The 119,458-nt window shown below is 33.5% G+C and overlaps 3 protein-coding genes across 4 annotated transcripts; all 3 read left to right on the forward strand.

Annotated features, from left to right (window-relative positions):
- Positions 1–26,056: 26,056 nt before the first annotated feature.
- LOC142342240 (uncharacterized) lies at positions 26,057–49,398 on the forward strand. Its single transcript, XM_075393497.1, has 6 exons — positions 26,057–26,286; positions 26,473–26,594; positions 31,097–31,251; positions 41,859–41,905; positions 43,273–43,378; positions 48,943–49,398. The coding sequence occupies exons 1-6, from the start codon at positions 26,212–26,214 to the stop codon at positions 49,167–49,169; spliced, it is 732 nt and encodes a 243-aa protein (XP_075249612.1). The 5' UTR covers positions 26,057–26,211; the 3' UTR covers positions 49,170–49,398.
- Positions 49,399–53,449: 4,051 nt separating this feature from the next.
- Positions 53,450–98,837, forward strand: LOC142342824 (uncharacterized). Of its 2 annotated transcripts, XM_075394422.1 has the most exons (14): positions 53,450–53,748; positions 56,532–56,643; positions 57,199–57,310; positions 73,928–74,088; positions 74,597–74,696; positions 80,822–81,018; positions 84,176–84,360; positions 84,874–85,003; positions 85,409–85,805; positions 87,056–87,209; positions 88,084–88,460; positions 91,253–91,440; positions 94,237–94,550; positions 98,372–98,837. In XM_075394422.1, exons 1-14 carry the CDS (start codon positions 53,594–53,596, stop codon positions 98,550–98,552), a joined length of 2,763 nt encoding a protein of 920 aa, XP_075250537.1. In that variant the 5' UTR covers positions 53,450–53,593; the 3' UTR covers positions 98,553–98,837. The 2 variants fall into 2 exon arrangements, with proteins under 2 accessions (XP_075250537.1, XP_075250538.1); XM_075394423.1 differs by lacking the exons at positions 53,450–53,748; positions 56,532–56,643; positions 57,199–57,310 and adding an exon at positions 72,687–72,789.
- A 6,283-nt stretch (positions 98,838–105,120) lies between these two features.
- Positions 105,121–108,219, forward strand: LOC142342241 (cytochrome P450 2C16-like). The gene is made up of 2 exons (XM_075393498.1): positions 105,121–105,547; positions 106,786–108,219. Exons 1-2 carry the CDS (start codon positions 105,264–105,266, stop codon positions 108,041–108,043), a joined length of 1,542 nt encoding a protein of 513 aa, XP_075249613.1. The 5' UTR covers positions 105,121–105,263; the 3' UTR covers positions 108,044–108,219.
- Positions 108,220–119,458: the final 11,239 nt, after the last annotated feature.

Consider the following 119,458-nt stretch of genomic DNA (forward strand, 5'->3'; position numbering starts at 1 on the left):
GAGTTGATGACTAGATTGAACCAACTGTTTCCGCAAATTGGCAGCTAAATTTTTAAAAATTCAGCATTTATTCCTTTGTTTAAAAAAATTCGCCCACTTTGTCAGGTTTGACCAGTGGCGCAGACATAAAACCTGCCAACATAATCTTTCATCACTCACATATGGGCTAATTGTGCCTCAAGTTTCTAAAACGATTTCTGGAAAAAACATTTTTGAGGTTTTTCCGTTAACTAAACCGATATTTATAATAACTGCATAATTTATTTTTGATAAACTAAAAGTTTCGTTTGCAAAAAATGTACTACAAAAATACCAGAGGAATCGCGTTTTTTTAATAGCCAAGAGGCGATACCAAGGCAACTTTTGGTCTCATCGTTGAATGTTGAAAAAAGAACTCGGAATGCAACTTGGGTCTTTTTTGAAATATTTTGTGTACAATTTTTTACCCCAATTGTTAGAATGTCTTTCTTTATTTAAATGTATAAAAAAGGTCTCATTGCAAACAAACAAATTCTAATGAAACATCATTGTTTTTTAGCGTAAATGCTTTGTATGGCTCCGACAAATGGTTTTCGTCAACTGTTAATGAGTTTTTGAGATTTTGATGGTATTTTGTGCTCTTATGAGTGACCAAATTAATCAAATTTGTTTTTAGGTAACCAGGAACCTATTAAAAAAACTATCTAAAGCTTTCAATTGATGTATAGTTCATTTATTGTTTTTGTAGTAAAACTCGATAAGTATCCAAAAATCATTATTTATATCTGAAATAATGACTTTTTGGTAAAAATAACTATTTCGGTAATAATTGGTGTTTTTTGTTCGAGTGGAGAAGAACCAGGAGGAAGATCAGTATTGGTATAGTTGTGGATTTAAATAGTTCAAAATTTATTCGGATATTATTTGGGCGCCGAATGTTATTTTTTGAACGTTTTTGCTTTTTTGTTTTTTTATGTTGTTTACAGACCAAAATGATATCAAATCCAACTTTATTGACGGATCAAATTTTTGGATTTTAGCCTTCAACACCATTTGCAAAGAAATGTTCGCAAAATCCTGAGATCTGCTCCAACTAAATGTTGTTTTGTAGTTTTTTGGCCTAGTCTCACTAATCACAAAAGTGTCTTCATATGCAGTAACAAGTTTAATTGTTAAGATTCTTTAGTTTGAAAAAAAACGATTGTTTTTTATACGGTTTCAAAAATTTGATATGAAGGAATGGTTTTTTGGGGTTTGCCAATTACAAATTTATTTTCGCAGTTTTTAAGCGTAGTCTCATCAAAGAGAGAGGAATATTTTTTCAAGTGATTTAATATGTAGTCTTAATTGTTGTTTTGTTATTTAAAAAGTGTTTTTGGCGTTGATACTACAAGTTTTCTTTTTGTTTTCTTTTTGATATTTGACAAGTTACAATATTTTGGATCTCTTTTATCATCTTGTACCCTTGTCATTTTAGTGCACATTAATAAAAAATACATTACTCTAATTGCGCTAAAATAAGGCACAGTTGATTATAAACAAAATTATTAGAGAACAGATTTTGATCTTATAGATTTATAAACCGTTTCCCTGCAAAATTGATATGACTTCTTGATTTGTGCCGATATGCGTTCTGATAATGTTTCTTTCCTTGATTCCACTCAAAAACAACTAATTGCTAAGGACCCCAAAGTACATTTAATTTTCACTCAAAACGGAGGTAATACTGGAGAAAGAACAGACACTCGTTCATACAGAGAAAATAAGGAAAGACGTTGAAGAGGGTGCAAATTAGAAACTTATATTATTTTCTATCACTAAAATATTTACCAAGCGTTAAAATTTTAAATTGTTTAAGGCTCACAGCTATTTTTTCTGGATTTTTTATTTCTTTGGCTTGGTCTGAAAATTATCAAGTCATAAAAACTGTGGATATAATTTTTTTAACTCATATGTTGGCTAATGGTGTCTCAAATTCCTGACAAAATTTTCTGGAAATAAATTTTTTGCAGTCTTTCTGCAAATTGAACCAAATTTTATTCAAAAAGCGAATGCAATTTTATACAGCTGAAAAGCGATAGCAAGACAAATATTGATCTCATCGTAGAGATTCGAAAAAGACGTAATAGAATTTGGATAGTTTTTTGCCTGTGTCTTTATTGAAATGCGTTTTTTGCAATTTTTCGTATAATTCTGCAGAGAGTCTCTCTGCATTTAAAAGTGCAAAAACCTTCATTTGAAGTTGATTTGATTGTGGTCCATTGACTGACTAAATTAAACAAATTTCTAATTAGGTATCTAGGAAGCTTTAAAGAAATTAACCATCAATTAAAAGAAACCAACCATTTGTACCTTTTTTTGTTTCAGTGCAGAAGTAACATGAGGAAGATTAGCATTAGTCTAGCAGTGAATTTATATAGTTCAAATATTATTTGGATATTAAAGAGGAGCGAAATGTTTTTTTAAACACTTTTGTCATTTTTTTATGTTGGTTTCTAATTCTCTTTTTGCATTTTCTAGCATCGTCCTTTTAATGGCATATTAATGCCAAGTCTCATATTTCCGTATTGGCGTTGAAATGAAGCCCAATTGAATATAATCAATAATTTTAGAGATCAGATTTTGATCCTTTCGTTTCGACGCCGTTAGGTTTTGAAACCCTTTATTCGCAAAAATGACATGACTTCTTGATTTTTGCCGGTATTTCTTCTTTTTGTATTCGTATGACACTCTAGATAATAACAGATCTCAATAGATTTGCATTGAAGTTATAAGTGCAGCCATTGAATTACTTCAATTAATAGCAGATTACTTTCATGACTTTGAATTTGTTTGTTTTGAAAAAGTGTAAACGTTTTTTTTCAAACTATGCCGTTTTTGTGTTCTGTCTAATTGGTAGTTGGTTCGAAATAAAAACATTTCCGAAATTGGTTCAAAATACAAACAGTTCCAAAATTGTTTGGTAAAACACAAGTAATTTGATAGAATTGACATTTAATCTGAAGCTATTTTTACTGTTCATTAGGTTTATTAAAACAAAAATTGACAGAAATTGAGTTTTGGTCGCAAGTAGTGCATCTTGTTATTATTTGGTTTTGTGGTTTGATTTGTCTCTCACTCTCAATAAGTGCCTTAATCATCAACTCTATGATAATTGATTGTTTCATTTGTTAATTGGCTAGATTTCATAGCAATATTAGAATAGATAAATTAATTAGTTTTGAACTATAAGGGAATTTTCAAAGTTTTCTATCTCTTCCTCTTTTGGTGAACAATTAAGTCAAAAACGTGGATTACTGGAGTCGGTCAAAGACTATTGAGCCTCCTTGTAAAAAATAATTGTTTCAAATCAACAACGTCTGCGACGCATAATTAACATGAGAAATGAATATGACAATTTAAACTGGGAAAGCGTCTGATAATGTTTCTTTAATTGATGCCACTCAGAAACAGCTAATTGCTAAGGACATTGAAATACATTTAATTCGCCCAATAAAGAACTAATATTAGAGAACAAGCAGAAGCTCGTTCATAACCAGAAAAAAAGGAAAGACGATGAGGAGGGTAAAATTTAGAAACTAATTTTATTCTCTTTCACAAAATGATCTACCAATCGTTAAAATTTTAAATTGTTTAAAGCTCACAGCTAATTTTTCAGGATTGTTTATTTCTATGGCTGGGTCTTAAAAACATCAATTCATAAAATCTGCTGATATAATTTTCCTTTACTCAGATATTGTCTAATTGTGTCTCAAGTTCCTGACAAAAACTTCTGAAAAAAAAATTTGGTAATATTTCCGCAAATTGAAAAATTACAAAAAATGGATTTTGGTTTTTGATTCATTAAGATTTTTGTTTGCAAAAGTTATTACGAAATAGGTTAGAGCAATTGCATATTTATACAGCTGAGAAGCAATAGCAAGGCAAGTACTGATCTCATCGAAGAGTTTCGAAAAAAAAAGATGTAACAGAATTCGGATTGTTTTTTGCGTCTGTCATTATTGAAGTGTGTTTTTTGCAATTTTTTCATATTATTTTTTGAAGATCCTTCTGCATTTAAATGTTCAAAAAACTTCATTTGAAAGTAGTCTGATTTTGGTCCATTGACTGAAAAAATTAACCAATTTTCTATTTTGGTATCGGGGAAGCTATAATGAAATAAACAAACAATTCAAATAAACCACCAATTGGTACATCTTTTGTTTCAGTGGAGAAATAGCAGGAGGAAGATCAGTATTGGTCTAGTTGTGGATTTTAAATAGTTCAAAAAATATTCGGATATTAATGGGGCGCCGAATTTTATTTTTTGAATACCTTTGCTATTTTTTTGTTTTTTTTTTATGTCGGTTACAGACCATAATGGTTTCAAATCCAACTTTATCGACAGATGAAGTTTTTGAATTTTAGCCTTCAACACCATTTGCAAAATAATGTTGCAAAATCTTGAGATCTGCTCCAATTAAATTTTCTTTGCAGTTTTTTTACTTAGTCTCACTAATCACAAAAGTGTCTTCGTGAGTAGTAACAAATTTAATTTATTTTTGATTTTTTAGTTTGAAAAATAACGATTGTTTTTTCATAAGGTTTCAAAAATTAGATACGAAGGAATGGTTTTTTGGGGTTTGCCAATTTCAAACATTTTTTCAAAATTTTTAAGCGTAGTCTGATCAAAGAGAGAGGAATATTTTTTTCAAGTGAACTAATATGTAGAGTGTATTGTTATTTTATTATTTAATTAGTTTTTTTTTGCGTCGATACTACAACTTTTCTTTTTAATTTCTTTTTTTGATTTTAGTAAATTTTGTTGCAATTTTTTGGGTCTTTTTTGTTATCTTGTACCATTGTAATTTTATTGCACATTAATAACAAATTACATTACTCTAATGGCACTGAATTAAGTCACAATTCATCATAAATAATATTATTAGAGAACAGATTTTCATCTTGTAGTTTTAGACACTGTTTCCTGGTGAAATTGATGATACTTATTGTTGATTGCCGGTATTTGTTATTTTGTGGTCGTATGATGTTCTAGACAAAAACAGTTCTCATTGATTTTGCATGAAGCTATAAGTGAAACTATTGAATTATTTAAGTTGATAGCGAATTGTTTTCATGACTTTGAATTTGTTTGTTTTGAAAAAGATTTAACGTATTTTTTGAGTTCGCCCTTTTTGTATTCTGTCTGTTTTTTTATTTTCAATAAAGACTGTTCCCATATCTTTTGGTAAAGGACGAGTCATTTGATTTCGTTTACTTTTAATCCGAAGCTAATTTGACTTTTTTTTATAGTTTTATTTTGATAAACAGTGAGTTTTGGTCGCAAGTAATGATTCTTGTTTTTAACTGATTTTGTTGTTTGCCTTTTCTCTTAATATCATTAATGGCACTATTCATCGGCTCTTTAATGATTTCTCATAATCTCTCATTCTTTGGTGAACACTTAAGTCAAAAGCTTCGATGAGTGGGGTCGGAATTATATGTGCGGACACACATTACTAATCCTCCTCGATACAATAATCGTTTAAAAACGACAACCACAGCAAAAAATAGTTAACATGAGGAAAGAATATGACAATTAAAACTGCTAAAGCGTCTGATAATACTTCTTTACTTGATGCCACCCAAAAACAACCATGGACCCTGAAACTCATTTAATTTTCACCCAATAGACGAAAGAGCAAAAAACTCGTTCATACGGGGAAAATGGAAAATAAGGAAAGACGATGAAGAGGATGAAATTTGAAAATAATATTATTTTATCACAAAATTATCTACAGAACGTTAAAATATTCAAATGCTTAAATTCTAGATCCCGGTTTTTTTCGTGAATTTTTTAATTTTTTTTTCGCTCGTTTGAAAAAACCTCAAAGAATGGATTATTATTTTTTTCAGTGGAATATGCCTTGTTTCTGATTTTTAAGTGTCAACTCATAGTAGCAGCATTCATAGAGCATTCATAACATACTGAAGGGTTGAACAGGAATAAATAAAGTCAGAAGGAAACGGTAAGCTGATAAGTTAGCTCAAATTTGAATCTAGAAAATTAATATTTGCTTAAATGGTCAAATATGTCCCTAGACACACTATTAATAACTCAGATAACTGAGATAAACACCTTTAACGGCAAAATGGATTGAAAACTAAAAAAACTCCAATAGAAAACCTGTACGTAATCAAAAAAGTCTCAATGGCTATGCAGAAAAATTCTTTAACACCTTCTTTTCTTGCTCTCTCCTACAAAAATGCGGCGTGAACACAATATCGCTGTCTTTTTCTCTGCTCCTCTGTACGTTCAGCCAAAAGTCAATGCCACACAATAAGTTTTCACGTGTGGCATTGACTTTTACTTCATCTTTTACATACAGTCCAAAAAATTATAGATGAAAGAAAGACTCTTCACCAATACTTCGCGTCGTAAAATTTAGCACACAAAAACAATTCAAATTCTCACAATTGCTGCTGATGAGTGATTAATTATATGATCAATTTTTTCAAAGAATTATTCGGATGATGTTGGCGAATTTCGAAAGTTGTGATAACAAAATTTCTTCTTTACAAAAACAATGGTCAATTTATGATTCTACTGAAAGTATTGCCCTTAGAACATTTTCATTTAAAAAACAGCTATTTTTTTTACTTTTAAACATATTTTGCAGTATCTTTTCGAACTATCAGACCATTCTTGCAGTTCAATTTACATGACTGGTGAAATTGATGATACTTATTGTTGATTGCCGGTATTTGTTATTTTGTGGTCGTATGATGTTCTAGACAAAAACAGTTCTCATTGATTTTGCATGAAGCTATAAGTGAAACTATTGAATTATTTAAGTTGATAGCGAATTGTTTTCATGACTTTGAATTTGTTTGTTTTGAAAAAGATTTAACGTATTTTTTGAGTTCGCCCTTTTTGTATTCTGTCTGTTTTTTTATTTTCAATAAAGACTGTTCGCATATCTTTTGGTAAAGGACGAGTCATTTGATTTCGTTTACTTTTAATCCGAAGCTAATTTGACTTTTTTTTATAGTTTTATTTTGATAAACAGTGAGTTTTGGTCGCAAGTAATGATTCTTGTTTTTAACTGATTTTGTTGTTTGCCTTTTCTCTTAATATCATTAATGGCACTATTCATCGGCTCTTTAATGATTTCTCATAATCTCTCATTCTTTGGTGAACACTTAAGTCAAAAGCTTCGATGAGTGGGGTCGGAATTATATGTGCGGACACACATTACTAATCCTCCTCGATACAATAATCGTTTAAAAACGACAACCACAGCAAAAAATAGTTAACATGAGGAAAGAATATGACAATTAAAACTGCTAAAGCGTCTGATAATACTTCTTTACTTGATGCCACCCAAAAACAACCATGGACCCTGAAACTCATTTAATTTTCACCCAATAGACGAAAGAGCAAAAAACTCGTTCATACGGGGAAAATGGAAAATAAGGAAAGACGATGAAGAGGATGAAATTTGAAAATAATATTATTTTATCACAAAATTATCTACAGAACGTTAAAATATTCAAATGCTTAAATTCTAGATCCCGGTTTTTTTCGTGAATTTTTTAATTTTTTTTTCGCTCGTTTGAAAAAACCTCAAAGAATGGATTATTATTTTTTTCAGTGGAATATGCCTTGTTTCTGATTTTTAAGTGTCAACTCATAGTAGCAGCATTCATAGAGCATTCATAACATACTGAAGGGTTGAACAGGAATAAATAAAGTCAGAAGGAAACGGTAAGCTGATAAGTTAGCTCAAATTTGAATCTAGAAAATTAATATTTGCTTAAATGGTCAAATATGTCCCTAGACACACTATTAATAACTCAGATAACTGAGATAAACACCTTTAACGGCAAAATGGATTGAAAACTAAAAAAACTCCAATAGAAAACCTGTACGTAATCAAAAAAGTCTCAATGGCTATGCAGAAAAATTCTTTAACACCTTCTTTTCTTGCTCTCTCCTACAAAAATGCGGCGTGAACACAATATCGCTGTCTTTTTCTCTGCTCCTCTGTACGTTCAGCCAAAAGTCAATGCCACACAATAAGTTTTCACGTGTGGCATTGACTTTTACTTCATCTTTTACATACAGTCCAAAAAATTATAGATGAAAGAAAGACTCTTCACCAATACTTCGCGTCGTAAAATTTAGCACACAAAAACAATTCAAATTCTCACAATTGCTGCTGATGAGTGATTAATTATATGATCAATTTTTTCAAAGAATTATTCGGATGATGTTGGCGAATTTCGAAAGTTGTGATAACAAAATTTCTTCTTTACAAAAACAATGGTCAATTTATGATTCTACTGAAAGTATTGCCCTTAGAACATTTTCATTTAAAAAACAGCTATTTTTTTTACTTTTAAACATATTTTGCAGTATCTTTTCGAACTATCAGACCATTCTTGCAGTTCAATTTACATGACTGGTGAAATTGATGATACTTATTGTTGATTGCCGGTATTTGTTATTTTGTGGTCGTATGATGTTCTAGACAAAAACAGTTCTCATTGATTTTGCATGAAGCTATAAGTGAAACTATTGAATTATTTAAGTTGATAGCGAATTGTTTTCATGACTTTGAATTTGTTTGTTTTGAAAAAGATTTAACGTATTTTTTGAGTTCGCCCTTTTTGTATTCTGTCTGTTTTTTTATTTTCAATAAAGACTGTTCCCATATCTTTTGGTAAAGGACGAGTCATTTGATTTCGTTTACTTTTAATCCGAAGCTAATTTGACTTTTTTTATAGTTTTATTTTGATAAACAGTGAGTTTTGGTCGCAAGTAATGATTCTTGTTTTTAACTGATTTTGTTGTTTGCCTTTTCTCTTAATATCATTAATGGCACTATTCATCGGCTCTTTAATGATTTCTCATAATCTCTCATTCTTTGGTGAACACTTAAGTCAAAAGCTTCGATGAGTGGGGTCGGAATTATATGTGCGGACACACATTACTAATCCTCCTCGATACAATAATCGTTTAAAAACGACAACCACAGCAAAAAATAGTTAACATGAGGAAAGAATATGACAATTAAAACTGCTAAAGCGTCTGATAATACTTCTTTACTTGATGCCACCCAAAAACAACCATGGACCCTGAAACTCATTTAATTTTCACCCAATAGACGAAAGAGCAAAAAACTCGTTCATACGGGGAAAATGGAAAATAAGGAAAGACGATGAAGAGGATGAAATTTGAAAATAATATTATTTTATCACAAAATTATCTACAGAACGTTAAAATATTCAAATGCTTAAATTCTAGATCCCGGTTTTTTTCGTGAATTTTTTAATTTTTTTTTCGCTCGTTTGAAAAAACCTCAAAGAATGGATTATTATTTTTTTCAGTGGAATATGCCTTGTTTCTGATTTTTAAGTGTCAACTCATAGTAGCAGCATTCATAGAGCATTCATAACATACTGAAGGGTTGAACAGGAATAAATAAAGTCAGAAGGAAACGGTAAGCTGATAAGTTAGCTCAAATTTGAATCTAGAAAATTAATATTTGCTTAAATGGTCAAATATGTCCCTAGACACACTATTAATAACTCAGATAACTGAGATAAACACCTTTAACGGCAAAATGGATTGAAAACTAAAAAAACTCCAATAGAAAACCTGTACGTAATCAAAAAAGTCTCAATGGCTATGCAGAAAAATTCTTTAACACCTTCTTTTCTTGCTCTCTCCTACAAAAATGCGGCGTGAACACAATATCGCTGTCTTTTTCTCTGCTCCTCTGTACGTTCAGCCAAAAGTCAATGCCACACAATAAGTTTTCACGTGTGGCATTGACTTTTACTTCATCTTTTACATACAGTCCAAAAAATTATAGATGAAAGAAAGACTCTTCACCAATACTTCGCGTCGTAAAATTTAGCACACAAAAACAATTCAAATTCTCACAATTGCTGCTGATGAGTGATTAATTATATGATCAATTTTTTCAAAGAATTATTCGGATGATGTTGGCGAATTTCGAAAGTTGTGATAACAAAATTTCTTCTTTACAAAAACAATGGTCAATTTATGATTCTACTGAAAGTATTGCCCTTAGAACATTTTCATTTAAAAAACAGCTATTTTTTTTTACTTTTAAACATATTTTGCAGTATCTTTTCGAACTATCAGACCATTCTTGCAGTTCAATTTACATGACTTGTTATAGGTGTATCGAGATAAAAAAAACAATTTGCGGCCAATCGATTTCAAACATTGAGAAAATTGAAGGCACCTCGTTACAGTTTTTAATTTGAAAAATGCTTCTTGATTATGACCCGCAAAAACCCATGTCATCTATAAAGTCAAAACGCTTTTCTTTTACTGCAAACTCTGCTCCAGACAGTGTTCATACCAAAATCTTCCTTTCAAAGACAATTTATTATACATGCGCATTTTAAATTAACTCGGTTGTTTGTTCCAAATCTGGTGCAAAAAATTGAAGAAAGTTTGGCCGTATCGCGTCAATAATAATGCTGTCAAAGCTATTGTGTGGCTAATTAGAAGAATTTCATTAATATTTTTCAATTCATCAATATAATTGTCGCGCCAGAATCTAATCAAAAAGCGGTGAACTTTAAATTTTTTTGGGTTTATATTGGATTTATCTTTAGATGTTAGCCAGTATTTCAAACCATCGGAAGAAAGGTTAAATTTAGAAACACAACTATGAACTTTGCGACTATTGATTTGATTCTGCTAATTGCGACTTAGCATCAATTGTGGGTACGTCACAGGCTAACATATTTGATTTCCGCAGCACAATTAAAATGAACAAATTAGGGTAAAAACATTGAGTTGATCTTTTGTTTTGGTTGAACCTTTCAAGCTATTGATACGATATTTAAATTTGTATGCGGAAATCAATTTTGATACACTTTTGGGGGTTTTGTATTCACAATTGATAAAAAAGGGCCAGAGTTTGATTTGTCTCGACTACATTAGACGACAAAATTATGTCGATATAACAATAAATAGATTTTTAAAGTAAAAATGAGGGTATAAATAGGAATGCATGACTTTAATTCAGTACATTTTAGGAGCAGATTCTGGAGAAAACGGACGGTTTTTCACTCTAAACAGAGAAGAAAAATTTTCTTTTTGGGTACAACCTGACCATAAAAGGAGAAAAGAGACCAAAGGAAATTTTACACTAGCTTTCTAAGGTAAGTTGTAGGAAATAGTAATTAGTGTACCAAAATGTCTACAACTTAATCTATCAGGAAAGTACAACCTTAAATGAGTGAAAATTTTTGATCTATTCTGTTTCGCTCCCAGTTTTTTTGCCGACACCCCCGAACAAATTATGTGTTGTTATATACCATGTTACCGTGTAAAATTATAGCACTGTTACTGGGGGTGTAAAATTTATATGCAAAATAATATCTGTCGCATAGATTAGTATTTGATAACTTTCAAAACAAAAAGATTGTACCTACTACATTTTCTGAAAACAATTGAGTGTTTTCAAGAAGCCGTTTCGTCTTAAGCAAATCTGGTTGCATCTCACTGAAGTTGCCGCTTTAAATGCTTAACCATGAAACCACAGAACAGTTAGAAGATTTAGTAAAACAATCAACGCACTTGAACCAAACAACTCTTAATAAAAACAGCTACTAAATAATTCCTAAAATAAAAAAACACTTGACATAATCAAAGCATAGCGAAACAATCAAAACTGTTCATGTGAAATTCTTGCCCTGTGCTTCATTGAGAGAAAGATGATCTCATGCAGAAAAAATGTATTGCTTAAAATCAAACCAGTTAACTTCATTTATCTACAATTGAAGCAATTTGTAACGCACAAGTTGCAAAAGTTACTATTTGCTTACACCCACATCCATACAAAAATTCCATTTAGATAAACTCTAAGACAAGTGAAATCTACAGAAAAAAAAGCAAACAGTTAAGTACAAAATTTTCGGATTTTTCAATAAAAAGATATCTAACTTTATAAAAGCTTAAAATACAGAATAGAGATTAGAGATGGTAGAAAGGGAAGATAGAGAGCAAAAGAGAGCAAGAAAGAAAGAAAGAAAGACAAAAAGAAAGAAAGAGAGAAAGAAAGAAATAAAGAAAGAAAGAATGAGAAAAAGGAAAGAAGGAAAAGAGAAAGAAAAAAGAAAGAAAGAAAGAAAGAGAGAGAAAGAGAGGAAGAAATAAAGAAGAAGCAAAAATACGTTTGGAAAACTTAGCGTTTTATTTCACAGATTTATTTTGAAACAGAGTAATGCGTTTGTATTCAACAAAGTAATCAAAATATTTTGTCTGTTCAAGCTACAAAAAAATGGAGTTTTACATTGTTTTGAAAAGCAAAAAATTCAGGAAAACAACTTAGATTTGAGCTATTGTTTCAACTTTTTCAGTATCCCAATGCTTCTCTATTTAAAAGACTTTTGTTTCTTAATTGTATAGGCTTTTTAATACATTTTTTCAATCACCTAATTGTTGTATATATTGCCATAAATAAAATCTAGTGCAATTCTTTTCAATGAGCAATCATAGCTCTTTTATTATAATTTTTGGGTCAAATATATTCTTCCATGAGCATCCCGGATTGAACAGAACCCTTTTCACTAATATTACTCAGTATTATTGGAAAAAAAAATAATACTTTCGTCACCTCAATTTTTGAGCAGATACAGCATTATCCATCCCAGCAACGATTAGCGTCGTCATAACAAAGCTAAATGGACAAAGTTTTGCAAAATTCAAAATATACAAGCTAAATAGAAATACGTCCGTTTACACAAATATATATGTTTTTAATCATTCAATACAACTATCTAAGTCGTTATAAAGTGCTTCGTGAGCATTTTGATCCACGAAAGAGCAATCCACGCCCAACTAAACTGTCAACTTTGAAATTCCCCGTAAAAGAGGTTCGTAGTCGACAAAATAGATTAATGGAAAGATTTTTTCTCAGCCTTTTAAATTTATCACAAGTAGTTGGATACAATCCTGTGTTGATGAACGAAAGTTCACAATGATATTGGGCGGAAGGAAGGAGATAAACTACTGTGTGAAATGAAGTCGAGTGTGATAAAAATTGGCTCTAGCAAACTTCTAGCAGAAAAATTAAACAGAGTAAACATTAATGCGTTATTTTGACTCGAGCAATAATCAAGCGTTGTCGATCTGGATGAAGAATTACATTTTGACACAAATTTTTGGACGAACATGGTCTTTTCGTATTGATTTCGAAGAAAAATCGTGTAATATGTTTTCCCTCTTCAGCTGATATAAAATTTCTGGGATTATTTTTGCATAGACAGGCACTGTGAATATTGTTTAAAATTTTTTAATTTTCAGTTCCAATATTAACTCAAAATTCACTTTATTGAATGCTTCAGACCCGTGTCAGAGACCAAGACAGATTTTAATAAGCTGTGCTTTTAACTAATTTACGTTGTTCTAGCAATATTTCATGATTATTTATTTCGCAGGACCAAATTGGGAACACAGTAAAGATGATGATGCCTAAAACCACGTGCCTGAAATCCATCCTCCTTGCTCTGGCTTTTCTAATGACATTGGGGTCTGGACGTCTGCTGGACAGCGCATATAAGAGAGACTTTTTTGCTGTTCAAAGTCGATCGTCATTCATAAATCACGATGAAGGTTACTGATTTTGATAACTGAAGATCAGATTTATCATATTAATTAAATGCAAATGAAAACTCGCAGGACAATTATTTCTCGTTTTATTAAATTGACTACCGGCAAAGTGCCTGACTGGATTTATTTGAAAACCAACACAAGAAAGTATTTTTTTATTTGACCAAAGGAAAACAATACTGTTTCTTAGACATAACCAACAAGCGTAAGCCAAATTTTGGGGTTTTCTGAAGTTTTCAGCTATCAATAAAAACTTTTCTGATTTTGTAAAAGAATATTGAGTGTTCATTTGCTGAGTTCAAGAACGTCTTTTATAATTAATTATTACCAACCTACTGTAGTAAAAATGACAATTTTAAACGAAGGAAGTTTTCAGTGTAACCGGATGTAATCAGACAAAAACGAAGAAAACGCTTATGGTTTTTTGGTCGGTATCGTTGGTAAATATGTTCAGTTTGAAAAATTTGTCGATGCGTTTGGTATTGACACAAATGACCACATCAGAACCTTTCATTTTGAACAAAAATTAATCAAAGTTTAAATTCTGCTTCGTTAGATTTGTCAACAAGCTAAAGAAAACTTTTGAAGAGTTTGTTCCTCTGATAAAAGATTATCTCTGTGAACAACAGTTCAAGTTGCCGGGAGGCAAAAGCCGATCATAGATTTTATAGCCGTTTTCTTAAACAAAATTAATGACCAACAATGCCGATTATTTCAAAAAATTCTGACGTTTGAAAACCAATATACCAAAGATTTCTTTTAAAATGTTTATCTGTTGTGTTCATTCTTTTGGAGTATTACAACGCAACTTATCTGTTGCAAATGGGGGTGAAAATGAGAAGGCAGTATTTTCAATAGAAATTTTTTCACAGGAGATGGCTCGCAAAAGCAACAATAAAAGCTGATTTTGGAACTCATTCATTTCTACTTATATTCAGGAGGTGGTGTATACCTAAACTACGTATAGTTTACTCAGCAAAAAAGCTCAGACAAAAACCCGCGGCAAAATAATCGCAAACATGTTTGAAACAAGCAGTAACCAGTGGGGAAAAGTATTTTTTGACCGAAAATTAATTGCCGGCAGCATAAAATTTTCGGCATAAGTTTGCGGTGATTTCAGTTTTAGAATGCGAGAGAGCCTCCAATGTTTGGTTTGAAGTTTGAAACTTAAAATTGTTTGGAGTCAACTTGTTCTTAACACGTGAAATTTATTTCAGAGGCGTATAAGGAGATTGTGCGTCATGCGCATAGAGAGGTATGTATATAGTTGTATTATAGCTTTTCCTGTAACATTCATATCTCGTTTGTGGCTTTGACATTTTTTAACAATTTTTAAAAAAAAATTGATTGTCAACCAGAGAGTGTCAACTAGTATTAAATCGTCATAAGCAAAATATTTTTGAGTAGAGCAGTACTACAACCAAAAGTGTCCAATAAGATCATAGAAAGTTGAAAACACTCTGTGATTGACTCTTCTGTTATTTCTCAAAATGAGCCCTTCAATCTTATCAAGGTAACCGATTCCTTAGCTTACTATAATGAAGGCAATTGGAGAAGATAATTTCAGCTTTTATCTAAATTTCTGTCAATTTTTACGGTTTTCATTTTGTTAGCGTTTTCAATTTGAGACTCGGCGCTTTCGGAACTTCTCACGTTGCTCCACAAGGCGATTTAATTATTTTCATTGTTTTGTTAGGTTAAAGATACTTGCTCGGCTACCAATGGCTGTGACGTCACTTGGTCGAGTTTCAACAATCCCAACTCATGCGTCAATTGCGATCTCAACCACACAGGTAAATTTCACCCCGACGCAACAAACTGTGGATTCTCGGAGCACAAAACAGAAAGTATCCGGAAAAGTTTTACGAAAACGTCTCTTAACGGGCATTTTTTATTGTAAAGTTTTTGAAGCGGATTTTTAAGTTTGTATCTAAGGCAATCCGAGGAGAAACATTCTGGTGATTTATTAGACGACCTGGACCTAACGGAGCTCTGTCATTTGGTATCGGTTGGCATCAGTTTTGAGGCGCCCTAAGAAGGTGCATAAAAATTAATGCAAAAATCGTGGCACGTTAGAATATTTTTCAGAATTCGAAATCTTACTCACAATTTTTAAAAGTTGGTTTTTGACTTGGGAATCAACTTGCAAGTGTGATCCAAGTCTTGGCAAAGACGTGTCCGACTCGCAGACTTGTTTTTAGACGTGCACAGTACTGATATGTGCATGTAGACTTGCATTTAGACTGGTCCAGTATTGATCTTGACTTGCAGTTCAATCCAAGTTTCGAAATGATCATTTCACAAAAGTAGTGTGCGCTATCAATTGTAATGCAGAACCCTAGTTGCAAAAACCCGAAAACCATAGCGCGTGCACAAAAACTAGAGAAAAGCATTTTTTGTGTAAATTTAAAGCAATTAGGAAAAGTGAGCAGAACACCATGCAATCAGGCTCCGATTATTTTCTTTTTACTTTTTATAATTTCAATTTTGCAAATTTTATGAACAAGGGAAACAATACCGCCTATTTTGCTGCAAAATCATGAAGGATTTCTTGGAAAATCTTTCAACGGTGATTTAAAAAACACAAGTGAAAATAAAAGTTTCTTATCTCTTTTTGCAAGATTTTACTCCATGAATAATATGCTCACTTTAATCCAATTTGCTGAATTCCGCCAGCAAAAACTAGCAGATTTGATTCTCAGTTTTAAAAAAATCTTGATGGAATTGAATTGTTAACTTGAGTGGTTACAAAGTCAAACGATTAAATCATAAAAGCCTGTTTTATGTGTGTTTAATGTTTTTGACAGATAGAGCTAAAACCCAGAAACGTTTTTACCCTATTGAAAAGTTTGGATTGCTCTAACTATAAAGTAATATAGGTTGTTATGGAAAAATGTCAGATAGACATTGACGTCCTTTGTTTTTTCCAGTTGTTATGAACGGTAAACAGCTTTAAAAATTTAATATACTGTACAGAAAATTTATGACCAACTACAGAATCTTAGAGAAATCCTGGGTCGTGACCGGACGCTTAATTTGTAAGAAGTCGCAAATTTTTTTTGCAAAAAAAATGGTTGACCTGCAAGAAAATGCACGTTTTTTGCAAAAGATGGTTTACTTGTGAGAATTGGCGAGGCGGATGATTAAATTGTGAGATCAAAAATTCCCGATCTAATGGCTAGGTTGTGAGTTTCTTGTGAGTTTGTTCTGTTGGAGTTCAACGATAATTTTATAATTCAACAGAATACTATACTATTTACCGTAAAAAGCTAGTGAGAATTGTATAAGATAAAACAATGCGCGACATATTTTGACAAAAGGGTTATGTATCTATTATATCAAGCCGATAGTGCAAATTGTATTCCAATTAAAAAATCAGATTTCAATGAATGTTTTGTGTTACATTTCAAGGCTGAAAGTTTTGCCGGAATAAAATTTACTGGAGACAGGTTGCTTTTTTGAGCATGTTCTCAAAATAATTTTCCTTTTTTGACATCGATTGAAGTTTTATCTGTTTTATTCAAAAAGACAACATAACAAATTACGCATAACATTTAGTGATCATGCTTAAATGTGCTCAATTTAGAGCTAATATTTGCACTATTGCAAGAAATAGTTAATCTTACAAGATCAATATCTTGAGGCTTTTTCTTTTCTCGATGTGCATAATATGAGTGCATTCATTTGCTGTGACGATTTATTGTTTTTTGCTACAGCATACGTAGAATGGTTATCTTGCATACGTATCTGGTTATGGTTTTTGCCAGAAAACTTGCAAGGCGATTCATCATCTTGTAGGTTTTTGCCATGAACTTGAGAGTTCTTACAGGATAAACATTCACAAGATGGATGGATGTCTTGTAAGAGCCTTTTGAGTCTACTGTTCAACTTGTAAGAACGTGTAAGTTGAATGGTTAACTTGTAAGAATTCGCAAGTCTTGAAAGAAAAACTTAAAAGGTGATGCATACCTTTGTATGAACATGCAAGAAACTTAAACATTCTCACAATTTAACCATTCGAATTCGACCCGGGATCAGATTTAAGAGGACTTAACCTATAAAATTCAGATTGCACCCAACCTGAAAAGAGACAACTAAGAATTGTCGTGTTGCCTTTCAATTAACTCAAAAATCTATAGCAGCACTACAATATCTGTCGAAGCGTTGCAGGAACAAACATTGCAAAAAGTACCAAAAGATATGTTATGATTAGCCGAAGACTTAAGGCATGTGTTCTGCATTCTATTCATTGGCGGTTCAATCCGCTGCCTCCGAGAAGATGGCTGCGTGAGGATGATATCACTTTAGCAATATCACCAGCCCAACCAAACCGTAACAATTTTAGCTGCAATGGCGGTGCTACTTACAACTTTAAGACGCAGCAAGATTGACTACCGTAACCAAAACAACAATTCTGCTCACGAAAAGAACACTCTAAAATGGGGGGGGGGGGGGGAATAATGGAACAAACGTCTGTTATTCATTCACAGATTGAAACGCTTAAGGCCGTTATGGTACGATTATGCAAAGAAATATATTATTATTATAGTTGATGTGTTTTTTTTACAAAAAGTGAAAGCAGTTTTGTTTCAGTTTGCGCTTGTGAGAAATGCGCAGTGTATAGTGCTGATTGCAGTGTGTCCTATGGGAAATGCATGCCACGTCTGATCAAATATCCTCTTCTCATAGAGTCCCCTGAAGTCGAAGGAGCCTATACGTATAAAGACATCGTTTACTCTGTGGGCTGCTACTGTGATACGACCGTTAACTAGCTATATCTGCAGCTACTAACGAACTTAATCATTAACTGACCAATCTCTGAATCAAACAAAAATGAACTAAATATAAATAATTTACGAAAAATTTGATGTTATTATTTGATGTCAATAGTTTTCTGTCTCAAAAACAACTCATAATAATTGAGTGAGTCATAAAATCTTTGAAAAATATTTTTTTCTGGTTTTAAAAAAATCCAATTGACGCTGAAGGCCAATCATTACAACTGTGATCATGCAAGTATATTGCATAAGATTAGCGTATGGTGAGAAAGTTGAAAGAAGATGTAAGCAACTAATCTTGTTTCAACATTTTTAAAGGAAAAAGAGGTCTGTATGCCAGGCGGTTTTTCTTCATTCAGTAAAAATCAGAATCTTTTTTACTCATTCTAATGAGATAATAGTGATAAATAATTTCATTGAAACATGAAAAAAAATGAGCCAGTGAAACCTTGAGCCCGTATTTTCAATCTGAAAACTTTCATTTAAAATTTTACACTTCATGACGCAGCAAAACAAACATTTGGCTTTTTCGGCCGATTTGAACAAATTGTGGGCAATTATGACAATACAATACCCCCGAAAACATCAAGCAAATTTGCAAGTCTTCGTGTACGTGTTGCGGCATAATGATTTCCTTATTTATGTATCAGAATTGACGTTCGAGAATTCTAAGGTTTTTCTTGTATCAATCATTGTACTAAAACTTTTTGAGACAAAAGAATTAACACGTGGAAAAAAACGATGTGTCTTTTGGACTTTTAGGAAGCAAAATCGTATTTAAAGACCGTTTATTCTTTAATTCTACAAGGAACGTTGATTAAAACATGAAAAGACTAAAAACAGAAGCAAAACACAAAAAAAAATTATTTTCTCAAATTTGATGAGTATAAAGTTCTCCATACAAATCATTTAAATTTGATCATATGCTCGCTGGCTCGCTGTGATTCACCAGAACTTGTAGCTTTGCAGAAAAGTGGCGTAAAAACAACAGAGAAATGGACAAAAATTGGCCTTTTGTGAAACTTAAAAATCTTTTGAAAGCTAGCTCCGTCAAAATTAAATAAACATCTAATTTCTTTTGAAAACAGGCAACTGCAGCTTAAAATTAGTCAGTACTTCATAGTAACAAACGATCAGTAAGACAAGCAGACATCAACAAAGGAAGGCAAGCTTCAAAAGAGCTCCAAAAAATTTCAAAAAAAACGTTCCAGTCAGTCATTTTAGTTACAAAGAGAAAGAACAAAGGTACTAAGACTACGTTATAAATCCCAAGAAACCCATTATTTTTGAGGTAAGCCTACAAAAAAGCCTACCAAAATAGGCGGGTAATACTCAATATACCAGTTGTTTGAAAGACCACCTTCGAAGTCCCTAAAACATCCTTGAAAATAAAAACCACTCAACAGTTCACTTAAATTCACAAAAAGGCAGCTGGAAGTTCTCATTAACGAGACAATTATATAATATTTAAATATTTCAAAAATATTTGAAAAATTTAAATATTTGAAATATTTCAAAATTGGTTTATATTTTACAGGAGAAACGATTTCAGGGTCATATAGAACATATAATATTTAATATATCCTAAATTTTTAATCAAAATTTTAAAATCGAATAGACAAAAACAAATAAATTTATCAATTAGAGCATTATATAGGATCATACCTGCTTTTTAAACTATCAACAAGAACTTTTTCAATGAACAAAATTGAAAATAGAAAACAAAAGAAATAGATTAAGCACTCGTAAAACAATAAGAAGTATTGAAACAATGACCGGTATTTGATGAGAAAAGATGATGGAAAACTGTTTCGCTGCCGGATGATGAAATCACACATTAGAATCTATGCATCGTTAGAGCACATGTATCGATTGAGAAGCTATTCTTGAAAACCAGAAGAAACAGCAGAAACAGACACGTTGGCACGATTGGAATAAGATCTCAAAAATCCAGAAGCTTGTATAAACAGTAAATCCTTTCTTGATATTAAAGGTAGTTTAAATGAATTTTACATTAAAAACACTTCCTTGTGCTCTCTTTGCTACTCTAGAGTTCCCGAAATCATTGCTTCTCATTGAACTCAAGTTTCCAGTTAAAAATTGGAATAAAAGTGAGAAGATCTTCACGGGCTACCCAAAATAATCCCAAGCGTTTCTCTTCTAAAAATCACGAAAGTACTAATAACAGCTTTTATTTTGGTTGTTGCCGTTTTTTTAGCAACACAAAATCAATGCTAGTTTTAACATAATTGAGCACAAATCTCTACAAACTATGTAAAATCTTTCTTTATTTACAATTCTATATATGTTGGGCTTTTCACTCAAGTGATATCCTTAATGTTTTTCTATTTTATAAAAAAACGGTTGTCCAATATTCACAGAATAAGAAGTTTAGCCACAACAATTTCTCCAGCGACCATGGTCGATATTTTGAAGATTTTTCATAAAAAATTTAGTTTTGGAAGAGGAAGCCAACTTCATGTGAACAAGTATTTTTTCAAAAACCTATTATATGCTTATAATCAGATTGGGCAAAAATCTTCGAAACAGTGTTCCAATTTCATTGACAGTTATGTTATCTTGTAGCGACTTTCTCAAAAAAATTTTAAAATATTTAGAAATAAAGAGTATTTTTTTTATTTCTTCATTTACATTTTACTAGATCGCATTGTCTGGTATGCTTTGACTGTTTGGCAGCATACAGCTTGCACTACTAATATCAGAGAAGCGAAACTAATTTTTGCTGATTGTTCAAATTTGGTAACGATTCCATCGGTTTTTCTGAGCCTCAATTATTATTTCATAAATTCACAATTGCTATCACCCTGCTCAATCTGTGAATTTGGCTGCAGGCAATACTTACTGTAATTGGTCAGCTAGCTTTGCATTCATTGCCGAAAGAGTATTTTTCGGAAAGTGTTGACCGTTCTAGAAAATTAAGAATATTTAAAATCATTCATAGAATGGCTACGATATTAAGCAGAGATTTTGGAAACAGCAAAGTTAGATTTCGCAACAGAAATCAATTTTGTTATCTTATTGCTATTTTTGCAAGAAAACTCAAAAAGAGAGGAGTAGAACATTTTTTTCAGAACATTTTCAAAACAGTTACTTACTAAATTTCTGTGGGAATTTTGTTGAGGAGGAACGCTTTTTTTGCATGCTGGTGACAACCTACTTGCAAACAGCTGGCTGGAACAACTAATTTTGAAAGAACTTTGATAGCAATTCAAAAGATGAAGGGACGGCGAGAGTTCGTTTTTTATTTGTTAGTTGTTGATTTTTTTGTCGTTCAAAATTTGGCCCCACGATTTTAACTTAGATTGTCGAAGCTTTAGTGAGCTTTCTTCAACGGTTTCTCTTAGTTCCAACTACATTTTCCTCTGATAAAGTTCAGTTTACAAAATATTTGGTCGGAATTGTTTTGAAAATTTTTAGAAAAACTTTTTGATGACATCAGCTAGGCATCCTTGTTAAGAAAGTGTTAAAAAACCTCTAGAATAATATTTTAGAGCAAAGAAAATGTCTCTGATCATTTTGCAGGAGTATGCAGTGCTATTAAAAACATTATACAGCACAAAATTGAAGGTGTTTGATATAAAGAATCGCAATTAATACCTCATAACTGTGAATATTTCTATGTAAAGGGCATTTTGGGAAAACAATATTTTGCGTTGCAGATTATGTGAGTTGATTTAACACCCTGATAGGACAACAAAATAAAACAACAACGCTGTTTAGTTCTTTTGGGTGAAAAAAGTCAGTTCGTGCTGCATGCGTCAATCTTTTATGATATTAAATTAGATGGCATAATCGCATAATCTCTACAATTTTTTTGATCCTCTAAGGTCGTTTTAAAACACTTTTTTCAGCACTGTTTTAAGTTTTGAAGAAACTGACATCAGGAAAGGGTAATCAAAAGAAAAATTTTGTAATTGAACAAAGTCTTTAATAAAACTTGTTTTTATCTCTTAACGATATTCATTCCGAGAAGAAAGTTGTCCTAAATTTGGGGATCTTTTGCAAAATAACTCGTAGCAACTCAAAAATAGCTAAAATTAACGAAGAACAACTCGAAAAATTATTTTCTTCACTGACCAAAAATTTATCAATTTTTGGTACAATTTTTTGTTCGCACCTAGTAATCGGAAAAAGCTTTTTCCTGTTAGGGACAGATAAATTTTATCATTTTATTGTTCAGAGTAATGTTTTCACCTCTGAGTAGCAATGCCAATGAGAATTTCAATCGCCATTCGTTGAAAAAATTATAAACAGTAGTCTTTTTAAGTTTCACTTTTTTTTTTTATTATACAGTGGTTTTAATTTCTCTTTACGTGGGTTATGAAGTGGGAACGGGTTTTTGGTTGACAGACTGAGGAGCAGGGGCTCAAACACTCATCACAATGCCGTCATTGTCTTAGAATTTGCTTTGTTATTGATCAAATTTTCTTCACTTTTTTTTCTATTTTAATATTTTTCTCTTCATTTCTGTTTGGACGTTTCTCATAGTTTCGACATTTTTTGCTCGAAAAGTTTCGTGCAAAAATAGTATTCATAGATCAGCACATAAAATTATAGGTTCTTATTGGAGTTCATATTGGAGAAAATCTGAACAAACCTTTACATGACAGGAATTACGTTTTTCTTTGTTTGAAATTTTCTCCGGGCTCCGTTGCTTCCCATTGATGTTATTCATTTTGTTGAATATTTACGTGCCACGTACAAACTAGCGTCACCTGTCGTGTTTACTTCTTTTTCAATCAAGAGAAAATTTCTCTGAACATCTTGCAAGACATTAAATTATGAATAATCAGTCTAACGTAAGTATTGTTTCTAATAGACCCTGCATAGCACAAAATATTGATGTTGTTAGCTATGATCCGAGTAGAAAGCTTAAAAGTGTTTTTTTCTTAAATAATTTAACAAAAATACAAAGGCAAATGGTTTCTCAAAAAAATTGTTCTGTGGCAATTGTTCTATAAAAAAAATCATACAAACATAGTGTTAGATTGGATTGCAACCCAACTGAAATTGTAGGAAACGAAAGAAGTGACACGATTTAATATAGAATAGTTTTTGAAATGCAATTTATCAGATCTTTTTAACATTTACTTCTGTTTTACTATTACGTTCGCTCTACGAGCCAAGTTTTTTGTCTTATGTTCATTATAGTTCAGAGATAAATACAATAAGACAGTACATTTTTTATATTGGAACTGCAAAATATTACCCATTCTTAGAAGATGCAGCAAACATAATTTTTAGATAAACAAACACTTGTCTTTCTGGCTATCCTAAAAAACAACAATATTCATTAAAATTTAGGATAATTTCTTAAAAGAGTGTTTCTGAAAATGCTTTGAATGCTTTGAAAAGGCTGTTGAAAATGCTAAACGGAAGCAAACAAAAAGGGTTTTGTGTGAAAAGACCACGTCAAAACTCATTTATTTTTTGGTTGAGAGAGCCATCACTGTAGCAAAAATGTTCATGAATTAATATAAATTATTTTTTTTTCTCAAGAGATTTTCGAAATTTTTGTGCTTTTAAACAAACTAATATTTTTTTGGAGTTTGCAAGTTAATCTGAACAAAAATTTTAGTCTAAAAAAGAAGATAACTTAGTCGAATTTACTATTGCATCGGATTGGCAAGCAAGATAAAAACATAAAAACACAGCTCTATTGGATGTAAGAACATACAGGTTTCATCAAATTTTGTCAAAATTATGGTAATGTTTTCCCATATTTCTTTTAAATTTTAATTCTAGGAAGCCATTTAGTTCTCAGATTGAAAAGCATCAGCGCTAAAAAATTGCATACTTTTCAAGCAACAATTTTTTCTTCAAGATATTTCTCAATATCTTGAAAAACGGCGCTAAGGACAGAAAATCCTCAGAACATTTATTTAGAAACAAAACTTTTCGTGCACAAAAATTGCCACTGTTTTAGTAGAATAATCAACACAACTTTTGTTTGCAAAATTGTGCTCAAAAGTTAGGTAACGGTTTTTGTTCTTAGGAGAATTTTTATTAATTCTGCAGCAATCAAATTTTTGAAACCAATGGTAACTTATCTTTTTTAACAGCTTTTGCAATCCTTTAACGTTTTTTGTAACAGCATTATAGTGAAGAACACAAAAAACAACGCTTTCAATCAAAGATCATAATTCATGCAATATCTTAAAATCCGAAGCCAAAGAAGGACTATTCCAAAAAATTTGATCTTTAATTTCAGGTTTTCAAAGTTTGAAAAACTGGGGACTCAGTTTCCAATAGAACAACTTAGCATTTGGTCTATGAGTCTTTAAAAACCACAATACTTGTGAAAAAGTTAGAACCAAAGCAAATTAAGTGAAAAAAGTACGCTACTTCATGCAGTGAAGATTTGTTTTTCTTTGCAACACCGTAAAGAAAACTTTGACCTTCATGAAAACTGCTCGTTTAATATTTTATATGATCTACTGTGATGTGTTTTCACAAAAATTGCTTTTCAATGAACTTCATACCGAACAATGCAACAGAAAAATCAAAAACTGTTAAAAATGCCAAATCAGAGCCTTCAAGTTATATATATTAAGAATAATTTAATGATTTTAAGAATAGAAACATAAGCGTACGTGGAAACTAGTTTTATTAAGAGAATTAAGTTCACATCTTTTTGAGGTTTATATATCCGAACCCACGATGAGTAACTCTTTTCCACATGATATATCAAATAAATAAGATAGTGCCAATTTGACTGAAATGAAAGAAAACCTAATTGGCGATTAATTTCGGTAATGCCCCTCTCGTTACTCATTGTGGATTAGGAAGCCATTAAGTGCCAAAATTATTTTGCAAATACCCTTACACTCTAATTAATGTATATGTAAATTTACCTGAATAGTGTGCAGGTAAGGCCAAGTGCAGGTAAAATTTACCTGCACAATTTTCCCCGGAATTGCTTGCCTGCACACTATTCAGGTAATTTAACTGCAAATTTTTGTGATTTTAAAGTATCAATTTGAAGCAAAATTTTTACAGGAAAACTGAGTTTGAAAATAAAATTCGTAGTTTGTCTTTTCAAACAGGAAAGACGATTCAATGAAGCTTCCCTATGATTTTTCCAAAGCTGGAAAGAAGTGACCCAAAAATTTAAAATATTTATCATTAAAATACTTTTATAACATTTTCAAGATTTCGTAAATTTTTCTGGGACATGATATATCACTGTTTGTAAGAACTATTATGTCTTTGGTTTCGGTCTCATGTAATTGCTATTAAAATTTGCGCAAAAGTTTTAGGCTAACTAAAAGCTCAAGATCGTGGAATTGGGTAATTTATTTCAATGTGGAAAATGGTTACACAAATTGAAAAATGCTAACGAAGTATTTCCATATGTTTTCACAAAACACCAAAAAATTTGAAATTTGCTTTTTCCGAAATTGGCCACGTATTGTTTTGTTGGTCCGGACGACGAAACCCATCCCAATATTTTTGTACGATGAACAACTCTTGCTTTACAATTGTATGAGTTGAAATACTATTTCTAGCTGTGTTAAATGTGACTTTGATCTATCAAATCTAAATTTGGCATAATTACCATATGACATATACATATATATTTCTGAGAAATGCGTTTCATTTGCATAATGGCTTGATATATAGAACTCTTCTGGACCTCACCCGATGAATAAATGTACAAGCTCAGTTCAGTGGACGGAACATAGAAAAATAAGAAAAAAACAATGTTGAGCGATGACTAAAGACTACTTAAACTTCCGCATATTCCCGCAGTGAATAAAATTATTGCTATTAAATTTGAAAAATTAGGTCATGGCTGTAAACAAGACCAACTTGTACTCTATTTATGGTGGGTACTGCTCTACTTCGATCATTAACATAACAAAGGTAGGTTCAAAAAGTACAAACTGTCAATAAATTTGATTATTAAAGTAATTTCCACAGTTTAATAAGTAACTAGTTCAATACCAACCCACGCAGTACACTTGTTAATATTCCGTTGACGTCATGATTTTGATGAAATATTGACTATCTTATGGGCTTAAACTAGATTGGCAGAAGCAGTCTTATCAGTTTAGTTTTCAACATCCAGTCAGAACAGTCGTCTTCGTGTCTATAACCAGGTGGTGTGAAAAACAAACTCCCAGCAATAGAAACAATTTCGTGCTCAGCAATCTTCGCAAGTTATCACTCAGGTAAGATTTCTCATCATATCTCCAGAAAATTTTAGGATCTTTCCCTTTTCGGAAAGAATACGTTTTTCAACCCCTAACTACCTCCACTCACCGATTTTCAACTAAATTGGGGAGGGAAGACAAACAGAAAAAATCCAAGTTTTCATTTGAAATTCTGATGGGTAACAACCCTACTTTAACTTAATAACATAATTTTGAATGATCTTGCAAAACGTGTTAACCAATTTGTCCGTCTTGCACCGGTCTTGCACGATCGCAGAAAACAAATGTTGATTTTGGGTGTGTTATTAAGTTTTTATGAAAAAGATATTATAAGAGTCCCCGCACCATATCCACAGAGAATATTAGGCCTGATTCAGACAAAAAATCAGAGAAGGTCCTAAGACCCATTGAGAGATTCAGTTACATAAAAAGCTGTGAAAACAAAATGATGTTCTCTCTATATTAGGAACCAAATGAAACTCAGCTCAAAAGTCCCCAACCGTTGATACACAAAAAAGGAAGACTCAGAGAAGAGATATGCCACAAAAATCCTTGCTGAATTCTTGAAGAAGACAAAAGTTTCAAAAATTACTTTTTCGGAAACTGGAAAACAATGATTTGAACCAACCGCAAATCAATTACACAAATCTTTTCCTTAGTTTTTTCTATAAGATTTGGGCTTTTATTTCGACTTTTTTTGAAGCTCACGACTTTCTCATGCAAATGAATTTTTGTGACAGAAAACGTGTAATTGAGTGCCAAATTTGTAAGAGAGTTGCCCTCATTAAATGAAAATCTCAGCGTCAACCTGACTCGAACCTTAACTCTGCTCAGAAAAACCCAAGACGGGTTCTGCGCGGACCAGAAAAACTCAAGTCTTGGCCTCTCTCTGCCCAGCAAGGTCCAAGGCTTGGTTCCGTCACCCAATTCTCGGCATCTCTCTGCCGAGACTTGGCCTCTGGAAAGTCTCTGAATCAGGCCTGATGGGCTCTGGGGGTTCGGTACGGGTCAACGATAGCAGTTTTTGTGGTAAAAAAGCAACCATTTTTATGGGATTTTCCATTTTGAATATTTTGATACATTTTTAAAAGCTGGCCATAACTCACTGACATAAAAAAAAATAACTGGTACTTGAATCGGTTTTATTCGTGTTTTGAATAGATTTTTAATCGTCATTCTAGGTCTTACATGATTATACCATGCCAGGTTACATAAACCCTGTAATTTCTTAGCAGTCATTCAAAGATCATGTGTTTGTTTCCCCGTTGTCATTAGGTATAAACCTTGATGACCTTATCATTGAAAACAAACTTTGCTGATTTGCGACTAAAATCTTGCAAGATTCTTGCATGAGGACGCTTTAATCAGTTTTTTTTAATGTGTTGCAGGAAATATTTCATTATGAATCCAAACTTTGTTCGCGCTTTACAGAATTCAAGCACGATTTTGAATTTATCCATATCTAAGGAAGCAATTTAGCACCAAAAAGTTCCTGTAATCATTCTTGTGATAAATTGGCAAAGTGAAAATTACCTTTTAATGAAATTTAGGAATGAAACAATAAAACAATGTAGGTACAGATAAGTTTTATTTTTTGCATTGAAAATAGAAGTTAGTAAATTACAAATGCCACGACAAAATTACCTTATACTGTTTTATCAAACTTGACAAATATTTGAATTATTCTAACGGAACCTTTAGCAAACTATAATTAATTGACGAATTACGGTTAGTTCAAGTTCGTGTTTTTTTTTAATTTTTTGTAATGAGATAAGTATGTGGTTATGTTCAAAAAAAGGTTCTTAATAGCTGCAAAACGGGTTTTAGTTGCATTGAACAGAGCATTCGAACAAAATTAAGATTGCTCAGCATATTTTTTTCACTTCGTTAGATGAACTGGTCCAATCATTAAGGACTGAAAGTTATAATAAATCCAACATTTATGGGCAACATTATCACCTAGAACTGTTGATAACGTATAACTCTAGAACTGATTTTCCATTTGTCAATTAAAATTATTCATTATTGTTCTGGCCCACAGAGCCGCAGATCTTCGATGGATCAAGGTTTCCTCGACAACTTTTAATTGAATTTTTGTTCCGATATTGACAATTTATTTTTTTTCTTTTTACACAAAAAATAAAATGAAATATGCATAGTTGGACTATCTGGACCAGTTTGAAAGGTAGAGTAGACGTAAAAACCTGCTGAACCAATCTTTATTTACTCAAAAAATGACTTGTTTCCTCCTGTTCGTGGTTCGTAAGAAATAGTTCTGGATCTAACAATATCAGCATACTTTCGCAAACTTTACAAGTCGATATTTACAAGAAATCGTATCTCTTGATCTTGACATATTAAGAATTTTGTTTGCCACAAAATTTTCACGCACTTATTTGGATTAATTGCATTTGTTAACAGCGTTGCAGAGACAGCAAGGCAAGTTTTGGTTTCATTGTTAATTTTTTTATAATTAAAATTTAGCTTTTTCTCCAAATACAAGAGAATCTGTTTTCATTTCAAGGTTCAATTAGAATAAGGTCCTTTTTTCAGATGAGTTCAAGTTATAAAATGTTGTGTTTTATTCTCATGGTTTCTGTGGCTCCGACAAATTGTTCTCGTATATTATTAACAAATCGTTGAATTTTGCCAGCATTTGATGTTCTTTTCGTAGCCTTATGAAAAAACTCATTTAATCAAATTTCTAATTGGGTACCTATTAAGTTATTATTGAAATTAATTGATTCTTTGAGTTGATACACAATGGTTTTCCGCTAATATAACTCGATATCCAAAATTCATTATATCTTTATGATAGATTGACTTTTTTTGTCAAACTAGCTGTTTCAGTAACTTACGGGAGACTGTTTTTGCTTCAAAAAATAAGTAGCAATAGCAGGACCGGCTTTGTTCTAATTGTGGAATCTTACCATTTGAATTCTGATTCCGATTGTAATTGGGCGCAATAATTTTTTAAAATGTTTTTTGTCTTCTTTACTTTACTTACAGATTTCAAATTAGAAAAGCCAATGAGCATGCATGAGAATATCAGAGAAAAGCGTGTATTTATTTTGGCTTCAACATCGTTTGATTCAAAATTGTTCGTTATATATTTAGTTCTGTGTATATTCGTTGTTATTTTGTAGTTTTTTGTTTATTCTCAATAGTTACTGGTCAGATTGGCTTCATAAGCAGTAGGAAATTAATATATCCCACAGTTTTCAGTTAAAAGTGTTTAATTGTTTTCATTGTTGTATCTCATAACTACTCATTTTTGTTGCCTTGATACTAAGCGCTTTAGAATTTTTTTTTAAGTTCTTGAGCGTTTTCAAGTTTTGGAGGTTTTTTTGATATTTTGTACGATTAGCACATAAATGGCACATTAATGACAAGTCGAGAATTGCGTTAATGGGCTTGAAAGGAGGCGCAAATGAGTATATTAAATTCTTTATTGAATAGATTATGATTTAATAGCTTTTGACACCGTTTTCCTCGTAAAGTTTAATTGAATTTCTGAATTTTTCTTTTTGTAGTCGAATTTGTTTTTTTTTGTAGTCGAATGAGTTGATAGCTAATGGTTTTCATGACTTTGAAGTTAACTTTTTTGAAAATTATTTTTCTTTAACTTTTTACTTTTTTTTCTACTTGTAAGCTATTTTCAATAAAAACAGGTCCACTTTTTGTTACTGAAATAAAAGTCAGTTGGTCCAGTCAGGTTTTTGTCCGATACTTCTTTGAATTTTCCATCAAGTTGATTTTTAGTAGAAATTGACAGACATTTAGTTTTTCGTCGTAATTATTGCTTGTTGTATTTATGCGATTTTGTTGTTTGTCTTGTCTCTTAATCTCCCTAATGAAATGTATCACGGGCCCTCTAATGAGTTATCATTTAATTTGTATAGTGGTTTGAGCTGAAGGCGATTTTTTAAATGAATACTTTTTATTCTCAGAAAACAGCTGTACATTTGAGTTAAATTATCAGGAACTCGGTTTTGATTTATAATATAGACTTTTTAAGCTAGAATCAGCCTTTTTGCTGTTTAAAAGTAGAAGTATGAAACGTTCACATTGGCAACAATTTGCAAAACTTAATTTGAAAAAGTTATAGACGCAATTTATTTTCAGATGAATTAGCATTATTAATTTAAAAATTTTTTTAGTTATATACTTTTCAGAATACAATAATTCTTAAAAATCGCGAAATAAATGCACTTAAACGTCGTTTGATTTTCAATTAATCTTTTCAGTCCTCTCAAAAATTTTTTGAAAGATTGATGACAACCTCAAAAAAATTACCGCAGAGTTGTTACAAATTTTACTGGTAATTACCATCATCTTCCGAGTTTTCGTAATTAACGAGGAAATCAAAATATTTGACCCATAGATATGCAATTCAATAAAGTTAATCACTTCTCTGCAAAGCTAATTTAGCTAACTTCTTGATTTCTTGCGAAGCAATCTAGTCAAAACGTGATCAATTTTTTGAACTACTAAACTCTTGAATGATTAATTTCTTTTAGATTCATGATGTCTATTGACTCGAGTACCTTGAAACAGATGTTTGTGGTTGCTGTTGGCTTTTTGATGGTGCCATTCAGTTTGTTGACGACAGCAGATGACACCACCCATGAATCATGCAACTTCCACCACCAGCAGGATGCCCGAACATTACAAAGTACATACACTCACTCGCTTATATTTAACACATATTGACAGACGCACCCAGGCACACCTTTCCTGTCTCTATTCCCATGATAGAAATCAGGACAAAATTTGACATTTATTTCGTAAGATGAGACCGTAATTGTCATTTATACACCGTCCTGTCAAGCATTCGTGCCTGTCGTTATGTACGCAGGAATTCTCGATTTTGTTGTTTAATTTCTTCAAAAAAACCTGCTTTGTTTTTTTTGTTCCCGAAAAAATGGTTTCATTTTGGTCGTTTTCATGAGTACTAAACACTGCTCGCATTACAATACATGTACAACAGCGGGCAGCTGCTACCAATATCCTACCACCATTTTTTTGCGTGATCACTTGAACAAAAAGATCTCAGCAACATATAGCCCAGGCAGAGAAATTTTTGCAAAATAGTGAAGGACAAACGGTAACCAGAAATGACAAGAGAAAAAACCCGCTCCTTCTTTTTACTAAAATTTACGACAAAGAATTAGATTTAAAGTCATAATTTTAGCGCTTTCACCGCGATATTAAATTTGAAAAAAATTGTGGAGAGTTATCTGACTATTCAATGATAGTTATTGCTTATTTGACTTAATGTTTGCGTTTCTAAACGTCGATCTTACATGAATTAACAGCCTCTACGCGTTGCTCTTGCAAATTGTCAACGCTTAAACCTTTCTCTGTGAGATCCAACAACTGACTTCATGCATGCTTGTCACTTCGGTACAACCAAACTTTTGTTTTCCTAAATAAATGTATTCTTTGAAATTCGGGCTCTAATATCACGCGCCTTATGTCGATTTGATTGCCCTGAAGTATATGGTGTTTCTAAGTGTAGATCTTACACAATTTTGCCGCTTTCAAACTTAAATCTTACATAAATTTACCATTTTTTCGCATTGTTCTTTCATAGTTTCAACGTTTAGACTTCGGCTCGTGGCATCACAATTTAGGGCTGAAAGACTTCTAGAAATTTCTTTTTTGAATTTAGGACTTCTGATAAATTAAAACAACCAAACCGAACCAAATTGTCTAGTCGCAAAAGACCTCATGTAGAAGAGAAAACAACTGTGTCTAATTTTGATTACGTTTGCATAACTAATTCATAAAAGTATTTTTTTGAAACTATTTTCCTCCAACAGCAGAATTGCTAATTTTCTTCAAGATGCACTGTACAAAATTGTCTTAGAATTTTAAAACAATTTAACCTATATCAATATGTCTTGTCCATTTTAACAGATCTTGAATAATTTTTTCGATAAAAATAGTTTTCAAATTTGTAATCCGTATCTTAGCAGAAACATCAAATTCTAACAGATGCACACTTTATGGGCAGTGATGAAAAATTCACAGCTCCTACCACTCCCCTCTACCCTCCATTGAAGTATTATGCAGCCATATGAAAAAACTCATATTTGCAACTCTCAAACCAGCGCTGAAATACTTTTTTTAAAGTCTTCTTAAGACTTTAAAACTAAATTTTCATTCCATACTTTCCATGATTTTCGATAGAAGCAATATTTCTTGCTTGACACTCAACACCCAGTTTTGCTTGACACTACACAATTCAGTAAAATAAAGATAATGAATAACCGCTGTTGAGAAAATTTTCAAAAAATGTTTGAAAGAAATATGCAAAAAATGATGGGACTTCACAGCAATTGGCGCTGGAACACGTAAATTGGCTGAATGCGACCGCAAATGTTGAGCGACAAAAAAGCGTTGAAAATTTGAGAGTCAATCATTAAAATTTATACTAAACGCTAACTTCAACGCTAATTTCAACTCTAAATTAAACGCCAATCAATCTTAATTTAAACGCTAATAAAACAATTATTTTTGTAAGATCAACGCCAAATTGAGCGCAAAATTTATGTACAATCAATGTTAAGAAATAGACGTCAAAATTTTGTAAGATCTAGACAAAAAAAAACTACATTTGATCTACAATTCTCAGCAATAAATTTTATGAAATGTCTAAAATTGAAAATGCCAAATTTATGTAACAATTACCCATAGAAACACCAAAACTATCAAAGGTCCAAGCTCAAAAACACGGAAATCAAGTAGAATCGACACTTACCATTGCTTGTGTAAGACAAAGGCCGAGAAACGACCAAATTATGTCAGATCAACACGTAGAAAATCAAAGCGTTGAACTGTGGAACATCAACCACTAAAAATATTTTTTTTTCTTTTCAACGCTTTTTTTTCTTTTTTTCTTTTTAGCATAGATGTTTTACATTTTAGAAGCATTCATACATTCATTGCCACTCTACATCTTTTCGCATTTGTTATCGCTGACATTCTGGCTCAGGAACCGGATAGTGTATTTGATGAGTGTATTTAACTGCAGATCGATAATGAAAAGACTTTCCAATGGCTTTCAAACAAAAAACAATATTAACAGGAAACAAAAAAAACGGTTGATAGAAAAGAAGAAAAAAAACTAATGCTGCAATCATCTATGGAAATCAAAGAAATTATTGAGTAATCTAACAGTTTCCCTGTTAGCGGGGTTTTATCTGACCGCCTGGAGAACTTCGTATGAAAAAAAAAAAGTTGAATTTGCTTAACCTAAACGCATATCTGCATATGTTGATAGAAAGAAATTTCACTGCTCCTACAATAGATCACCAACTAGTCAACAAAAATTTCACTCAAGGCCCTGCTTTACCAATGAATATGGCATCATGTGTCCAGAAAATGACACTATGTATCAGAAGAGATAAACTTTTCATCAATAAGAAGGCTTAAAATTCTCTTATGTTAGTGTTTCATCAACTTATATTCAAACCCTGATCTACTTATGTTTTCAATGGTCAGAGCAATAGAAAAACTAAGTTGCGGACAGATGAATAGAACTTTTAATTTGGCTTAATAGCCTTTTTTGTTTGACATAAAATTAAACAAAAAAAACTCTGCAACTCCATTTTTGATTTCTACACTTAGAAAAAGCTATTTAGCTGTTACAAAGCTGTTAAAATTAAAAATTTTATTCCATCAAAAAAACAGCAAGCTTTTTAGAAGAAGTTTAGCCAATATCTAGCACTTTATTTATAGAAAAATACATCCTTTTAACTAATGATTTCATAGATATGAAAGATAGTTGCATAATGTGAGAGTACATTCAAAGTAATAAAGGAAAAAGTGCAAAAGCATCGATAAACAAAAAACATTTCAATTTTAAAGAAGTTCTTAAAGAGATTTGTTTTCTCGATCAATTTGAAAATATCAATACAAAATGTGCAAACAAAAATGCGTAAGAAACTCAACTGAGCATCTTTCAAAACATCATCTGACATTTAAAAAATAAAGCTCTTCTACTCCTTCTTAGCAAAATCAACCTACTTTAGAAGTGAAAAAAGAAGAGATGAGAAGTATTTAAGGAACCATGAAACTCAACACTTCCTCAGAAATCAAAAGAATTGAAAAAAATGAAACCGTTCAAAATCGTATAAGATCAATATATTATGAATTGTAAGAGCAAACATTTCAAGAGGCTTTGATTTTGTTTTGTAACAATTAACTACATACTAGGTACACATTTTCCCTTCCAGAGGACATAAAGCTTACTCGTAAAAAAGCATTATCAAATCAGAAACTAGCTCATTGTGATGAGAAGAATTGGAATAAATTTGTTTGTGATCAGACAAAAAACAACACGTAATTAATTTGAATTTAACTTGGTAATGATTTCACTTTTAAACAGCAGTTTGATTCTTTCTCGCGTAAATCTTTATTTAACTACAACCTTACACATCGATGTACACGTGACATTAAGTTAGAAAACATAGTGGAGAGTTATCTAAATATTCAAAGATAGTTATTGCTTATTTAACAGACCGTTTGTGTTTCTAATTTTAGATTTTACATAAATTAAGAGCTTCCAAGCGTTGCGCTTGCAAGTTTTTAACGCTTAGACTTTTCTCTGTGGGATCCAATAACTCACCTTCTGCACGCTTGTCACCTCTGTACAACCATAATATTATTTAAATAAACAAATGTAATCATTGAAATTTGAACTCTAATATCACTTGTCTTGCATCATTTTGATTGCAATGAAATGTTTTGCGTTTCTAAGAGTAGAATTTACACAATTTCGCCGCTTTCAATCTTATATCTTACATAACTTTACTATTTTTAAGTATTGTTCTTTCATATTTTCAACGTTAAGACTTTTCACAATTATGGCTGAAAAACTTCTAGAAATTTGTTTTCGAATTTAGGACTTCTGATAAATTAAAACAACTTAACCGAACTGAATTGTTTAAAATTGTCAAAAGAGCTCAAGTAGAAGGGAAAACCACTGTGTCTAAGATTGATTATGCTTAAAAAATTGATGACAGTTTCGTTTTTTAATCTCTTTTCATCTAACAGCGGAATTGTTAATTTTCTTCTAGAAATACGCAATGAACTTTCATTGAGTTTTTAAACAATTTAAACTATATAATATTGCCTTGTCCATTTTAATTGATCTTGATATTTTTTTTTTCGAAAAAAAGAGTTTTCAAATTTGTAGCTTAAATCTTAGCAGAACAACAAATTCCAACAGATGCTCACTTTATGAGCAAGGAAGAAAATTCACAAGTCCTCCAATCGCTCCTCCGATCCTTCATTGAACTGTAATGCAGCCAAATGAAAACTCAAATTTGCAACTCTCAAACCAGATCTAAAATCCTTCGTTTTAAATAATTTAAGACTTCGAAACTAAATTTTGATTGCATACTTTTCCTATTCCAAGTCGTTTGGTAGGATCACAATTTCTTGCTTGACACTCAAAACGCGGTGCACAGTCCATTAAACGAAGATAATGAATAACTCCTGTTCAAAAAATTTTCATAGAAATGTTTAAAAATGGAATTTGCAAAAAATGACGAGCCTTCACAACAATATGCGCTGCAACGCATCAATCGGCTGAATCCAATGGGGAAAGTTGCGCCACAATGAGGCAGTGAAGTTTTCAAAGATCATCATTAAATTTGACGCTAAATTTTGTAAGATCAACGCCAAATTAATCGCAAAATTGCAGTACAATCAACGTTAAGATTTAGGCGTTGAATTTTTGTAAGATCTATGCAGACAAAACTAAGTTTTTTCTACACTTGTCAACAACGAATGTTATAAAAAATCTCAGATTGGAATTGCCGAAATTATGTAAAATCTACCATTGAAAACAGCAAAACTATCAAAGGTCCAAGCTTAAAATTACTGTAATCATCTAGAATCAACACTAAAAACCGCTTCTGTAAGATCTATGCCTAGAAACAACAACATTGTGCGAGATCAAAGATTTACGTAGAAAATCAAAGCGCTGAATTGTGGAACATCAATCACTAAAAATATTTCTTTTCTTTTCATCGCTTTTAGCACAGATCTTTTTACATCTTTAATGCATTCATACATTCATTGCCACTCCACATAATTTCGCATTTGTTATCGCTGACAATCTGGCTCAAGTACCGGATAGTATATTTGATGAGTTTATTTAACTGCAGATCGCTAATGACCAGAAAGACTATCAAATGGCTTTCAAACACAAAATAATTATCAGGAAACAAAAAAAGGGTTGACAAAAAAGAAACAAAAAACTAATGCTGCAATGATCTATGCAAATCAAAGAAATTATTGAGTAATCTAACAGTTTCCCTGTTAGCGGGGTTTTATCTGACCGCCTGGAGAACTTCGTATGAAAAAAATAAAAGTTGAATTTGTTTAACCTAAACGCATATCTGCATATGTTGATAGAAAGAAATTTCACTGCTCCTACTATAGACCACTAGCTAGTCAACATAAATTTTACTCAAGGCCCTATTGTACCAAAGATTACTGTATCATGTGTACGGAAAATGACACTATGTATCAGAAGAGATAAACTTTTCATCAATAAGAAGGCTTAAAATTCTCTTTTGTTAGTGTTTCATCAACGTACATTCAAACCCTGATTTATTCATGATTTCAAAAGTCAGGGCAATAGAAGAACTAAGTTGCGGACAGTTGAATTGAACTTTTAATTTGGCTTGGTAGTTTTTTTTGTGACATAAAAACAAACAAAAAACCTTTACAACTCCATTTTTGATTTCTATACTTAGATAAAGCTACCTATCTGTTACAAAGCTGTTAACAAATAAAACATTTGTTCCTTCAAAAAAACTATAATCTTTTTTGAAGAAATTTAGCTAATATCTATTATTTAGTTCTTTATTCATATAAAAATACACACTTTTAACTACTGATTTCATAGATATTAAAGGTAGTTGCATAATGTGAGAGTATTTTCAGAGTAGTTTAGGAAACCGTGCAAAAACTATTCAGTTCTTAATCATCGATAACGAAAAAACATTTCAATTTTAAAGAAGTTTTTGAAGAGATTTTTTTTCTCGATAAATTCGAAAAATCAATACAAAATGTGCAAACAAAAATGTGCAAGAAATTGAACTGAGCATCTTTCAAAACATCACTTGAAATTTAAAAATTAAAGCCTTTCTGTTTGTTCATTCTGAGCAAATTAAACCTATTTTAGAAGTGAAAAAAGAAGAGATGAGAAGTGTTCAAGGAACCATGAAACTCCACATTTGCTCGAGAAATCAAAAGAAATGAAAAAAAAAATGAAACCGTTCAAAATCTTATAAGATCAATTTAATATGAATTGTAAGAGCAAACCATTCGAAAGGCCTTCATTGGGTTTTTACACAATTTAAACAACAGAAAAATGTCTGGTCCATTCTATTTGATTTGTATAATTTTTTTTTTGAAAATAGGGATTTCAAATTTGGTAGCCTAAATCTTAGCAAAAACAACAAATTCTAACAGATGCACACTTTATGAGCAATGACGAAAATTCACAAGACCTCCTATTGCTCCCCTCTATCTTTCTTTGAATTATAATGCAGCCAAATGCAAAATCTCAATTTCGCAACTCTCAAACCAGATCTAAAAACCTTTGTTTTAAAAAATTTTAACAATTGAAAACTAAATTTTCATTGTATATTTTTTTTCTATTCCAAGTTTTTTTAATTGGAGCACGATCTCTTCCTTGACACTCAAAACGCGGTGCACAGTCCATTAAACGAAGTTAATTAATAACTCCTGTTTAAAAAATTTCCATAAAAATTGTTTAAATATAAAATTTGCAAAAAATGACGAGACTTCACAACAATTGGCGCTTCAACGCATCAATTGGCTGAATGCAATTTTCGAATGTTGAGCCACATTGAAGCGGATGAAGCGGTGAAATTTTGAAAGACCATCATCAAATTTGACGCTAAATTCAACGCTAAATTAAACGGTGATCAATGTTAAATTAATCGCTAAATTTTGTAAGATCAACGCCAAATTGATCGCAAAATTTCAGTACAATCAACGTTAAGACTCAGGCGTTCAATTTTTGTAAGACCAGACAATAAAACCAAGTTTTATTATCTCAGATTGGAAATGCCAAAATTATGTAAAATCTACCCTTGAAAACATCAAAACTATCATAGGTCCAAGCTTAAAATTACTGTAATCGACACTTACAAATGCTTCTGTAAGATCTATGCCTAGAAAAAACAAAATTATATAAGATCATTACGTGGAAAATCAAAACGCTGAACTTTGTATTATCAACAACTAAAAATATGAGTTTTTTTTCTTATCAACGCTTTTTGCATAGATCTATTATATTTTAAAAGCATTCGCTGCCACTCTGAATATTTTTGCGTTTTCTAGCGCTGACATTCTGGCTCAGAAACCGGATAGTACATTTAATGAATGTATTTAATTGAAGTTTGATGTTGGCCAGAAAAACTTTCAAATGGCTTTCAAACAGAAGAAATATTAACAAGAAACAAGAAAAAAGTTGACAGAATTGAAACGAAAAAAAAAAACAATTGCTGCAATGATCTATGGAAATCAAAAAACTTATTGATGAATCTAGGATTTCATTGTAAAAGTCTCCTTGTTTGCGGGATTTTATCTGACCACCTGTAGAACGTCGTATGAAAAAAATAGCGGAATTTGTCTAACCTAAACGCATATCTGCATATGTTATCACAAAAAATTCAACTGCTCCTACAATAGAACACTAGCTAGTCAAAACAAATTTTACGCAAGGCCCTGTTGTAACAATGTTTACGGTATCACGTGTCCGGAAAATCACACTATGTATCAGAGGAGATAAACTTTTAATCAATAAGAAGGCTTAAAGGTCCCTTTTAATAGAGTTTCATCAACTTAAGTTCAAACCTTGAACTATTAATGTTTTCTAAAATCAGAGAAAAAGAAAACTAAGTTGCGGACAAAAGAATAAAAATTTAAAGTTGGCTGGAATGTGTTTTTTGACAAAAAAAAACAAACTAGCAACCTCTGCAACTCCATTTTGAATTCTAAACTTAGACAAAGCTATTAACCTGTGCTATGGCTGTTAAAAGCTAAATTTTTGTTTCTTCAAAAAATTATAAGTTTTTTCGAAGCAATTTAGCTAATACATGGAACTAAATCCTTAAAAAACAAGTAAGCTCGGTAATGTGCGATTGCACATAGGGCTCCGAACTCGCTCATCCGCATTTTTGTCATAATTGTCTACCAAATGAGGAACAGAAAGAAAACCCCAAAAATTCAAGTATTTTTAAAAAAAAATTTTCCGAACAAAAAGTTAGCCTCCGATGCAAATACATCAGAGGAGTAAAAAAAAGATGCATTAGATTGCTATGATATGCCAATGTTAAGAAAGCAAGTCAGAACGAACAGCAAAATCAAACAACAACAAACATTAATTACATCAAAAAACTTATGTCCGTCTTAAAAAAAATTTTAATAACAAAGTCAAAACAGCGTCAGATGGAACTGAAACTAAACAAACTGACTTGTAATTTACCAGAAAAGATATTGGACCACTTCATAATAAGGCTTAGTAACACTTAGACGATAAAGAACAAAAACATCAAATTTTAAAACTTCGCTCAGAATTTTTTTTGAAAACAATTGATTTCAAAGTAATGAAAACCATTAGAAATCAACTAAAATACCCCGTAGGTTTACGATTACCAGTGTTTTAATCGTTATGATTGGTCCAAGGTGGGTCCAAGATTGGTCCAAAGTTAGCTCTGCTAATTCTGATAGTCCCTTTTTAAGTCTACAAAGGTTATGTTAGTGGTGTTGGGGTGTGTACTTCCTGCAAATTCAATCGAAGTGGACTAAAGAAACTTATTTTGTGCTGTTTTTGATAAAAAAGTCTGAAATTTGAAATATTTCGCCAGAATTGATCTCAAAAAAACTAAATAAAATTAGTCAATATTATTTTTTTATCTTTCAAAATGAAATCGCTAATGCTGTTCATCCTTTTTTAAGTCGACAAAGATTGTGTAAGTGGTGTTTGGGTGTGTACTTCCTGAAAATTCCATCGAAGTGTTCTAAAGGAACTTATTTCGTGATGTTCTTGAAGAAAAAGTCTGAATTTTGAAATATTTTGCCAGAATTTAAGACAAAAATTAAATAAAAATAACCAACAATCTTTTTTTTCTATAAAAATAAAATAGAACAACAGTTTTTTGTAAAAAGTTAACAAATTTTAGCAAAATTAGCGTAATTTTAGTAGAAAAAATTCCGGAAAATGTGAATGAAATCATCGGAATTCACTCTATTTTCTCAAAAACTTAAACCTCGTCCCTGTAAAAAACTAACTTCAAAAAAAATCGTTTTAATTCCATATTCTGCGCTGAACAAGCTTTCTAATGATACCATTTTCAACTCTCTACAATGAATATATCGATCGGCCAAATTGTCTGAACAACAAGAACCATTTGAGTATATAGTTCCTCCCCCCTCGGAACCAATACACCCTTTTAACTCCTGAGTTCATAGAAATTAAAAGTAGTTGCATAACGTGAAAATAATTTCAGAGTAGTTTAGAAAACCGTGCAAAAACTATTTACTTCTTAAGCATCGATAACCAAAAATCATTTCAATTTTAAAGAAGTTTTTGAAGAGATTTTTTTCTCAATAAATTCGAAAAATCAATACAAAATGTGCAAACAAAAATGCGTAAGAAACTCAACTGAGCATCTTTCAAAACATTACCTTACATTTAAAAAATAAAGCTCTTCTACTCCTTCTTAGCAAATTCAACCTATTTTAGAAGTGAAAAAAGAAGAGATGAGAAGTATTTAAGGAACCATGAAACTCCACACTTCCTCAGAAATCAAAAGAATTGAAAAAAAAATGAAGCCGTTCAAAATCGTATAAGAGCAAACATTTTAAGTGGCTTTGGTTTTGTTTTGTACAGATTTCCTACTTATTGCGTACACGTTTTTCCTACCAGGGGACATAAAGCGCACCCATGAGAGAGCATTATCAATTCAGAAACTAGCGCATTATGATGAGAAGAAATGGTATAAACTTGTTTGTGATCAGACAGTAAACAACTCGTAATTAATTTGACTTCAACTTTGTAATGATTAAACTTTTAGACAGCAATTTGATTTTGTCGCTTGCAAACCTTAATTTTAGCCCAACCTTATACATCCGTGTGTTTTTTTCGTTTGATCATTAACTACACCTGGGTGTGATAAGGCTATATTGATTTGATACAGATTTATTTTTCGTGCTTGTTTGTTTCAGATCTATATGACGAAATGTTGACGAGCAATTACGCATCCAATATAACGGTAATCGATTTTCAACTGTCTTTTAACTAATCAAAGAGGATAGTTAACGTGCATTTGCCCATATATGACTTGACATGATGGTGGAGATAACCGAAAAGCACTCTGCGATGCTTTTGAAAATCTATTTGGGATCATCTAAGTAAATATGTTTTAGAGTGATTCCTTCCTAAAAACAGAAATCCATTTCCACAAACTTTCAAAACTGACCGACCAGTTTTGAGAGAAAATCGCTCGAAAACTAAATAAGGAGTTCACATAGTGATGTTAATAAAATGCTCGAGAAAAAAAATGGCCCTGCATTTGTATCAAAAATGGTCACCCAAAGGTGTAAAAAAATAACGACTTTCAAAAACTGGGCAAATATTACCATGTTTAGATCCAAGTGGTCGTGAAAAAGAAAAAAATATGACTGATTCTTTGAAGAAGACGGCGTTTACTTTTTCGAATTACTTTTCCAACGTACTCAAATTACTCCTTTGGAAAAACACTATCCTGGTAAACGAGAAATATGATAACTGAATATCCTCCCTCCCTTTTTAGTACTTATACATTTATACGCTTATACATTACATAAGCCTATCTTCAGACGGAAAAAAGGATTTTTTTTTCAATATTTGGAAGTAAATGTTTTCTCACATCAAAAAATTGTGAATATCTATTTGGCGATTGATTCAGTTGGCCATGAGCATTTGATTGGTATATCTTTTGTATCTCTCCACAAAAATATCGATCGTTCAGAACTGGCTTAAAAGAAAAAGTGGGCCCGCTACGAAGTTCCCCATCCCATTTCATTGAGAGTTGGAACTCATAACTGATTCTTTGATTAAAGACAATTTTAAAATGGGTTTGACGAAAAATAAATTGACAGTAATTTTTTTTACCATATTGTACAGGAAAAAAAAATTTTAAAAAATTTTCATTTATCTAACACTAGCCAATATTGATTAGCTATGTTGTAATATTCCGGCGGATAATGCCAACATCTTTCACGACCAAGCATAATGTTGAAAAATTACCACTGTTTTTCACGCTTGCTCAGAAATGGGCATCGTAAATAATAGTAACACATATTTGCACGCCTGAGATCTGAGCTAATTTTCATTGCTATCACTATTGTTCAAACACGATCAAAACTGTAATCCTAAAACATGGGTCGAGATTAGATGTGACATTTGCGAGTAAATTCACTTGAGGAAAGGGTCGGTTTTTCTGCGCAGGTGATATCATATTCCCATCATGTTTCTGATGTACTACACAATTTTGGAAAAGCTTCACAATTTTTCAATAGAATTAAACATGACTTCGAACATGTTTTCCTTCAGTTTGAGGATAAGTGAGTTTTTAATTTTCCTTGCATGTATTAACAGGTCACTGAGATATGTCCTACTGCAGGCTATTCACAGGGATGTACAACTGGAGAGGTGAAATTGTACGATTCCAATCATTGCGTCAACTGTCCTTTTAATCATACAGGTAAGCAACAAACGCCCCCAATGATTTCATGATTCCCCAGTGTTCCCCAACTAAAATGATTAAAATTACTCTTGCCCTATCTGGTTGAATTTTTCTACGAAGGGATTGATCAGAATATTACAATTATACTGTTTTCATAGTATACTTTACAACAAAGTTTAGTATAATAGTTCTTTTTCCTTTGTTGCCATATTTCACATTTCGTAAGGCCAATTTTTATGCATAAAGATACGTTTTGTGGAATTAAAGAGGCAGAATGGACCAAATGGGCCACTTTTCTGGTAGGGGCACTGGCTTGCATGATATTGCAACTTCTGGTAGGATTCTGAGGTTGTAACCTGTAGTCTTATAAAACGTCGTGTCAAAAGTTTTATCTTGGAACATCTTTTCCCCTTGGGTTCTTTTACAATAAAATTTCCATCTTAACTTTTTAATTTATCGTGTTAGATTAAAAAATATTAAGAAAATATTTTCAGCAGTTTTCCAGAGCGAGTTATCGATGTTTAAACTTTTGTTAATTTTAGACCGATTTGCATTATTTTCATTCACATTTTCCGGAATTTTTGCATAAAATTTCGTCAATTTTGCTAAAATATGTAACATTTGTTGAAAATAGTATTGCCGATCTAATTTTTAAAGCACAAAATTTTTTGCTGACTATTTTTTTTAAATTTTTTTGGTTAAAATTTTGGCTAATTATTTCATCAAAAATTGCCCGAAATAAGATTATTTAGACCACTTTGATTGAATATGCCGGCAGTACACACCCAAAAACCACAAACACAATCATTGAAGACTCATTGTGCTCCTACTTCAACTTCCATTGAGGGTGCTCTGTAAAAAATTTTTTGCTAACTTTACTTGTTTATTATCCCAAAAGTAGCATTCATTTTTGATTTTTTAACTAATAATTTATCAATATCTATGATTTTTAAAAAACTAAGTTCCCTAATGGACAAATAACATTAGCAGGGCAAGTTTAAGACCAATCTTGGACTGTTACAATCCAAAAATATGTCCGGTTGTAACTTGTCGGTCTTTCATAGAAAGAAGATTTTGAAATTTTTTTATATTAATTAATGAACAGAATATTTCAAATCAAAGCTCACTAGTGACAGGTCTAATAGCGTTCCTGAGCAGCTGCAATTTAATTCATCTGGTTTTTTTATTTGGAAGCTTATGGTCATTTTGATTTTTAAAGACTCTGGTTTTTAAAAAAAATGGCTTATTGAACTTAGCCCCCATTTTTTCTTAATTTTTTCAATTTATGGCTTAGTGTCAGCAAAGAAGTAAGCAGTTCCTTCTATTCAATTAAAATTTAATTTTCGTTGCGGTTTTACGCCTAATGCTATGGTTTTCTGTCTTCGATGCTACCACATATCACAATCTTTTTTTTAGGCATATGCCCAGTTTTCACGTTTTTTTTTTGTTTTGTCATATCGTCAATTTATTGACAGTTAACATAAAATTTTATTAGAATTCAAAATAAGGCTTATTTGAGCATATCAAAAACTTATAAGATATCGATTCAGGTTTTAAAATCTTCGACGCCACTTTCTCGAAATAATTAAATTTTCATAATTGAATTTTTCAGTTTTGTCTTTAAACTTTTCACTTTGTCTTTTTAGTGGGATGAAGTTTTCTGAATAATGAAAATTTTCATCTGATTTTATAAAAAATAAATGAGGCAATATTCTGATTTTAGTCGATAACTGATGGGTGTCATGATTTTGAGAAAAATTGTTTAAAAAAAACATTTTTGATTTCTCAATTTTTTTTTACTATTTTTACTATTGTCGGTAATTATAGGTCATATATGACTTTATTGGTGTCACAAAAAACTGTGACAAGGTAGTGATGTCCACAAAATCTAATATTCTAAAGAGTTCGTTATGACTACTGCCTTCTACATGTGTTTTTCTCAATAAAAAATAATTAATTTTTTATTTTCGCATATTTGACGTTATTTTTTTTAGCCGAAGGACATTTTAACGATCATTGAAAGTCTTACGGACTTCCCTTGTACGAATAAACGGTTCTATTTGTTTTTTTTTCATTCTGTTTTTAATGACTTTCATGACTTTGGAAATTTTTTTTTTCAAAATTAACAAATTATTACTTAATTTTGCCCTTTTTCCTTTTTTGTCTACTTGTTACCTAGCATCTTTAAAGTCACATGCGACATTATCTGTGTTTGACGAAGGCACAATCAAACATATTTTGGCGGGCAAAATGTGGCTTTACCGCTTCGACTGCATTTTCTGGCAAGTTTTAATTGATTTTTTGTTTGTTATCTATTTGTTGTTCTTTTTGTAACCGAGTAAAAAACTGAATAACGCCAGTCTTATTGCCCTTCTATAAAAACATAGGTAATCGTAATTGTGTTGGCTATTTTCAGTTGATTTCAAGGGTTTTGATTACTTTAAAGTTATATGTTTTTTAAAAAAATCATACGCGAATTTTTAAAAATTTACTGTTTTCGATCTTTTTTGTCTAATTGTTACCGAGCCTTATTATGAACTGGTCCCATATCTTTCCTAGTGGATTACAAGTTACGTTTTTTAGTTTCAGTTTTATTTGACGCTTTTTTTGACTATGTTGTTTTGTTTTGTTTTTTAAAATGGCATAATACTTTGGATCTAATTAATAACTGTAACAGTTGTTGAAGATAGTATTGCTGATCTAATTTTTAAAGCACAAAAATTTTTTGCTGACTATTTTCATTTAATTTTTTGGCTAAAGTTTTGGCTAATTATTTCATCAAAAAATGCCCGAAATAATTTTATTTAGACCACTTTGATTGAATATGCCGGCAGTACACACCCAAAAACCACCAACACAATCATTGAAGACTCATTGTACTCCTACTTCAACTTCCATTGAGGGTGCTCTGTAAAAAATTTTTTGCTAACTTTACTTGTTTATTATCCCAAAAGTAGCATTCATTTTTGATTTTTTAACTAATAATTTATCAATATCTATGATTTTTGAAAAACTAAGTTCCCTAATGGACAAATAACATTAGCAGGGCAAGTTTAAGACCAATCTTGGACTGTTACAATCCAAAAATATGTCCGGTTGTAACTTGTCGGTCTTTCATATTTGACGTTTTATTTAGCCGTAGGACATTTTCAGGATAATTGAAAGTCTTACGGACTTCCCTTGTACGAATAAACGGTTCTATTTGTTTTTTTTTCATTCTGTTTTTAATGACTTTCATGACTTTGGAAATTTTTTTTTTCAAAATTAACAAACTATTACTTAATTTTGCCCTTTTTCCTTTTTTGTCTACTTGTTACCTAGCATCTTTAAAGTCACATGCGACATTATCTGTGTTTGACGAAGGCACAATCGAACATATTTTGGCGGGCAAAATGTGGCTTTACCGCTTCGACTGCATTTTCTGGCAAGTTTTAATTGATTTTTTGTTTGTTATCTATTTGTTGTTCTTTTTGTAACCGAGTAAAAAACTGAATAACGCCAGTCTTAATGACCTTCTATAAAAACATAGGTAATCGTTATTGTGTTGGCTATTTTCAGTTGATTTCAATGGTTTTGATTACTTTAAAGTTATATGTTTTTTTAAAATATCATACGCGAATTTTTAAAAATTTACTGTTTTTCATCTTTTTTGTCTAATTGTTACCGAGCCTTATTTTGAACTGGTCCCATTTTTTTTCTAGTGGATTACAAGTTACGTTTCTTAGTTTCAGTTTTATTTGACGCTTTTTTTGAGTATGTTGTTTTGTTTTGTTTTTTAAAATGGCATAATACTTTGGATTTAATTAATAACTGTAACAGTTGTTGAAAATAGTATTGCTGATCTAATTTTTAAAGCACAAAAATTTTTTGCTGACTATTTTTATTTAATTTTTTGGCTAAAGTTTTGGCTAATTATTTCATCAAAAATTGCCCGAAATAAGTTTATTTAGACCACTTTGATTGAATATGCCGGCAGTACACACCCAAAAACCACCAACACAATCATTGAAGACTCATTTTACTCCTACTTCAACTTCCATTGAGGGTGGTCTGTAAAAAAATTTTTGCTAACTTTACTTGTTGATTATCCCACACTTAGCGTTCATTTTTGATTTTTTAACTAATAATTTATCAATATCTATAATTTTTGAAAAACTAAGTTCCCTAATGGACAAATAACATTAGCAGGGCAAATTTAAGACCAATCTTGGACTGTTACAATCCAAAAATATGTCCGGTTGTAACTTGTCGGTCTTTCATATTTGACGTTTTATTTAGCCGTAGGACATTTTCAGGATAATTGAAAGTCTTACGGACTTCCCTTGTACAAATAAACGGTTCTATTTGTTTTTTTTTCATTCTGTTTTTAATGACTTTCATGACTTTGGAAATTTTTTTTTCAAAATTAACAAATTATTACTTGATTTTGCCCTTTTTTCTTTTTTTGTCTACTTGTTACCTAGCATCTTTAAAGTCACATGCGAAATTATCTGCGTTTGACGAAGGCACAATCGAACATATTTTGGCGGGCAAAATATGGCTTTACCGCTTCGACAGCATTTTCTGGCAAGTTTTAATCGATTTTTTGTTTGTTATCTATTTGTTGTTCTTTTTGTAACAGCGTAAAAAACTGAATAAAGCCAGTTTTAATGCCCCTCTATAAAAACATAGGTAATCGTAATTGTGTTGGCTATTTTCAGTTGATTTCAATGGTTTTGATTACTCTAAAGTTATATGTTTTTTTTAAAAATCATACGCGAATTTTTAAAAATTTACTGTTTTCGATCTTTTTGTCTAATTGTTACCGAGCCTTATTTTGAACTGGTCCCATATTTTTTCTAGTGGATTACAAGTTACGTTTTTTAGTTTCAGTTTTATCTGACGCTTTTTTTGACTATGTTGTTTTGTTTTGTATTTTAAAATGGCATAATACTTTGGATCTAATTAATAACTGTTGTTGTTGTTGTTTGATTTTGCTGTTCGTCTTGACTCGCTTTCCTAACATTGGCAGATGTCGTCAATCTAATGCGTTGTTTTTACTGCTCTGAGCTATTTGCTTTGGAGGCTAACTTTTTCTTCATACACCGGTTTTTGAAAACTACTTGAATTTTTGGGGGTCTTCTATCTGTTACCTCATTTGGTAGACAGTTATGCCAAAGTTGAGGATTATCGGGGTCGGAACCTTACGTGCAATCGCTCATTATTGAGCCTCCTTGTTTGATTTAGCAACAAAATAGCAGCTGGTATTATCACCATCACTTGGCAAACCTGACGAGTACGAATGGTTGTAAACTTGCAAGAACTAAGAAAGTTTCGTACTAGTTCTTACAAAGCCTTACAAGACTTACGTCGCCTTACAAGCTTGCATGGTTTTCTATCAATAATTGACAAGTTTTTTTTTTAAAATACACTTAACTTGTTAGTTCTTATGTTACCAAGTTTGCCCCGGTTAATGCACTATATCCTTTTCACCCAAATGTTCGACATACAATGCCTCGACATGTATGCCTACTTTTAACAAATTACCAAATAAGAATTCAACTGTTTTCTTTACTATATGTTTGTTTTCTTGGCTTCTTCAGTGTGCACGTGTAAGAGCTGTACCATATATGGACCGAACAAAGAGGTGCACACTGGGCAGTGCAAGCCAAAACTGATCGAGCATCTCAAAATAACAACATGCACAGCAAATACCTGTGGTGGAGTTCAGGCACAACATGCAGTCAATGATTTTCTCTCTGTGGGTTGTTTTTGCGACATCGGTAACACCACTGACACTCAACATGTGGGAAGAGACTTAATGCAGTGAAGATAAGGGGAAAAAATTCGAAAAAATGACATCTGGAATTTCAACTTTTCAGAAGCAAGTACAAGATATCCGTCTTTCTTCGGTGCTAAACATCTATATATAAACGTCTAACACAATTCAAATTACCAATTGTATTGGTTATACAAATTATATATACCATCTCTGAATAGTTATCACTGATTTGCAACAAAATGGTAATTCTTCTCAACAACACCACCAGCGATAAATAAAAAAGATTGAAGTTCAGATATGTTTTCCTTTTCATGTCGTATTACCTTGCAGCACCTCTACTGAGCGGGATTGGGGTACCCGGCCCTTTCTGGCACAAATTTTATCACCATTTATTTTTATCAGGGTCAAATTGACACATTTAGGAAAAAAGAATTTTCCTATGAAATTTCTGCTGTCTCTAACCTTGTACTACAAGTGCACCATCGATCAGAGGCAATTAGCAAAAACAAAGTATGAACGTTCATGTTACTTTGCTCATGAAACTTTTTTTTCGAATTTCCTTAGTTTGTAAACCAAATTGTCTAAAATTCCAGTTCTGTTCAGTATATCATTTCTGACCTGAAGATATGATGAAACCGGGATTGACAAATTGTTTCTGTAACAACGCCAAAAAATTAACGAAAGAAAAAAATTTATTTTTATAACTATATAACTATATATAGGACAATAATAACAAATTTTCAATTATTAAAACCGTATCCATAAAACGTCTTATTTGAGTCAAGCAAACCTCTGGTTTCTATACTAATTTTTTAAGTTTATTGAAACCATTTTGTAGGCATTGTCAATTTGCAAACAAAAATAATCGAAGTTAAAAAAACTAACATTTTTTATGCATTTATTGTTATGCAGAAATAAATACACTCGAAAAACAGATCTTACTACATTATACAAATAAATGGGAGCGAGTTTTTATGATAACAATGAGGCTTGGTAATATGCGTTTGCATAAATTGTTCCGACACCACTGTTACACCTTTTTGAAATAGTGGCGACCAAATAATGAAGAGATAGAAAACTTTCAAAATTTCACCCATTGTTCAGCAGACCACTAAAAAATAAAGTATTGACGCGATTGTCAGCCAATAGTAGCTGCTACAGTTGAGAGGTATCAACTGAAATGATTGCAACGATTCATATATACCTCGTGATAGATAATTGGGACGGAAGACGGAATCTAAACAGTTAATTTGTACATCATAACAATTTGTCAGTATCTTGATTATGTCCTACAACTACAAGATTAACATTAAAAGCGGACAAAAAAGTCCTCAAAAGAACAAATATAATTGCAAGAAAATGGTGTCGCAGCCGTTAAAGAGCAATTATCTATATAAAGAGGACATTAGAATGTTCATTTCGGCAAACTTTTGACACCGATTGGAGTGTGATCTACAACAATTATGTACAACTAAAATACATAATTGTTCCAAATATTTGTCAAATAGATTCTTTGATAAATCAAATGTTTCGAAATATTGAAAATATACAAGAAAATTGGATACATATTGATTTAAATTAACTATAAACCCTCGAAAAGGTAATTCAAAAAAATACATATGAAGCCAAAACAAAATTAGACATTTCTCAGTTTAAAAAAACTTTTCAGCAGTTTTCCGGTGCTTATTTCTGGCAAACAGAAACCAAGTGGTCCACTAACATATTTTCACCATATTTGATGCGATAGCCTGTAATGCTAAAAAATTAGCAAAAGTTTAGCAAAAGCACAGACCAAGCCGTCCAGCAACCCTCTTCATGTTTTTAGGTTCACCTCCCATCTGAGCGAATCCACAGGCTTAAAATCTAGTTACCATTAGAGGAATATTTTCCAAGCCAAAGTAAACTAAAGCATCCGTGCACAGACCAACTGAGGTCCTGCTCTTTGAGATGTTGTGCCCCGAGAGCTTCAAGTCTGTTTCTCTTAACCATTTTTAGGTACCAGCAGAGCAAGTGTTTTCTGGAGCAAACATGTAGTGTAGCCACTCTTTGTTATTTTAGCTCTGCGATCACTGTTGCAACACTACTATGTGATTTTGATTTCTGTGACTACCACTAGATCTACCTTGTCTTGACCTTACATAGTATTTCTTACTAGATAGTCTTCCCCCCAGTTACTAACAGCAAGCAGGGATAACACAAAGTTTCCACATCCACTAACAAACATCTTTCAGTCATACAGTCTACCAATCAGTTTGAGTCTATCCAAATTACTACTAAACAATCAATATCATATACTAGTCTTGATTTCAATTACGTTACTTTGTTGACTTTGGAATCATTTAGACATCTTTCGGTCATTGGAGACATGTCCACAGTAAGAGGTCAGGGGACTTGACTGCAAAATCATTTTAGCAGGGTCTCAATCGATGGCGCTCAATCGATGCTCTGCCTCAACACCTCGCATCTCAGGCTCTTGCTTGCGCTGATGTGAATCAGACTGGCAAGGGTTTCTCTAGAACTAGTTTGTTTTAGTCAAGGGTGGCTTGTTCAGGTTGCAGTCCTTGGACTGTCCGCTTTGATAACGTGAATGAAACCAATATGCTATTAACAAATTTATAATTTTCGATATATCCACGGATAAATCGAAATTTGATTTTAAAAAAATCTGTTTAGTTATTTATTCTACACTGGACAGGTTTGTATATGATACCCCCTCATCTCTGCACGATGATTTATTGATCAGCCAAGACTGTCTGAACAAAAAACCGTCGGAGTATACAGTTCTTTCCCCCCACTAAAGTGGAGTGGAAACAAAAATTGAATGTTTTTTTGCATTTGAAATACTTCCCATAAGACATTTTGACTGGAAGAGAGTTCTGTTAAATTAAACTAAAAAGTGAGGCTATCTTTTCTTTTTTGCCGCCGGAAAAGCAACCACAGATTGCCAAACATTAGAAAACTTAGGTTCAGAGACTCTTCTTCCTTTTTCTCGTGTTATTCTGTTTTCCTCAGATCACCATAGAAAACCTCGCTAGAGACATTAGAGATTGAAAACCAGAAATGATCGAAACTCCTAAACAGCATCAGGTGGTCCTTTAGGACTCCTGCTTATTGCTTGCATGAATTTCGCAGAAGAAAATACCTCAATTTTGAGCAATTTGGAACTTTGAAATTTAAACTCTTGGGTGACTACGCTTCGTTTAACCACTTGCAGGAATGATGACCACACCTCCGATAGAATAATTTTTTTTATACTCTCGAAAACTCCAGTTGTTGGGAAGCTCCTACAATACTTAAAACTCTACCAAGATTTTACAAGATTGATGTAGACAAGGTGCATTATGGGTATTTTTACTTTATACATTTGCCCGGGTCGAGGTTTTTGGGTAAAATTTTATAAGAAATGCGGTGAACGCGGTGATTTTTTCTAAGAAATGCGGTGATTGCGGTGAATGCGGTGAAAATAAATACTTCACTGCATTTCACCGCATTTCTTACAAAAATTCACAACGAGATTCACTGCGTTTCTTACAAAATTTCACCGCATCAACTTTTGTGGCAAATTAATGTAAGAAATGCGGTGAATGCGGTGAATGCGGTGAAAAAAAATAATTCACCACATTTTACCGCATTTCTTACAAAACTTCACCGCGAAATTCACCGCATTTGTTACAAAATTTCACCGCATTTGCTTTCCAACGTTTACTCAATCTGGTTTAAATTCTCAAGAAATATTAAAGAGAGAGTTGGCGCAGTGGAATAAATCAGTTAAAGGCAAGCAGGAGGTCAGAAGTTTGAACACGTGTGGGGACGATTGTTTTTTGTAAAAATACTGAGAATGCGGTGAAAAAAAATAATTCACTGCAATTCACCGCATTCACCCCACAAAAAGATGTGAGAAATACGCGGTGAAAATTACTTTTTTTTCACCGCATTTCTTACAAAAATTCACCGCAAAACCTCGACCCGGGTGAGAACAAACCGAAAAGCCAATAAAAAATTGAGAGTCATTAAGCTTGCTCTCTTACAACTTTTCAAAATCATGACGATGCTTCGCTCAATAAATTTTATTTATCATTTGAGAACAGATATTCACTGTCTATTAAAATGAGGAAACTTGGCTCCGCAATAAATGTTTATCTTGAACTTAACTTTTTTTCAATTATAATTTTTTCTTAGGATTTTCACTTCGCCTCTCCTAATTTCTATCCTTTCATACACATTTCTGTTCCCGCGTTAATCGTACGGGAGAATCAATTGCACAGTCTGTGCACAAAAACGCACGTGAACACGACAGAGCAGCTAAGTAAACTGAATGTGCATACGGATTAAATGCATTATTATTATACAAAAACAGTAGCGTATTTTAATATAATAGCTTGATTATATATTTTTCTACTACATATTTTATCATACATGGCTACAGTTTAATCAAACTTGAAAACTCAGATTTTAGTTAGATTTTGTTCAAAATGCCGATTGAGAGGGTGCCGGTAGTGCACAAGTTCGGGATAATATCCCAGTCGCACAGATTGGAGATTCAGGAGCGGATTGTGGCAGAGGCGAAACTGGCGAGAGAGAAGGAGAAGCAAGGAGGAGTCACTATCAAGTCAACTCGCCCAACTTAGTAAGCTTCCATTCCAGCCCTAGTCAAACTATAAGAGATAATGTGTATGAAATTATTATAGTTTTTATATTAGAGTTTTTTATTATAGTTTGACAAAGGTTTACCGTATTTCGAAGCCCTGGGATTGACTCTCTTAAACAAAGCCAACAATTACACATCATCATGACCTACAGTTTTTCTAAACCTTCGATAATCATTGTAAGAGTCATTCAGGATAGACGGTTATCTTGCAGAGGTCTTGCAAAAAAAGTCGATTACCTTGAAATGGCGCAGGAAGGCAGTTAAGAATATTGTAAAAGAATATTAGGTAGAATATTTGGTAAGAATATTGTGCAAGACTATGGTATGATTAACCATAATCTTGCAAAATATTGTGAGATAACAGTCAGTTTTGGACTAAGCTTAACTGCATTTCCCTGGGCATTGAACTTTTGCAATATCTCTGAGATCTTAAATTGGTATCATCGAACCCATTACTCAGAAAATCGTACATGGAAAACCTCTATAACGTTCGAATTGATTGGTGAATTACTATGCGTTGATATGTAATTATTGGATCAATTAGAAAAGAGGTCGTTCTCGAATTTCGCTCAACAAAACCGCAGAAGTTACGTAACAAGTTTTTGTAAGTAATTTCCGATTTCCGATTTTTGTAAGTAATTTCCGAAACTTCGAAATGTGCTTCCACTCAATTACAGACTTTGCTTAAAACTTTTTGTTTTTCCAAAAATCAGAGCAAGTTTGAAATCTCATTTTTTGTCAAAACTTAATTAAAAAATTGTTGTTTTTTAAATTTTTCAGAAGTCACGACATAATTCATTAGCGTAATTCACTTCGAATGTTATTCTTGCAAAGATTATTTCAATATAGGGACATCCACGAAATGAACTCAAAGAAAATTTTAACATTTTTTGAGCTAGCAATTATTGCGTATAATGGTACCTGATGTTCAATTAAACAATTACACTCAGAACTGTAAAACTTTTCTCTCAAGCCAAAAAATTTCTTTTATTGATTTTTTTTAAAAATTAATGACTGTTGCAGCAAAATGTTCTCCAATGATAGTCCATCACCAATAATACTGATGTGTTAAACTTACAGTTCCAATTTCAATTCAACAGTTTTTGGTTTTTGACACTTTATCATGAAAAAGCTAAACAGTGAATTAAAAATTTTTACGCAAAAATCCATCACTTACTCCATCATACGGTAATTTAAACATAAGGGGCTGTCGTAACCCTTTTTGTGCATGCGCAACTGATTTAAGTGATTCCTCAGTACGAATACACAAAAAAATACATTTTTTTTTAATTTTCGAGAAAAACAAAATTTATACTTTCTAAAAAATGCTTAGAAATTCAGAAAAATTTGCTGATTTTTTAAAATCTTGTGCTCTATAGAATAATCACATCAAAAAAACTAAATTAAAAACACAATTTTGAACATTTTGAACGAAACTTCTGATTTTCAGAAATATTTTTGAGGTGGTAATAGGCTTACTGTAGTATCGGTCTATACTGACGGCTCTGAAAATGTTTAATCTGAGAGTGCATACGCGCTTACGCATTGTTCCTGTTAAAAAATTGGAACTAACTCAATTTAAGTGCGGATTAACCTAATGTTCAGAAGGGGATATTGATTCCTTTAATCTCCAAAACAACTTGTGCTAGTCCTCTGATTTTACTTTGTTAGCCAATTGCGATTTTGAATTTTTGAAAAACAATTCTTATGGATTTTTCCTACGAAATTCGATAAGCGGAAGTAAAACACCCTTAAAATTGGCGAACTTAACATTGGCGATAAAATGGAAATCTGAAAACAATTAAAATTGATAACCGAGATGCTAGTACTTGAGGCTGGGCTTGAAATGTCGAAGGAGTACCTGAACTATGTTCTAACTTATTCGTCCCACCCTAATTTTGATGTTTCTACAGGAATATGACGACATTGTGAAAAATTATTTATTAATTTTGCTTGATTTTGTTTTGTGACAGTGGAAGTGAATCCCCGTAGTTCAAAATGCCATGAGATTCGTTTATGTAGTCCGTTATTAAGTCCAACCTATGTAAAATTGAGCGAAAGAGAAATGATTTCTGAGCTTTTATGAATTTTTCAAGAATTCATCCAAAAAGGTAGCAGACAGGAGCTCAGTTTTCACTTGAAGAAAACCCAAAATTAAATTCTCTGAAAACACCAATGAACACACGATAGTCTGGACATAGGCAAGTTTGAACGCACGATAGTCTGGAGATAGGCAATTTTGAACGCACGACAGTCTGGATATAGGCAACTTTGAACGCACGATAGTCTGGACATAGACGACTTTGAACGCACGAGTCTGGACATAGACGACTTCGAACGCTCATTAGTCTGGACATAGGTAACTTTGAATGCACAATAGTCTGGACAAAGACGTCTTTGAACACACAATAGTCTGGACATAGACGACTTTGAACGCAGGAAAGTCTGGACATAGACGACTTTGAACGCACATTAGCCTGGACATTGGCAACTTTGAACGCACGATAGACTGGACATAGACGACTTTGAACGCATGATAGTCTGGACATAGACAACTTTAATAGGCGCTTGCCGTCTGAGAGGGTCAACATGGGAACGTGAAAGAGAAAAACTTGAAATTGATTATCTTGCTCAGATAAATTGTTGCCTTTTGTCAGTAGCAAATTGTGGGGCTAAGCAAATGGTTGTGTTTTTTTTTCTGTTCTGGAAATATAATACACTTTTCTTAAACAGAATTGTAGCTTTCTTGAATGATATTTCAGTCTCTTGGGTGAAATCAGCGAGGAGTTTGTCAACAACTTCAGATACGAGAAAGACCTCAAGTTACTTTCCAAGTTGGAACAGCAGGCAGAGGATATTTTGAGTCGCATAAAGGTTAATAATCTCTTCATTACGTTCAATTTCATCTATGAATTATTTTTATTTGAAGCCTGTTGCTATGGAGAATGGGTTTCTTACTACGCACCGATATGCGACAATTCTAGTGGATCTGTTCAGGTTAATTTACATCAACTTAGAAGACAGCGAGACGGTTCAATTAGGGAATCGATTTTAACCCGCTGCCTCTTTTCCATTTTTTCCAGGCGCGGGCGCTTTGTTTACATTTTACATATCCTTTATAGATTTTGTTTTAAAAATGATCTGCATTAAGCAAAGAGAAAAATACCTCGTCATCGCATGCTGTAGCATTTATAAGTATGATCTTTGAAAAAAGATAGCTGAATATTTAATAGCTTCAATATCAAATAAGGATTCTGGCATTTCTTTTCATTTTCGTGCGACTAAAAATCCATAAAAGAAATCCATTTCCGAAACTTAAAAAATGAAATCAAAAATAACAGGAAATTATCTAAATTTTAGGACAGTTTTTTGGAATTATGCCAGCTCCTAAAAAAAACTGAGCATTATCGTTGTTTCGTTATATTTCAGAGACGTTTGCACACGTGTGAGCAGCAACAATCAAACATTGATTTCAACTCAGTTGCCAAAAGTTGGATAGATCTCTCTCTTCTGTCACAGTGCTCGGGACAGATACAAGAGAGTAAGCAACAGAATTTTAAATTAAAAACATGATTTTTTCAGCAATAAACATAAGCTGTTTGCAATAATAACTATATACTAATTCATATCAAACTTCCCATGCGGGTATATAAACCCATTTATGACTTTTTCGAAAAGGGTGTTAGTCTTTCAATTTTCATATCGTGTATCGCTAGTTTATCGCTACCTAGGTCGAGGTGTGCATAAATGATCAGACAATTGAAAAGGTACAGGGGGTAAATTGCGTTTTGGATTACATGGACCAGCACCATATTAAAGTCTGCCTAAATGAACGAGCTTCCTATGTACTGAAGTGTGCTACACTCAGTAACACTATTTGATAATCTTAGTGCTATTTTGAGAATTTACGTTATAGTGCGTGAAGCACAAACTTGATTTGGACAAAGTCCATTTTAACGTGTGAACAAATTACTAAGTAGTTTTGAATAAGCTACTATTTTAAGATCACTAACTAAAACTGAGAATACTATGACGTGATATTATCACGCCACACAGATAACACCAAGTTAACCTTGGTAACTCTGTCGACACTCGTTATCTCTATCCAATAGGATACTAGAGAACCACGTGTCCGCAAGTATAAAAGGAGCTTGCACGCTCAACCACCAATACTTTTTGGTCCCCGATAACTTCTGATTTAAAATCATACTCCCGTATTGCTCCCTTGCTCAATCTCAGCTTACTTGAGATATTTTTCTAACTTAGAATATTTTGTGACTTGTTCTTAACTAAGAACTCTCTAAGTCATAAAATATTAACTTAGCACTAATTTGGAAATCAGGTAAGTTCAACTTAACTACTCTAAGTTATAATTTAACATCTCTTAAATTCTATCTAAGTTACAAGTTAACTTAGAATATTTCAACCTGTGCTAACTTGTACTATCTCAGTCTTAATAACTCTAACTATTCTATCCCTTCATGCTCGGTTCATATTTGATGCTGTTTAACATAACTTATTAATTCATATTTGCATTTAACTTTCTTTAATACTTAACTATATACCAAGAGTAGAACTAGGGGTTGAACTCTCAAGTTATACATGTGGTCCCGCGATTAACCCCGTCGTTTAAGTATCTAATGTACGGACCAGCAGTATAAATGGTGGTCCCAGAGAGGCTACTTCAATTTAACTTGTTCATTTAATATAGAGAGGCTACTTCAATTTAACTTGTTCATTTAATATAGAGAGGCAACTTAATTTAACTTGTTCATTTAATATAGAAAAGGCATTCTCAATTTAACTTGTTCATTTAAACTATCAGAGAAGCCTGCATAAATTCAACTTGTCCACTTATTATAGAGAAGACATTAAAATAACTTGTGTAATTTAACTATTCAAAGGGTTTCTCACTTAAATTCTCATTTGAATTTGATTTAAACTATTTCTCTGTTTTAATACAATAACTTCAGTCCTTTAAACAATGACCAGTCCTGGTGGTAGTACTCCTACACCTGCTGTTACTCCCCCACCTGAAACTCCCATAACACATCCAAATCTTTCACTTGTATCTTTTTCAGGCAATGATCCTAATCAGGATGCCACTTCTTTTTGGAACTCTGTAGAAAACAAAATACTCTTTTCACTAGGAACTAGGCCTACAGCACCCACTGCACAAACTAGCTATGATAAAAGGCAACAATCCTTATTCGGCTCACTTTTAACTGATACAGCACTAGAATGGTTTGAAAGTGAAGTCACAGATACTACAGATTGGAATACTTTAAAAGATGAATTTATAAAAAGATTCACAGACGGTAGAGACCAATTTAGATTTAGACTTGAGGTTGAGAACACATTTAGGCAAGAAGGAGAATTAATAAAGAACTATCTACATAGAATCAAAAGTGGAGTTGATAAAGGTTGGCCAGAAAGGATACCAACAAGTATTGAAGGTGATGACAATATAAGGAAAGAGAAAGAAATCCAACAAAGACAACGAAGTCAGAAATACATAGATTTTGCTATAAGAGGACTAAGGCCACAAGGTTTAAAACGCAAAGCGCACGAGAAACTTATTGAGAATCCTTCAATAACTTGGACACAGTTTGTTGATCACTTAGTCGTGAAAGACTTAACATTTTCTGTAACAACAGAATCTAGTGGAGCTACAGGAATAGATAAACTTAAAACACTCGAGAGCAAAATTAACGATTTAACCAGTCTTTTCAAAAGCAACGAAGTGAATGCTATAGATAATTCTAGGCCAAGAGACCCTAATATAAAAGGCAGACCTAACAGTACTAGATTCTGTGATTATTGCAGAAGCAATGGTCATTCCATCTCTAGATGCACAAAGAAACAGATAGATGATAGCGTTAACAAATTGAGAAAGGAACTTGTTGAACCAAGAAGGCCAAATATAACATTCTCTAATGATTACAGAAAGAATAACCGAGGCAATACAAGATTCAATAGCCCTAGAAACCAAGGCTATCAACCAAGAGGTGGCTACTCAAACTATAATCCTAGGTTCAACAAGCCTAACTATCAACAACAAAATACATCTTTTAGCAGTTATGGCAATAGATTCACTCAACCATACGAACAAACTTTCCCTCAGCAAAACACCTATAGAAATAATGAACCAAATCTTGAACAACAATCACCATCACCACAACAACAGCAACAGCCACAACAAAGTGCTAGCTTCTATACACCAAGTAGAAATAACAATCTACAACAAAGACAATCAAAACCTAACAATATTCAGCAACAACCAAATCAAATAAGTTTCGTTGAAGGTGTCGATGACTACGTAAATGCTATAACAGACTTCTTTCCTTTAAACTTTTGAAGTCTCCGAACGCTACTAAAGAAAGTAGTACTAAGTCAAGAATTTACCTCAACTTATATCACTTTGCCACCGGAGACATTAAAAATAATAGTGGTTTAGAAGTAGAGTTCATGATTGATCTAGGATCAACTTGCACTATCATCAACCATCCTACATACCTTACTCTAGTAAACCTTGGACAAAATTTGCATTTACAAAATACAAATTGTGATTCAAAGACATATACTGGTTCATCAATCAGAATGCTTGGCTACACAACTATTCAATCTAGCTTCGAAACTGACGGTAAATATACAGTCCCCCATAAAGTATTCGTTACTAAAGAACAGAGACAGAACATAATAGGTATTGATTTTTGTCATTTGTTTTTAAAAGCACTTCACTTCGATATCCCCGCAGTAGAATTAAAAACTGAGAGAAACCTAATTTGCTACGGCTCACTCAACAATGAGAAAGATTACCCATACATAACTGAGATGACTGCTTTAAACATAACTCAACCAATCTTTCTACAACAGAAAAGTACACAATTGCACAAGCAAAAGCACCCCAGTCAAGCCTTATTTCCACCAGGAACATATTTCATGCCCCATATTAACGTTGCAAAAACTGACCTAGTCTTTGTGAACACACTTTGTCCACAACCTGAAGAATTTCTACCCATATTTATGGAGAATCAAAAGAATCACCCAATACAGATAAATAGAGGAATAATAGGTTATGCTATGTGTGATATAACTGACAAACCTATACAAAGATACAATATCAAAAACTGTGCCGAATTTACAAGTACAATACTAAACGAAAGTGAGGACTATAACAGTTGCTTCATACTGAACACAGTAGTAAACAATTTACAAGAAGGACAGCAAATCCAAACTAATTCTTGTATTAGATATATAGATTTTCGTACCCAATCTATATTTGACTCTAATATGCCTATAGCGCACACGATATCCTCAGATGCAGAAATGAGAAAAGGTTTTGCTAACACAATCTCCAAAAGAATACCCTTATTAAAGGACTACTGTAAGAGTAGAAACTGTGATATAGGTGACATAATAACTTTCAGAGCAGATAATAACTTAGTATACAGTCTCATCACTAAGGCTAATCATTATGAGAAGCCAACAATTGACACAATCAAAACAACACTACTTGCTATGAGAGATCATGCACTAGGACTAAATTTACGCTGTATAGCGATGCCAAATATAGCTTGTGGTTTAGACGGAATGGATTGGAGAGAGATATCTTCTCTAATTGAACAAAAATTTAAGAATTCAGGAATAACTATCTATGTGTATACAAGCAAAGATGATATTGATAAACTACAAAAAGTAGAAACCAATACACTAGAACAGGAAGAGGCGCTCGAGATTATTGAAAGTGAGTTAATAGAAAAATGCAAAGAAGATGAGAGAGAACTAGCCACAGACTTCTCTACCGAAGCAAAAGAGTTATGTAGACCTAAAGTCAACGAACAGTTTCCTAAGTTTAGAGATAAACTACAAAGCAACCGAATCATAAATAAAGCAGTTAGTGATTTTGCAATTAAACAAAATAGAAATACAGTTCAAGACATAGAGTATCTAGAAAGGTTCTTAGATAACTTTGATTTCACGCAAAGTGATTTGACTGATGATGAATTGTTTGAGTTGATAGAAATAATACTTCAGGATAATGATGTCTATTCTCATCATAAGTATGATATTGGCAGAACTAAACATAAGTTCCATTTACCCTTAAAGAAAGACGCAACCTTTAAAAAGCAACGACCAAGCAAAATACCCATTCATCTCAGAGATAAATTAGAAAGACTAATGGATGAATTAATTCAAGCAGGGATAATCAGAGAACTCAATGAGAACGATGATATGAATAGTTGGTTTGTCAATCCCGTCATCATATTACCTAAGAAGGATTATGTAAAATTAGTCATTGATGCTAGATACCTAAACTCTATAACTGATACAAGTAATTCTAGTTGGCCACTCGAACCACTAAATGTTCTAATGACAAGAATAACTGGAACTTTACTTACAAGTAGTGATTTATCATCGGCTTATAATCAAGTACCCCTAACTGAAGATACACAGAAGGTTACAAGTTTTATTGTAGGAGGCAGACAGTACACCTATCAAGTAGGATTTTATGGTCTTAAGCCATTACCCAGTTTCTTTAGCAAACTAATGCGTTATGCATTTGGACCCCTTAAAAAACGTAAACAAGCCATAACATATATAGACGATACTTTACTACAAGCTAAAGACAAACAAGAAATTTTCACAATAGTAAAAGAGTATCACTCTTTGCTTCGAAAGGCAAACCTTAAAGCAGCCCCCGATAAAACAATGTTTTTCTTACGAAAAGTGAGATTTCTAGGACATGTTATATCTAAGAACGGACTATCGCCTATTGCTTCGCGCATAGATGATATTAGAAACCTAAAAACGCCAGAATCGAAAACAGAAGTTTTAAGAGTTTTGGGAATGATGGGTTTCTATCACACCTATATTTTGAACTTTCACATAGATGCAAAACCTCTATATGATTTAACTAAAGATACAACATTACTCAAGTGGTTACCAGAACACGAAAAGGTATTCACAGACCATAAACAAAGATTCTGTCACGATATTTCTAACGCATTTCCTTCTAATGACTATCCCTTTCATATACATGCTGATTCATCTAATTTAGGAACAGGTTGTGTTCTTATACAAGATTTTCCTGATAGAAAACGTATGATTTCAGCAAACTCGAGAGTATTTGATAAAGCTGAACAAAAGATGTCCCCTCAACATAGAGAACTATGCGGAATAATATCGGCATTACAAACATATGAATTTTATGTGATTGGATCTCCTTTTCCAATTTACCTATATTGTGATCACAGACCAATTCTATTTCTTTGGTCACGACGAGGACAAATGTCACATCGCTTCTTTAAGTATCATGTTGTAATAACTAAGTTCCAAAACTTGCAAATTATATACACTGAAGGCAAAAACTTAGCGTTCCCTGACATTCTTAGCCGAAACGTTTCTTTAGCAGATGCTAAACTTTATCAACTAGAACACAAAGTGATACCTAAAGATATAAAGTTTCATATTAACGGAAAAGAAGTTAACTACTCTGTATTGCATCAAGACGATAAGGACGCATCAGCTAACGACTGTTATCCAATTATTGCTCAAGTCAAAGGCGAAAGAAAGAAACTTATTAATATAAATGATGAAGGTGACTTTAGCGTAGATGATGCACCAGACTACATAAATGAACACTGTAATGCTATACACAGTTTCTCTGATTGTTTTCGCTACGGCACACAAATAAATCAAATAAAGAAATTAACTTCAGAACTAACTAGCGAGTATGATAATCACTACTATTCCGAGATAGAAGAAATAGCTGAAATAAGTGATGACCGAGAAGGTTATGATGACCAAGATTTGTTAGATCTAGTAGAAGGAAATATTGAAAATTCACTTATTGAACAATTAGAATCTGCTAAAGCCGACTATATCAGACGGACAAAATTTAAGAAGCTTATTGAACCAGAAGCTTTTCAAAACATCTCAGAAAAGGATGTCCACACAGATACATTAGATTTAATAGCTAAAGTTACAGATTTTGCAAAAAACGCTAATCTTGACACCGATAATATTCTTGAAGAACAAGTAAACGACTCCGTGATAAAAAAAAAGTTAAGGAAAGGCTAAAGGAACTAAAAATGAAATTAATGGTCAAGAACAAAATAAATGTCAAAGAATGAAATAAAGAAAGAAAATTAAGAAGAAACAAATTAAAGAAGGAACTAAGATTAGGAAAAAGAAAGAATAAAAGTTTAAGGATTAAAGAAAGAAAGTTAGAAATGAAAAATCAGCAGGATAACGAAATCAGAGAAAGTTTAAAGATTTGACTAAGAGACCAACTGTATAGTATGAACGTTTAAGGCAAAAAGCAAATAGCCCACTCAACGCAAATCCTACATAAAGTACGCAATTAATCACCATTGCAAGCTGTTACACACACATAACTTCTATACATGTTCAATACTCATATACTTTCATTATTTACGCATACCTCTTATTGCAAACTAACGCTGAAAACACATGTTGCCCAAAGCAAAACTATGTACAAGTTATTCCCCCATGAGCAATTACCTTATCTAAGTTGAATACCTTAAGTACAGAAATTTCTCCCTTGCAAACTATTTAAACACACTAAATTGCAATTAGTCAGGAAACGCGAACTTAAGCAACCCACATAGTCAACAAACAGAACTAACTTTACTAGTTTAAGGACCCAAGGAATGTTTAAAATAAACATTAGAGCACTTAAGAACAAATAACTAACCGCAAATTTAAATTCTCCACGTAAGAATTATGTCGCCTAAGCGCAAACCTTATACATTTGTCAGGAAGAGCTGTAACTTGATAGTTGCACAAACGCATGCTTGCTTTAATAGTTCACAATAGTTTACAACTCATAAATTAAACATATAGCAGAAAAATTCCAAAAATTTCAAAATTTTAGTGTTGTTTGCGTTAGCGTTTTTTATCTACAAAACCGATTTTGCTCTAGTTCTCACATTTGCAAACTAAAATCTATTTGCAAGAGCTGTACTTCGAGATATTTTCTATTTTCGTTCCCATAACAGAGATATAAACGGATTTATGACGAAAAAAGTCGTTAAAATACCAAATATATGTACCAATGTTTAAAACCGCCCCCCATAATAACGAATTGTCACAGAAAAACCAAACTCTGTCAGACACTACAGAAAACAAAACGTTAGGAGTAGAATTTTCAATTTCATTACGCAACTCAAGAAAAATCAGATAGAAAAGTGCAAAAATTTGAAAATTCAGAGTTTAAGAAATTTTAACTTCAAACCCGCCCCCCTAATCAACCACTTCGTCCAGAAAAATGAGTCTTCGTTCAATAACAATCTATTACCTTACAAATTAAATGTTAGAGACAGAATTTCTAATTTCACCACCAAAATTGAGAAATTCCAACTTAAACGCACGAAAATATATGAAAAATCGCTATTTTAATCGCTCAAGTTTCATAAGTCGCAGAGAAACCTTAACATGTACCCAAATCTTGAGTGATGTATTAATCTACCCATAAGCATCAGTACTTTAGCGCACCGTGTAGAAATTCTCAAATTCACAACACAAGTACATATTGTTAGACAAAAAGTTTGATCATGGAGAATATATAAACTACTAAAATCTGAATGTTGGATTTTGCAATTCTGTCATAATATTTTTGTCATATGACCAGTTTAACACTATGCCATATGGCACTAGTCAAGGCTAGCGATCAACCAATCAGATTTGAGGACACATATTCTGGTAAATTAACCCTGAAAACCACTATTTAAGAGCCTTACCCAAATTCAAAATCACTTTTCTCAGTTACCTTCTGAAATCAATTACTTCTTTCGCTCTTAAATTCAGCTCTAACTCTCTCTCTCTCTCTCTCTCTCTCCTTCTCTCTGTCCCAAATTATATCTTTCACATTTTGCCCTTTCAACTGATAAACTTAGAAAACTTAGCAAAGTTTTCAAGCATCTCAATTTGTGACCTGCAAATACTTGTCACAAAACATCTCCACCACACATATATCAGGTATCTCAGTTCAATATTAATTCTTAATTCAATTCTCAGTCAGTTACTGTAGAAGGAGTACATAACCCTTCAGATCGATTATAGTACAAGACTGACAATTTAGAAAGTCTCTAAATTCTAACAAACACTACTCATATTGAACACATTCATCACCAGTAAACACATTGCATAACACAATTAGAACCCCCTTAAAGCTGATCAATTCTAATTTATGACCGAAGTTTCATTCGACAAAAACGGTTTTCTTATTTCTCTTTCTATCAACCCTGATACACTTGTGAAAGTTTCTATTAAGGCAAATCAAAAGTTGAAATTCAATAGTGAGTTTAACACCTTAACCAGTTGTCAAATTTCTAACTAAGTTAGAACTGTAGTATTTTTTGCTACTAACTCTAACGAAGACCCTATTGCTGTCTTCTGGGGAAAATATAACCCTCAACAACTTAACAGTTTATTACTTCAAATTCATTCTTCAAGCCTAGTTGACTTAGACATTTTAAATGTCCCTTGTTTTTTGGTTTTAGAACCACCAACTGATCAATGAATATTCCGCTAAACGATTATTGGGTTATAGCTTCAAGAACAACTTTCTCAACTTCTTACAGTCCTTATAACATCCCACATAAAATTCTGAAATATAATAACAAGTCAGCAAAAATTGATCGATCATATATTTCATATAAAGAAAACATTGTTGTTTTCTTCGTTAAAGACCAGTTTGTAAACTTAGAAATAATTGTTTGTTGGACCCCTAACAAACCAGAGCACATTGAACGCTTTCATTTCCAATTGAACAACAGAGACGAAATAGACCTTGATATCATCGAAGCTCCCTTTACTGTGGACCCTTAATCTATGTTACCACCTTCCCTTGAAACACAAGTTCTTACTGCCCTTGCATTCGACCCGCTATCATACATTAGAATAATCCTCTTACAGAAAATATTGAAATTCGGAAATGAAACTGTAACACTTGACAAGTGTTTTGTTTCTAATCAACAGAGAACAGTTGCATTCTTCGTAACATCAGAAAATAACGCAAAATTTGTCATATTTTGGGCACCCTATAATTCCGCTCACGTTCACGAGCTAAAATATCAGATTACTTTCACGGATAATATTAACTTGAATTTGTTAGACTCACCTTATACTGTCTTCGTTTATTAAATGGAAGACGGCGAAATCAAGAAATCACCAGCAATAGACGAAGTAATAAACGTAAGTTACAAAATGCTTATTTTTACATTACTTTGCTTAACTCTGTTCCCACCTGTAGCAACTGATATTGAATCTGAAATTTCTCAGCGTTTTGCAGAATTAAAATTCCTAGTTGAATATAACAATTCTCACCCACACTTCATAGAATGTGTCGTAAATAGAAATAATTGTCTACCTGAAGAAATTCCGTACCTTAAATTACTAGAGCCTCCTGAAAAGCTATCAATTTGGTCAAAACGCAACGTCCATATGCCACTATCACTGATTAAAGACCAGTTCTTTAAAGAAAAACTTACTGATAAGAAAGCGTTTCTTTCAAATGTAGAATATTTTTTAACCTACATAGGAAACCAAATTCGTTCTGTTCAGTTTCTTAAGATTATTGCTATAATACCTCTCGCACTTCTCTGTGTTATAACTGCTTGCTCTGCAAAATATTTGATCTTTGTTATATTTCTTGCATTATTACTCTTAACGTCTTTCACTGACGCCAGACCAATTGAAAAGATGAGTATCTATGAAAACACAGCTCCTAACCTTCATGTTAACCACTTTGATTGCTCAAAAATGATCTCAAACCAGATGTATTCTCTCAACAAAGTAGCACCTTGCGAAGTTCGCCCTGATAAAATTAGCACTAATCAAGCATATGTCACTCTCTACCAAAGAAATTATAAAGTTAAACTAGAAGCAACTATGTGTAAAGCAACCCAACAGCAATTACGTTGGTTTTGCGATTCTTTTGACTCTAGCGGCATAGATGCCAGACATAATACTATTACTACTTCAGTTAAGCTTGATGCTCAGAAATGCAAACTTGCAAAGGAAAGAAAAAAGATAAAGCTTTCCCCTTCTTCTAAATCAGTAGAATTCGATTTTGACAAATCTTTATTCTCAAACTTCAACTCAGGCGATGTTGGAACTGGAAACAATGAATGTAACTCCCGAGGTTGGATTACACATTACACTTATGAAACATATATGCAAAATGTTAGCCTGAATGTAAACCTTAGAGATGGCACAGTTAATAACTGGCAAAATATACCTCTACCTTGTCCTTTATCAGCCGGAGGCTGCGATTCTACATCTACTGATCCATTTGCATACACTTGGGATGAACCCAATAATTGTCTTTTCACTATAAATCGCACTTTTGACGCTCAAATGATTAAAGCTAATGACAAATACTACATAGTAAAGGATCCTAAATTTACTTCAGCTCAGTCAGATTTCGACTTACAAAGCTTTATGTTCCAAGTTTATAATAAACCAAGTCTTTATGTAGTCATCCACGAATAGTATATCCTACGCCATATGATTCTCTATACATTAGTCTTCGTGACGGATTTGATATGAACACTGGAGAACCCATTCACAAATTTAAACCCGATACTGGTGCTATAATTATGAAAAATAAATTCTTTTCCAGTGACAATAAAACAGTTGATACAACATATTCTCAAGTTTATGAAAATATTGATTTCGAAGCACATCTTGGAACAAAAATTGACTATTTGCACTTTAATAATCTTCGGCAACTCCAAACCTCTACTCTAGAGCTATTAAGAAATGACTGTGAATTAGAGCGCTCAACTATTCTTAACACTTTAATGATTTCTCACGAAAATCCGCGTTTAGCTGGATATACCTTAACAAGAAACAGATCTATGTTTCTCAAAACAAATGGCAATGTTGCCTGGCTATATAATTGTCCTGAATTTCATTCACCCTTACAGATTCTTAATAAGTGCTATAATCGAATACCAATTCTTTATGAAGATGAAATTCATTTCGTTGATCCGATTTCTAGACAAACTTTCACTGAAGCCGAAGAACAATTGTGCTCTGATAAACATTGAAACTTATTTCAACTAGATGTTGACGATGACAATTCATGGGTTGAACTAACTCCACAAATCACAAAAGTAAGAGGACCTGCGCTCTTTAAACCACATATAGTTATTCAACAAATTGCGAATGTTATTACTGCAAGTATTTATGCTTCTATCTACACATATAAAGAAATGATGTCTTTCTGGAATTCAATAACTTTCAACTCCAATATGAAAGGAGTTCTCAAACACTTTACTAAGTCATTAATAGATAGCAGAGAATCATTTTCAAATATTTCAGGCACGAATTATTATAACTCTAGAACTATTTATCTAGATTCATTCATTTCACCGGACTTCTTTAATAATCAATTTGTTGAAACCTTTGGTAAAATACAATATATAATTGAGCGATGCGGAATATTCTTTGCCGCTTTCTTATTCATTAAGCTACTCATCGACATAGTCTTATGCTTAATTCGAGCAATGCAAATTAACAAAATTACAAATGCATCTATTCATTTTGGTAAAGCACTCTTTGCTGCCACATTTGATTTAATGTCAGCTCCAATTCTGACTTCTATCTATCTAGCGACTAACTCAGAGAATGATAATACTGATAAAAATAGAGAAAGGACGATGCGTGTTCCAAAATCTGAAGATACAACCAGAGTTACTCAAAGCCCACCTTATGAAAATAATAGAATGCAAGCACTAACTCATGAGAATAAAAGTGGTTATCCGAACCTACATGATGAGAATAATAAAGACGAAAATAGAAACGATCACAACGTTCCTACGTCTCCAGTATAGGATTAATTCCTCTATTACTTTAATATCATCAAACTATATGATGATAATACAGACTGACTTCAAAATTACTACTGATTTACTTTGAAAGAGAATACAAAAAAAATAAGAGTAGAAAATACTTGATATTTCAGGAACTTTCTTCAATCCCTAACGAACTGATACCAGTCTTTCAGAAGGAACCTTCAAGTGGTTGGCCCGAATACAATACACAATCAACTTCTAAACCTCAATCTGGAGTTAAACAACTCGACAGACTAGTACAACCCACAACTCACGTTACCCCATCTACAACTTTTCTCTCAGCTATCAAGATTTCAGCAGTACAAACTCAAGCAACTAGTGCAAATTCATCAACGACGGTTACATCATCCAAGGAGAGAACTAAAACTGCAGATACAATTGCAAAGAAACAACCACGTAAACAATTCATTAGAGAGACATTCAACCCAGCGACACCGCTAGAAGTAAATATACCCGAGACAAACAGTACGGTACCCAACGTCTTAGCAAACACTAAAACTACTCAATCGTCACGACCAAACTTTCTTAATCTTCATCATTACACAACTACCCCCTTGCAAGACCGCCTACAAAAGCAACATCAAGCTGAGATACAAGCTAAAACCCCCGGTTTTAGTGGACACCCGAACTTCGATACGAATTTAATCTACCAGTTGCAACCCAACATCAATAGATTCAATCTCATTGGCTATTTGTCAAACAAAAATTCTTATCTACTAACTAATCACAACCTTCAAGGACAAACAATACAAGTCCCGTTTGATAATATTACAGCAAACCTCACTCCTCAGCTTGATACCTTCACTTATCAGGTACAGCAAAACTTTCTAACAGAAAGACAACGCTCTCAACAGCTCGAACAACGGATTACTGAGCTCCAACTGGAGATCGCAAATCTGAAGCATCAACTCCACATCCTCCGCTCATCACGTTGAGCACTCACGGAATGGAATAGATAAATTTGTGGTTGTTGATGTTCAGTACTTCCTTCATTACTTCTTCTTCTTTCTCCCGCGGTGAGGAAAATTATTCGTTAGTTTAAACGCCTAATTATTAGCCATTTTCATTACCTTACTCTCCTTCATTACATTACTTACATCAAGTAAAGTAATCCGCATTTCTTCAATCTTCATTGAAACAATCTTCAATGATTACACTTAGCGCAATTTATGGTGAACAAGGAGTCCATTCTTATCTTTAGATTGCAGATTTGATTTGTTCTCGCTTCTCTAATAAAATCTATTCTTTATCCTTACCGATAGCTTATTATCATCATTCAATTGTTCCATCGAATTCCATAATTTATTTAATGTCTGACAACCTTTCAGTAGACGTTAAGTATTTCGAAACATATTGCGATCTCGCTGAATTTATTCAATCGCAAGTTATTAAAACTTCGAAAACATTCTTAGTTGGAAATAGATTCTATACACCATTGTCAGTTCATTGGACATTTGAGTTACAAGAGATTATCTTATTCTTACAAGATAACAATTCTAATGAAATTGTAGTTTATTTTCATCAAGTTCCTGAGTACGATTTATTTGAAATTCTAAAGCTTATTCATACAGAAGAAATTCTTAACATCAATAATCTAAACTTTCGACCGCTCACTTATTTCAATTAAAATGTTAGTCTTCAATATTTTGGTGATCACGGATATAGAAATGTTACAACCTTTCGTTAACAGGTTTGCAATCATCGCCATCCGCCATATATAGTTTAAGTACTATTTGGATCTTCCTGTCAATTCCTTTCAAAGATTAATGGGTCTTCCATTCTCCCCATTGACATTAAAATTGAATTACTGCATTATTCAAAATGAACACATATTTTGAAGGAGGTGTTGATATCGAATGGTTTAAAGATTATTGTCAACTCTCTGATCATGTTGAATCCGCTTGGGTTAACTTTTCTAAACAGATTACTTTTAACGATAAAGTTTTCAGAATCTCCGAATTATATTATTCTGAATTTCAATGCGAAGTTATTTTATTCCTTGAAAACTTTGAACAAAAAGAAATTGTTATTTATTTCGAACTGATGACAAAAAGCAAGATTAATTATTTCTTAAAGCTAATTCATAATGATCAACTAAGTCTAAATATTAATTCCTTAAACTATAGCTACAAAGCTTACTTCATTTGATTTATTCTTCAACAATACTCAAATAAAGATGAATTACGAAACGGAATTCTTTATTTGGGGAGTTATTTCAACAACACTAGCCCTTATGGTGTTGTGCGCAGTCATTTTAATTTCCCTATTCATTTACCTCGCTTGTCATTATAGACCATTAAATTAACCAGTATATTCTTCAACTAATATTATTCTATTATTCAACGTCAGATGTACTAGCAGCACATTTTTATAGAAAAACCTCAAAAGGTCTATTATAACGGCCGGCCAAAAAACTTGGATCTATTATTTTGTACAGCCTTGTATCTTAGGAAATCGTCAACCCTTCTTCAAGAGAGAACTCAGAAACAAGAAGCTACGATGAACTTTAGAACTTTAACCAAGTAATCTACCTCACAAACTTTAAATGCTTAATTATTATAAAATTAAGCTAAATAATTTATTCGATTATGTAAAATTTGATGTTTTGATTTAATACCTATGGACCGGGATGGGATGTACTGAAGTGTGCTACACTCAGTAACGCTATTTGATAATCTTAGTGCTATTTTGAGAATTTACGTTATAGTGCGTGAAGCACAAACTTGATTTGGACAAAGTCCATTTTAACGTGTGAACAAATTACTAAGTAGTTTTGAATAAGCTACTATTTTAAGATCACTAACTAAAACTGAGAATACTATGACGTGATATTATCACGCCACACAGATAACACCAAGTTAACCTTGGTAACTCTGTCGACACTCGTTATCTCTATCCAATAGGATACTAGAGAACCACGTGTCCGCAAGTATAAAAGGAGCTTGCACGCTCAACCACCAACACTTTTTGGTCCCCGATAACTTCTGATTTAAAATCATACTCCCGCATTGCTCCCTTGCTCAATCTCAGCTTACTTGAGATATTTTTCTAACTTAGAATATTTTGTGACTTGTTCTTAACTAAGAACTCTCTAAGTCATAAAATATTAACTTAGCACTAATTTGGAAATCAGGTAAGTTCAACTTAACTACTCTAAGTTATAATTTAACATCTCTTAAATTCTATCTAAGTTACAAGTTAACTTAGAATATTTCAACCTGTGCTAACTTGTACTATCTCAGTCTTAATAACTCTAACTATTCTATCCCTTCATGCTCGGTTCATATTTGATGCTGTTTAACATAACTTATTAATTCATATTTGCATTTAACTTTCTTTAATACTTAACTATATACCAAGAGTAGAACTAGGGGTTGAACTCTCAAGTTATACATATGGTCCCGCGATTAACCCCGTCGTTTAAGTATCTAATGTACGGACCAGCAGTATACCTAGTCAAAGTCTGCCTAAATTCTGATCATTAACGAGCTAAGTTCTGATCATTAACGAGCTAAATTCTGATCATCACGAACTAAATTCTGATCACTATATTTTTGACCAGAGTACAATCTCTGAAGATTTGTGTGCATCTATTATGCTGCAAGTTTTTCATATAGTATTTTTGAGAGTAATTTTTCTCATAAAGGCTTTTAAAGTTGTCACTTTAGAGGCAATTATATTTGCAAATTTGTATAAATAAGCTTCTTGAGAATTTTTACACAAATATGCCGAATTGAAACAAATTAACAGAACTCACAAATAATAGTTTTAGCGTTTTAGGGTCCTTGCTGTTTCTTTAGTGGCTAGAGTCCCTTTAAAGATTTTGGTGCCTTCATTAATGCACAGAGACTCTAGTAGTCCAAGAAGCAAAACATGACCATGCTCAAGCTGAGACTAGATTTCGGGGCGCCTATATTGCATGGATCTAGCAACAGTTCGACGCTTCTCGTCAAGACCCTCGAAAGAATCATTCTTGCATATCCGACGGCTGTCTTGTGACATCTTGCAACATACCGTCGGTAATAGGATAAGAGAGCACACGATATTTTCAGGAAAATCTATAAAACTTTTGTAGGATTTGCGCTGAAAACGCGCTATTCGTTGTTGCATAAAAAGTGCCTAAAATATGAAGGTTACCTTTATATTAAAAACAAATAATTAGCACACTCAGCGTTTTTTAAATAACTTTGCGCTGAAAATATACTGGCCCCTCTTTGCGGGAGAATATCAAAACTTGAGGAGAAAATTTTTCACTTAATGTTGTGTTGAAGCTGCTCTGGATCTGCTGACACAATCAGTGGGAAGTGGCATTGAGGTGCACGTGACCCTACTACCAGCTGTGATGTATCTGGCAGAGGCCACTCTTTTCTGGCTCAGATACAGACTCATGCGCGAACCCTACCTGAGGGCATCTGAGGTCAAACTGTTCAAGGTCGGTTCAAGGTTCCTTAAAACACTCACGTGCACATTTTAAAATGCCGAAGGTCTGCAGTGCCAGAAGTTAAAATGCCAGAAGTTTCTACTTAGCCAGAAGCTGACTTCCGTCGGCTTTCGTCTTTTTAAAACGCGCGCGTTTTGTGTTTTAAGCATGGTTACGTGACTCTGCAGAGGTCACTTCAAAATTAAGACTTAATATCTCGAACCGCTTTGCGGTTCTCAACTAACACCAGAAGTTCTCAGTGACTTCAGGCAGAGTCACGTAACAATTGCTTGCATAACAACTATGTTAACTATGGTGACTTATGTTATCCGTGATCTCTCAGTTACAAAACTCATGAGAGAATAAAAATTAAAATAAAATATCAAACTTTATGAGAATTTTTTGTGCTTCAAATCAAGGTATATCAAGTTTCGATTGACTGGGTGCCCATTGCCGATTAAAATGAGAACTTCGGCATATTATGGTTTTGGTCACTTATAAACTTATGTTCAATTTTCAGGCTGGTGAGTTAGTGTTTGACAGATTGATGGGCTATTACGTAATGGGAGATCTGATTGGACACGAGGACTTTTTAAAACGACTCCGAGACTACAACGACGGTACGAATTTTCATTGTTCTCTTGGAAATTATCAGTTTCGTGCAAATTTTTCCAGTTTAAAGATTTGAATAAATTTTTCCTTTGCATTATGACCTCAGTTGAATTAAAACAGGTACTCCACGAGATCGTACAAGATTCTCTAGCAAATGATGCTATTGTCTTTTCAGACTCAAGGTCATAACGGTAATCTTGAGAGATTTGGTCCAGATCTTACATGAAAATTGTCCAAAAATTGGTAGGAAAGCACCGTAAAAAAAAACTCTGAGAGATTCTTTTCAACCAGATACCGCGCTCATAAGGACCAGTTGAACAAGGAAGATCGGTAGTGATGATTGAAACACTCAAATCAAATTTGGTAGCTTTAAATTTGGGGAGATGAGACTCTAATCCTAAAAAAAAGAACACGAGTTAGGAGTCAACTGTTTAGAGACCTGGTAACCATATTCTCCAATTATTTTTTTCCACAAACGTTGTACTTAAGAACATTCATCTCAATTTACTTTAAAGAGGGGGGTTCGAAAAAAATATCTATCATATGATTCGAAGATGGCCAATGGTTCAGAACTCGGACAAATTTGAAAACTCGGTTTCGAAGAAAACAAAAGTGACGCCTCGTGCTTGAAATAAAGTTTCCGATATGCATTCATCAACACCTAACTCAAAATCTGTAACTTGGGGAAAACTCAAACCACTAAACAAAATATTTGTATTGTGAAATGTAATCAGCTATGAATTTTTCCATAACAAAAATCATAAAACTTCTGAACCAAAATTGCAACAATTACGTCACCAATCGTAAAATCTGAGCCAATAAAATTGCTTGCAAAAGTTAGCACAGTCTGCTCTCCCTTGATTTAAGATTAGGCTTTATAGGTTTTCGCGGACAACAGTGAAACAAAAGAAAACTAATTCATATTTGCTCAAAAATTTTGCTACAAAAATGCAGCTAAAAATAATTTGACAACCAACAAGACAGGCTGACAGACTTTCGTAACCATTGACCGGAAATTTACGTCACTAACATCGAGGCTACAGTAACTAATTTGCGAAGTTAGAACGTCACCAAATTCCGAAGTTTTTGATGCCTTTTTCACTATTATCCGGGTCGCTATTGTCCGCAACTTTAATGTCACTGCTATCCGCGTCCTTATTATCCACAATTTTACTGTCCATATTATCTACGGCTTATAGTTTCGATTTCGCTTACGTACTTAAATTGCTTCTATTTGCTTCACTTTTCAGATATAAAGAAGGGAAACCATCGTCCCTAAAGAGTTGAGATAAACTCTAAATCCAAAAGCTAATGAAAGCAGACTAACAATGAAATAGCTACCACAAATTATTGATGAACAACGACTTAACAACTATGGCAGATGTTTCGTTTAAAAGTCCCTGAGTGAAAAGTTTCTTTTATATCGTTAACAAAAGAAACTAAACAAATCCACTTGTTTTAAAATCTGTTAGCTGAATCTTTAAAAAACCAACTGGGAAACCCGACTATGAAGAAACATGTTAGTCATGATGTTCATAAAATCAACAATTGGGGGAAATCATATCAGTTTAACCAATGATTGAATAAAATTGATGAGTATATTAGAACAGAAACAAGAACAGCGGAAGGAAATTAATCAATAACATGATCAGTGAAGAAAAACATGAATAATATAGGGCACGTAGAAAAAGTGACAGCTATCGAAAAATTGTGCGCGCCAATCTAGTTGCTTTATCGCCGAATAATATGACGCTAATTATGTTAAAGTCTCATTTTTGACGGTGGAATTAGTGTTTGACGCGATTAAAAGGATGGCCAATCAGTCCAATTCACTGTCAGATAAACTAAAAAATAGTAAAAATTGTGGTGTGTTAATTGCAACTTACTCTTTATACGCATTGATCAAAAGTTAGAATTGCGGAAAATTATGACAATTTTCCTTCTTTGATGTTATAAAATCATCAATATCCGCAAACCCAATTCGAATCGAAGCCTAAGATGAAAAGAGACGAAATTACGAACATTGATGACAATACACCTGCTCACAAATTGCGGAAATTGATTACATAGAACGTGATTTTTACGAGAACAGTAAAGAACATTTGTAGGGATTGTTCGTAATTTTATTGTGACTGTTGTTCACAATTTAACCACATTTTTTCTACGATGTAAGTAGTGACAAAATATGGTCATCCGTTTTCGCAAATATGGACGCTGCTGCAATTGTTGGATTGGCGACGTAAAGAATGCTATCTGAAAAGGTTTATTCAGTTTTTTAAGGTTTGTGACTAAACTGTTGGATGGCATAATGTTTAAAGTTTTCATTGAGATCGCAGAAATTTTGTAAGAAATTTCATCGTCCTCTAAGAACATTTACGAATCTTATAAGATTTTATAAGCTAACCATCCGTACCCGACTTGGTAATAGTTCATTTCTCTAAAGCTGATAGCTAAATGGAAAACTTTAAACATTTTCATTTGAAACTATCAAATTGCAGTTGTTGAAAAAGTTACAGAACAGTAGCAACGAAAAAACTTAATTTTTGGTGCCAAATATTTTCCTGCAATTATTTTAGGTCAGTGCAATCTGAAAGATGTGGGTTGCAAGAAATTGGAAGAATGGACATACATACCTATCTATTGCCAAAATTACAGTGAATTACTATTTTTGAATGGAAAAAAACTCACTCACCCTAAAGGTCAGGTTTTCTTGAGCTGATCAAAATTACTGCCCGTCAGGAAAAATTTATATTGCGAGTTTATAATGTAGGTGTTTAAAAAACGAATATTCAATTATTTGTCAGTTGATTTGTCCATATTGTATAGAGAAAAAATTGTAACAATAAACCGATTGATTGGAAACATAAATAGCATTGCACCGTAAATAAGTTACACCAAAATAGCAGGGTGGCCAGCAATTAAAGCAAGTTGGACGGCTGGTGCCAGATAATGCAGTAAAATAAATCAGCACTCGATCTATCTAAGGCTTTCACTAGATCTGACTAAAGCTTTCGATTTGATGAATCACAAGATCCTTCTTCATAAACAGCATGAATTAGGATTTTCCAAAAATGCCTTAAACCTAAAAGAAAGTTATCTATCACACAGGCTACAAAAAACCATAATGAATCATGTGGAATCCGATTGGATTGGGTTATTTCAAGCTGTCCCACAGGGAACAATTTTAGGTCCCCTTCTTTTTAACCTGGACATTAATGAACAAACAAATACCTGCTATTACAGAAAAAATTGAATACGCCGATGATACTATCACTCTTACATACAATACGGACCTAAAATCAGCAACATATCATCTTGAACAATCCTTAGGAAATAAATCGAATATTACGAAAAACAACGTCTAATGCTCAATTACTCAAAAACTGAATTTATTAAATTCTCAAAAAAATCAAAACTAGAAGAAACGAAAAGAAACAATCTGTTAATCGGTAATTACAAAACACCAAACGTCAATTGCGTAAAATACCTCGGAATATATCTTGATTGCACATTAAATTTTCAGGAAGAACTAAAACACGTATTACGCAAAATGGCTACAGGGATAAAAACATTAAAACGTATATCACGCCCATTCCCTGAGCAGACAAGGCTACTACTTCTGAACGCCTTAGTGATAAGTCATATACACTACTCAGGCCTTTTACTGGTCTGCTCAAAAAAAAATGCTTTATTACTTTGGAGAAGCAATTAAGCTGGGCTGTAAAGACGTGCTTCAATCGCAAAAAATACAACAGTTCTTCTGATCTGAAACTAAAACATCAAATTCTGCCATTAAATTTTTTCTTGGAAAACAAAGTATTAAATTATTTTATGAAATTTACTAGTAACCAGCTTCCGATTTTCAAAACACTACACTTACCAAAATCAAATTCACGCTACAGCCAGCAAACCAATAAATACTGCTTCAATCACAAAATAAACTCATCTTCATTAGAAAAGTCTAACCTGAATAACGGCTCAACCCTTCATAATGAAATTCTTAACGTGAGTTTTTTTTAAAATATAATTGAAATTGATGCAAGACGAATAGCTCTAAAGAAGCATCTGAAAATTTTTTTCTTTCATTTATATAAGCAAAACTCGAATAATGCGTCGTACGGCAAGGCATCATGGAAAAGTTTTAAGTTTTCCTAGTACCACTGTCTCAATTTAAACCGTAATATATTTACTTTATTTCATTTATATTTTGACCTACACTGCCCATTTATTGTTTGCTGTTAATAACATAATGGGAAATCAATGTGTTTTTCTGTAAGTCTTCTAAAACTGTACGCTTTATAAATCTCTGTTCGTTCTTTTTTTCTTAACTTCAGAGCAGAATAATGTCTGAAATTTCTTATGATTTTAAAATTACCGATCAATGTATGCTTATGCTACAATTTTGACTGTTGTCTCCGAACTATAAGATAATTTTGTTCTGATTCAGGTTTCACAGTTCAGGTTTCACAAATACAACACAGATCATTTATTTGTCAGTTGATTTGTCCATATTGGAAAGCAAAAAAATTGTAACAAAAAACCGATTGCTTGGAAACATAAAGAGCGTTGCACCGTAAATAAGTTACACCAAAATAGCAGGGTGGACAGCAATTCAAGCAAGTTGGACGGCTGGTTCCAAACAAAACAGTAGAAAAAATCAAAACTAGATCTGTCTGAAGCTTTAATTAGAACTTTCTAAAGCTTTTGATTCGATAAATCACAAGATCCTTCTTCATAAACTGCATGAATTAAGATTTTCTAAAAATGCCTTAAGCCTAATAGAAAGTTATCTATCACACAGGCTACAAAAAACCATAGTGAATCATGTGGAATCCGATTGGATTGGGTTATATCAAGGTGTCCCACAGGGAACAATATTAGGTCCGCTTCTATTAACCTGTACCTTAATTACTTGAACAAAAAAATACCAGCTACTACAGCAATAACTCAATACGCCGATGATACTATCATTCTTAAATACAATACGGACCTAAAATCAGCAACATATCATCTTGAACAATCCTTAGGAAATAAATCGAATATTACGAAAAACAACGTCTAATGCTCAATTACTCAAAAACTGAATTTATTAAATTCTCAAAAAAGAAGAGAAGGAAAGAAACAATCTGTTAAATGGTAATTACAAAATACCAAACGTCAATTGTGTAAAATACCTTGGAATATATCTTGATTGCACATTTTTTTTCAAGAAGAACTGAAACACGTATTACGCAAAAATCAGTACAGGGATAAAATATTAAAACGTATATCACGCCCGTTCCCTGAACAGACAAGGCTACTACATCTGAACGCCTTAGTGATAAGTCATTTACACTACTCAGGCCTTTTACTGGCCTGCTAAAAAAAAATTGCTTTATTACTTTGGAGAAGCAATTAAGCTGGGCTGTAAAGACGTGCTTCAATTGCAAAAAATACAATAGTTCTTCTGATCTGAAACTAAAACATCAAATTCTGCCATGAAATTTTTTCTTGGAAAACAAAGTGTTAAATTAATTTATGAAATTTACTAGTAACCAGCTTCCGATTTTCAAAACACTACACTTACCAAAATCAAATTCACGCTACAGCCAGCGAACCAATAAATACTGCTTCAATCACAATATAAACTCATCTGCACTAGAAAACTCTAACCTGAATAACGGCTCAACACTTCATAATAAATTTCTTAACGTGAGTTTTTTTAAAAATATATTTGAAATGGATGCACGACGAATAGCTCTAAAGAAGCATCTGAAAATTTTTTTCTTTCATTTATATAAGCAAAACTCGAATAATGCGTCGTACGGCAAGGCATAATGGAAAAGTTTTACGTTTTCCTAGTACCACTGTCTCAATTTAAACCGTAATATATTTAGTTTATTTCATTTATACTTTGACCTGTACTGCCCATTTATTGTTTGCTGTTAATAACATAATGGGAATTCAATGTGTTTTTCTGTAAGTCTTCTAAAACTGTACGCTTTCTAAATCTCTTTTCATTCTTTTTTTCTTAACTTCACAGCAGAATAATGTCTGAAAATTCTGATGATTTTAAAATTACCGATCAATATATCCTTATGCTACAATTTTGACTGTTGTCTCCGAACTATAAGATAATTTTGTTCTGATTCAGGTTTCTCAGCAGAGGTGGACGAAAGCTACAGCAGCTACCCAACCATAGTGCAATCTCTCAGCTACATATCGCACGTTGTAAACTTCATCTCTTCTGGAATTGAGGAACAAATTGAGGACAGAGCTGAACAACAACAGCAATCTTCAGCAGAACAATCACAATACAAATCACTGCCTTATCTCTTCAACCAATCCAATGTTTGTACTGAAGCTTTTCTAACATACAAAAAACGGAGCCAGAGGACTCCGGAAACTAAAAGCAAAACCATAAAATGTACATTAGTTGAAAAAATCGAACGAAACTGATGTACTTAATTGAATAAAACAAAAAAACTGTAAGAAAGAAAGAAAGACAGAAAGAAAGAGAGAGAGAGAGAGAGAGAGAGAGAGAGAGAGAGAGAGGAGAGAGACGAGAGAGAGAGAGAGAGAGAGAGAGAGAGAGAGAGAGAGATGCAAACCGTATTTTTTAGCCTTCAAAAACGATAGCAAAAATGATGCTCGATTCAGGTCAAAATTGCATGAAAATTTTATTACCATATTTAAAAACAAATGAAAAAATCATCAATAATCATTTTAAGCATATGAAAGTAAACTATTTTGTTGAATTTAAATATAAACAATGAGAAAAGTGTTATAACAAAAGATAAGAAAAAAGTTAAAATCGAAGAAGTATGCAAAAGTTTAAAATGAAGAGAAAACATAATATTTAGAAAAACATTTGTTTTAAAGTAGCAGTTAAAGCATTCAGCAAAATTCACAATTACTTCTACTCGTAAACAATGTTGACAAATGAGACATATATTACGAAGCAAATAAACTACCAAAAAGTACTCAAGGAAAAGATAACGAAAAACCCTGTTAAAATTTAAAACGAAGAGAAAACATATTATTTAGAAAAAACATTTGTGTTAAAGTAGCAGTTAAAGCATTCAGCAAAATTCACAATCACTTCTACTCGTAAACAATGTTGACAAATGAGACATATATTACGAAGCAAATAAACTACCAAAACGTACTCAAGGAAAAGATAACGAAAAACCCTGTTAAAATTTAAAACGAAGAGAAAACATATTATTTAGAAAAACATTTGTGTTCAAGTAGCAGTTAAAACTTTCAGTAAAATTCAATCACTACTACCCGTAAACAATGCTGACAAATGAGACATTTATTTCGAAACAAATAAACTACCGAAAAGTACTCAAGTAAAAGATAACGAAAAACCTTTAAAACGAAGAGAAAACATATTATTTAGAAAAATATTTGTGTTAAAGTAGCAGTATGCAACAATTCCATCTGCTCAGTAAAAAAAGTTTCAATCCTTTCTCTCTTTCTGTTTTCTCTCTCTATCTCTCTCTCTCTCTCTCTCTCTCTCTCTCTTCCTCTCTTTCACCTGAAAACAGCACAGTTTGCCAAAAACAACAAAACATTTCTGTCCATTGCTCTAACTTTTCCGCAATTGTTTTGGATTTATTGACATTATTTCGGATTTATTGGATTTATTACATTTCTTTTAGGATTTATTGAATTTATTTCGGCATGTTGCAAAAAAAACAATATTTGATTAATGATGATTTTCAAAGCAATTTTTTTCATCTTTATCAAGAGTTCTAAAAACAATTTGGATTACAAAAGTTTGGTTTTTAATCAAGAAGACCGTCTGGTAGTAGGAAAATTGGAAAAGACCGAATAAGAAAAAACAATGTTAAAAATAAGAACCACGAGAACAGAGGAAATCTGTCAGTAAAAATGAATCCAAATTATTCAACGATAAATTGGCAGTATAGGATCTGATGTAAAATTAACCTGATGTACGATTAACCTAATTATTGTTCTGCCAACTAAACGAAATTTGAAAAGATGTCGAAAAACAGTTTTAATTTGTATAAAAATGTGAAGAAAACTGCTGAGACGAAAAAAAAAATATATATAAAATTTTTTAAATTTTTTTTCTTATTTATTTTGATTATTCCTATATATATATATATATATATATATATATATATACAATACATATAAAATATATATACTCTATTTTTTCAAAAGTTTCCGAAAAACTAATTGCATTTTGCGGAACCATAGAATTGATATTTTAGCAATTCGTTCTTTCCAAGCAACATCCAATTGCATTTCTCATAGTCAGATTGCGCCGGATGTTTCTTCTTTTTGTGACAAAAAACATTTTTTGGTGTTGTCTCTGTTTTTTTATATAATTTTATTTCATAAGTATCTATAAGCATACGTGGACAGCAACAGAAGTAAGTAAACTATTTCTAGATCACTTGCTGACCGTTTGTTCTATTAAAAAAAGACGAAATTTCATTTCCAATTTGGTTGATGATAAAACGAATTGATGAAAGAAAAATGAGGTTAAAACCAATTTCCAAAGTTTATAATTTACAAAGAGGTAAAAATGACCAGAATTACTTTGAAACGTTTTTATCTCTGCAGCATAGAATATCTTGACCTTTATCTGAGTGCCTACACAGTCTTTATGCTGTACTAAATAGTGTATATTCTAAGTATTTCATTTTTAATTGGTGATTTGAGATTTCAGAGACAAACCAAAATGTTTACTGAGATTTGTTTGGCAGGAGGGGGGGTAGAAAAAAACATTTTTAAGAAATATTGTTGTCTTGTTGTAACTGAAATGCTTTTACAAGGTCTTCATTAACCCGTATTTCTTGGATTTCCTGGAAACATTTCAAAATTAAACTCATATTGCAGCTCTCAAGGTCAACCTTAATTTAACATTAATACTACTTGTGAAAAAATACTATAGAAAAAAACACCGAATCAAACTTAAGAATTGAGAATTGCATAAAAGAGAAGCGAAAGAGTTTATTTTGGACACTTTTTGCATCAGTTTTACAGCAGCCGTGTAAAAAGTTAACGGAGCATAGGCAAATTAAATAGAATCATCATACTGAAACCGGAGGCAATTAGATGTTTTGTGATTTTCTTGACATGGCACGATCTTTGTAATTTTACTATTTTATCAATGCTGAAAAGTTTAGTTTCCCTGGGATTTGTCTGTAAAATTGAGGGCTGTAATAGACTCCGCTTTTACATAAAGTTATCAAAGATAATTACGGTATACTTAACGTGACAAAATGGAAAACAATGACAAAGTATTGCCACTGTTTAGCTCATTTGTGTCGAGAAATGTTAAGCTGTATCAAGAAAGTTAAAGAAAAATTTATAGCTCAACTTTTCGAGATCGCGCCAAAAATTAAACCATAAAGAATGTAATATACATTTTTTGAGGCAGTTAAGATAGATTCGTTACAAGGCCACCCGAAATGTAAACTTTGAAAAAAATCATCTGGAGCGTCTACTTGCGATCGAAATGTTTCAGGTATTTAAGACAACTGACAGCGACCTCTGTCAATCCAATCCAATGTTATGGTACGTGTTGGATCTTCAAATTGAGAAGAGTCCCGTTCTGATGCAGAAAATTCACGGAAACACCAAGGACAACACTATCTCTGATAAACCAAATATTCTGAGAGCCCATCATTTCAGAGAGTTGGCAAAACTTGAGTAAGAAATTCTTCTGTAATGAGCTCAATATTCACTGCTACAATTATTTCACACATTTTTGTCGGTTGGTCAATCCCTTGATTGAATAACAAAAACTTCATTATGCAATCACCTCAGACGTGTGATCTCATTCACCTTCAGTACGATCTCGCCAAAAAAGATTGGATATGGTATCAAATATATTTTAACTTCCGCCTTTCCAGAGCATAGTCCAATGAAAAATTTAATTGTAGCATTAGTAGTCCAAATAGATACCTTTTACTATTCCCATTGAGGCAATAATAACTCATCAGATCTAACCCGATAAAAATTCCGATATGATATCACTGGGCATTTACAGAAAAGAAAACTGAGTTCAGCAGCAAAAAATTCACCAGTTAAGTTTGTTGCTATCATTAAAGAGACTCGACAAATAAGGTCCGATATCTATACAATGAAATTTATAGGGCGGCTTAGAAATTTTCAACTTAGATTAAGTTTTGGTAATTAATTGCAATTTCTTTTATTTTCTAGGAGTGTGTCTTTGATTCATTCCTTGAAACTGCTGGCCAGTATTGCTGCGCAAAACATGACAGTTTTGAGGACATTTCAGAAGCTGGCCTTCACTCAAAACCCAGAGACATGCAGTCCCCATGTTTTTCAGGTACGCGTATTTAAGTTAGCGTCAAACTTCATTCAACAAAATATTAAGTAATAATAACTCTGCAACAGAAATGGAGAAATTTTGAAAACGTTAGTGCCCTAATGCAGCCCAGGTTCAAACCACGACTTATGAAAGGACTTAGTGGATAAACTAGTGGAGAGAGAGGTTAGCTATCATCGACTAAAATTACACAGTCGAGGCCTGAAGCTCAGAATGTGTCAAAAAATTCAGTGCCACAGAGCTCATAATACAACCAATTCATACCAATTAAGTAAGAGATATTGAAGTTTCATGTAATGACTGAACTAATAATGCTATAATCATAACACATGAATACAGCCATTATTTCTATCCGTGATGAACGGACTAATCGGAAAATTCCACTTGACGATATTTCTTTTGCAGACCATTCCTGACGTCGAAAGCAGCGCTTCCGAATCCGGATGTTCCGGACGCTCCCAAAATGACCTGATCAACCACAATTTGAAGAGCTCTTTCAATGGCACCAACGACAATGACGCAATGCACAGATCCAGCATCCTCGACGAACTACGAAGTCTCGAACTAAGTGTGGACGAAGAACTTCCGAACTCGGAATCACGACTCGTCACAGACGGCATGAACGAAATGCCGAGTACGAATAGGTCGGAGAGAAGTATACTTTCAACAGCCCGGATGCAAACTAGTTTAGAGCAGATAAAAGAGACAGAATCTCCACCCGTGGGGGGAGTACATGGAAAGGATGAGAATTTTGGAGGGAAACAGCCCGTTGAATTAAAAGCTAACCCTCTACAACATTCAGGTGAGATTGTACACCACTGTGCTTCCATTATCAAGGTCTTACAACTTCGTACAAATATTGAAGTTTTCTTACCATGTTTCTTGTCAGGAACACGGTAAGATTCGCCTCTCAGCAGATTCCGAGCCATATCCGGAACCGGGCACAAGCGTGTTAACCGTTTATAGACCATAGGTCGTCTAATTTTGGAATTCTGTTGGACTTATCTGCAAGCTGTTGTTTGCAGCAAGATAATAGAAGAAAAAAAATTCGCAAAAGTAATCAGTGATACATTCAAGGATATATGGCATCTATCACCAAATTCCCTTTTCAGAGAGCCAATCGCCTTTACTGGTACGGCACGTTACTAGGGAAAATAAACAAAGCTGGTATCAAGGTCAATAACACAATTGAAAGGGGGCAGGTCACTAAAAAAGGCTGATTTTCGATATATCTCAATTCGCGATGTTATGGGCAGAATTACACTATTTACGTTCAACAATCCTGTGGCAATCAGTTTGGTCGGTTACGGTTCCATTTATTGTTCAGACCCCAGTTAGGGGACAGTACGCCGATATGCTCAAGTGGATTTTTTTGTTCAGTCAGTTTTTAACGATCGATGTACCTGACGTAAGAAAATATAGGTAGTACCACTAGAAAGCCCATCGAGCGTAAAATATTTAATTAAAAACATTTTTTTGAATTTCATCTTTTTTGGGGAGTTATCGAAGCTCAAAAAATGTGAACATTTGGCAGATTTCCGTTGTCTTTATTCTCGTTTTTTTCGTTAATTGGCTAAAAATTTTGGTTAATTTTGCTAACCAAAATTTAAGCTAAATAACGGACAAAATGAATTCTGTAGCATGACTTCTACTTTGCTTGGCAATATTTAATTTTGTCGTCCTCTTCGATTTGTGTTCCTACTACCTCTAACGCGCCAAGAAGTCAAAGAGTGACATTTTCTGTTGATCGGCACAATTCGGTACTTTTTTTGTGCTCGCAAAATCAGAAGATGAACGAAATTTTAATAATTTGAAAGTGTCTTGTCCCTGGTTATTTCGTCAACAAAGAAGCCAAAAATTAAGATGAGTGGTTTCGAAACATTATATGCAGACGCATATCTCCGAGCCTCCTTGTTTCTCAACAAGGATCATAACGAAATCCTTTTAAACTCATAATTCATAGAGATCCTGTTTCATAAAAAAAGATTGTGCTATTTTTTACCAATTTTTTGACGCGTATATCAGTTATATTTCTAGTTTGCTTGTATTTAGAGGAGTCGCGAGCCCCGAGTAAGAGTCTTGTGACGGAGGAGGACATCGCTTGGGACAATTTGGCACTTGTTGACAGGCACTTGTGGAACAATGCGCCCTTCTATAGGAGGTCCAACATGACTGACCAGCAACCAGCATCACCGCCAATCAACAGGTAGATAATCTATAACAGATTTTTTTCAGCTAATGATAAAAGTTTTCACAGCATTTAAACTATTTTTAACGGGGTCAACTTTTGTTTATGTAAACAAACAAACTACTTCTGACGGATTTATCAAACTAACAAAGTTTGGTACATCCGTCCATTTGTTCGTGTGCAGTTTAGGGAAGATTAGATTCTTTTTTGAAAGGGAAACTTCTCCCTTTTTCTAGATATTCAGTACAATATTCTTATAAAACAATCAAACAAACTTGGTCACGTTTATCTGTCTAAAACTATTTTTTCTTGCATTTGCAGTATATTTGTGTTAAATTGTCTGGGATATAAAGTTAATCAATTGAAAAGCTCTAAAAAGTTGTCAATACAAGTCAGTATTACCAAATGATTGATGTATTTCTGCCATTTCACTTTGCTTCTTGTATTATTGATACACAATTTAGAAAATTTGAAGATAATGGTCGGAGAGGTTATACTCTTGCAACAATCCTGCAATTGGTTGCAAGAATCCACCAATTGGTTGCTCAAAACTTGCAAGAATCCTGCTGGAAGTATGTATGCAAGATTATAACTGTCCATCCGTTGAGCTGAAGCAGTCGATAATAATTGAGAAATTTCTACAAAGACTGGTTACGACTGCTTGAAATTGTCCGTCTCTGGTTTCTATGCCTGGTTTCTTGTTAACTGTTTCCTATTTAATCAAATGGAGTGACAAAAGTTACATTGCAAAATGGGTGAGTTTATAAGTATTACAGTGTTTTACAGTGTATTAGAGTGTATTACAAAACTAAGTTACAGTACCTTTTAACTAGATCAATTTTTTTGAAATAGCAACTTAAATCGAACGCCAGGAGACCTATTTCCATTCTAGGGAAGACCTCTTAGCTCTCAATGGAACCAAAAGCAGAACCAACTTCCTGAATGGACGACCCTCTGAAGCCAGGAGTTCTAGACTATTTGCTGGTAGCCCGAAAAACGGAATTCATCTGGACGTTGATTCTCCTCGAAGCAGCCGCTCTGATGGTTCTAAATCATGGCCCAATTTTTCCGAATGGCCATCGGAAGTTGCAATTGCTTACACCAAAATGATGGCTCAAATAGTTGAGAAGGGATGCAGTGCAGACATCCGGAAAGCTGCATTACTGGGCGCTTTCAACGATGATGTTCTGTTCAACACCAAAAAGTACTCGTATCAAAATCTTAGCACGAAAAATGTCGGGTTGATTGATCTGCTCTACTTCTCGTTCAGTAAGTAGAAAAGTTCTCAATTCCGAAATGCATATAAAAAAATATGGGACTTGTTTAACAAACTCAGTTTTCGCACAGAATGGAATTGCGGTGCATCAAATAAGCCTAGCAGATGAATTTTGATGCCGCATGTGTTGAAATACAAAACACAAAACACTGGGGTCGAAAAGATCCGAAATTTAAAATTTGAACTGACAAAATACATGGGGATCATTTCCGTTTGTGCTCCCAGTACGTTATGTCGTTATGCGTCCCCCAGAACGTTATGCCCCCTTCCACGTTACAGAGCAAAAAATTGGCACGTGCGTCAGGGGGTTGCTGTAAAACGCAGGAAGTTAAGTGATATATTTACTTGTGCATCAGGCCAAAGTCGAAATGAGTGATTTAAATTTAGAAGTAAACAAGAGAGCGAACATTTGAAGTGAACTAAATACTTTGAAAAGAATTGGAATTTCATTTTGAAGTATATAAAATTTCCGTTTTGAATTTGCAAAATTATGGCTCCCCCAAACCTGGTTCCCCTCAACTCTTTATATTATAGTCATCATTGGACTCTGAAAAATTGTCGGCACGTTCCTCTAATGGTTGTCCATATATAATATGGATGCGTGGCCAGCTACACTTTTTCGATCTGAGTTATTAGCATCGGAACTGGCGTTATTCGAAGGTTTTCGATATAAAAATTTGATAGTTTATGGATGAAATAATCGTATAAACCAGGCGTACTAGCATGTACTTGTGCAGTAAAGTATTGGGTGATCATGGGAATGGTTTAGAAAATTGTGGGAGAAATTTATTTGCATTTTGAAATAACCAATCAATGATGGGAGGAACCCCCGTTGATCTTCTCTTGCATGTATAATTTTCAGACCACCCATCCTCCAGTTATTAAGTAATGCGATTTGAATGTATTTGGATGTTTTATTGTCAAATACGACTGTTTGAGTCAGAAATAATGGGAATAATCTGCCGTATTGTCATGCACGGATGAATAAACGTTTTGTATGACTTTGGGAAGGTTTTATGAAGTAAAAAGGCGATTTTTGAGAATATTGGTAATTATCACAGGAAGGTAGTTAGCACCTAAATTGAACTAGTATTCTTTCGGAAAATTGAAGTCGGATTGGTCTGAAATTTGGGAGATAGACTATTTTGGTTACGAAGAATCAGACCTTAAAACCTGCACGGAACTAGCGCACACTCGTGTTGCGGAACGTAAAATTTGAATTGCTCGTGGAGTACTGGTAGTAGCCCTATTTTTGAAATGTTAGTGTAACTTTCCAAAGGGTTTTCGATTGCTGATATTTTTAACCCCAGATTCCGACAACGTGCGGGTGCTGCGGGCGACCCTAAAGTTGAAAACTGAAAAATACAAAATTCTAGCCCTCAAGCGAATTTAATATAGTAAAAATATGATAACCCTGGCCCTGGACAGTTGGTGACAAAATATACCCAATCCACTAATTTTTCCAAATTCGAATTTTCTTTTTTTTGGCCGAAACGACTCCCTGAAATATTTAAAATTGCAAACAACTCGCAACTGCTGGTTGTTTGGTCAAGAAATTTGGCAGGCAAGTTGGTGGCACCCAATATTTTTTTAAAAAATTTACAAGAAGAAGTTTTGACCACTACTTTGCGGGTGATTTAGTCTGCAATTTTAGGAGTCATCAGGGAGTTCGATTAAAAGTGTGCGCAGTCATTACTCGTATTCTATTGGGAGTTAGGTGGTAAAAATTTGTAGGTAGGGGCAACTATGGATTACTTTCCGTGACAATAGTTAGATTTATCAACTTGACCCTTCATTTTGGACGGTTGATCTTTGGATGACCCCTAGAGCTCAAATTTTCAGGTTTTTAGGAAAATTTGTCTCATCGGCATAATTTATTACAAGCAATTGCATGAAATGGTCTTAAAAATTGGAAATTACGTTTGTTCTTTGGTTTAGGGTTGAGTTTAGATATTTATTCAACACTTGATTTTTGACATGGATTGATTACAGCTAGTTAGATTGATACCGGAAATAGAGGAATAAGAACTTTTCAGCGCAACGTGCAATGTTTACTAAGCAAACATTGATTGACATGCCAAATGCATATATTAGATAAAGCGAAATGGGTTTGTTTACATAAGAGTACAAAGGTTGTTTACATAAGATAAGGAGAAAGTTGAACAACGGTTGGTAGCAGTTGAATGATAGATCATTATTTGATATTGATTTCTTTGCATAGCAGACAAATCCCTCCTTCAGAATGTGACAGATTTCAAGATTAGTTGCAATGTTTACTTAAGAGATTAAGGTTTGTTTCATTAAGAAAAGAGCGTTTTGGTTGAGTATAAATTGAAGGGACACAGACAAATTTTTGCACAAGCGCGAGGAAGTAGTTGTTTAGTAGTACTCATCCTTAAAAGATAGTGTGAAAAGCAGAGAAGAGATTTGAAAGTGGGACTGAACTCTGAAAGTTTGTAATTAAAAGACCAGTTGGGATACTGTGAGCGTTTTTGATTTAGTTCCTTTGTGAAGTGAACCGCGGATATCGTTTTGTGTTAATTTAATTACTATTATAAATTGTCTTAACTTTGTCTTTTCCATTGATCTGCAAGTAGTTTTCTTACAATTGTTATCTATATAACTAGAATTTATATTACGAGCCCCGTTGTGAATTAACTCATTTCAAGGCAATCATATTTGCCTAGTTAGAAATTCAGAAGACGACAGTTGCAAATAATATGCACCCACTCAACGGGGGTGGGGAAGATCCATACTTGGCTATAAAACTCAAAGTGTGTTTTAGAAGAGTGTGTTTGGTGTTGGCAAGTGAGGTTCACAGCTCTCGAATGTCTAATGCGACTCTACAACAGATTGGAGACTCTGCCTAACCAAGATGGCATTCGAAACATCTGCTGGGCTGCAATCCTAGATGCCTGCAACAGGGACCCAGAACCCAAAGTGAATGAGGCACGAAAGCTGGGCAACACACAGGTATAGCGCTGATACTTGTTGGGGTTCCATAATACCGCTCTTCTTTCGAACATAGACTCAATATATACCCAAGTAACCATCAGTGAAAGATAACAGAAAGCTGCCGTTTTTAATGGTCTGAATGTTTCTACATAAAAAAGGGAACAGGCGGAGAAAAAAGACGAAAAGCAGCATCGAGAAAGCTAGCAAAGTTCGTGTGATGCGCTGGAGATATTATATATCCTGGAATGTGTTCAGCAGAACATTTCCACATGAGATACCACACGACGAGGCAACACTGCTTTTCGGTGTTCTCTCGGTACATCAAAAAACTGTACATAAAAAGTGTAAAAAGCATATAGTTTTTTTTTTCAGTTTATCTGATCCGAAAACTATTTATTATTATTCTTATTATTATTTGGAAGATTTACTCAAATAACTAGGAGGGTAGGAACCCGACCAGTTATGCATGTATTTTAAAGAATTGGAATATATTTTCATTTTTCACAAAATTATCATAAATTCTTCCTGTTTTTTAGTATTCTCAAAGAGAAATCTTCTTTGTTGCGTGAATTTGTTCCTTGAAAAAAAATTATTTTATTTTCCAGCATTCTCCTGTATTTTCCGAAAAGTAGTTTATCGAGTTTTTAGCCAATTTGGTTGCCTTCATGCATAAATATTAATAGGTTGCAATAGAATATCAGTGTAGAAAAGTGTAAGAAAAAACATAAATATATTCAGAAAAAAATATGAAAAATTTAAACTTGGACTTCGATCCGTTTACTTACTTTCTTTACTATTGCATGTTAATTAAAACCCTTTAAAAATCACTCTAAATAACGGCAACATAACGTAATATGAGAACAACGCATATTTTGAGAACGACAGCAGAAAGTTTTCAACTTTCATGAAATTTACATCTGTTCGTACCGGTAAAAGTCATAACTAAACCAAAAACATAATTAGCTGAAAATGCAATTGAATCAAATAACGAAACGACATTCTAAATTATTTTGAAGTTATCGCGGAAAACAGCCGGGCTTTTGAATTCGAGTACAAAATTTGATTTAGCGAATACAAAAGTACAGGGTTCTCAAAATTCTGACTTTGAAAAGATATAAACATCAACAAACCATCAGCGTAACCATCTCAAACTCAATTAGTCCCCAAGTAATTGTGACATGAAAATTGTCTTTGTTGTGTTTGTTTCATGTTCAACCATGCATCCATTTAAAAATATTCTTTTTGAAGATAATAACTTTTCAAGTATTATCTACGAATTGAAATATGAAAGCATTATGCATCGCTTAATCCTTAAATTGCAATATGAAAGCATTATGCAATTAGCTAGCTACTCGCATAATATTATCAACGATTTGATCAATGAGTGTTAGACAAATTTAACAGATTAAGAGGTCATGGCCACCTCAAAAACAGCATAAAACATCCTTCAGCAGAACACCCTATGACGCTGTAGGAATCGGTATTTTTGTATGTTTTAAGATTGTTTTAGGAAACCTCCGACATCGAGGTCAGATTTGCCCTCACTTTAATTTAGCATACCTTTGCATAGTAATGGAGTATATCGCAAGGCTGAACATCATTACGAATTTGTACTGACGATTGAATAAATTGAGGAAAATTTTTGTGTAAATGTATAGTACTGATTGTTTTACTTTTACACGCATTAGATGACACAAACTAAAACACTGAAAATCACAAAGATATAAAATAATCTACAAAAACTTTAACTACTCTTTCAACATCAATTTCTGTTCACAAACAATCAAAACCATCAAACTTATTTATCTAAGTTTTCAATTCAAATCACCGAAGCAGGGGCTAAGCAAAAAAAAGAAGATGAACGACAACCAAAAACAAAAAAAATGTGTGCTGCTGTAAGTGCTCAGTTAGATTTTCTATTCATTTTCTATTAAAAAATGTCTTGATCAAAAATTAAAACATTTTAGTATTCGAAGAAAATATTATAGTTTAAAGCTCGTTTACATAAATGTGTTAATGAAGGCTTTCTGATCTCAACCTTTGCTCGGAAAATGAGTAAAAAAATTTATTTGATTAAATTCTTTTTGTTCTAATGAAAGCACTTTTACAAAGCTAGTTTGAGCAACTGAGACATTTTTTCTAGCAGTTGAGATAGTTCCGCTCGAGCGAAAGCCAAAATTCAATTACTCGTTTGACTATCACAAATTGGAGTACTTTACAAATTGAATTAACGGAAAAACAAGATATCATTTCATCTCAAATTTGTTCTTTAAAGTGTCTCTATCAATTTCTTGCTTCTTGAAAACCACTTTTTCATCTTGGTCCAATGAAACCTTTTCATGAACCCTTTGAAAAGTAATAGCAGACGAAAGTAAGAAATAGCCTTGTTAGCCGTTTAAATCAAGACTGCGCATAGTATTTGCATTTTATAATGTATTCCAGTGCACCAGAGAAACAAAAGTAAGTTCTTTTTCAAAAGAGTTTGTGAATTCGAACTCCAGCGGACCGCTACCTATGGCCATGCCTCTCATGAACAATGGGATGTAAACCGGTAATCATTATAAATCGCGGCGAAGCCTCGAAGCCCCAGGAGCGCGCCCACCAGCCCGCCAGGTACAATTTAAAATAGGGTTCTCCCAAAAATTTACGCCTCAGCGCTCTTTAAGCCACCTCTACCAAACTAGCGTATTCAATCATGGCCAAAAATATTAATTTTTAGCACAATTAAATTGTTTCCTTTTCAAAACACACGTTATCCTTTCTAATCCAACCTAATTTTGACGGTCAAACTGATGCAAAATCATTGTGTTTCAGAATCAATCTAAATCAAACACTATCGCTACAGCAAAAAAGACGTCACAACCAACCAATGAGAGTCCAGAAACTTCAGAACTGTCGCTCTATAGCCGCATTCTAACTACATTAGTGAACCAACAAATCAGAATCAGCGAAGCCAATCGGAAGAAAGAGAAATTGAAGATAGAGCAGACTGAGTTGGAAACGAAGAGAGAAGCAGAGAAGGCGAGGAAGGGTACTCTGACTACAACCAAGTTGTCGTCGGCAATGACACCGATACCGTCAAAGATGCAACCAAATTGCAAAGAAAGAACTCTCAAACCATCATTAAGGTGAGACGGAAATGTCAAACATTAATTCACAATTAATTCTTCTACCATTGTCACGTCTAACAAGACTCCTGGTAGTATAAAAGATGTGATAATTTTTGGAAAATGGTTTTCGGATGTGCCAGTAATTTGAAGCATTTGGAGCAATTCAGTTTCATTCTTACGTAAATTCCAGAAAACTATCCGGTCTGTAACTGAATTAATAAAACCTGCTCAACAACCATTTTAAATGAAAATGTAAGAGTAGGTCGTCTCAGTGCAAAATAGTACACGTAAAGACCAGAAGCTGAAATGTTTTTACCTAAAAGACGGATTTTTTTCAAAACTGAACGATGTAGAATTTAAAATTCAGCTAAGGTGGTTCGGGGCCTTAGCCTCTAAATTCCAACAAGTTTTGAAAATAATTCCTAAGTTTAGTTTTTCTCTAAGTTAGCCCTCTAGGCGACTTTAATTCTCTTAAAGACTTTCTGCCCAAACTAACTTATAAAGGAAAACGGGCACACTTCTATACTTAGCAAAAGTTAACTTACACCAGTTAACTTCTAGTACTTATGCCTACTAAAAAAACTATAACAAAAACACGCCGAAATCTAGCTAAGAACTCTCTGTCTTACCAACAGAAAGGAGAGACTTCACTTACAAAATTAAATTCAAAAAGAAGCTCTAAGAAAGTACAAAAATCATGCGGTATATATACTCCGCAAAAGTAAATAAAAGAGATATAATCAAGTCCGATTTCTTTTTATAAATTTATCTCATGCGAAAAGTCCCAAAAAATCCCATGGTTAAAACAAGTTCATCCCCAATTTAGTAAGTAACCTCTAATTTGAGCTGAGAAATCTTAAGTTTCATCAAAGGTTATGAATCCGTTCAGTTCAGACAAAGTCAGAACTGTCAGTACTTATCAAAATCAATATTTGTTGAATAAACCGCCTCTAAAGTCCTAACTTACTTAGCCATTATTCTTTCAATCTAATTTAATTCGAAACTTATGAGAAATAACCCAAGGTTAGTACTTTGCCATAATTTCTTAAGTTTTCTTAAATTTCTTAAGATAGCTTAAGTTAGAAATTCCATTTCTACACCACCCACTCGGACTTAACTATTCTCCTGAATAGTTATAATTACATAGTTAAACGATTTACATCAGTAAATAGAAATGTAAAACAAATTTATAGAAAAAGAACTTATAAAAGGTTTAGTTAGTCCTTGGTCTGAGTATTCACAAACAGTTGCAAGATCTTTTGTTTTGATGCTTTCGAGGAGAGACAACACTGCACACGAATCGTTTCTATCTTGCGTATCCCCGACTGTAGTGGCCTTCTTGACCACACCGCTGGCATACTACCCGGGACCTCGTTTGAACTTAATGGCCTCCAACAATTGCCTGTTGTCCCTGCATCAAGTGTTCAAAAGCCCATCTCATTTTCTGTTGCCCAGAGAGGACCAATTGAATTAAACGGAAGTGAAATTCGGGACTGAATGCTGCTTCGAGAACCTCCATCTCCGTTTGTGTGCTGGCATCTCTGGTATTTTGTTCCCTAATCGTCGCAGTAGTGCTCCAAGCATCATCATCATCGTCCCGCATTGTTACCGGCTGAGGCTGTGTTGCACTACTGATTCCCAGGTCAATAGCTAAGCCCACCGTAACAGCATACCCCACAAATGGCTCTTTACGAAGTTCACTCCTCAGGCTCTCCACTTGTAGCCCGTTGATGAAAATCCAGTGGGCCAGACGATCCATCTCTTGGTCCGTTTTTCCTAGATTTTCTCGATAGCATTTTTGGTAAACCCTGTCCGCCCACTTTGTGATACTCTCACCAACTTTTTGTTTGAGACCAAGTTCCTCTTGTGATGACATTTCTCAGTGAAGTTGAAGTCACTTTGGTTCTAGTACAACGAAGAAAGGTAATTAAAGATCGCAATTTTTTTAAAGCCTTTTTTATATGCTTAGAACTTTCACGTTATCACATATAGACAACTTTCACATTTTCCTTAAATCATGAGCTTTAAATCATACTTCAAATTCTGATAATCCCTCTGTGGTCGCCAATGTAGAATTTGAAAAAAACTAGGGTGGGGGAGATTCCTAATTCAAATCCCAACAATTGTAATTATCTAATTTTTCGTTAAAACAGAGAACTAGAGTAGTGGTAACTTCGAGTGCCTATTATCCTAAAATAACAGAAAGGGGTATACCAGGCCCTTCTATTACTCCTAAGATTCAGATTGGAGGCAGTCGTTTGTATTAAACAGTAATTACAAGGTTCGATTGAGAGTTGTCTAACCTCAGCTAAGACCTAACTATATGGAAAAAAAACAATTATGGAATAGGTGGCACTATAATTGAGAAGTATACCAAGTTCCCAATACAACTATAATACTAAGAGATCAATCTAAGATCCTAAAACTACTAAGTGTTTAGATGAATGGAAGCTTGTCGTAGTTCACTCCACAACCCAACCAGACGAGTATTAATCAATTTGAATAGAACACTAAGACATTGCCCATCAGGTACTTCAGGCTACTGCAGACCGTGATAATGTCTACCTGGTTCGCCATTCCATACTACATGGGTTAACTTAGCTCGCCAAGTCGTCAACGATCAGGCAGCCCCGACCTCAGAGTGGCTTCCACTATTCAGTCTCCTATAGGAGCGCGGCCGATTAATGCTCTCAGAAGCACTCGTCTTGAAGGCGTCTGTAGTTCCCTTCTCCAAAGTCCAAGTCCCGGGAAGTCTTAACTTAACCTAATAGTGATTGATCTCTTTAAATCCACCTATGTATCCTAAGATAGATATGTTAAATTCTGGTTTAATGCCAATTTATAACTTTAAGAAATTACTTGACTTACAAATTAAAGATTGCAAAGTTACCACAGACCTTATTCCTAACAAAATCAAAGTTATATTCAACCAAGGTGTACTCTCAAAACGTCTCCTAACTATCTTCTATTTCTCTATTCGATCTCTGAGTCTACACCGACTCCATCGAATAATCCTAAGAAGTTAGAAAAATCGAAACCAAGGAAAGACTATTACCGCTGAGAATAATGAGGATTGTATAATAAGCAGTGAATTTAGAATCAGGAATTTGGGTTAAGAAGACGGCCCAAAAATCAGCCCTATTTATACTCATTATCAGTGCGAAAAGTCAAGATACAATACTAATCTTAGCACCATGATTTATAGTGGGGGTCGTACGGGATACCGAATATGGTTTACTTCTACAAGATTCCTAGAAATCAGTCGCGAGGAATACCATTTATTGAATGCATTTGCATTTTTCTAAGAATTCATTCACACTTCCAGAGATATCAAAATCAGTTAAAACGTGTTGAGGAGAACAATCTGACTCTAATAGTAGCTATCTAGAATCATCATTTTGAACCGAATATTGGCTAACAGTACCATTTCTCAAAGATTCATTTATATCAAATTAGTGACTTGAATAAATTTACTCTTGTCTTGATAAAACTGATAAGTTAAATTTTCTAAGTTTTAATACTATAGTTTGAATCAAGGTTATTTCGGATTCCGTTTATACGGTTCAAATATTAAAGGTTTGTTCAATTTTCTACGTTCCTAAGTTTCTATTTTCTACAAACGATTTGTCGTATTTGGGTGGTTCATTGTAGAGGAATCAGTCGCTTGGATCCCTCTCCGGCTCACATGAAATGATTTCTTGTTGTCTGAAATTACTTATACTAAAAGTGACATGATCATAATCTGTTTATAGTAAAAACAAAAAAAATGCAGTCTGAGAAATATTATGATCCGGGATTTTTACTTCGATCTCATATCCAATGTGTGATGTGAATTACAGAGACGAGGTGGAATTGCACGGGGAACTGTGTGAGAAGCCAGTTGGATGGGCAGACAGGAACAGAATGGGTCTGCACAGGATAGTGGAAGATCAGTGGAGGAAGAGTCTGCATATCGAGGGATCCGATGTCAACGTCGCCTCTTCTCTCTTATCAACTCCAGAGCTCACTCCCAAAGACTAATAAAAACACTTCCGAGAATATAAACTGAGCTTGCCCGTACCTAACTTTCAGAGTAATTCAGTACTGAATCAAGAGGTTTTTCAGAAACAATTCAGTACTGATTCAGAGTCTCTTCTTATCTCATTTTGCTCTGATATTCTCTGATTCAGACTCTGAATCAGACTCTGAATGATTCTGAGGCAGACTCTGCTTCATTTCATGATTGATTTCATGGTAATTGATTCCATGATGCAGTTGAAGCTTAGTATATATTTTTGAATGGTAAGATAACTTCTTTATATTTTACAGTTTTGTTAAAATAGAGGAAAACGGGAACGAAAGAGCTTGAAATATGGGAACATGTAGTGGATAAAGGAAAAGTAAAAATTATTGCTGTGAACAAAGAAAGTCTCACCGGGAGCATAGTCAAACCATAATCTCCAAAAGGGAACAAAGTTCTTAGTTCTCCAATTCAAAACGGATTCCGATTGAGAAAATCTTTCGAAAGAAAGACCGAGGACTCAATTTCAATTGCCCGAAGTATTTTGACAGAATAGAAAACAAAAATAACAACCTGAAAACCAAACAAATGTTTCCTGATGGAAATGAAGAGCATATTATGTTTATATGAACTTCAATTACATTAGCCATAATCCGGATGAACAATTTTACATCTGAAATATAAATTAAGACATCCAGTTGGTTAATGTGACTTAACTGAAGGTGAACGCAACATGAATCAGTTATCAAATTAAGAGCTATCAAGAGAACTCATATTTAGACTTACACAATCAAGGAAAAAAATTAGCATACAAGCACACAATTTCTTTATTAGTTACACACGCTGCGTCGAGGCATTGAGTGGGCAGAAAGCCCAAAAGTTTGCCGAGTATCAAGAATATACTACCCCAAACATATTTTTGTTCCGACCCCTCTTGAGCGGGAAGGAACTATATACTCAAATGGGTTTTTTGTTCAGTCAATTTTGGCCAATCGATATATTCATCGTAGAGAGTTGAGACTGTTATCATCACAGATTTTTTTAATTTTCGTATTTTACAGGCAGTTATCGAGGTTTAAACTTTTAGAAATTAGAGTGAATTCCGGTGAGATTTTATTCGCATTTCTCGGAATTTTTCACTAAAACTTCGCCAATTTTGCAAAAATTTGTTAATTTTTTTTAGAAAGTGTCGTTGATTTTGATTTGTAAAGACAAATTCTACTTTCTTGTAGGCTATGTTAATTAATTTTTTTGTCAAAAATTATGGCTAAATATTTCAAAATTAAGAACTTTTCATCAAAAACAGCCCGAAATAAGTTTCTTTAGCCCAGTTTAATTAAATTTACAGAAATTAAAGACCGAAACACCACTAACACAATCTTTTGAAACTCAAAATGGGCCTTTTTCTACTACAAATTCCGTTGAGAGTGCTCTGTAATTAAAACTTTTCTGCTAAAATTGTTCGTTGATTGTCAAAAACGCAGCATCTATTTTTGAGTTTTGAACTAACAAAATATCAATATCTAGAACATTCGAATATATAAGTGTTACCAATGGACAGACAGCATTAGCAGGGCTAGTTTTGAACCAATCTTGGACTGGTATAATCCAAAAATAATTCGGATTGTAATCAGTCGGTCTTTTTTATTAAAGAAAATCGAGCTTTTCTACGTTATCTAAATCACAGAACATTTCAAACCAAAGCTCACTAATGATAGGTCCAATTGGATTCCTAAGTAAATCCACATTGTTGTATCTAGTTGATTACTTGAAAGCTTACGGTTGTTTTGTCTTTTACAAATATTTGATTTTTAAATAAATAATGACATAATGAAATTTGCCTCTATTTTTCTCTTAATTTGGTCAAATTGTAACTTGTTGTCAGCAATGAAAGAAAGGTTCTTCTTTCTATGGAAATCATATTCGACTTTATTGCAATTTTACGCCTTAAATTATCGTTTTCTGGCTTTAATATTACTAGATTTCACAATTTTTAAAAAAATTTAGGTAGTCGACCATTTTTCACGTTTTCTAGTTTTGTCACATTGTCACGTTATTGACAGTTCGTATGTCACATTATTGACCTTCAAAATAAGGCAAAATTGATAATACTAAATTCCTTGAGGATACAGGTTATGTTTTTAACGGCTTAGACACTACTTTCTCGAATAATTTATTTGAATTTTTTTTTTAATTTTGTCTTCAACTTTGTCTTTTTTACTTTGTCTTACGTCGTATGAAAATTCCAGTACAATGACCCAGATTCATTGGCTTTTCATTGAAGAAAAGATGATCCGATATTCTGATATTAGCAGATAGCTGATGACTTTTATGAGTCCGAAAACAATTGTTTAATAAGTTAAAAAAGACAGTTTTGCTTCTTTTATTTTCTATTTGTAATCTAAACTCCTTAATTACGAGTCAAATTAGACAATATTATTGTCAAGGGAAATTTAAAAGAGGGATCGGTCTCATACATTCTAATGTTTTTAAAAAATTCGTTGACTTTACTGGTTTCGACACGGAAACAAAGTAAATTAATTTTTGATTTTTGTCATGTTTGACGTTCTCTTTGTATACGAAAGACATATTCGGATAATTTCAATTTTCAGGCGCTTGCTTTGGAAGAATAAACGAACCTATTTAATTATTTCATTCGGTAATTAATGGCGTTCATGTCTTTGGAAATATTTTTTTCGAAAAAAAAATTAAAGTGATATTTAATTTTTCATTTTTTCATTTTATCTACTTGTTACCTGGCTTCATTAATGAGAGGTTACATAAGACATTATAGGTGCTCATAGAAAGTGCAATCGAACACATTTTTGTGGCCCTGGCATGGCTTTACGATCTCGAAAGCGTTATCTGACAAGTTTTAATTGATTTTTTGTTTTGTCTATTTGTTGCTCTTTTTGTAACCGCATAAAAAATTGAAAATCGGGAGCTCTTAATTCCTTCTATACAAAAACTGGTAATTGTACACCTATGGGATGTTTTATTTGATTTCTAAAGGTTTTCATCACTTTGAAATTATTTGTTTTATAAAAATAAGCGAATTTTGCAAATTTGTTTTTGTTCTTTATTGTCCTGTACTTTCTAATTGTGACCTGTACTTTTCATTGAGAAGGCCCACATCTTTTCTGATGAACTTAAAGTTAAGTTGTTGGATATCAGTTTTATCTGACGCTATTTTGACTTTGTCATTAAGTTTTGTTTTTCAAAACGGACAAGAAATTTGTGATTTAATTAGTTTTTGTTGTTGTTGTTTGATTTTGCTGTTTGTCTTGACTCGCTTTCTTAATATTTGCATATCTCAGCAATACAATGTACAATTATTCACTCCTCGGAGTAATTTGCTTCGGAGGCTATCTTTTCTTTCATACATCAATTTAAAAAAAATACTTGAATTTTTGTTTTTTTTCTATGTTCCTCATTTGGTAGACAATCATGCCAAAATTGTGGATAAGCGGTTTCGGAACCTTATGTGCAGTTGCACGTTTGAGTGTCGCCTTGTTAGCCATTTCGAAGTTAAAACAATTGCTTCTGGTCTTGAAACATTGATTTTTTAATGTATTTCTTGAAGAAAAAGTTTGTTCAACATTTATGGACAAACATTTATGGACAAACATATGGACAAACAGACAGCACTTCTGAAATTGGCGCTTTAGGTTACTCTTGCATAATTGTTTGGCATTAGATTTTGATAGCAAATTGACTTGTTTTTTCCTAGAGTAAAAACTTGGAATAAGTGAAAAGAAGAAGGTAATTTAAGATTTTTTTTCTGTGTAGGGGATTAAACAGAATGAAATCTCTCTTAAAATCCCAAAACTGATGCCTAGCTCATTTTTTATAATAATTTATGCTGCCGTAAACTGTTTGTCATCAAAGTGTATTGTTAAAGTTTCTGTTGGTATGCGCCACGGAAATCTTTTGAGTAAAAAACCTTTTTAGAAAAAAACAGGGACTTAATGTCCATTGCCCGAAGTATTTTGACAGTAGATGAATCAAAAATAACAAACTGAAAACCAAACAAAAAGTTTCCTGATGAAAATGTTGAACATATAATATTTGTATGAAATATAATTACATTAGTCATAATCCTGATGAACAATTTTACATCTGAATTATAAATTAAAATATCCAGTTGGTTAATGTGAACTAACTGAAGGTGAACGCAACATGAATGAGGTATCAAAATAAGAGCTATCAGGAGAACTCAAGTTTAGACTTACACAATCAAGAAAAAAATTTGCATAAGGAATGTTTTTTTCTCTTAGTTACGCACGCTGCGTCGACGCATAAAGTGAGCAGAAAGCCCAGAAATTGGTTGAGTATCAAATATATATTATCCCAAACATATTGTTAGCCATTTCGAATTAAAAACTATTGCTTTTGGTCATCAAATTCAGTTTCTCGATGCATTTGTTGAAGAAAAATTTCTATACATATATGGATAATTTGACAGCACTTCCAAAATTTGTATTGTAACAGGAGTGAGTTTTCCGATTGTTTCAAAGGCATTCCGTATTAACGGTTTTTAAGTGCTTTGAACAACAAAACTGCCGGAGAACTCTGCTTGAGATTTTCCTTGCTGCGAAATTGGTGGTTTAGGTTTTTTGCATCATCTCTTAGCATTGAATTTTGATTCCGATTTTAATTGTTTTTTCCTGGAGTAACAACTTGGCATTAGTTAACAGAAAAAGGTAATTTAACCATTTTTTCTGGGTAGGTGATAAAATAGATTGCAATTTCTTTTACAATCTTAAAGCTTGCGCGTTTTTCCTTCAGAAGTATGCATATCATGATTGCTTAGGGCAGATCAAATTTTATCGGAAAATGCTGTGGAAAATTTTTTGGTATCAAAGCATTTTGTTAAATTTGCTATTAGTATGCTCCATGGAAAAGACAACTGGTTCTCCTATCTCAACTAAAAAAAGAGATCTATTAATAATAATCTAAAACTGGAGGACGCTAAATCACGATAAAAACAATTGTTTCTATTTTTTGTTCGCCAGAGTCATTTTGCGCTCTAAAAAATGGATTATATTTTTTTCAGAAATGATGTAATACTTGAGTTCACTAGTCAGGAATAAACCTGTTTTCAAATTGATTGAACATTTTGTCGCAGGCAGAGTTAACTGTGATTTCGTGCAGAACTTTTCGTTATCCTGTCTTCTGTTCTTAGTGCTAACAATGATTCGTTGATTTTGTTTGTTTATAGAAATTGCCATTGTCTTCGTTTAAATGCTTGACTGAAGCACCTTGAGACTCAACCTTGAAAAAGTTCTCATACAGTGCCGCTTAAAGTGCCGTTCATACAGCGCAGAGATAGAGAAATAATTTGAGAGTGAGGTCAGTCACAAATTTTTTCTGAGAAAAATGATTGGTGTGAATTGATATACTCGAATCATTTTTTTTGGTCTTCGAATAGCTCAGTCAGTTAAATTTGGTCAGTAGAGCAAAACCAGTATAAAAAGTGCTGTAAAATTAGTCTTTCGTGGCATATTAATCATATTTTTAAGAAAAATAGTTGTCCAAAAATGAAATTACTGCTATCATCTATCAAACTTTCTTTCAAAAAGTTGCCTACTACATATTTGTTCAATTACTTGATTCTGGAAACTTAACAGAAAAGACAGTTTGCTTCATTTTTTACCAGCTTATAGAAGCTATTGAAATCGGGAGATATGCGGCATTAAGTCAATTCAATAGATATATTTTCAGAAGATCAAAAAGATCCTGCCTTATCATCTTCTGACAATTGTTTTGCAGAGCTGAAACTCGACAAACTTGGCTAAGTTGAAAAGCCCGTGTGTTTTTAAAAAATTTTTTTACACTAATTTTGTTAGGCGATGTGTTCAAATGCATACTTTTGAGGACAAAATTGGAGCACCATAAGCACGATTTGTTTTGTTTTGCATTTTCAGTTTTCACAAAAAAGGAATTCGTTTCTGGTGTCAATATGTTGATAGGTTACTGCCCTAAAAAAATTTACGCAAGCTTAAAAGGACATTTTATGCAATTCCATAATCAACCTGATTTTGAAATTTTTTGGTTACTTTGAAAATTAATCGATAGAATTTTTGGTTAAACAGTGTTTGTTTCCTTCGTTCAACAGAACCTGAAGAAAGAAATTTAATTTTTCAATTAGTTTTACTCTTTTCTTTGAGAATAAACGCATTATACACTCTTTATTGTCTTTTTTTTCTATCCAAAAAAATTGAATTATGAACTCAACAAATTTTTGTTTTATCTGTATTTTCTTAACATAAAGTTCGAAACTGCCGCTGCACTGATTTTATCAGTTTGTCTGACATTACTGGGTGAAGGTTGTGCTCCGATTTCGTATCGAATTGTGGAAAAGGAAATTGTAAAAAATCGAGTACTGAAAAATTTTGAAGGTAACCGGAAGAAAACATCAACGACATCATATATAGGAATAGTAACCAATTTGGCCATTCATTGTTTAACTATATCGCGAATTAATGAAATTCTTGTCAATTTTCAAGAGTATACTACTGCTTCCAAGTATTCATTAATAAATGCTATTACGTTAACGGTATGTGGACCTCTTCTTTGATTAACCGAAAATACGCAATCCTGCGTAATATTCTAACCAATGAAAACACATTCAATCTATCAATTCATTTGGACTCTATAACTGGACATTAACTGGACGATAACTGGACAAACATCATTGTTTGTCAACTGAGAGATATTATTAAGCAGCAATGAACCAAATTCAGAATCTTAAATCTGAAATCTACCAATCTGTGAAAGTTGCTATAGAATGTCTGAAAAACAACAGAGATCCAAAAACAGTAACAGCTGCTACAGCAGCGGCTATTTTGGCATATTTCCTGTACAGAGTAAGCAATCGAAGGAAACCCTTTCCAGTTTTGCCCGATGCATCATTGATGAAGGGACACATGGACAGCTTCAAAGGTTGCTCCAATTTTGGACAGCTACTTCAACAGTTGCACCGGAAATCTGGAGCTTCTGTGGCTTACTTCAGGTATATTTTTAACTCTCGGAACGAATTTCAAGTCTTCTTCTGTACTTCTCTAGTGAAATACACGTCTTGAATTGAAAAATCAGTACTGATAACGTCTTATCTCAAGTCTTAAAACTTGCGAAGACATGTCAAGACTTGCGCAAGACTTATGACTTGATTTTAGTCGTGTCAAGTCTAAAAAATGACATGATCAGAGCTCTGATACAGTACTGATTCAGGACTTGCAATTTCACTGAATCAGCACTGATGAAGACTTGACGTTCAATCCGGCCTCTTGATCATATTAGTAAAACAATATATATCTTGTGTAAATGCGTTTACTAAACAAACCATGAAAAGTTATATCTAAGATAATTTAGAGGACTTGCTGCAATGCCAATTTTGAAAGATCTCGGAGATCATGCTATAAGTGATGATTTTCCTGGTATTTAAATTATTAAGCCCACCATTCGTTCTATGATGATGCACGCAAATTGCAACCATTTTCAACCAAAATGTTTTAAAATTGCATGCAGATTCGATTCATTGAAAGGAATCCGGCTCATAATAAATCCGTGATTGCCTCATTAATCTTATGGGCCGTTATAAAAAATTCGGATCTTTTTAACAATCCCCCCCCCCCCTTTGCAAAGGGGGGGGGGCTGTTCTTGAATCGAATTTAAGCGAGCGATTTATTAACCAATCAGAGACGAGTAATAACTTTTCGTGTATGCTCATACTGTGTTAAAATGGATAAAATGAAATGCTCCATGCTAGGGCAATTAGCCTAATTGGAATAAAAAGCGAAAAGAATTTCCGACTGGCGGGTCGGTGCGCGTCGCGACTTCGCCGCGATAACCGACCCACGATTTCCGGATTACATCCCACAGCGCATGAGAGGCATGGCCATGAACAGCGGTCCGCAATTGCGCTTAAACTGATATTCGGCTATCTAAACTGTAGGCCAACTAATATTGTGGTAAAGTATAGCACAAAAGGGGTGGCGGTTCTCTACTAGGTACCAAGGGGGGAGGGATTGTTGAAAGGAACCAAAATTTCTAATAAGCTAACTGATGTGATCAGGGTGAATGGCCGCTTACATAAAGAAGCCTTATATCGAAAAACTGCAGCTCGTAGCCGAAGAAGATTGGCCTGTTTGTGATTTTAAAGAATCAGCCCACCCTCAACCCCCCCTCCCCTCCCGCAGTGCTGAGGTTACATAAGCACCTGTTATGTTTTCACGATTTAAATTTTTTCAGGACTTATCTAGGAGGTCAACACCGTCTAGTCTTATTCAGTCTTCAAGACTTGAAAGAAATGTTTCACATACACGGCCATGAATCCAGCGGCCGCAACATAGGAGCCCGGATTCATTCAGATCTCGGCATTGGTAGCTCACAGCACAGCGCAGTAGTTGATTCCTCTGGACCCATCTGGAAAAACAATCGTCGGGTCTTCTTGAACCACCTGCGAGTTTTCGGACGTCAAAAACAACTAAATCTGGTTCTGGACGAAGCCAAGCAACTTACAGACTATTTGGAAACATGTCCAAAAAATTACGAGCCGTCCGAACTTCTTCAAGCTGCTGTTGGAAACGTTATTGCAGCTCTGATCTTTGGATCTCGTTTTGATTATTTTGAGCCGGAAGCTCACAAAGTTTTTGACGCCATTGTTGATTTCAACACGAAGTTAGACTTGTTGCCCAGTTTTGTGTTCTATTTTTTGAAGTATGTGCCTTTGTCGAAAAAAGTAACGGCCAGAATTCGTGCTTGCTCGACTGCTCGACAATTTATCCGGAACAAAGTTAATGATCGGATCCGATCTGGGATCCAGGACCCGGCAGAAACCTTGATCGATGCCTACGCGGCTGAGTTGGGAAAAGCTGGATGGAAAAGTGATATTGACAACTTGGTTGCAGTTATAATTGAATTGTTCTTTGCTGGAACTGAAACAACATCGACTACATTGTGTTGGGTTCTGGCTTGTTTGGCTAGTCATCCGGAAATCCAAGATCGTATCGTTGAAGAGATCCAGACCGTTGCTGGCGACGCTGAGTTGACAATCCAGCATTTGCGGGACTTACAGTACACAAACGCTGTTCAAAACGAAGTCCAGAGGTTTGGGTGTATCGCTACAAACACGATTCCACATCGAATGATTGACACTGTCCAAATGGAATCCGGAAATACAGTTCAGAAAGGTGAAGTTGTGAGCGGTGCTTTGTACACAATCATGCGAGACCCGGCTCATTTCAAGTACCCAGAGGAGTTCAACCCTGGTAACTTCCTGGACGAGACTGGTACACAGTTGCAGACGATAGAAGCATTTGTGCCCTACGGGGTGGGACCCAGAGTCTGTCTGGGCCAAGTCCTCGCAGATTTGGAGGTCAAAGTGTTCATGATCGAGATAGTTCGCAAGTTCAAGGTCACATCTTCAGACCACATTGACATTCATACTCGGGTGCAAAAAATAACAAGTGCTCCTTTAGAATACAAGTACAACTTCGAACTGCGATAAAAATGGAAAGCCCACTTTGAATGGCCACCCAGTTTTCGAAGTTTTGGGAGCATCATAAATTGAAACTGGCTAAATTTTAAGCAGTTAATTTTACAGTTTCTTAATGATTCCTGTAAAATTGCACCTATCCAAAAGTCTGCTGTAAAATTTTAAAATTAAGCATATTCTCGACGTGGTTCAGTTTTTTTCTTCTGAAGTTATTCAATGCAGTCAACAAAACACCTACCTAAAAATCTAGAAGTGTTAAGTTGTTGCACTTCTACCACCTTTAAGGAATATCTTGGATGAACTTGCAAACTGGTCCGAAGATTTTTCCGAACATACTGTTATTTTTAAAGTCTTTGAAAAAGGTTTTTACAAGTTAACAACCAATGGTAAAAGCGCTTAAACTAGTTGGAAGTTCCGCATTGAGATGTTGAGTGAAACGCTTTTCTGTTGTTCAGTTTTCTTAACTTAACATAGTTTGACTGTTTCATCAAAGTTCTAATTAGTTGGGCAATGTTGGTGGGAATGCAACACACTATATTTAAACACATCACGATCTGAAAATTTTATAATGCTCTTAATGTGCTCCTGTTGATAAAAATTGTTCTAACTCCTATCTATCAGCTTTATATTATGGTACAAAAAATTATATAATCAACGTTTCAATATAATTTTTTGACTCCACCCAACCCTCATATGACATCTGCAGTAAAAAAAATTTTTCGGTCTTTTCAGAACATTTTATAAATTGCTTCAAACAAAGTCACAAATCACTTCAAGAGAAAGCGAAAAGCTTCGGAACAAGTTTCAGTATAACGGTAAATAAAGCTTTTACATTTTACATTATGGCTGAATATTATGGTTTTTTTTCCTCCAGACTAAACGAGAAATTTTTATGCACATCCTAAAAGAAAAGTGGTACCATATAGGAAAGCTCTTGAAGCGCCATTTTAAACCACCCAACTTTTATTTATTTTTGCAAGCAGTTTAGTTTTAACCAAGATTTCCTTATTGATGCCGATGATACTGGGTGGGGGCATCATTTTCGCTTGGTAATTATTTTCCAAAAAAACTTGATGTTTAAAAGTTGCACTCATCTTCTCAACCCACAGTTTTTGGGTGCCCTTTTACCTTTCGAGAAACTTAATTTATTAGGGGTCCCGTCTTTCTTTAAGATCTGTTTACAGTTGCTTCGACAGTATGTTGTCGACGAGAAGTCAAATTGGAGTAGTGATTATAATCACGCTCATGTAGTCAAAGAAGAAAAGATCGAGTGCTTTAAATGAAGGAATTTTGTTCAACTGCTTTTCCAGTGGAGCGAAAAAAAGATGCATTAATCAAAAATTTTGAGGGTGCATTTTCTTTCAAGTGTTTAAAATTGAAACCCATTTTTGTTGTTTTCTTTTGGTTTAGTAATAGATGCAAATACTTTTAGATGTTATAAATGAGTAATAATAATTCATGGTTAAATTTTTTTCAACCCCTTATAAAAGCAATAATTTTCAACAAATTTTCGTTTTTATTATTATTTTTGTGCTCTTTTGCCATTTATTTGTCCTAGATAAGTATCACTGGCTTGAGATTGAAACTTTTATGAGCGTATTTATTGATTTAAATTCAAATAAATTGAATCAATTTTTCAGGATTTATTGTTTCTGAAAAAACTTGTTTTTGGTGGTTCATTTTATTTTTTTTAATTGGTCTTCAAAGTGATAGATCTACTCATTGGTTCTTCAATAACCTAATATTCATTTTTGATCACCTCCATTCAAAGTTGACTGTTTTAACAAATAACGAGTGAATTGTTTTTGTAAGAAAATGTGAATGCATTTTTCAAAGTATTTTCTGAAAGTTTGGCGATTTAAATTTGTGAAAATAATTCTTCGAGACTGTCTGAAGACGCTTATTGTAGTCCCTTCAACTCAAATCTAAAGGTTTTTTTGACTTCGACGCCACTTCTTAGCTGAACACTTTTAAATTCACGGATTTAGGTTTTTTGGCAGCTGTTTATTTGTCATTAGGCCTAATCTCGCTGACGAGATGTCTCATTTTTCTCAAATGGAGCTTTTGGCAAATCTGAAATTACCTAATGACTTAAAAATCAAATTTACTGCTTTTATCGAATTAAACAAAAAATTGTTTTTTTTTTGAAAATGGATGAATCTTTTTTCTCCCCGATTTTCAAGTTGTTTTTTGAGGTTCTGTCACCTCGTCTCTATAATGATAAAGTCCCATTCAGTTTCTAATGAGTAGAATGATAGCTGATTTTCATATCAAACTTTGACTATTTTGACGCAACTTCTTTTCGAACAACTTGGGAACGTTTTTCAATGTTGCACCAGTTCCTAATTTTTTTTTCATATCACCTCGTTTTTTTAATGACAAGTTTTTTCAGTTTTCCTATCCGTGATTTTTGGATTTGCATAATAACTTTTTGCTTTTATCAAAGTTTACATCATTTTTGTTTTGAAAACAATTGTTGAATTTTTGATCTTGACTACTTTTCTATTTCTTTCTACGATGATTGAGCTTTGTCTACGAAATAGTAAAACGTTAATTTCTTTCGTTTTGTACCCAATTTTTTCAGCGAATTTTAAGAGGCTTTCTATCTCAGAAAGTTTGGTGATGTTTTGGGTTTTGACAGTTTTTGTATCTGTTTTGTTGTTGTGACACATTCTTCAACGACATATCTCTCTGGCTGTCTATTGAGACATATATGAGATTACATCACATTTTACTTTAATATCCATTGTTTTCAACGATTTTAACATCATTTGTTGTCAAAAAATTCAGTGGATATTGCGGTTATTGCAGTTGTTTTTGTTGTTCTGTAAACTAATGAAAGGTCTCATAAACTTTCTAATGCAACATATTTTGAGCTTACTGTTGGTTCTCCAACTCACTCAATTTTTTTTTATTTTTTTGTGTCCATTGATAACTTACTGTTTTAGCTATTTAAGCATGACCTGATTTGAACAATACGAGTGATTTTTTTTCCTTTTTGCCTGACTATAAGTTACTTTCACTATTCTTTTGCTTAATTTTCCTCAACGATAGTTCTCAGCAATTGCCTTCCAATTAAATGTGTTTATTTGGTTTTTTAATCAGCTCCAGCCATTTGCAAAATGTTTTCTTGTCTTTTACGCCATTTGTTATTGGAATAATTATAACTTTCTGCATTCTTTTTTATGACCTTTGTTACTTGTACTCCAAATTGTTTTCATCAATTGAATCAGATGTAAATCTAAATTCGGTATAATAAAAATTTTTTTAATCGATTTCAAAAATCGTTTGCGCATCTCAATGACTTTGAATCCATATATTTCAATCGAATAGTAAAAATGGTTTTTTTGTCAAAATTTTTGTTTCTTTTACTAAATTGTATTCAATACCGATCGACCCATATTGTCAGTGTTATAAGCATGGCCTTTTGAGAATATATAACTTTTCCAGCCGTGTTTGTGCGGACAAAATTGGAGATAAAAACTATTTTTTAATGAATTTTGTTATGTTTTGTTTACTTTAGAATATTTTTGGTATATGATTCGTTTATTACTAAAGGTTGTTCCATGGAGGTTTATTTATCTGCTCTATAGGTTGTTCAGTTCTAATACTTGTAGTTTAGAAGTTCTCTTTTTATATGTTGTTACTTCTTCAAACTCAAACAAAATATTGTTGCGCTTTATGCAATTTTGCTATTTTCTTTCTGACTTTTCTAAACTGGTTTATTCTGCTGTCCTTGCAGTCTTCATTCAATCTATTCAAAACACTTTCAGACAGTTCAGACACCAATTAATCAATAGTTCAATGTAATATAAGTAGACCACATATCAAAATTGTAATAAAAAATCAGCATAGGAGACCCATAAATTATTCGTTCCAGTTGTCTAAAAAATGTTGAATGTCAATAAAACTTGATTCTCTATTGTACTCGATCGTTAAGTATTTTTTTAATGAAAATCAAGGAAAGACAAGCATTCTCAATGAAATCCAATTGATGTGTCTCTGTTGATTAATGTCTTTCTTTTCTGCAATGCATTAGGAGTTTAAATAAACATCGGTTTTATTACACATCTGGTATTTTAACAATTTCTGTAGATTCTGATCATGCGCTGCTGCTGCCACTTCATTCAGCGCTAATGTTGGGACTTCCTGTGTAACGCACAGTAGTAGGCCAGCCATATTGCTGTTCTTGAAAAGAAAGCCAATGTTTAAATATTTGACCCAATTTTGGGCGAAATTGAACAAAACTCAAATAAATATATGATGAATGAATTAAATGGAACAAACGTTGTAATATTGGTTGAATTTCACAATATTTAAGCATCAATAACGCCCCAAAAATGAAATTCAAAAACCCTTCAATTAATTTTTTTCACTATCGATGTGTGTTCTGATAAAATGACATTATGAAGCCAATGTTCAAAAAAGCAAGCTGCAATAAATAATTTTGTATTCTGTAGAAACAAAATCATTTTGAGCATGCATTTATCCTAAAATTTTATTGCCCAAATTTTGGCAGTAATAACTTGAGACAAAGTTAGAAGACTTAATTTCTCTTGTGAACAGTGCTCTGGGTAATTTGAAAACCACTATTCGTCTTCTTTATCCACAATTAGCATCGAAAGGGACATTTCTGACCAACTAGGCTTCCTTTCCTTTCTGTAATTACCCGGACCTTAGTGCCATAGTATTTCAGTGCTGAAACATTGTATTCCATTTGTATATCGTCGGCCCAGTACTGTTTCAGTGTATCCTAAGAGTATGTTGCTACCTCATTATGTGCAGTCTATTCGCATAGATACTTTTTTCTGAAAATAGACTGTACATCCTGGCTTTGATTCCCATGATGTTCATAGCAAAATCATAGAAAATTGTAAAAATTTCGAAAAAAAATTTGAAAATTTGGGCGATGCTTTTTTTGAGCATGATGATGCCTTATAATCTTAAAACGTTGCAAGTAACGTATTTAGATTAGCAAAAAACCCGCCAAAACCAGTAAAAACACGCCGAAACCAGGTTATACACGCCGGGAACCAGGAAACTGCCAAATTTGGACCGAAATTGCAGATTTTTATGGTTTTTATTTCAGATTGTAATGGTTTTTTTCTTTAAATGTCTTACTTTTAGCTCCTACGGAAACAGATACAGTTATGGGCCGACGATATACATACAGAATACAAATTTTCAGGACTGATATGCAACGGGACGCTTCACAGTGAATTGTCGTTGGTTATTTAAGTTAATTCAGATTCAGTGGCCCTTTCATTCTTCATTCACCCCCCCCCCCGCCCAAGTAGAAATAAATAACGGTTATCTGTTCAACGGAAAATAAGCTCGCATTAAGACTTGATAAACTCGCGTCCGCGTCCGGGTTTTACTCGATGGTCATTAAACATGCAAAATACTGGAAAGTGGGCTTATAACGGGAAATGTAAAGCCGGTGAAATTAAAAGGATAACAAATTTGTTTCAGCACAATTACTATGGCACTAAGGTCCGGGCAATGAAATGCAATAGCCTTTCATTTGCTGATCAAAATCGGTTTCGGTCTGATCAATTCCATCGACAACAAGTTGTATTCATAACCCATCTGTTTTTATAACCCATCTTCTGACCCATATGTATTTATAACCCATCTTCTAACCCATCTGTATTTATATACCACGTGTATTTATAACCGATCCTAAAGTGCAACCCCCTCACCTATCCACCCCCCCCCCCCTCCAACCACCAAAACTAACTTTTTTAAATCACCTATTTAGTTGAAAAAGGGTGTACTATTACCTGTTGGAGGATCTCGTTCGCTCAACTTCTCCGGATCTCCGCTCCACAGAAGGTTGAACCGTCCATCAGAACAAACTGATGAAGACAGATCACAATAACCCTTAAAACGTGCGCAGGTCCACCCGGCAGGCAATTCTTAGATAATGCAGTACAGATTAAAGCGATGAAATTAAGCAAAGGGGGGAGGGGAGGAGGGGAGGATTGGGTGTGGGATGGGGGGATGGAAGATCGAGTGGTAAGGAGTGCGGGGGGTTCAGTTCAAACTCCCAGAAACAAATGCATATGCATGGCTTAGTCAGCATAGACGATAAGTTTGTGAGTGTCTTGCACATGGCTGTTGTCACACCACGTGACGAGTTAACTCAGCTTGACTCTCTATACTCCGACAAGCATTGCACATACGCCTTTCAGTATGTGTTTGTCTTCTCAGAGGGCGTTGCAACAATGAACCGAACTCTGCTAGAATGCAGCTGAAAATGTACAAATGCTTTTTCAAAATTTAATTTTCAGATTGCTATTTTATGATCGATGTCTAACTTCCGAAAAGTTTCAATTGTGCCTCAAGACATGTCAGCTGCATTGTTAAATCAACATAATCAAAGCCAGAATAACAACAATGTTGACGACAACCAGTCGCCACCAGAGGATGAGGGCAATGAAATTGTGAATTTAAAACTTCCGTTTTAAAGTGAAAAAATTTCAGTCAGGTTGCTGGACCTGGCTCCATATGAGTATGGTTTTGGGAAAATTTTTTGGGCTCCAGAGGTCTCCAAAGGAGCGATCCTCTGTTTGGATCCTTTATTTTAAAAGAAGTACTCGAATTCCAAACACAGTTAGTTATCATGCCAAGAGAAGTGTAGGGTAAAAAGAAAGGTCTCCCTGAGTTAGGGAGAAAGTATCAATTGAGGTAATTTTCGTATTAAAGTCGGTTAACATAAACGGAATTTGAACCCTCTCCGTGAGAGGCTTGCGTAATATAAGTAATGTGAAGTTTGGAATTTCCCGTAGAAATCAGTACTGATTTTATTTGCACAGTTTTCTATTTGAGATTATTAATAATTGAATTAGGTATGATGCTCTCAAATAAGGTTGTACCAATTATAATAACTTATCCGGTCTTTTTATACAATATTTTGCGTGATCGATTTGTTGTCTCACGTTTTTAAATTTTCATCCTTAAAACGGGATAAATAGGTAAAGCCCGGCGGTCATCAAGTGGCTGAATGCTACTCTCATAGAGCCGAACCAACCATAAGCCCAGCTAGCTACTACCGAAGCAAACTCACACACACATACACACACACGCACACACTCACACACACACTCACTCACACAAACAAAAACACACACGCACACTCACGTACACACTCCCACACACAAACACACACATACACTCACATACATACTTACACGTACACACACATACACGCACACATAAATACTGAGACGCAGACACACATACATCCACATACAAAAAGACGGACACACATACACACACTTACACAAACATACACACACGTATATACAAATATACACAAAGGCACACACATACACTCACACATAAACACATACACGAACAAATGCACACACATACACAAACATACACACACACATACACATACGCACACACATGCAAACCCATATTCACTCACATATGCACGAACGAATATACACAAAAATACACACATACACTCACACATGCACTCACACACTTACTTACACGTACACACACATACACGCGCACATCAATACTGACACGCAGACACACATACATCCACATACACAAAGACGCACACACATACACACACTTACACAAATATACACACACGTATATACAAATATACACAAAGGCACACACATACACTCACACATACACACACATACACGAACAAATGCACACACATACATACTTATACACAAACATACACACATATACACATAGGCACACACATACACTCACACATACATGAACGAATACACACATACACTCACACATACATGAACGAATACACACATACACTCACACATACACACATACATACACATACAAACACATACACACATAAGCACACACATACACTCAAACTTACACAAACAAACACACACATACACAAATACGCACATATACACAAACATACACACACTTATGCACATACGCACACACATGCAAACACACATTCACTCACATATACACGAACCAATATACACAAAAATACACACATACACTCACACATACACTCACACACTTACTTACACGTACACACACATACACGCACACATAAATACTGACACGCAGACACACATACAACCACATACACAAAGACGCACACACATGCACACACTTAAACAAATATACACACACATATATACAAATATACACAAAAGCACACACATACACTCACACACACACATACACGAACAAATGCACACACATACATACTTATACACAAACATACACACACATATACACATAGGCACACATATACACTCACACATACATGAACGAATACACACATACATACACACATACATATACGCATATATATATATAAATATATATATATATATATATATATAAATATAATACAAAAGCATACACAGAAACACACAAATACAGACATACACATACAAACACAGATTCACTCACACATACACGAACAAATATACACACATACACACTCAAATACACACATACACTCACATACATACTTACACGTACACACACATACACGCACGCAAATACTGACACGCACACAAACATACATCCACATACACAAACACGCACACACATACACAATTACACAAACACACATAGGCACACACATACACTCACACATACACGAACGAATACACACATAGATTCCCACATACACACATACATACACACACATACACGAAAAAATACACACACATACACTCACACATGCAAACATATATACACATACAAACACATACACATACGCACACACACATACATTCACACATACACACATACACGCACACATAAATACTGACGCGCAGACACATATACATCCACATACACAAAGAAGCACACACTTACACACACTTAAACGAATATACACACACATATATACAAATATACACAAAGGCACACACATACACTCACACATACATGAACAAATGCACACACATACATAAACATACACAAACATACACACATACACACATATACACATAGGCACACACATATTGTCACACATACATGAACAAATGCACACATACACTCACACGTACACACACACATACATACACATACAAAGACATACACACATACGCACACACATACTCTCACACTTACACAAACATACACGAACACAGACATACACAAATACGCACATATACACAATTATACACACACATATGCACATACACTCACACATACATGAACGAATACACACATAGATACACACATACATATACGCATATATATATATATAAATATAATACAAAAGCTTACACAGAAAAACACAAATACAGACATACACATACAAACACAGATTCACTCACACATACACGAACAAATATATACACACACACACTCAAATACACACATACACTCACATACATACTTACACGTACACACACATACACGCACGCAAATACTGACACGCACACAAACATACATCCACATACACAAACACGCACACACATACACATTTACACAAACACACATAGGCACACACATACACTCACACATACACGAACGAATACACACATAGACTCCCACATACACACATACATACACACACATACACGAAAAAATACACACACATACACTCACACATGCAAACATACATACACATACAAACACATACACATACGCACACACACATACATTCACACATACACACATACACGCACACATAAATACTACCACGCAGACACATATACATCCACATACACAAAGAAACACACACTTACACACACTTACACGAATATACACACACATATATACAAATATACACAAAGGCACACACATACACTCACACATAGATGAACAAATGCACACACATACATACACATACACAAACATGCACACATACAAACATATACACATAGGCACACACATATTCTCACACATACATGAACAAATGCACACATACACTCACACGTACACACACAAATACATACACATACAAAGACATACACACATAAGCACACACATACACTCACACTTACACAAACATACACGCACACAGACATACACAAATACGCACATATACACAAACATACACACGCATATGCACATACGCACACACATACAAACACACATTCACTCACACATACACACACATACACGAACAAATATACACACGTACACACACAAATACACACATACACTAACATACATACTTACACGTACACACACATTCACGCACACATAAATACTGACACGCACACACACATACATCCACATATACAAAGACGCACACACTTACACAAATATACACAAATATGTATATACACATATACACATAGACACACACATACACTCACACATACACGAACAAATACACACACATACACTCACATACATATACATACAAACACATACTCACACGCACACATATACACATACGCACACACAAACAGACATATATACCACATGCATACGCACATACATACATACACAAACAGAGACATACCCAAACATACACACACATATACACATACATATACGCATATATATATATATATATATATATATATATATATATATATTTATATATATATATATATAAATATATAAATATACATATTTTATATATATATATATATATATATATATATATATATATATATATATACATATACTACAGAAGCATACTCAGAAACACACATATATAGACATACACATACAAACAGAGATTCACTCACACATACGCGAACAAATATACACACATACACACACAAATACACATATACACTCACACATACACTCACATACTTACTTACACTTACACACACATACACGCACACATAAATACTGACACACATACATCCACATACACAAACCCGCACACACATACACACACTTATACAAAAATACACACACATATAAACAAATATACACAAAGGCACAAACATACACTCACACACACACATACACGAACAAATGCACACACATACATACACATACACAAACATACACACATACACACACATATAAACATAGGCACACACATACACTCACACATTCATGAACGAATACACACATACACTCACACATACACACACACATACAAATACAAACACATACACACATACGCACACACATACACTCACACTTACACAAACATACACGCACACACATACACAAATACGCACACATACACAAACATACACACACATATGCACATATGCACACACATACAAACACACATTCACTCACACATACACGAACAAATAGACACACAAATACACACATACACTCACATACATACTTACACGTACACACACATTCACGCACACATAAATACTGACACGCACACACACAAATACATCCACATACACAAAGACGCACACACTTACACAAATATACACAAATATGTATATACACATATACACATAGACACACACATACACTCACACGTACACGAACAAATACACACACATACACTCA

Source organism: Convolutriloba macropyga, chromosome 7 (assembly GCF_964194025.1).
Source record: "Convolutriloba macropyga chromosome 7, txConMacr16.3, whole genome shotgun sequence".
Taxonomy (NCBI): Eukaryota; Metazoa; Xenacoelomorpha; order Acoela; family Convolutidae; genus Convolutriloba; species Convolutriloba macropyga.

Excerpts from the sequence above, each read along its gene's own strand:
- LOC142342240 (XM_075393497.1), top strand. The coding sequence starts at position 26,212 with ATGGCTGTAAACAAGACCAACTTGTACTCTATTTATGGTGGGTACTGC. Across the intron at positions 26,595-31,096 it reads CTTCGCAAGTTATCACTCAG|ATTCATGATGTCTATTGACT; the intron begins GTAAGATTTCTC and ends AATTTCTTTTAG. Across the intron at positions 43,379-48,942 it reads CTGTCCTTTTAATCATACAG|TGTGCACGTGTAAGAGCTGT; the intron begins GTAAGCAACAAA and ends TGGCTTCTTCAG.
- LOC142342241 (XM_075393498.1), top strand. The coding sequence starts at position 105,264 with ATGAACCAAATTCAGAATCTTAAATCTGAAATCTACCAATCTGTGAAA. Across the intron at positions 105,548-106,785 it reads GCTTCTGTGGCTTACTTCAG|GACTTATCTAGGAGGTCAAC; the intron begins GTATATTTTTAA and ends AAATTTTTTCAG.
- LOC142342824 (XM_075394422.1), top strand. The coding sequence starts at position 53,594 with ATGCCGATTGAGAGGGTGCCGGTAGTGCACAAGTTCGGGATAATATCC. Across the intron at positions 53,749-56,531 it reads AAGTCAACTCGCCCAACTTA|TCTCTTGGGTGAAATCAGCG; the intron begins GTAAGCTTCCAT and ends ATGATATTTCAG. Across the intron at positions 91,441-94,236 it reads GAAAGCTGGGCAACACACAG|AATCAATCTAAATCAAACAC; the intron begins GTATAGCGCTGA and ends ATTGTGTTTCAG.